Source organism: Adiantum capillus-veneris, chromosome 7 (assembly GCF_014529385.1).
Source record: "Adiantum capillus-veneris isolate H3 chromosome 7, ASM1452938v2, whole genome shotgun sequence".
In the NCBI taxonomy this organism is placed as follows: domain Eukaryota; kingdom Viridiplantae; phylum Streptophyta; class Polypodiopsida; order Polypodiales; family Pteridaceae; genus Adiantum; species Adiantum capillus-veneris.
The window spans coordinates 48,349,928-48,480,222 of record NC_140937.1 but is presented as its reverse complement, the minus strand read 5'-3'; the positions used below and the strand labels follow the sequence as shown (position 1 = coordinate 48,480,222).

Here is a 130,295-nt window from a genome sequence, read left to right as displayed (position 1 = left end):
GGTTTACTATTATGCTTAGAAAGCCCCCCAACAGGTAGTAACATGACTTAGGCCACTTTTGACCATGCTTTACATGCCATAGGCAAATTAAGAGACAGACTAAAGATACAACTCAATATCCACACATGATGATAATATCCACTAAGGATGACAAAACCTCCCCTTAAATTGGAGAAAGTATAAATATTTCTAATTTGTTGTCGTCTTCGTCATCTTCAACCTCTTCACGATCTTCGTCTTCATATCCTCACCTCGAACAAATGCTTCTTTTCTCTCTTGATGCAAAATCATACTTTATTCCATGCATCATAATGACGTGCAACAACATGGCAAAAATGTTATGCAAAAACATATGCAAGAAGCTAAAGTTTCCTCCTCCATCTTTTTCGTGCTTGGGCGTATTGTGAGAGCCCAAGTGTATAGTGTTTTTGCTTGTTCCTTCTCTTCGCAAGAGATTGGACATATATATCATTACTCCCTTTTCACCTTCGTGCCTTGAGGATGTTGTGTGATCCTCCTACAACAACACAATTAATACACCATCTTCATAAATGGTGATAAATGCACATATCTCGTGGTCTTTTTTTATCAATAGAATAATTCTTGATAACCTTTTTCAAGGTATGAAAATAGTGTTCTAATGATTATACAAGATATGTAAATTTGGCTTGACCATCAACCCAAAAGGAAGATCCTTTTGTGCTTTCGGATCATACTCTGCAGCTCACCGAACACTCCCATGTGGGAATAGCTCCTTAGCAGGAAAAAAGAGAGGCTTTATGCTTAATAGAAGTGTGCAGCCTGCAACCTATGGAGACGCAATGGCACGGCGGGTCCGGGGCAAGGCCTTGAGTAGTATTGCAAGCATGTATGGACCAAGGTTGGATGGTTTCAAATGAAGGAAGGACTTCAAGAAGAACGTGCGCACGAGTAAACAGAGGGTACGTGCATGCAAAGAGCTGATTGCAGAGCCGCAAGCCTTGACTACGTTATATATATTCTTTTCGCTTTTACTTTCACCCAGCAAGTGTAGCTTGTTTGTAAAGCTTATGGTTCTCAACCTAGGGGCTCAGGTTCAATGCCGACAGCCTGCATGCGCCTCAAGGCCTTGCTTTTGCTGTTCAAGAGGATCCAAAATCTCTTCGCAATGAAGGTGAGAGCCTTTTTTGAATTCCACTTCATTTTCCTCACCAAATGTGGCAAAGATTGAACATACGACCACTAGCTCGCCAATATTAGCCAGTAACAATAACCACTTGGCCTCTACACGTCTCATTTGGGTGAGCTCTAATAATAGCTAATTAAGCGACTGTTTTGCAAGCTCACACACCCAAAGATAATGTCAAGATTAAGGAGTAATTATAGACTTGAAGGAGCCCGAATGCAGAGGTTGAGAGCTTAATGCAAAGCTCTTTGCAAGACCTTCTTCCACACACTCAAATGATGCTTCCAATGAATGCTAATGGGGAGTAATTTTGTGTTAAAATTTGCCCAAGTAGGCCTTATTGGTGCTACTAATTGCATATGCAATTGCCTAGGTGATTGATAATAGATTGTGTATGCTAATTAGCACCCTAACCAAGTTGGAGAGGAGTGGCCCAAGAGATTAATCCCAAGGACATGCTCACACAATTTGATTAGTCACTAATTAGGTATAGGAGATAAAGTAAAGAGAGTAGAGGCTACTAATTAAGGATCTAATGATGATTAGTAGATACTAACCATGCTAATGTCTTTGATATTAGTTGAAAAGTTAAGGGAGATTAGAGAGTGTAGCATTCATGTTAGTAGCATGAAAATAATTAAGCAACATTCATGCTAGTAGCATGATAATCACTAGCTTAATTACTCAAAGCAAGACAAAGAGACTGTAGACTTAAATGCACTTTGGATTAACTTGAAAGAGTGATCACATGGGGTGCTTAGATAGCAGAAGAGAGGCACCTTCCACTTTCCACATCCATGATTAAAAAAGGAAGCTTAGATTTTTAATTCCACCTTTGTGGGGCTTTTTTTTGTGGGAAAACCAAGAAATTGTATTTAAAAAAAAGCAGGTTACAATAGTGCCTCACTAGAGGGGAGAGAGGCATCCCAAATAAGGAGAAAAAGATTACAAATCCAAGTAGGCATGAGCCATTAAGAGTCTCTCCTTGAAATAATACATAAGCATCTGATCCTTCCAGCTATGCCATCTATAGGACTTCTGAATTACATTTAGGGACAGAGGGTAAATTGCTCTCACATGATTGATACAGAGAGATATGTTTCTTGATCTCTATTAGAAGAAAACATGAATTGTCTCCAAAACTATGGTTGAAAATGGCTTCATTTCTTTGAATCTAGTAGGCCTAAAGATATAAGAATCTCCACAGATTCCAAAGTGGAATGTCCACTCTATAGCATTCTCCTAGTAAAATTTCCTTGACGGTGAATTGATGGGGGTAAGTTCCTCTACTGCAATTATGTAAAATATGTAGCCTCAATCCATTTTGTATGCAACCCAAAAAAATATACTCCAGGTCTTCATCAGCTTGGCATCTTTTGCATTTTCCATCTACTATCTTTGCATGTAGAGCTTTTACCCCATTCCAAATTCCCTGATGAATGATGAGCCAAGCTAGATAATTGTGCTTAATTTGAATAGCAAAGCTCCATAGAATTTTGAAATTGTACACCCATTGTCTAGCATTCCAATTCAGTTGCCATTATTTATTTAGCTTCTTCCTAAGGTCTTCATCAAAGTTGGGGAATCTGCTAGTGTAGGCTTTCCATGCACAGCGTTGAAGTGAGAGTTGAAGATCGTGGTTGAGGTTTACATCTTGCAGTATGATCTTGATGTCTTCTATCCTTCATATGATTTCAAAAATATAGCAAAGGGTTAGATTAAAACAATTACCAATTTGAGTGTTAGACATCCAAGTCACATTTGCTTGCAAATCATTCTAGGTTCTAACACCAGCCCTAAAGCATTTGTGGGCTTTTATGGAGAGAGTCCTTCCGGGAGACAGGTATCCAACCAGTTCAGATTGAGTCTTCATGAAGAAACGTTTATTTAGCACTTTAGATTTAGGAATTGCGCTCTTTTGCACTTCAACCACAATTTCCACATGGAGACTATCGATGGACTTCCCACTAGAACAATATTCCATCTTGAGATTATCAAATCCCATGTCCTTGAGGCCAGAGAGGGTTGGAAAGATTGCCACAGAAAAACCTTTTCCTTGAATCTGTCCAGAACCCATTCCCATCTTTGTGCCATGGTGACTTTGAATCCCATTGGGATGCCCAGTAGCCAAAAGACTTGACCATCAGGTAGAACTTGACAGCCTACAGTAGTAACAGATATTGGAGTTGTACCATTTGAAGATTTGAATCCAGACTTGTGGTAATTAATTTGAGAACCACTAGCCAAGAAAAAAGTGTTAAGGCATTGCAAAAAATTATCTGCAAAACTTTGATCAACATTGCATAGTGCATTAGTGTCATCAAGAAACATTTGGAGGCACATGTCCCTATCAGCTCCATGGATTTTAATCCCTTTTAGATTCCCATCTTGCATCTGCTTCATCACTAACCACCCCAAGGCATATGACACCATAGCATACAACAAGAGGGCATCCTTGCTTGATGGACCTCATTAAGGAAATAACATCAATCAATTAACTCACCATTTAAGGCAATTTTGGCATATGCATTTCCAAACAATATATGAACAAACCTTATGAATTTTTTTCAAAAATCCCATGCCATGCAAGGACTACAAAATGAAATCCCATTCTATTCTTTCATAAGCCTTATCAAAGTCAATTTTTTTTAAAAAATGAATCTTGTCCATTCTCTAAAGCATATTCCACTCCCTCCCACAGGGTTATAATAGCATTTAGAATATATACGCATTTGATGAAGCCTTTTTGCTCCTGAAGGATAAGTTTGTCCATAAGTTTGTAGGGAATTTTTGGGTGACTCAAACTACTCCAAAATGGGTTTACTATGCCAATGGGTAGTACTATGACTTAGGCCACTTTTGGCCATGGTCCACATGCCATAGGCCGCTTAGGATCCATGTAGCCTAGAGGTGATTCTCAACTAGGCTAAAGCCGATATCCCCACAAACTCTAAAAGTACTCTTGATTATTATGTATTAGAAAAGAGAGATTACAAGCCTCTTATATAGGCTTCATAAAGGTTGATGTCATTGGCTACCTCATGGGGTGAAACCTCACCATATTTAAAATCTTGCTCCTAAAGCTTGTACGTACGGGAAGGTCCTTTTGGAATCTAAGAAAATAGATGGAGATTGAAGCCATACTTGTAGATGCCCGATTCATGGATGATGATAGTATCCTATATCAACGAGGAATTTAGGCTACCATGTGGTAGTAGTTGCACAGTGCCACAAAAGGGGAGAGAGGTTTCCAAGCAAACATCTTGCCACATGGGAATAAATTTCTTGAGGACGTTATTGAAGGTTAGTTGACAATGCTTGCAACTCATGGTCACAGTACTATGGCTAGACTAGTTTGCTTGCCATATATACAATGCTCAAAAAAACTAAATTAGAATAATTTAACATAGTTAAGTAGCCCAAACATTGAAGTTGTTTCATTTCTTTTTGACTCATATGACCTAGCCGGCTATTTCACAACTCAGTAGAAGGTAGCTCGGCAACATAGATGGACTTCTCTTTTACAAAATAGTCATATAAAAATTACAATGAGCCATACTTTTGGCCTTTCAAGATAACCGAGTTCCCTTTGCAAATCATCCAAGATCCATTTCCAAAGACAATAGTGTAGTCCAGGTCATCAAGTTGACCAGTTGACACCAAACTTTTAGTCAACTTTGGCACATGTCTGGCACCTCGAAGCATAAACTCAATGTCATTATGTATACATAGTTTTACATCTCCAATGCTACAAATCTCAAGTTAATAGGAATCACCAAGCTTGACTAAACCATGTGGGGAAACATAATTACAGAACCACTCCATATGCGGAGTAACATGAAAATTGGCACCTAGGTCAATGATCCAGTTTTGCGCATAACATCATCTAAAGCCAACAATGCATATGGACTCAAATTAGCAGTGAAAATCAACACATCTAATGACTGTAGCAAGTCAATAACAACCTTAGGACGTGGAGACTCAACTAGATTCATCGGTGTGAAGATTGAGCTCCTCAATCTTCACAACGCTCTTTGGAGGATCAAAATTCACAATGGGTTTTCCTTTCTCCAACATCAAAATATGACAATCTTTCTTTCAATTTCCCTTCTCGTGGAAATGGTAGCATTTCACATTACATATGTCACATCCATGGCCCTTGCTATGACCATTTTGGTAGTGTTTAGAACAACCACAACTGGGACTACAACCTCTTTGCCTATGATAACCACAACTAGCCATTTATGCATCTCCATGCCCACTAGAATCAAGATATTGATGGCGTATCTCTTTAGTGAGTAAAGCACTAGTAATATCACTATATGCGAGTTTCTTGCTAGGTGCGGCGTTATGGTTGTGTTAGCATCCCATGATGATGGCAAAGAGCATAGCAAGAAGATGGATTTCAACTCATCTTCAAAATTGAGTCCCTTCAAAATAAGATGTAGAAAAAAGCTATTAAACTTATTCTCACACTGCTATCCTCTTTCATGTTTAAACGCGTAAGTTTCTACATAAGAAACGCTTTGTTCAAAGCACTTTTAAAATCCCATGATGAGCATAAAGACTCCCATAAACCCTTCACATTGTCCATCATAGTCTCAGGGCGTCCACTAGGAAATATGTAAGATAGCACGTGTGAACAAAATAAAGCATTTATACTTAGGTAATTTATAGAAAAATGTACTTACATAAAGGGTTTTTTAATTGAGAAAGTGAAATTTTTCATATGTAAGGGCTAGTTTTTTTTTACAAAAATGCATACATAAGAGGTGCATATAATACATGAAAATATAGATGTCATAAAATCTAATATCTAACCAATCAAATGATTTTCTCATATTAAATTGATCATTTAATGTGGGAGAATGAACAGGAACAAGGGTTAGGATATAGACATGTGCTTATGGATCTATCTCAACATGGGGCCAAGGTAAAAAGGGTCCAAACGAGAGATGGTATGTCAAAGAGCAATGCTACCTAATGGAGCTTAAAGACCTCAGGGTTAGCTTCATTAAAGACCTCCAAATGTTAGTGTTAAAAATTCCTTTGATCTAGGCAAGCTAGGGTTGTGCTTGAGGTGGTAACCCGCCCCAAGCTTGAGGTGATTGTTGTGCTTTCTGACTAAGGTGCTTGTTGTGCTTGAGGTGCTAGGGCTGAGCTTGATGTGGGAACCTTCTCTAGGCTTGAGTTGAGCATGTAGTGAGAACCTTCCCCAAGCTTGAAGGGTTCAAGGTGTTCCCAAAAGTCAACATGATCCGTACTCAAGGGGGGCGAGCCCTCATTGTAGGAGCTAGAGAGAGAACACGCACACCCTCACACAAGTCAAGCTTGGTCTAAAGAAGCAACTAGGACACTTGTCAAGTTCCTCTTCATGTTGCCCTCACAAAGTGCCTAAAGCCTATTGGTTGGCCTCTCAAGGGGTCCAATGATAATTTAGTTAATTAAATTAATTGATTATGCATTTATCAAGTCCTCTCTCTCAAAGTGTAAATGGGGACACTTGTCCCAAGGCTAGCATGCTTGCTTGATATGCACTCTGCATGTGATTGGCCAGGCTTGCAGGGGTCCAATGAGCTTCCATCTTGAGCTAGAAGAGGGGGTCAACCAAAGCAAGGAAGGGGCTAGCTTGGGGGGGTATACTCTCCCACTCTCTCTCTCTCTCTCTCTCTCTCTCTCTCTCTCTCATTGTGTGAATTGCAAAGTGCAAGAGCTCCATCTCCTTCTCCAAACTTGTTGAGGAGTTGAGAGCCTACACCAACACTCTTGGCTATGGAATGCAAATCCAGCCCAGAGCCATGCTTCAATGATTAAGCTTGCCATCTTCTTCATCTTCATTACTATGCTTTTATGCTATGTTAAGAAAGAAGAGTGATGATAAGTGAGTAACTATTTCTTTCTCCTATGAATGCTTCTTCTTCCTCTACCCTACCCTCATTCCTCGCTAGCTCTCTCCACCTTTGAAGGTGTTTGAGGCCTTGGGACTAAGGCCGGGGATGGTTAATTATTTTTGCAAAGATTATGTTATGCTCGTGATGCATGAAGTTTTCCATCTTCATTGCATCACCTAGGTCACAAGGAACACAAAGATTGTATTGTACCAAGTCTCTCTTGATGGGAGAATCTATAATACAAAATCCTATTGGAGGGGGGATCGGCTCCACATAAATTTGGTCCTCAATTGTTTGCAAGTTCTCTAACTCTCTTTCTTGCTAAAGTTCATGCCAAGTTAATTAAGTATTATGGTTATGTTGCTCTCACTAATTTAATTCACCCTCTATGTTCTCAAAGTAGTCTCACAAAAATACTCACTCTAATTCTCTTAATTCCGCTATTCTCAAAGTTCATAGGTCATTTCCATTATATTGGTATTAGAGCTATTGGTTTCGCTTTTCTTGAGTAAGAAAAGAGGTCCTTAAGTTGTCCATGAAAGGTTGGGCCTGTTCATTGCAATAGGGTAAGTGGGACAGGGATCTATTATCTTGGTTGAGAAGGACTTAGTTGAGGTACACCGTTGGGAACTATAGTCTTCATAATGGAGCCTCTCAGGGCTTGCCTTTGGCTTAACCATTCTTGAGCTACGAGCAAACTCAACAGGAACCATAATCAACTAAGCAATGTTAGACCCTCTCCACTAGTCTTCGCATAACAGTGTCTAAACCACGGGTGTGGCTACTTGAGAACTTATTTTCAATGGTAAAGAAGAGTAGCGATTAAGGTTTTTAAGGGTACCAAAGCAGAAAGTAATCTATACATAAGTTTAATTAGCATGATTGTCAATAATCAAGAGAGTATAATGAACATTGATAACTTTGATTTTGCACATGAAGGTGCTAATGATGATGCCCGCATGTTTGTTATCTTGTTACTAGGTTGCATCAAGATATGGGCAACCCTACTTTGCAAGCCGAAGTTACCCAACAACTTCGTGTTTATGGGATTTCCCTTCCTCTCTAAGAGGAGAGAGCTTAGGAGGCCTCTTTATGATACTCCCAAAGGAAGACTCTCTCCCATAAGAGAGGAGGAATCCAAAGAACAAAAAAGAAGTGAATCCCTAATCTGAAGATGTGGCTCCACAAAGACGACGGTCTAAACGATTGCCAACTCCTCCCAAGAGGAAACGGTTAACCCACAGTCCTTCTCCTCATCACTCCAAAAGGGAAGAGAGGCAACAAAGGAAGAAAAGGGCAAGAAAGAGGTCACCCTCTTCTCCTTCTTCTTCACCTTCCTCCTCTTTTGATGAAAGCAATAACTATTCTCCTAGAGAATAAAAGAGGAGAGGACATCGCAAATCTTACCCTGCATGGCGAAGGTCCTAAAAGCTCAAGAAGTTCAAAGAGGGACGAACAAGTATCTCTTTTCTCACCTATGATGGCACCTTTGGTGCTATCGACAAAGTATTGGCCTTCATCCAACAATTTGATGCAGTCTTTGGCGACGAGGGCTTCACAGAGTCTCTAAGCTACATCATGTAGCTATATACTTCCAAAAGTCTCCTCGTCAATGGTGGGCTAGCCTTCATGGAAACGCGAGGCCCCAAAGACATGGAAAACTCCACGAGTTTCCATCATGAAGCAATTCCTTGCAAGCGATGCCAAGGACAAAGTGCTTACCGAATGGCGACGCTTGAAGCTGCTCTCTAACGAGTATATCCACAAATACGTGGACAAGTTTTGGGATTTACATCTCAAGGCTATTGTCTTTCAAAAGATAGACTTCACTGAGAAAAACCAATAATTGTGTGCGGGATTACCTGAAGAGATGGCCGAGTACGTCAACTCCCAACGACCTGCCTCTATCACCGAAGTAATCCACCACACTATGGTTTCTTCGCACATCAATTTCCAACAAGGGGCTAGAAGGAATGCCAAGCCCATGGAAAGCAAAGACAAAAGTGATGCAAAGGGGAAAACCAATGCCCAAAATTCTTCCCAAGGCAATTCCAACAGCAGCAACAACAACAATCGGTCCAAGGAGAAAGGAGTTTACAAAGGTAAAAATAAATTCTCTCCCAAAGAGCTATAAGCTTTTTGTATGGACCACAAAATGTTTTAAGTGTGGGGAGCAAGGACATGGCTATCATTCTTGCATTAAGAGAAATGCCCGCAGTGAGACTCGTAGAGCTTCCACGATCAAAGCTCCAAAAGAGGATGCTCATTTCAAAGGATCACCTCTCTCCTATGCTTGGGAAAAGGTAAGGGAGCATGATGCCTTCATCTTGTTTGACCCTCGCTCTACTCACAACTTCATATCAACGGAGTTGGCCACTAAGTTAGGCATTTAAGCTTTCGAGATGGGAGATATTGTAACTGCCGATGGAGCTTTCAGGGGACAGCAAGCTTCCGTTACTCACTTGATTGGGAAGTTGAGGCTTCATGTCCAAAGCTACGTCGACAAAGAAGACTTTTTCGTCTCCCCTCTCCAACATGAGGATGTTATCCTAGGGGCAACATGGTTCAACCGCATGGATGCCAACATGAAGTTCCCTGAAAGGAGAATCCACTTCACCTCCAAGGGAAAGTGTAATGTAAATGGCCTATGAACTTAAGAATAGAAGAATTAAGAGAATTAGATTGAGCATTTTTGTGAAATTACTTTGAGAACTTGGAGGGTGAACTTAATTGATGGTAGCAACATAAACGTAGTACTCAATTAACTTGGCATGAAAAATACTTTTGCAAGAGAGAGAGTATCAAAGAACATGACAATAGATGAGGACCGGATTTACTTGGAGCCGGTCCCCCCTCCATATTCTCCCATCAAGAGAGACTTTGTTACAATACAATCTTTGTGTTTCTTGTGACCTTGGTGATGCTACGAAGATAGAAAGCTTCATGCATCACGAGCTTAACATAAAATTTGCAAAAAGCATTAACTATCCCAAGGCCTCAAACACCTTCGAAGGTGGAGAGAGTTAGCAAGGAATGAGGGTAGGGAAGAGGAAGAAGAAACATTCCATAGGAGAAAGAAATAGTTCCTCACTTATCATCACTCTTTTTGCTTAGCATAGCATAATAGCATAGTAAATGAAGATGAAGAAGATGGCAAGCTTAAGCATTGAAGCATGGCTCTTGGTTGGATTTGCATTCCATAGCCAAGAGTGTTGGTGTAGGCTCTCCACTTCTCAACAAACTTGGAGGAGGAGATGGAGCTCTTGCATTTTGCACTCCACACGATGAGAGAACGTGTGTGTGTGTGTGAGAGAGAGAGAGTATACCTCTCTCTCTCTCTCTCTCTCTCTCTCTCTCTCTCTCTCTCTCTCTCTCTCTCTCTCTCTCTCTCTCTCTCTCTCTCTCTCTCTCAGCAACAAGCTAACAACACGGATACCACGAATATCATTTTTTGGAGCTCTCATCGTAAAACACTTATTATTTTTTATAAATCGAGAATATTATAATTCCTATTTTTTGGATATACCTTGTAATTGATGAGCCAGAGCTATAAGCTTCCAGATTGTATCAACCTGTCATTACCTATCTTTAGTTACAGCTCCCACCTTATTAGTTTTGACCACCAAAAACCTTGGCTAAGGTATAAAAGCCATTTTTTGTAAGTTATTTGGAAGTTTTGGATAATGAAATACACAACGTGAGCTAACTGCGCTCACTTCTTTCCTTCTCGTGCTTCCTACTCCCTCCCCGGTTGTCACATTGTAGTCATGTTTGTTGCATTGCAACCACAGGTAAGAGCTCTACGCATTGACTTAAACACATCACAATATTTTGTAGCTTTTGGCGTCGCCGAACCGCGGCCTAATTTCATCATAAGCAGGAATTTACACTTCAAAATAAAAAACTAAGCATAGGCGGGGTATTGGGGCATCATTGCTAAGCATTTGGGTGCATTCTGGGTCGAAAACGACTAGGTCAAAAATCCACTGCTGTTAATAATCGAGATTTTGGCACTTGACCTAAAGTGGGGTTTGAGACCATAAGCATGTGTGCTTAGGTTTTATAAACATGTCCTAGAAGTTTCGTTACATTTGGATGTCATTTGATGCTGTAACGGATGTGCTTTGTTTGCTGATGATCGATTGGCTTTTGGTGATTTCGATCACTTGAGTGTAGCTTGAGTTAGATGCGAGTTGTTAGTTGTTTTTCGAGAGATTGACAACCTCTTGTAGCCTCTATGCACTAGTCGAGTCAGCTTCGTCCCATGGATTAACAATTTAATCGTGGTTCTCGCTAAAACTGCAATAAGATAGGATAGTGAGGTTAGACACGCATCCCACATTTGGCGTCGTTGTGTCGGGGATCGAAGAGACCTAAACCAAGGAAAAACAGGAGCGTCTTGTGAAGTTACTCTTTAACTTCCTCTAAGATCTCCTAGAGTAAAAACTTTCTTTTAGAAACTGCATAGCTTAAGATTGTAGTCTTTTGCTTTGTAGAGGTAGCTTGGAAGTAATCGTACTTATCGAGTGTCTTTAGGATTTAGGATTGTAGAATTAGATTAGGATTTTGAGAGTGATTGATAGATGAGACAAGTCTTAAGATCAATGCTCAGGAAACCATTAAAAATAAGAAAATGAGTGTTTGTGGACACTTTCCACAACCCCATTGCATGAGAACCTAGGAGTAGGATAAGTAGGATCCGAGGTGGTTTTCAGAACATTGCTCTCTCCAAAAGAATCATTGTGAGTTGTATTTGAAGTTGCAGAATTTCAGGTCTATGGCTAAAAATAGCACGAAAAGACTCCAAACCACTCAATCCGACTGGAGAGTATGCTTAAAAGTTATATGCACCAATGGGTAAGTTCAAGGACACTTTGAGGTAAAAATTTCAAGAGTTGCTCAAAACTCATATTATTTGCCTTTTCTTGACAAATTAAGCCAAATTAAGTTTTGACTTGATTCATAGGCTTAAAACAACTCATGAAAAGGATCACCAAACTGGAAAAAATTTGGGTAAAAACTAAAGTTTTTACTGACTTTCTGAAACTTGAGTGTAAATTGGAAAAAAATAGTCCAAACTTTATGAAAATTGATTCATAGGCTTGTATTGATATAATAAACATAAGTACATGCTGATTTGACCAAAAAGATACAAAAATTTATCATAAGTAAATAATCGCGATTATTTACATCTTTCCCATTTTTCAACTTTTTTGACCAAGTTAGCATACCACTTGTTTTACCATGTTGTAATAAGCCCACATACCAAATTTGGATCATTGGATTGAAAATTGTGACCAAATTTGCAAAGTCAGTCTTCACATAGAAAAATGTTGACCATTTGACCAAAATTAGTCCAAACTTGATGGAACTTGGCTGGAGACTTTAAGTTGAAGTGCTTAACAGATCTATGTCAAGATCGAGACAAAAACTTGCAAAAAAATAGCCATGATATATAATCGCGATTATTTACATCTGTTCCAAAAATTGACAATCTTGCATATTTGGGTATACCACAAGGTCAAGCATATCAAGTAGACCCCACAAATCAATTTTGGTGAAATTTGGATCACAAAAGTGAAACTTAAGCCAGATTCTTAAAATCAGAGTCTGCGGACACGAAATAGTTAGTAAACTTAAACAAATTTGTGCGCGTTTGTCACACGTGTCAATGCAAAGAACTTGCCGAGCCATTTGTGTGCGAGCCACAAATGGCTCCAAGCGCGCAACTAGCCTAAACTAGTAAGCTCAAAGATGGCGATAGTGTGTCACTTACCGCTCTACGCTTGCTGTCGTAGAGGATTCCTCGCCGCGAAGAAGAAGGAGCCGTCGCTACGCCGCGCTCAACCGCTTCACCGCCACCGTGTCGTCGTCGCAATGCTCGATCTCTCTCTCTCTCTCTCTCTCTCTCACGCATACACACACACACAAGGAGATGAAGAAGAAGAAGATGGAGACGGAGCAAGAGCACTCTTCAATTGCACAAATGAGAGAATGAGTGAATTTTAGGTTTAGTTGACTTCTATATGAGCTCGCCCCATTCACACTTGGGCGCCCATGCTTAGCCAACTAACCCTTGAATGTTCCAGTTAGAGTGTGCCTCTCATCGGCGATCACTCTTACCCTTTTCCTATTGGACTGACAAGCCCGATACCTAACTCTACCAAATAAATAATACGGCGTCCGTCATAGGTTATAGGAATGTGCGTCAGGGTTTACATGTCTCCCCTTCCTGATGTAGATTCCGTCCTCAGAAGCTAATGAGTTGAAGCTCATTCATCGAGGTGGAAGATCATTTGAGATGAATGTCCTTAGCCTTCTTCAGTCACTGCAAAATCAAACAACATTGGCACAGTAATTGCATTCTCATATACAATTAAAAAGCATATGCAGTTGTAGACAGACAAATTGATTGGTAACAAAAATTTAAACCATTTGTCAGCAATAAACATTAAATTGTAATATAATCAAACGCATAAACAATTGTAAAGATAAAAAATTAAACAAGTTCCGGGTTGCTAATTTAACGATCGAAAGGCATGAAAGATCGACTATTAATACCATGGGCAAGCTTCTCAATTTTCTCTGGTCAATTAAGTTGTTTAATCGTGAGAGCTAAGTATTTCATGTCCAGTGGCTGACTAAAGGCTATACCTAGAAGACCTCGTAGTTAAGCTACGATAAAAGGAATTCTCATGAAATCATCGCATGACTTATTTCCTTTTCTTTGACCCCCCCAAAGTTTTTTCACATTGTTTCAATTTTGATGTGTGTGCTTATTTTGTATGCCTTGGGTTTTTTGCTTTTCAAGAAAAAGCGCCCACACTGGGCTCTAGTATCATAGGCGATACATGTGAGTGGAGTACCAAATCAAGCTGAGATTTCTCTTTCCGCTTTAGATGTTACATTGTGGCACTTTGATTTTTTATTGTTTGTTCGTTTTCAGCATTTTAATTTTGTAACTTTGGGGGGTCATATAACACTGTTACCTCCCCAGGCTCATCACACTAGTAAACTCCCTTTATAATACTTAAGCTAAAGGTCAATAGGGACTAAGCCCACTAGAAATCCCTATTACATTGCACACAATGCTGCCTACATTGGATTAAGAACCTAAGTAACCATAGATTATTAGGAAGGTATTTCCCATGGTATTAAGAGAAGATCTGTAACACCTAGCTTGGTCAAACTAGCTTAGCCGGACTACTTGATTTTTAAACCTAGACAAGTGATTATGACAAAAATTACATTGAATTTAATGTTTGATACTAAGAAAATGCGTTGAATATTATGCTACCAATCACAATGAAAGCAGACAAACATGGATGCAAAAAGATAAGAGGCAATGCTAATGGACAAAAAACACCTGTTTGTGTTGATGATCGCACTTGATTTGAAGAGTGAGTCGAGATAAAGATTCCATGAAGGTCCAAATCCTAACAACAATAACACGTTCCTGACACACTAGGAAACACAAAGAATACCTCTAGGAGGCACATTAGTGAGAAAAGGTACCAACACTTATTGAACACAATTAAAAAACATAAGGAACCCTAACCTAATTATTTTCACTCCCCCTAGAGAGTCAAGGGAATAGGATATTGTAGAGATTGGGGGGAAACCCTAAGGCTAAACCCGTATCCTCGTCGTCGAGAAAAACAAAGTCATCATCCGTGAGACCATATGTGCCATTCGTATAATCATGTAAATCTTCATCATCATCAAAGGCACCAATGTTTACTAAGAAGGTCACTAGACGCCTATAGTCATCTTGGTCAAAAGGATAGGCTTGTGCAATGAAGATACACTCTCTACTAAGTATGGATCAGTCGTGGTCAAGAGACGTATCAGCCATTCTAACTCCTCGAAATTCCTCTCACAAGCTAGTGTACCTACCAAATCCCATTCAACACCGGCAAACACCGGAAAGACCATGTGAAACATTTGTGAAAAGTAACGAGGGTACCTCTCACCCAAGGCAGGAGTGGATGACTCTAGCGTACTAGCCATATCTGTACACGCAAATAGATGATGCTTAGAGTGCGAATATTACAAGGGTCGTGTTCTTGTGCATAATGTGTTTTTATGATTTTGTGTTATGGCTCTTGCTCTTTTACTTTTTTATCTTGTTTTTGTGAGTATAAGGCTTTATATATACATTCCCTAAGATTGGAGATTAAGAGGTCATGGAGGAAGGTTCAGAGGGAATCAAGTGAATGATGGATGTCAGCAACAAACACTCCCCCCTTCCTTCGGTAGATCATACCTTTTGGAATGATGTCATCACCTTTTGAAACCAATTGTTCCAAGTTGTTATGGGTGAAGGCTTTAATCAATAGTTTTCGACCGCCCTATGCGTTTCATCTAGTTGCCACGGTGGTAAGGTACTCTCCCATGATTTTATTTGCAAAATTGTTGTAGGTGGTGAACTTACAACGGGAGGTGCAAACTCTTTATTGCTTATATGGATATGTACAATGGTAGGTGGAGGTTGTGTCGAAGCTTCTATTTTCGTATAGGAACTACACGAAGAGCAAGAAGCTTCATTTGATTTTCATGTTCCTGAGCTAGGTGGAACAAATCGTTCTTTCTTCGGTACCCAAACTAGCTCTAGAGCAGGTGTGTAGCATTTTGTGATTTTTTCCTTTCCACGATCTTCAATTTGTTTTGGAGCCACATGATTGAGCTCACATGGGTGACAGGTAAGGACACAATTTACGTTTTGGCACCCATATTTGATCATTTCCTTGATAGTAGCCTTAGGCTTCCAATAGACGTTTAGGAATCCACCACCACATTTCCTTACATTTTTTGGGGTGAGTGGGACGTTTCTTACTAGGCTTCTGTTTTTTAGCACTAGCTATGGTCGCTAAAGAAGCTTTAGGGACCCACTTGCATGTTTTCTTCGTTATATTAGGATGAGTCTTGTCAGAGCTATATGCATTGCTTCTAGCATATTTAAGGATACGAGTGGTGGCATTTCATCCCCCTCAGGTGTTACACAGGTCGTCCCCCTGTTTCCCCAAGTGTCTATGGTTGCTGCTAGGTGGACCCAATCCACATTGTCCGGCTCAGTCATCCCCAGGTAGTACATCCATATAAGGAGAATCTTCCACAACATCAGTGTCCGCTTTACACGTGTAACAATACTGCAATGGGGCCGAGTGAACTGTGGTGTCAGATCTATGACCAATTATAAACCTGTTTCCTAGAGGATGTGCTCGACCAGTTACAAGATCCACTCGAATGACAGAATCTTGGAACTGCAGGTAGACATGGTTTTTAGACCAGTCATGCACCATTTTTTGCTTCCCTCATGAAAGGACGTCCTAAAATCATCTCCGATGTCATAGTGTGCTTGGAGAAATCCATAACAATGAAGGTAACTCTTATTTTATGTCACCAAGACATGTTATGCATATTCTCAACAATAGATCGACCGATAACTTGAGCAAATGTTGCCAAGTCACCTAAGTGAGCAGGAACCATGGGTGGAGGTGCTCCAGAGACTACATGTGGAGTAGGTATTGGCATTGGGCTTGGCGCATAGAAAGCCCTTGGATTCCATGTTGGGTACAATGTTGTGGCATGTGGTGGCCCAAAGTTCATATGTGTGGCCCTAGGCATAGCAGACATCGGATGCGACATGCTAATGCTAGCCGGTATGGTCCCATGGAAATAAGAGCTTGGGTGTTGTGGTTGTGGAGCATAGGTAGTTGAAACAATGGGAGGGGTAGGAACTGCATGAGTACGAGGACCCATGGGTGTATACGATTGGTACACACTTGTAGGTACTGTTGCAGGCATTGAGCTACCATGTAGCGGTGCTTTATTAACAAACGAGGTCCATGGCGTGTTTCTCGGCATGCCCATCATTGGGATAGGCATGGTAGCCGTGGTGTCATCAAGGGAAAGATGAGCTAGACTTGGAAAGGTAAAGCTATCACTTGTGGGCTCAGATTGCACTGAGACCCCTGGCAAAACAACATATGGAGGATCCATCGGACTTATCGAGGGAGTCTCCATTTGCGATAAGGTTGGTTGTTTAGCCTTTCCTGTATCCAAGAATCTCATGAGACCCGTTGAAGGCATGTTGATCCCCTTGTTCTGTCTCTCTAATTGAATGACCCTATGGATGACCTCACAAACTCTTTGTTGTTGATCCTCCACACTAGTAGCACCCATTGTGGATTGTAGGACATCTAACCAACCCACGTGATAGGTGTGACATGTGTATAGGTTGGTTAGAGTTTCCGTTTGTAGTTCATACTCCCATTTCTCATTTAAGAACGCTCCATCTAGGATTGAGGTGCTAGGGGTGTCCTTTGAACTAGATGCAATATGGCTCTCTATGGGTTGACCCTTAGTGGTTGCTAATTTCGGAGCACTTGATTGATCTCCTAGCAAAGATATTGACATAGGAGCTTTCGCTTTTAACTCTCTTTGTTGCTCCGCCTTGCATAAGCTCTCGATTTCTTTTTCCCTAGCCGCAATGATATATTGCTCAACCTCTTGCACTTTGGCAAGGCTTCTACCATCGGGTACTATGACCTCGGAGGGGAGTAGCTCTGAAGAGTCAGGAGGTGCAATGAATGAAGTATTCATGTGCACACTCTAAGGGCATAGGGTCTACGTTGGTCATGAATGGCGAATTTACTTTTCCACCCCCCTCATTTACATCATTAGCTCCATGTTTGGAGTGAGTGGCTCTACTAAAGGTTTCCTTCAAGCGGCTAAGCGCGCTTGACCCAGACCGCGGGCCCATGGCATGCATGTCTTGGCTTGAGCTATCAGGATTAGGCATTGGGAAACCCTCCATGACGTCTTAGTCAGAGAAAGAGTCACTAGCCGCTATGTTTGGGTCTTGGTTTGTACTACCTTGGGTCCACGCCGAGGGCCCGGAACCTAAGGTAGGTGGATAATGAGAACTCGCGTAAGTCAAAATTCTCTCTAGTTGCTCCGTCTCTAGCACACAACCAGAGCGCAGATGCATGTGCCTTTGGCACCCTACAAGTGTCGGCGAATAACCTTGAAGGTTAACTGATTAATTTTTTAGGTGTCCGTTTTCACTCAATTTTTTTATGTTTTTTAATGATCAATTTTTTTAATTAAAGTGTGTGATAGCTCGAAACGAGCGTATCACTTAGAGGGTCGCGGTGTGCTTTATAGCACAACGTTCGGTCACTTGAAGCTCTGTTGGTCAAACAAAAAGTCGATTTTTAGCTACGTGTGAGACTAAAATACGTAAATTTTAAAGGGCGACTGAGGCCTGAGCCTGGCGTGAGCTTGGGCTTGGGTCTGGGGGATATTCACTTGCATCCAAACATTGTGGAGTTAAATCCACTGGTCCATGTCTTAGAATAGGTTTTTCAAACAATACCTCATATTGTTTGGACAAGGATCTTTTTGTAAATTGTTGTGGACAATGACTTTTGCCATTGTTATGAACAAAATCGTGTCCTTGTTCGCAAGTAGTCTGCTATTGTCAATAAGTCTCTTTTTCTAATTCATGTAAAGCTGTCTGAGTGTTGTGAGGGAGATATATGTACTTGCATGTTTTTTAAATTAAGAGGATTTTTCTTATTCTTGTAACCCTTCTCAATAAGCTTGCAGTCACTGTGGTTGTTCTTTATTGATAGTAGAGCTTACAAATTGCAAGATCCCACCACTAACATCATGCTTCGTCCTCTCTCATCCAATTGCGCTCTCTCTCTCTCTCTCTCTCTCTCTCTCTATCTATCTCTCTCTCTCTCTATCATTTGACTAACAAACTTTTGTATTAGTTTGTATTCATCTTTTACTTTTTCCCTAAACCTTGACTGTATCCCTTGGCCTAGCTTATACCACACTGTGAATAATGATATTTTTGGGTTCTTTTAAATGACCAACTACTTCACTGACTATGTTGAATGCACCTACCATCTCGTTTATACTATTCTTGGAATAGAAATTGGTCGCAGGTCCTTCCTGCACTCTGAACCTTTGAAGAAAACAGACGCGCAATACTATGTTCTGACTGGTAGACTATTCCTGTATTTTTCTGGCATCCACCTCCCCAAGAGGGTCTCCGTGGTGTATATGGGAGCACTACACAGAGCTAGCAAGGCTATAAAAGGTGAGCCCAAGCTCACTTAGCTTTCATTACTACCTTTTTTCTGCCCCTGTTTGTTTGAGTGAAGTGAGGAATACATTTGAAAACCTGGTTGTAATCTTTCTCTGGTACTTATGGCTCCCAACAAAAAAATCTGCAGCAAGCTCCTCTAAGGTATTTAGTTCTATCATTTCAATTAGAAACCCTAAGTTTCTATTGATTGAAGTCAAAAAGGGTTCTTCTTTTCTACTCTGTTCAACATTGGGATCAAGATGATTGTTAACCCTCACGGCTCACGGACACCCCATCACCTACGACGGACGTGTATTATGTATTTGGTAGAGTCAGGTACCGGGCTTGTCGGACCAATAGGAAAAGGGTAAGAGTGATCGCCGATGAGAGGCGCACTCTAACTAGGACATTCAAGGGATTAGTTGGCTAAGCATGGGCGCCCAAGTGTGAATGGGGTGAGCTCATATAAAAGCCAACTAAACCTAATTTTTACTCATTCTCTCATTTGTGCAATAGAAGAGTGCTCTTGCTCCATCTCCATCTCCATCTTCTTCTTCTTCACCTCCTTGTGTGTGTATGTGAGAGAGAGAGAGAGGGAGAGTGTGTGTGTGATCGAGCATTACGAAGGCACGACGGCGGCGAAGCGGTTGAGCGCGGCACGACTGCAGCTTCTTCTTCATCGCGGCGAGGAATCCACCACGAAGGCAAGCGTAGAGCGGTGAGTGACACACCCTTTGCTCTCTTGAGCTTGCTAGTTTAGGCTTGTTGTGTGCTTGGAGCCATTTGTGGCTCGCATACGGTGTATTGGCAAGTCCCTTGCTTCAACAGTGCGGCAAGGAGCGCACATTTTTGGCGCCGCTGCCGGGGAAATGCCCTACACTAAGCTCGGTTAAGCACTTTATGCTTTCTTGTGGTGCAATTTCTATCATAGGAAAGGCGGGGAATGAGTGTGTGTAGTTGTGTGGAGATTTCTGTTTTTTTGCGTTTTTTGCGTTTTCTGGTTTGCACTGCACAATTAGCATTTCTTGCGTTTTTTGCATTTTCTGGTTCTGTCAAGTTTCAATTTCTGCATTTTCTATGTTAAATTTTCTGCATTTTCAATTTCTGTATTTTTTGCATTTTTTTTAAAAAAAATAATTTAAATTTTTTGAAAAAAAAAATTTTGAAAAAAAAAATCCGAAAAATAAAAACGCGAGTGAGGGGGAGGTTAAATTTTCAAAAATAAAAACGGAGGTTATAAAAACGGACGGGTTGGTTTGTATAAAAGATAGATCGGGATCGAGATCATTTCCCCAAGCCCAAGCCCAAGCCTAAGCCCAGGCCCAGGCCCAGGCCTCAGTCCTATGATATATACTAGACTCACTCTTATATATATACCCTACCTCCTCAAGAGGGAATGAGAGCATGTGGGACAAGTCCTCCACTCTCCTCCCTTCTCTTCCCACTTGCACCCTTAGACTTGCTATTTGGAGCATAGTTCCCTAGCTAGGAAAAGACTGTTTCGGGCTTTTCTGGAGCAAATTAGAACCAAACGGTGGGCTGTAAAGCACAGCGCGTCCCTCCTAGCGATACGCTCGCTTCGAGCTATCACACGGCCCATTCCACGACACGCTCTAAAAAATATAGCAAAAAAACAAACAAAAAACACGCTAAAAACTAGTCACAAGGCCTCCTAGAGCAGCTTTTTGACACCTGAGGGTATCAAAAGCACATGCACTTACGCTCTGGGCGGGTGCTAGAACACGAACATATTGAGGGTGCCTCTGTTCATACGGACACCCATTACCCATCCACGATAGGCTCTAGACCCTCAGCGGGGACACAAGGTAGCACCACCCAAGACCCTAAAATAGCTGCTAGTGATTCCTCCTCCGACTCAGAAATCATGGAAGCATACCCTACCCAAAACACTGAGAGAGAAGGCCATGCACCTCCCGAAGCTCCACAGCCTAGTACTAGTATGTTTAGCCGTTTCATGGAAACATTAGGTAGAGCTACTCGCTCGGAACCTGATGCAAATGAAGCACACGAAGGGGGTGGGGAAATGGACTCTCCTTTCACATCGCACGTGGACCACACACCCCCAAAGAGTGTGCATATGGATATCCTACCTGGGATGACTGAGTCGGACAATGTGGATTGGGTCCACCTAGCAGCAACCATAGACACTTGGGGAAATAGGGGGACGACCTGGGTAACACCTGAGGGGGATGAAATGCATGTACCCTTAAATATGCTACAAGCAATGCATATCGCTTCCGACAAGACTCATCCTAATGTAACAAAGAAAACATACAAGTGGGTCCCTAAAGCTTCTTTAGTGACCATAGCTAGTGCTAAAAAACAGAAGCCTTGTAAGAAACGTACCACTCGCTCCAAGAAAAGTAAGAAAATGTTGCGATGGATCCCTAAACGACTATTGGAAGCCCAAGGCTACTATCAAGGAAATGATCAAATCTGGGTGCCAAAACGTAGATTGTGCTCTTACCTATCACCTGACCCAAGTGAGCCCAATCCCGTAGCTCCAAAACGAATCAATGATCGTGGAAAGAAAAAAATCACAGAATGCTACACACCCGCTCCCGAGTTACTTTGGGTACCAAAGAAAGAACGATTTGTTCCACCTAGCTCAGGAAGGGGGGAGTCCCATGAAGCTTCTAGCTCCTCATGTAATACATCCATAGAGGTAAAAGCTTCTACACAGCCTCCATCTATAGTAGTGGACCTCCATGAAGCTACAAAAGAATCCACACCTCCCAGTGTTCGAGCATCACCTGATGAACCACTTCAAGTTCGATCCTGGGAGAGTACCTTACCACCCTTGCAACTTGACGAGGTGCCTAGGGTAATAGAAAACTACTGGCAAAAATCCTCACCTATTACCAACTAGAACAATTGGTTTCAAAGGGTGACAAGCTCATTTCAAAGGGTATGATCTACCCAAGGAAGGGGGGAGTGTTTGTGGACATCCATCATTCACTTGCTTCCCTCTCAACCTTTCTCCCTAACCTCTCAATCACCAATCTTAGGGAATGTACATATAAAGCTTTATACTCACAAAAAAAAATTAAAAAAAAATAAAGAGCAAGAGCAATTAGCAAACGAGTATGCACATTAAAAGTCAAAACATTGACTCAGACCTACACATGTCACATCTAGTACAGTGAAACAGAAACCTATGCCATAAAACACCTTTGATCCTCATCACTTGAGTGATGGAGGGTAGGTAAGATTAGTACCATAGGAGTGTTTCTGTTTTAGAGTTGAGAGATTAGCGAAGTTCTCTTTTCCCACTAATGTGCCTCCTGGAGGTATTCCTTTTGTTTCCTAGTGTGTACAGGAGCGTGTTGCTATTGATAGGATTTGGACCTTCATGGAACCTTTCTCTCGTTCACACTTCAAATCAAGCGCGACCATCAACACAAACAGGTGTTTTATGTCCATTAGCATTGCCCTTATCTTTTTGCATCCATGTTTGTCTGCTTTGATTGTGATTGGTAGCCTAATATTCACCGCATTTGCTTACTATCAAACATTTAATTCAATGTAATGTTTTGTCATAATCACTTGTCTAGGTTTAAAAATCAAGCAGTCCAACTAAGCTAGTTTGACCAAGCTAGGTATTAGAAATCTTCTCTTAATACCATGGGGAATGCCTTCCTAATAAGCAATGGTTACTTAGGTTCTTACTCCGATTTAGGCAGCATTGTATGAAATGTACTAGGGCTTTCTAGTGGGCTTAACCCTAGTGACCTTTAGCTTAAGTACTATAAAGGGAGTTTACTAATGTGATGAGCCTGGGGAGGGTAACAGTGTTATATGACCCCCCAAAGTTACAAAATTAAAATGTTGAAAATGAACAAACAAAAAATCAAGGTGCCACAATGTAAAATTTTAAGCTGGAAGAGAAATCCCTGCTTAAATTGGTACTTCACTCACATGTATCGCCTATGGTACTAGAGCCCTAGAGGTTCCCAGTGTGGGCGCTTTTCCTTGAAAAGCAAAAAACCCAAGGCATACAAAATAAGCACACACATCAAATTGAATCACTGTGAAAAGGCTTTGGGGGGTCAAAGAAAAAGTAATTAGTCAGGCGATGATTTCATGAGAAATTCCTTTTATGGTAGCTTAACTACAAGGTCTTCTAGATATAGCCTCTAGTCAGCCCTCGAACATGAATACTTGGCTCTCGCGATTAAACAACTTAATCGACCACTAAAAATTAAGAAGCTTACCCATGGTATTAATATTCGATCTCTAGTGCTTTTCGACCGTCAAATTAGCGACCCCAAACTTGTTTAATTTTTTACCTTTACATCTATTTGTGCATTTGATTACATTGCAATTTAATGTTCATTGCTAACAAATTGTTTGAAATTCTTTTACCAATCAATTTGTCTACCTTAAACTGCATATGCTTTTTAAGAGAATGCAATTACTGTGCCAATGTTGTTTGATTTTGCAGTGACTGAAGAAGGCTAAGGACATTCATCTCAAATGCTCTTCCACCTCGACGAACGAGCTTCAACTCAATAGCTTCCAAGGACGGAATCTACATCAGGAAGGGGGGCATGTTAACCCTCACGGCTCACGGACACCCCATCACCTACGACGGACGTGTATTATGTATTTGGTAGAGTCAGGTACCGGGCTTGTCGGACCAATAGGAACAGGGTAAGGGTGATCGTCGATGAGAGGCGCACTCTAACTGGGACATTCAAGGGATTAGTTGGCTAAGCATGGGCGCCCAAGTGTGAATGGGGTGAGCTCATATAAAAGCCAACTAAACCTAAAATTCACTCATTCTCTCATTTGTGCAATAGAAGAGTGCTCTTGCTCCATCTCCATCTCCATCTTCTTCTTCTTCACCTCCTTGTGTGTGTATGTGAGAGAGAGAGAGAGAGAGAGAGAGAGGGAGAGTGTGTGTGCGATAAAGCATTACGAAGGCATGACGGCGGCGAAGCGGTTGAGCGCGGCATGACTGCAGCTTCTTCTTCATCGCGGCGAGGAATCCACCACGAAGGCAAGCGTAGAGCGGTGAGTGACACACCCTTTGCTCTCTTGAGCTTGCTAGTTTAGGCTTGTTGTGTGCTTGGAGCCATTTGTGGCTCGCACACGGTGTATTGGCAAGTCCCTTGCTTCGACAGTGCGGCAAGGAGCGCACAATGATGTCGAGATTCTCTATAGTTTGGAGTAATGTCATATTTGGGTGGTACTACTAGCACATCAACAAGGTTCTGCGTTCCTTTTAGGTCTTGTTTTTAAAGTCCTTTTCACAATCGGTTTGGACTACGTATTTTGATTTTTAATCATCCTAAGATAATTATTTTCCTTGACGTTTGGGACATAAATAGGATCAATGTTGGGACTTCCCTATTGTGCACTAGCTTAATGATTAATATGTTATATTTGTGGAGGCTTGTGGCTGATCTACTTAATCTCAATCTCCCACAAATACACCTGCACACACTATTCTAATAAGTTAGGACATCATCTTCAAAGAGATCATGGCTTTCACACCTAGCTCTTTTTCCACTAATCATTGGTTGATAATCTCATCAGATAAGATCTCCTTGAAGGTTTGAGTGACTTATGAGTCACACATAAGAATTTTCTAGAAAAACAATCACCTCATTTATGGTTTATTTGAATGGGTGTTTGCACTGTGGGTTTTGGACTTGAACCTAAGGTCTTCTCTCTAACACTAACACTGCTAACCTATTTTTTTGGATGCTTGGCTGCCTTGTCTAGGGGCCTATTAATTTGGATTTCCTTGTTTTATCTGATTCAATAGATGTGGATCTACCTTTTTGAATTTACTTTTTATGGCTCTGACATCTTTCCTCTGGAAGGGCTCATTTTTTTCAACATTAACTTCTATGTGGCCTCAACTTCAGGGACGCCTGAGATTTTCTTTTCTCAGCTTGCAATTATAATTCTACTTGATCTTACATGTATCATCTAACTACTGATAGGCTTTGCCCTACTCTTTTTGAATCTTCAATGCATCTGTTGGTTGTGTTTGGGTTGGGTTGTGTAATATTCTAATTTATGAGCTGCTAACATGAATTTTAACTAATTGATGGTCTCTTCTTTGCCATTTATTGGATGTTTTTGCTGATCGTTGTCTCTCCGCTGAACTAAGGCTACAGATTCTTAAACTGAAGAATTGGTAGCTTGGCTGTTGAATTCAGTAACCTGGTTTGGATCTACCGTGGGAAATCATTGTACTCGGGTGCAGTTCTTTTTTAGTTATATCTATCCGTTTCCAGCTCTAAATTTCCTTTTAGACGTTTCTTGGGTCCTTCATTGCTCCTTATACACAGGAGTTTGGTCTACGTAGTACCATGTTGTAATGTTCTACCCTATTGAATATATGGGTACCTGGCTCATTTGTATGGGGATTTATCCTGATGGTTTTCTAGGGTTCCTTTTGAAGGCTTTGTGGGATCTGGCTCATTGGGTCGAAGTTTCTACTTATGCTAATTACAAATTTCAAGTTTGTGAAATCTGTGGTAGCCTATATTTCTTTACATGTTTTGATATAGTTTGCTGTTGGTTTTTGCCTGTAGCCCTCTGATGCACTCGACTGATTTTTCAGCATGATGTAATTGGCTATCTCTCAGATGTACTACTGTATGTCTGGTATGGCTTTGCCCAGGCCAACTGGCTGGGTTTTCCTGGTTTGGCTTTTTTTGGCTTTAGTTTGTAGGTTTTACATTTGTTTCTGGCAGCAATGTGAGAAGGATCCTGCTCGTACATCATTCTTACTACTGGGCTGTGTTTTTGGGTATTTGACACATGGTACTTGGGTTCATTATGCAATCGGGAACTTCATTTGGATCCCTATATTGTGGGAAGTTTAAGGATTAAAAAAGTACATGCCTTACGTGTTTCTTTTTTTGAAAAGCGTTTTTTTCATCTTTACACTAAAACTTTGTTTCACAATTAAGTTCTTTTTCCTTGGGCGATGGTGACATGGATGACAACTAGAGTCACCGCAGTTACCTGTAAGGCTGTTTGAAAGCTAACCACTGGGTTGTTTTCTTATTGTGGATGCAGGTAAGGGTGCTCTTTTCTTTATTTTGCTGGTAGAAAGAAGACTTGTTGTTCAAAGACTAAACTCTATTTTATAGGACCTCTTCACTTTTATTGGCATGTTACTTGGAAATGTATTTATTGAATGACATTCAAATAAATATGTTATTGTTACTGACATTGTGGACAATGGTTCTTGAATTTCGGTCTTGTGGCTATGTTATGTATTGTTAGAAATTAAACCTTGTCTCTCTATAGGTACACGAGTGTCCATTTGTGAGTCACTGACACTTGGCACTAGGACTTTATCTGCAATATATGATAAGAGTATTTGGCTAAGCCGGAATATTCTAGGATGGGGGTTTACCACACAACCACTATGGCTTCAGTCTTGGTTGGTCCAAAAGTTGGTTTACCTACTGCTTACTTAACACTTCTTTTGTTTTTTTACTACAGATGACTATTACCGCTATTAACACTTGTCTACCTTGCCCTTCTATCCTACCTCACTTCTTGTTATCAAACTTATCTCAACTCTGATGCAATTACACTTCTAAACCAATATTCCAAGGTTTTAGAAACATCCAATCATGATTCTATTACGAATCTTCTTACTTTCAACGATTGGGTGCTTGTCCTAGCAAATTTGGATACCAATTCAAAAGAAGGTCTTTTTCATCTCCAAAGATTGGTAACTAACCTTTCTGCAATCGAGCTTAGTCACAAATCCGACCTACTTCAATTTTCCTCTAAGGGTGCAAAACTTTCTAACCACATTAGAAAGCTTTGTGGGCTTTCCTCGTGCTTTGCAACTACCAGATCTTCTAACCAAATCAAGGCTCCAAAAGGTCTCTTTTGTCATGATGATGCCGCTCTAGAAGCTGTCAAAAGTTTCCAACAAGGGCTGAGTTCTTCTAGTGAGGCTTCTCTCCTCGAACTCGTTCCCAAAGTATCCAAATGTTTTCCCTTCCTACCCTCTCGACAGATTGCTATTGAAGGAATAGCATATGACCATCAGCTCTGGGAGCTTCAAAACAAAGCTTTTATTGCACCAATCTCTATTGAAACTTGGGTTTACCTAGTAGCTCTTCGAGCTTCAACCAGTGAAGACTGCTGCCTCGAAATCTTAAAGGGAGTTCAATTTTTGGATAAAGGGGATGTGATCAAAGCACCCTTTAGCATGTACTTCCTTGACAATAGAAAGTGTCCCATTATGTCTAGAATCTATGGCATAACTAAGGGGACCATGGCCTTTCAAAACAAAGCAACGAATTCTACTCAGAATCAATCTGGAACATTTACCGGCCTTACATCAAATATCTGTAAAGCTCTGGATGCTAAGGTTGACTGCGAAAGCAACATTTTATGGTTTGACCATGCTATTTGGTTTCTTTAAAATCATTTGGAATATCTTTTTCCTTCTCATGCAGAAGAACATTTTCTTCCTATTATTTGTTCTTGGCTTGGTGATCAAGCTAAGGAAGTTGTGCGTGCCCAGATTTCCTATCTCCATTTCCGAAATTTTATGTATGAAGCACTCAAAGAATTAAAAACAGAGGCCCCTGGTCATCTCATCTCCAACCTTAGCTCTTCTAAAGGGATGAAGCATATTCTTTCCTTACTCAAACCATCACTAGATCTAGATGACACTCCTGCTTTGAAACAGCCTCTTTTGCCTAGTTCTGCTTGTTTAATTCCTAATTGTACTGTTTGTTTCAAATCAATATGACTGTATCCGGGAAGTTCTTTTTGCTCAGGAAAGACAATCAACAAAAACATCTTGTACATTGTCACTATGCTAATCGCCTATTTGACTTCTTTACGCCTAAATCTTTTTTTCAAAATGCCTTTAACATTGTTTTTGGAGACTCTGAGAGGCTCGATGGGCTAGCATTTGGATGGACATTTGATCCTCCACTTAAGAACTTGGTTTACTCTACTGAGTTTCTTACTTCTGATAAGCAAATAACGTGTAAGTGCTCTCTCTTTGAACCATATTGTATAGACTTTGGAACTTTTGGTCAACATGTATGCACCACTAATCTATCATTAATCACAGATAAGGAAATCAAAGACCTTTTGAGTAATGGTTTGAATCATATTCCAATTCAACCACTAAACACACACTTGGCATTTTGCCACACTTCTAAAATGTTTAGCTGGCATAGCTAACACTCTGGGTTTAGATAATGTACAACATGCTAGATTATATGAATCCCTCTTTTCTCATTTTCAATCCTGTGTTAACTCTATCCCTCTTGCTTGGATAAGCCAAGAAACTACATGGCTTTCACCCTTTCTTTCATAAATGCTGTCTAAACTAAAACAATATTGGTTTATAGTTGGCCTTGATAAAGCACCTCATGTTCCTACCCTCATTTGTAAATACCTTGTCAAGTCAGCTGCCAATGCTAAACTTAATGGACCTGAGTTCACACTTTCTTATATGAGTTCTGATGAAGTAATTAAATTTCTTGACTCACCACTTGACTACTTTAAACTAGAAGCTCATAGCTCTAAGTTTCCTATCCTTTTTCCCACATATAAGAGCCACAAACACAAGTTCAGATGGATTTCTGACGCATCTAACTGCATCATGCTTCAAGACACAGATGTTATCACTTCATGTCTCAATTTAATTCTCATAGATTTTCAATCAATCTATGAGAAAAAATTTACAACAGTTAAGGCTTTCACTGGCTTAGATGTGAACAACTTCTGGCTTGTAAAAAATGCAACCAAAGTTTTTCTTAATCTTCCACAAAGCATCTTTTCTATGTTCACAGAGGACATTACTGAATGTTATGAGAATATCTCTTTATTTGATACTTCAGGACTATTCTTTGTCCTTTGGCATATTAGTAAAATGGTTTATAAAAGACGTATTGAATTAGGGTATCGTACGATCTCACTAGCGAGAGGTCCATGATGGGTGAAAAACAAAAATAAAGGGCCTCTGGTTTACTATAACCTTCATGCATTAATTGATTTAATTGAATGGATGTTTCATAATTGCTTTGTTCAGCTTGGAAGTAAATGCTACAGGCAAGTTCATGGTATCCCTATGGGTTTCTCATGTTCACCGGTAATGTGCAATCTTTACCTTGCTTTTTTTTTTTGTATAGATGAATTCTCAAACAATTGGAAACTTCAGATGGCACAGTGGATCTGACACTTTTTTGTCATACGTATAGGTATATGGATGATGTGATGAGTGTAAATAATCCTCACTTTGTTGAATGTCTCCACAAATATATCCTAAAGCCTAAAAATTGAACATACCTTTATCTTACTAGCTTGTTTATTACAGAATTCTCTTGGAAAAGAGACAACCTGCATCTTGGTCAAATTGAATATGCTAAGAGAAGGAGTAATAGACCCCATAAAGTTGCATTGAAAACCTGTTTGGGCACGGGATATCTTATTATGTACTCTTCCTCAGACTCTTTTATTGCCTTTCAAGCAATTGGGCATCTCATTAAGAAATACAAAGCTAATGGGTTTGCTTTGAAGGAGCTAAAAGGCACTATCAAGCATTTTCTATTCAAAAACTCTTGGCCCCATTCCTTGGCACACAAGGAGATCATTATTGAACTACTTAACCTAATGCACTAAAACACTAGGTGTAAGGGCAGTCTCACCACTTGGTGATGGCCTCCCCTCACCAAGTGGTAGACCTTCCCCTGTGTTAAGGGTGGGTCTCTCTCTCTCTCTCTCTCTCTCTCTCTCTCTCTCTCTCTCTCTCTCTCTCTCTCTCTCTCTCTCTCTCTCTCTCTCTCATTCAACTAACAAACTTTTGTATTAGTTTGTATTTATCTTTTACTTTTGCCCTAAACCTTGACTGTACCCCTTAGCTTAGCTTATACCACACTTTGAATAATGATATTTTTGGATTTTTTTGAATGACCAACCACTTCTCTGACTGTATTGAATGCACCTACCGTCTCGTTTATACTATTCTTGGAATAGAAATTGGTCGCGGGTCCTTCCTGCAACCTGAAGAAAACAGACGCGTAGTACTGTGTTCTGACTGGTAGACTATTTTTAGTTTTTTTTGGCACCCACCTCCCCAAGAGGGTCTCTGTGGTGTATACGGGAGCACTACACAGAGCTAGAAAGGCTATAAAAGGTGAGCCCAAGCTCACTTAGCTTTCATTCCTACCTTTTTTCTGCCCCTGTTTGTTTAAGTGAAGTGAGAAATACATTTGAAAACCTGGTTGTAATCTTTCTCTGGTATTGATAGCTCCCAACAAAAAATCTACAGCAAGCTCCTCTGAGGTATTTAGTTCTATCATTTCAATTAGAAACCCTAAGTTTCTGTTGATTGAAGTCAAAAGGGTTCTTCTTTTCTACTCTGTTCAACATTGGGATCAAGATGATGTCAAGATTCTCTATAGTTTGGAGTAATGTCATAATTGGGTGGTACTACTAGCACATTAGCAAGGTTCTGCATTCCTTTTAGGTCTTGTTTTTAAAGTCCTTTTTACAATGGGGTCGGACTATGTATTTTGATATTTAATCATCCTGAGAGAATTATTTTCCTTGACGTTTGGGACATAAAAAGGATCAATGTTGGGACTTCGCTATTGTGCACTAGCTTAATGACTAATCTCGTTACATTTGTGGAGGCTTATGGCTGATCTACTTAATCTCACTCTCCCACAAATACACCTGCACACACTATTCTAATAAGACAAGACATCATCTTCAAAGAGATCATGGCTTTCACACCTAGCTCTTTTTTCACTAATCATTGGTTGCTAATCTCATCAGATAAGATCTCCTTGAAGGTTTGAGTGACTTATGAGTCACACAGAAGAATTTTCTAGAAAAATAATCACCTCATTATGGTTTATTTGAATGGGTGTTTGCACTGTGGGTTTTGGACTTGAACCTAAGGTCTTCTCTCTAACACTAACACTGCTAACCTATTAATTTGGATTTCCTTGTTTTATCTGATTCAATAGATGTGGATCTACCTTTTTGAATTTACTTTTTATGGCTCTGACATCTTTCCTCTGGAAGGGCTCATTTTTTTCAACATTAACTTCTCTGCAGCCTCAACTTCAGGGACACCTGAGATTTCCATTTCTCAGCTTGCAATTATAATTCTACTTGATCTTACATGTATCATCTAACTGCTGATAGGCTTTGCCCTACTCTTTTTGAATCTTCAAGATATGCATGTGTCTGTTGTGTTTGGGTTGGGCTATGTAGTATTCTAATTTATGAGCTGCTAGCATGAATTTTAACTAATTGATTGCCTTTTCTTTGCCATTTATTGGATGTTTTTGGTGATGGTTGTCTCTGAGCTGAACTAACGCTACAGATTCTTAAACTGAAGAAATGGTAGCTTGGCTGTTGAATTCAATAACCCGGTTTGGATCTCCCATGGGAAATTGTTGTACTCAGGTGCAGTCCTTTTTAGTTATTTCTATCCGTTTCCAGCTCTAAATTTCCTTTTAGACGTTTCTTGGGTCCTTCATTGCTCCTTATACACAGGAGTTTGGTCTACTAGTACCATGTTGTAATGTTCTACCCTATTGAATATATGGGTACCTGGCTCATTGGTATGGGGATTTATGCTGATGGTTTTCTAGGGTTCCTTTTGAAGGCTTTGTGGGATCTGGCTCATTGGGTCGAAGTTTCTATTTATGCTAATTACAAATTTCAAGTTTGTGAAATCTGTGGTAGCTTATATTTCTTTACATGCTTTTGATATAGTTTGTTGCTGGTCTTTCCTTGTAGCCCTTTGATGCACCCGATTGATTTTTCAAGATGATGTAATTGGCTATCTCTCAGATGTACTAATGTATGTCTGGTATGGCTTTGCCTTGGCCAACTAGCTGGGTTTTCTTGGTTTGGCTTTTTTTTGGCTTTAGTTTGCAGGTTTTACATTGGTTTCTGGCAGCAATGTGAGAAGAACCTTGCTCGTACATCATTCTTACTCTACTGGGCTGTGTTTTTGGGTATTTGACACATGGTACTTGGGTTCATTATGCTGGTAATCCAATAAACCGGGCTTTGGTAAAAATAAGAAATCGTGAACTTCATTTGGATCCCTGTATTGTGGGAAGTTTAAGGATTAAAAAAGTACATGCCTTATGTGTTTCTTTTTTTGAAAAGCGTTTTTTTCATCTTTAGACTAAAACTTTGTTTCACGGTTAAGTTCTTTTTACTTGGGCGTTGGTGACATGGATAACAACTAGAGTCACGCGAGTTACGTGTAAGACTGTTTGAAAGCTAACCAATGGGTTGTTTTCTTAGTGTGGATGCAGGTAAGGGTGCTCTCTTCTTCGTTTTGCTGGTAGAAAGAAGACTTGTTGTTCAAAGACTAAACTCTATTTTACAAGACCTCTTCACTTTTATTGGCCTGTTACTTGGAAATGTATTTATTGAATGACATTCAAATAAATACGTTATTATTACTGACATTGTGGACAATGGTTCTTGAATTTCGGTCTCGTGTGTTATGTTATGTATTGTTAGAAATTAAACTCCCTCTCTCTCTCTCTCTCTCTCTCTCTCTCTCTCTCTCTCTCTCTATCGTCACTTTCCTTAGCTCTATGATAGCATGCACAACACCCACATTAGACAACTACTCTAGCTAGATAGGAGTAAAGCAATGTTAGATGACCCTTGTGCTTTGATCCTCGTATTTTGATTTTGTTGTATTCCAAGGTAAAGAGATTATTGCTTATTTTGTGGAACCTATACTTATTTAGTGCTCTCGTCTCTGAGTCTTTTGCACTTATGTTCTCTATAGTGTTGTCTTCTAAGATGGGAGAAAAACTTTGGGTGATGGCCTGCGACTTGAGCCAACATTGGGCGGAGGGATCTTTTTGCATTAGATTAAGGAAACGAACACAAAGTTCATAGAGAGAGCTTTTTCAAAAAATTAGCCCATTTTCCATGAAAAGCTTCCACAAAAGCTCCCTCCATTCCCCTAGTCCACTTTGTAGCCTACCTCAGCTAGACATAGATTGAGGCTGCTTTGCCTTCCTCCATGAACCTGAGCTCTGAAAGGATCCCAAATACCAGCAGATGGTAGGGTATCAACACCAATCTTACAAATTTAGGAGCCATGCCTCTTCGATGCCCAGCATTGGGTGTTTAGGCAAATCCAAGACAAGATTCCCAATGTGTTAGCCGTGTAGGTCATTCAACCTGCGATGCACTAACCGTGTAGATGAGTCTGACAAGAAAAAGAAGATGTAGGCATCATCCCCGATCCAACAAAGCCCCAGGTCATCAACCCTTTTATATAGGCTAAGCAATGTAGGTGATCCTAATCTTGTAGCGACACTACCATGAGAAACATAATGCATGAGTCCAATCACAATAGCATCTTCCATATGTACAAACAATCTTTTCCAAGTAGTTAGACTGTACTGGGTCTCTATCCTTACACGTCCACCATAAACCATCAAAACCACTTCCAATCCAAAATCATAAACCATAATCCAGTCTCATCACATAGATGAGCACTCCATCCAACTCAGGTGATGCACATCCAATCCTACAAAACCATTTTAGCACATAACAGGGCTGGAAAAAGTTTGGCAGCACAATCATATCCCAAAAAAAGGCCAAAGAGCCACACCAGCTTCCACAATGAAAACCATAACCATATCGCACCGAGTTCCACAATCAAAACCAGAACCATAATCCATGAAGGATCTCAGCTCTTGACCATAAACCATATTCCTTACTGAACCAACACCCACACTTAGAGTTTGACATATCCACTGGAATCAAACTAAGCCCACACACATGGCCCTTGAGACATGAACTTTTTTATGCATAAAAGGAGTCCACCAAAGACTTAAAATAACTTCAAAATCTCATTTTGACAACGTCTAACCATGCATAAGTGATGCAATATGACCGCACCTCACCCCCCTAGCACATAGAGCTAGTTTTTACCTAGAAGGGTGGAAAGCAATATGCATATGCACATGAGGTATCTATATCCATCACCAGGATCCATACATCATAAAATATCATCCCATCAACTTAACCATGATGTAAACAGCCCCGTCACTTTGATCAAACATATGCCATAACACCACACACATGCAAAAAAATGACTTTTTGCTATTTTTGGATGCATGCACAACATGCAAATGAAAGTATTTGACCTCAAAGAAATGTATCAAGCTTAGCCCCATAACATAGACTAATACCTTACCCCATCACTTTGCCCATATGAGATTTATGCAAAAACCCACAACACAAACAGAAAGCCACCTTATTCATGTTTACCCGTACGGTTTGGGTTGAATAATCGTCTGCCCCCATATAAGTTTATGGACATCAAACACTTGAAATCAACTCACCAAAACAAACCATAAAACATATGTGAACCACTCATCCAACTCACGACGCCATATGGTACTCCTCTTGGCAGCACCCCTACACGCGTAGGTAGCCACGTACATGGAACGATTAATAACTCACTCTCACAAAGTGATATCGGTGATCTAAATACAATTATCAAAAATTTAATCAAGGTTTTGATTTGGTTAAGTGGGTTTGTTTATCCAATGGATCTATATGGTGGTTCTCTAAGGAGCCTCGGGTCCAAATTTTTGGTTGTGAAATGGGCAACAAGCTGTATTTTGACCGTAACTTTTTGCTCGTAGAATTTTCACATGACACCTAAGAGAAAATGTTATAATGATGTGTTTAATCTTTGGTTTAAAGGGTTTGACCCGATTCATCGCGGTTTACGAGATATGACCAAAATAGTGTCCCTATCGTCTACATGACGTGAAACGAAAAGCGGCTTTTATGTATATGTGTGATTATAAACACACCGTATGCATAAATCAACATGATAAACATGATCAAACAAGCATGGATAATCCTCGTGCACATCGGTCGGCAAGTCCATACATGCCCTCGTACACGAAAAAGCAACCACCGAAAGCGTAGTTGCTCAAAAAACGACGTAGAGAGAGAAAACGATAATGGCTATGGAATTTAGAGCCTCTTATCATGTTTTGGAAGTGATTACCACGGTTTTCAAAAGGCTTCTTGCTTTTCTGCAAGAGAGAACTGATGAGAGATACGTAGAGGTTTTCACCACGAAGTTGTTGGAGAGCCCGCACACCGTGAAAAGAGAAGAGGAGATAGTAAGCAGGGAGAGAGAGAGAGAGAGAGAGAGAGAGAGAGAGAGAGAGAGTTCTGCTTCTTCTCCCAAACGAGAGAGAAGATCTTATGGAGATGGTGATGGAGATTTTACACCACTCCATATAATACATATACGTATTGCCATGCGGTAGTAGACGCAACTGTTGGCACTGAAAAGTGAGCACTATAGACCAATTTATAGCTTCTTTGCCTGGTTGGAGTGTTGCCCAAGATGAAAAACGATGCCCCCTCTTTGGCCAAATATAGCTGCAAGCTTTTAGGAACTTTTCTTAAAACAAGGATTTTGCTTTTGGATGGTCAATACCCCCTATTTCCCTTAAATTTTTCAACAAAAATTGACCACTTGGACAATATCTCGGTAACTAATGTAGCCGTGACTAAACTATGCTGCACCGTGATGCCCTAACATAATTACGACTTTCCCATACTGCCCCAACGTATTTATAATGCCGCTTTTTATAAAAATAATTCTTATAAAAATCTCGTTTGATTTTGTTTCTTCATCGGATGGTCGTATTTATACCTCATGGTGATTAAAAATATTATTAATTTTTTAGGTCATCCTAAAAAGCATATTGCTTTTAAAAACATCAAAAACCATAGAAAGCTACAGATAGCATAGAAGGCAAAAAATTAATCTAAAATTGAACCACAGATTCCCCTTGTTCACCGACACAAGAAGCGGACTTGCTTTTCACTAAAAAGCGCTAAAAATCATGAAAAGTTAAAAATACTATGAAAAGTGTTTGAAAAGAGACTTTTACAAAAATTGAACCATAGCATCCTCGGGACTCTTAGATTAAGGATCATGCCCTGGTATTTGCAAAAAAACACCAAAAATCACAAAAAAGCTGTTAAAAAACAGACGATTTTTTTTCAAAAATGAACCAAACATCCGTTTGACCGACTAGAACATGAAACAATCTTGATTTTCATTTTAACTCCTTAGAACATTGTCAAACAAGCATCCCAAACCAAAAAAAAAGTCATGAAGTGAACATTGAAACCTATTTTGCTTATTTTTAAAAGAGACCCGAAAATCGGGGATCTTACAATAAGGCAAGTCATTGAAGTATGGAAATGTAGGAATAAGCAGACAATGGAAAGCATGAGATGCATGAAATTATGAAGGTTGCATTACCAAATAGAGAGTATAAATGAAGGTTGCATTACCAAGTAGAGAGTAAAATCAAGTATCAATAAGGGATTCATTTAAATTAATGAGCTAGAGGGTTGGCATTATTAGCTTCTCTCGCAGTCAACATTTACCTCCAAACATCGCTAAGGTCTCTACCATTAGTAACAGATTTCACGCACAAGACCAACTGGTCAAAGTTCAAAAGTTAACTTAAAGTCATGTTATTTTCCTAAATGCAAAACTAATAAAGTTAGACTCTAAACTAATTTAGCTATATAAGTTACTAATGGTTTTCAATTTATACTCATCCATTTAGCAAAGCATGCAAACATAATGACATGATCTCATGCATACCATGCTAGCAACATAGACACATGAATGACAAGTAATAAAACCAAACAAGGAAGCAAGTCATGGAAGAATTACACATGTTCCTATGCTTGAGATGTCCTTCGGTGGGTGGAAATATCCTCTTAGGGACCGCATGACAATGGATGCCCAACCTAGTCTCTAGCAGTTGCACACTACACAAAAGATAACCAAACAAAACACAATACCTCGAGGAGGCACATCAATGTGAAGAAAGTTCATTTATTCACTTGAATAAAAAATAGAAATGAATTGGAGAAAATTAACCTACCTATTACTTTTACCACACTAACAATGATCAAGGTAAGAGAATGTTGTATACATTGGTTGGAAGTCCTAAGGTCAAACCTCTATCCTCATTGTCAAGATAAACAAAGTTGTCATAAAATCTAATATCTAACCAACACAAATGATTTTCTCATATTAAACTGATCATTTAATGTGGGAGAATAAACGGGAACAAGGGTTAGAATATAGACATGTGCTTACATATCTATCTCAACACGGGGCCAATGGTAAAGGGGCACAAATGAGAGAGAGTTTGTCAAATAGCAAGGCTAACCAATGGAGCTTAAAGACCTTAGGGTTAGATTCATTGAAGACCTCCAAAGGTTAGTATTAAAAGTCCTTTGACCTTAGGTAAGCTAGGGTTGTGCTTGAGGTGGGAACCCGGCCCAATCTTCAAGTGCTTGTCGTGCCTGATGACTGAGATGCTTGAGGTGCTTTTCATGCTTGAGGTGTTAGGGTTGTGCTTGAGGTGGGAACCTAGCCCAAGCTTGAGGGGCTTAAGGGTCAAGCTTATGCTGAGAACCAGGCCCAAGGTTGAGGGGCTTCAGGTGTCACAAAAGTCAATCCATATCCCTACACAGAGGGGGCGATACATGCAAGAAGGGGGGGGTGGTTGCTTGACCACTTTGTCTCCCAAAGGGCACCCCTTGCTCAAGAGGCAAGTAGGGCACATATCAAGCCTCAGCTAGGTTACCCTCAAGGAGTGTCCAAAGCCTATTGGTTAGCCTGTCAAGGGGTCTAGTGATAATTAATTAATTGATTTTGCATTTATCAAGTCCTCTCTCTCTCAAGGGAAAGGGGGACACTTGTCCCAAGACTACCATTGTTGCTTTTGTAATGCATCCTGCATATGATTGGCTAGTTTTGTAGGGGTCCAATGAGCTTCAAGGTTGAGCTACAAGGGGGGGTCGAGCAAAGCAAGAAGGGCGCTAGCTTGGGGGGTATACTCTCCCACACACACTCACACACACTCCATTGTGTGAAGTGCAAGAGCTCCGTTTCCTTCTTCAAGCAAGTAGAGAAGTTGACAGCCTACATCAACACTCATGGCTATGGAATGCAAATCCAACCAAGAGCCGTGCTTCAATGCTTAAGCTTGCCATCTTCTCCATCTTCATTACTATGCTATTATGTATGCTAGCAAGAAGAGTGATGATAAGTGAGGAGCTATTTCCTTCTCCTATGGCATGTTTCTTCTTCCTCTTCCCTACCCTCATTCCCCACTAGCTCTCTCCACCTTCAAAGGTGTTTTAAGCCTTGGGACTGAGGCTTGGGATAGTTAATGCTTTCTACAAAGTTTATGTAGCTCGTGATGCATGAAGCTTTCCATCTTCATTGCATCACCTAGGTCACAAGGAACACAAAGATTGTATTGTACCAAGTCTCTCTTAATGGGAGAACCTATAATACAAATGCCTATTGGAAGGGGGACCGGCTCCACATAAATTCGGTCTATAATACAAATGCCTATTAGAAGGGGGACCGGCTCCACATAAATTCGGACCTCAACTGTTGTCATCTTGTCTAAACTCTCTCTCTTGCAAAAGTATTGTTCATGCTAAGTTAACTAAGAAACATGTTTATGTTGCTACCATCAATTAAGTTCACCCTCTATGCTCACAAAGTAATCTCACAAAAGTGCTTTATCTAATTTCCTAATTCCGTTACTCTCAAAGTTCATAGGTCATTTCCATCACATTGGTATCAGAGCATTTGGTTTCTCTTTTCTTGCTTAAGAAGAGAGCTCCTTAAGTAGCATATAAATGATTGATTTTGTTAATTATATTAGCGTAAGTGGGATTAGGATCTATTATCGGTTTTGTTGAGCCCGCTATGTGGGATATGGTGCACGCCTCGGGAGCTTTGGTCCTAATAATGGATTCTTTTTAGACTTGCCTACGGCTTTACCATTATTAAGCCATAAGAAGTCTGAAAGGAGCTATCCCTCAACAACTCTGCAATATTAGACCCACTCAATTACTCTCTATAAATAACCAATTCGAGCCGTGGGTGTAGATACTTAAGTGCCGATTTTCAAAGGCTAAGAGGAGTAGCAACTAAGGTTTTGAATTGCCAAAGCATACACTAAGTAAGTACTCAAAATTTTGTTAGCAAGGCTGACAATAACCAAGAGAGTAGAATGAACATTGATAACTTTGATTTTGCACATGAAGGTGCTAATGATAATGCCCCCATGTTTGTCAATTATCCTGTCACTAGGTTGTAGCAAGCTATGGGCAACCCTACTTTGCAAGCCGAAGTTACTCAACAACTTCATGCTTATGGGATTTCTTTTCCTCTCCAAGAGGAGAGAGAGCGTAGGAGGCCTCTTGAAGAGACCCCCAAAAGAAGACTCTCTCCCATACGAGAGGAGGAATCCAAAGAGCAAGAAAGTAACGAGTCTTTAAGTTCCTCCAAAGATGTGGCTCCATGAAGGCGGTGGTCTAAACGATCATGAACTCCTCCCAAGAGGAAACGTTCAACCCACAATCCTTCTCCTCGTCACTCCAAAAGAGAAGAGAGGAAACAAAAGAAGAAAAGGGTAAGAAAGAGGTCACCCTCTTCTCCTTCTTCTTCACCTTCCTCCTCTTCCGACGAAATCTATGGCTATTCTCCTAGAGAATAAAAGAGGGGAGGACATTGTAAATCTTACCCTGCATGGCAAAGGTCACAAAATCTTAAGAAGTTCAAGGAGGGAGGAAAGAGTATCTCTTTTCTCTCCTATTATGGGTCCTTTGGTGCTATCGACAAAGTATTGGCCTTCATCGAGCAATTTGATGCGGCCTTTGGAGACGAGGGATTCATAGAGTCCTCCAAGCTACACCATGTAGCTATGCACTTCCAAAAATCGGTTCATCAATGTTGGGCTAGCCTTCGTGGCAACGGCGAAGCCCTAAAGACATGGAAAACTCTACGAGTTTCCATCATGAAGCAAATCCTTGCAAGCGATGCAAAGGACAAAGTGCTCACCGAATGGTGCAGTTTGAAGCTTCTCTCATGAATCTATCCACAAATATGTAGACAAGTTTTGGGATTTACATCTCAAGTCTACTGTCTTACAAAAGATAGACTTTGCCGAGCAAAAGTAACAATTTTGTGTGGATTACTTGAAGAGATGGCCGAGTACATCAACTCTCAACGGTCTGGTTCTATAACAGAAGTAATCCACCACACCATGGTTGCTTCGCACATCAATTTCCAACAAGGGGCTAGACGGAATGTCAAGCCCATGGAAAACAAAGACAAAAGACAAAAGTGATGCAAAGGGGAAAACAAATGCCCAAAATTCTTCCCAAGGAAATTGCAATAACAATAACAACAACAACAACAACAATCGGTCCAAGGAGAAGGGAGCTTACAAAGGTAAAAATAAACTCTCTCCCAAAGAGCTTGAAGATTCTCTTAAGGACCATAACTGTTTTAAGCATGGGGAGCAAGAGCATGGCTATCGTTCTTGCCCCAAGAGAAATGCTTGCAATGAGACTCCTAGAGCTTCCACCATCGAAGCTCCAAAAGAGGAAGCTCATTGCAAAGGTTCACCTCTCTCCTATGCTTGGGGAAAGGTAAGGGAGCATGATTCCTTCATCTTGTTTGACCCTAGCTCTACTCAGAACTTCATATCAATGGAGTTGGCCACCAAGTTGGGCATTCAAGCTTTCGAGATGGGAGATATTGTAATGGTTGACACTGCTTTCAAGGGACAGCAAGCCTCCGTTACTCCCTTGATTGGGAAGTTGAGGCTTCGTGTCCAAAGCTATGTCAACAAAGAAGACTTTTTCATCTCTCCTCTCCAACATGAGGATGCTATCCTAGGGGCACCATGGTTCAACCGCATGGTTGCCAACCTGAAGTTCCGTGAAAGGAGAATCTACTTCACCTATAGGGGTAAGAGCATGTATGTAGACGCTAGTGAGTTTGGTCGTACTATACCACTCGTGAATTCACCTGCTTTTGACAAATTAATGAAGAGCTCCATTTTTGCGTACATGATTTTTTTCAAAGAATCCCTAAAAGATAGGAATGTAAATGGTAGGAATCAAGAAGAGTTAGGCTTCTCTAATTTTGTAAAGGATTCCAAGATGTGTTCATTGATGATATGCCTATGGACTTACCTCCAAAACGAGGGGATGATGACCATTGCATTGAGCTCCTATCAAAAAGCTCACCGCCTAGCAAGCCTCCTTATCGAGTTTCTTAAGCTCAACAAGAGGAGATCATGAGGCAACTACAATAATTGGTTGACAAAGGGATGGTGAGGCCTAGCTCCTCTTCCTTCTCTTGTCCATTCCTTTTAGTGCAAAAGAAAGATGGTACATACGTATGTGTGTGGACTATCAAACAAGCACTAAACCATATCACTATGAAAAACAAATTTCTCATGCCTCGCGTAGAAGATCTGTTTGATAAGCTACAAGGCTCTATCTACTTCAGTACGATTGACCTTAAAAGTGACTATCATCAAATAAGGATAGTGGATGAAGATATCCTAAAGACCGTGTTTCGCACAACGTTTGGTCTTTATGAATATCTAATCATGCCTTTTGGCTTAACCAATGCATTGGCCATGTTCAATCAATTGATGGAGAAAAATTTTAGAGCATGCCACAAATTCACTGGAGTGTTCTTTGATGATATCATCATCTACTCCAAGTCCTTGGAGCCCCCTTGGAGGAACACAAGCAACATCTCCAAGTGATTTTTCAAGCATTGAGGGAGAACAATCTTTTTCTCAATCAAAAGAAAAGCGAATTTTTCTTTCAAGAGATTCAATACTTAGGTCATATTATCTCTCAAGATGGTATCTGTATGGATCTATCGAAGTTAGAGCTAATAACAACATGGCCTAATCCAAGGAATCTACATGAGCTAAAAAGCTTTATTGGTATGTGTGCATACTATAGACGCTTCATAGCTAAATTTTCTCAAATAGCAGGACCATTACATGACTTAACAAAGAAGAACGTTAAGTATTCATGGACTGCTAAGGAGCAAAATGCTTTTGACAAGCTCAAAGAGAAGCTTACCTCCCAAAGAGTCCTCATGCTTCCCAATCTCTCAAGGCCATTTGAGGTCCAATGTCATGCTTGTGGTGATTGCCTTGGAATGGTCTTGCTTCAAGAAGGGCATGCCATAGCATATGAGAGCCAAAGGCTCAATATGAACGCATCTCAGACATTTATGAGAAAGAGCTTTTAGTTATTCTACATGCCCTAGACACATGGAAGCACTATTTATTGGGGAATCCATTCATTTTATGAACAAACCATCGAAGTCTCACGTACTTCATGACACAAACAAAGGTTTCTGACAAACAAATGAGGTGGACAAATTTTATTTCGCAATTTAGTTTTCATATTTCTCACATTGCAGGTAAGCACAATCAAGTGGCCGATGCACTTTCACAATGACCAAAAGTTATGAGGTGTCTATAGCAACTCACAATGATCTACATTCTATGATAGGTGAGTATGCTATTGACCCTGACTTTAAAGATGTAATTTCAGCCCTTACTTTGGGGAAGAAAGAGGACCCATTCACCTTGCAGGATGGTTATCTTCTGCATGGAAATAGGCTATGTGTTACCCACTGCCTTCGTGAGAAAGTCATGTATGAATCCCATGCTCCTCCCTATGCGGGGCATAGAGGCATCAACCTACTCTCCGAGGAGTAGAAACGTACTTCTATTGGCCTACCATGAAAGCGGACATACAAGAGTATTTCAAAATGTGTGGTATGCCAAAAGACTAAGTATGATAGAGGGAAGCAATTTAGATTACTCCAGCTATTGCCAATCCCAAATTCACCATAGGAGAGTATATCCATGGATTTCATCTTTGGATTATCCAAGTCTATCCATGGGAATATGGACAATAGTTGACAGGTTTATCAAGCAAGCACACTTTATTCCTGTCAAAAAGACTATTAAGGCACACCAAATGGTAAAACTCTTAAATTACAAATTTTCAAACACCATGAATTACCAACCTCCATCGTGTCAGATAGAGATCCTAGAATGACCAGTAATTTTTTGAAAGGTTTCTTTGAAAATCTAGGTATAAGATTGAATTTCTCTTCGGCCTATCACCCACAAACGGATGGCCAAAGTGAGATAGCCAATCTTAAGATACTTGAGCTATTGAAGACTTATATCACCGAAGTAGATCAACGCTCACAATGAGAAAAGTACTTACCTCTTGTAGAGTATGCATACAATAATATTGTACATACTTCTATGGGAAAACCACCTTTTGAAATCATTGAGGGATGACCAAAAAGTCCCTTGCTATTTAAGGTACATGGGAAGATCTTCGATGCCGATGAGTATAGCCGTGACCTACAAGAATCTTTTCAAAAGATTAAGGAGGCTATATCCATCTCTCAACAAAGGCAAAAAATTGTTACTGACAAGCACAAAAGGGCCTTAACATTCAAAGAAAATGATTGGGTCTTACTTGAGTTTCCCAAGGCTCGATTGAGGCAAATGACGGGCAAAAATCCTACGGGCCATCACAAGTATTATGCTAAATTAGCAAAAAGATACTATTGTCCTTTTCAAATCTTAAAGCCCATCAATGTAATGGCTTATCAACTCAAGTTGCCCAACCATTGGCTCATACACAATGCTTTTCATGTGAGCCTACTTAAGCCCTACAAAGGAGAGCCACCAAGTGAACCAATTATTGAAGACCCTCCCGAAATTGAAGACCAAGAAGAGGTGCTACAACCCGAAGCTATCCTTCCGCATGAAGACAAGGTACTAGGACATGGTAAGATTATCCGACGGTATCTTATTATGTTCAGAAATTATCCTTTTGAAGATGCTAGATGGATGCAAGGAATACAGCTTAAGGATAGTATAAACCTTGTTTATGCTTACAATGCTACATTAGAGTAAGCAAACGTACAAATTTCTTTCAAATGACCAATGTTTAACTTTTTTTTAAAAAAATTGTGCACAAGTTTAAATAGTATACATGCTTAGAGGCATGTTTGTGATGACGATGTCTCTCAAGCACCAAGTAGAATTTGTCATTCTACTTGGGACAATGAAATGGACTAAAGAGCAGACATGCTTGCAGCAGCTATGTCTCCCAAGCACCAAATGTATTAGTCATCCATCTTGTAAAAATGTCGTAGGGTAAAAAGGGATTCTCTACCAACTAAGCAAATTGACTAATGACTAAGGCTTTATCTCTTTTACCTCATAGTTGAGGACGACTATGATTTGAAGAAAGAGGCAATGTCGTAAAATCTGATATCTAACCAACCCAAATGATTTTCTCATATTAAACTGATCATTTAATGTGGGAGAATAAACGGGAACAAGGATTAGAATATAGACATGTGCTTATCTATCTCAACGCGGGGCCAATGGTAAAGGGTCCCAAATGAGAGATGGTTTGTCAAATAGCAAAGCTAACCAATGGAGCTTAAAGACCTTAGGGTTAGCTTCATTGAAGACCTCCAAAGGTTAGTGTTAAAAGTCCTTTGACCTTAGGTAAGCTAGAGCTATGCTTGAGGTGGGAACCTGTCCCAAGCTTGAGGTGCTTGTCGTGCCTGATGACTGAGATGCTTGAAGTGCTTGATGATTGAGATGATTGAGGTGCTTGTCATGCTTGAGTTATTAGGATTGTACTTGAGGTGGGAACCCAACCCAAGCTTGAGGGGCTTTAGGGCCAAGCTTATGGTGAGAATTGGGCCCAAGGTTGAGGGGCTTGAGTTGTCACAAAAGTCAATCCAGATCCCTACAAAGAGGGGGCAAGCCATACAAGAAGGGGGAGTGGTTGCTTGACCACTCTGTCTCCCAAAGGACACCCCTTGCTCAAGAGGCAAGTATGACACATGTGAAGCCCCTAGTTAGGTTACCATCAAGGAGTGTCCAAAGCCTATTGGTTAGCCTTCCAAGGGGTCCAATGATAATTTAGTAAGTTTAATTAATTGATTTTGCATTTATCAAGTCCTCTCTCTCTCTAAGGGGAAAGGGGGACACCTGTCCCAAGACTACCCTTGTTGCTTGTAATGCATCCTGCATGTGATTGGCTAGTCTTACAGGGGTCCAATGAGCTTCAAGGTTGAGCTACAAGGGGGGGTCGACCAAAGCAAGAAGGGGGCTAGCTTGGGGGGTATACTCTCGCACACACAGTCACACACACTCTCATTGTGTGAAGTGCAAAGTGCTAGAGCTCCATTTCCTTTTCCAAGCAAATAAAGAAGTTGAGAGTCTACACCAACACTCTTGACTATGGAATGCAAATCCAACCAAGAGCCATGCTTCAATGCTTAAGCTTGCCATCTTCTCCATCTTCATTATTAACCTATTATGTATGCTAGCAAGAAGATTGATGATAAGTGAGGAATTATTTCTTCCTCCTATGGAATGTTTCTTCTTCCTCTTCCCTACCCTCATTCCCCGCTAGATCTCTCCACCTTCGAAGGTGTTTTGGGCCTTGGGACTGAGGCTTGGGATAGTTAATGCTTTCTACAAAGTTTATGTTATGCTCGTGATGTATGAAGCTTTTCATCTTCATTGCATCACCTAGGTCACAAAGAACACAAAGATTGTATTGTACTAAGTCTCTCTTAAATGGAGAACCTATAATACAAATGCCTATTGGAGGGGGGACCCGGCGCCACATGAATCCGGTCCTCAACTATTGTCATGTTCTCTAAACTCTCTCTCTTGCAAAAGTATTGTTCATGCCGAGTTAACTAAGTACCATGGTTACGTTGCTGCCATCAATTAAGTTCACCCCCTGTGCTCACAAAGTAATCTCACAAAAGTGCTTATCTAATTTCCTAATTCCGCTACTCTCAAAGTTCATAGGCCATTTCCATTACAAAAGTCATCCTCGGTGAGATCATGAGTTTCATTCATGCAATTTGATAAATTGTCCTCATCACCTCATACACATAGGTTCACTACGAATTTTACTAGGCATGGGTACTCGTCTTGCTTGAAGAGGTAAGCTTGTGCAATTGGGGAGATGTTTTCTACTGGGTAGGGATTACTCATGGTCAATAGATGTATCAGCCATTCTAACTTCTCAGAATTTTCCGTGCATGCTAGATTAGCTACTAGATCCCATTCAGAGGTAAGTAGACGATAGATCATGCGAAACACTTGAGAAAGGTAAAGATGATACCTTCCAGAAGTGGATGACTTTTTTGAACTAGCCATATCTATACACACATATAGATTTTGGTTAGGCTGTAGCAGTGAATAGCATAAAGAGTGTTTCATTGTGTGTGATGTGACATTGTGAGTTTTGGACTATGGGTCAAATCTTGTATGCTTCATTCTTGTTGCTTAATGGCTCATGTTCCTTTACTTTTTTTTTGTGGTTGTTTGTGTATAAGGCTATTTATAGACATTCCCTAAGTTTTGGAAGTTAAGAGGTCAAGGAGGAGGGAAGCAAGTGAATCATTGATGTGAGTAAGTACTTCCCCCTTCCTTGGGTTGATCATACCTTTTGGAAAATGTCATTATTTTTTCAAACCAATTGTTCCACAATAATAGGTGAGGACTTTGGCCAATAGTTTCCTGCCACCCTAGGTGCTTCATTGAGTTGTAAGGGTGGTAAGGCGCTCTCCCATGAAGTAACTTGAAGTTTTTCTTCAAGCAAAACATTTACAATGGAAGGTGTAGATTCATTTGTGCTTTTGTGGAGATTTACAATTGTACGTGGAGATTGTGTAGAAGCTTTTACATCCACCCTAGGTGCTTCATCAAGTTTTGAGGGTGGTAATGTACTCTCCCATGAACGTGAAAAAATTACAATGGAAGACGTGGATTCGTTTGTGCTTTTCTGGAGATTGATAGTTGCAGGTGAAGATTGTGTAGAAGCTTTTACATCCATATATGAAATACATGAGGAGCTAGAAGCTTCATGTGACCACCCCCCCCCCCCCCCCCCCACCCCCCTCTTGACTAGGTGCAATGGATCATTCTCGCTTTGGAATACAAACTAGCTTCGAAACAAGTGTGGACTACTCCGTGGTCTTTCCCTTCCCGTGGTCCTCAATTGGCTTTGGAGTTACAAGATTTGGCTTACATGGTTCTATAGGCAGCATGAAATAACACAGCTTACATTTAGGTACCCAAATTTTATCACTATCGTCATATTAGCAATAGTCGCTTAGGAACCCAACGCAACAAAACCTTGCATTTCCTTGAGCAAGTGGACAGTTCCTACGAGGCTTCTGTTTTGAATAAGATTGAAGAGTAGAAGGGGTCATAAACAAATCCTTTGGGAGCCATAGATACGTACATTTTAGTGAATCTGGCTGAGTCCTTTGGGTAACACAAATTGTCTTAGCCTTGAAAGTTGAAGCTTTAGAGGGTCATACCATAGGTAAGAATATTCTATCCTCTGTAATCTACGATGTTTCCTTATCGTGTGTTCGCTCAACAGGTAATAGCTCACAGGCCGTTCCTTGAGTGGTAGGGTTGAGAGTCATTTTTTGTGTTGTGATACTCCTAGTCCCCCAATCAATAGTATACTTAGTTGCAAACATCCACTTATGCCCTAGGTATATGTTGCTCTCCATAGCACCAACAAGCATGACCAAAAAATGTGAACTACGCTCCCATTGTCATAGATGAAAGGAGTGTGCATGATTCCAAAGACATCAGTTTTCTTCTTATTGATACCGTTGACTTGGATGGTACTCTTGGATAAAGGTGGTTTCCTTAACCAACACCACACTCCATAGGATAGAAAATCGTGTTGCGTTCCTATGTCCAATAATGCATTATATAGCAGTTTCCCATAGGAGTTATTTAACTCAATTGGGTATTGTAGAGGCGAGTTAGAGTTATTGTCTGTTTCAACTTTGAATGCATGTGTAACTCCAAGATTAGACTTTTGTTGGTGCCTAATACGTTGTTTTCATTCTTGAGCCTCAATTTAATTAGCTTGTCTCTTTTTCAATTCTGTCAATGCCTTGGCTGTCTTCTTTTTATGGATGGCACGTAATTCTTCTTGGCTTAGGGGATCATATTATCCTTTGAATTTAGTCTCATCGAGGAATCCAATGGTTTCAACTCTATCTAGAGACCCTTACTATAGCAATGTGCATAATGCATCAAACCATACAACTTCTGGATTTCCTTGGGTCATAAGTCTCCAAGTACTAGCGAAAGTCTGGTAAGAATCTGGCAAAGCAAAGAACAGTCTGCACAAGGGAACTGTCAGAAATGACTTCGCATGCAAAAATAAGTTGCTCATTGATATTCTTGACACCAGCAAGGAAAGTTTCCATATCATCTTCCTCATGCATAATCGTTGACTCCAGCTCTTTACATAGCAATGTAATTTTTACCTCATCGCGACTTGCATAAAGACAAGCCAGAATATCCTAATCATGTTTTGCATATTTCTTCAAATGAATGTGAGGAGTAATAGTGCTCTTCACAGACAATGCAATCAATGCATGAGCCTGTGCATCTTTTACATCCCAACAAGCTTGCTCAGCCACATAGGCAAAACACCTCTGGCAACAACAATTCTGCCCCCAAAACCTGCAACATCCTCAACATCACCTACATCCTCAGAACCAGGACGTACATCAATGCACAATATTCCAAATGCACTTTGACACAAGAACATGTTGCACGCGTCTGTGTTGTTGTCAGCCATGACAAATGCTACACCAGATGTGAAAACTGCTCAAAAAGAGGAGAAATGAAGCGGGAACAATACGTGCTATATTGCACAAACCGTACAAGATTATAAGGGACTTGCTATGCAAAAAAAAGCACTCATAAAATTTATGCACAAAATGACAAAATAGCCTGTGCAGTTATGAATATAGTGGAAACAGAGGCCGAAATGAGTGCAAATCAAAAATCTGAGCAGACAAACTCTTCGAGCTTTCCGAAATGTTTTTTTACCTGCAAACGCTCGCCGAAGCTTACCAAAATGAGAGAGAGAGAGAGAGAGAGAGAGAGAGAGAGAGAGAGAGAGAGAGAGAGAGAGAGAGAGAGAGAGAGAGAGAGAGAGAGAGAGAGAGAGAGAGAGAGAGAGAGAGAGAGAGAACAAAGAAGCCCTCACCCACAAGATCTAGATAGGAAAACCCAAGAGATGACCTCAAAAACTCTAATAGTAGTCAAGTTTGTCCAAGCACCCATGATATGAGTTTATATAGATGAATGTGGTAAGGCTATAATGCTTGGTTCACCGCAATAGCTTTCATGGGGAGATGGTTCACTTTTCCTAGTTGACTCACTGGACTAGTGGGCCAAGACCAACGACAGTCTCATGGGCCACTACACTACTAGTCAAGCGCTTGGTGGTACCCACGTGGTCAGTGTGGCGTCGTCCCTACATGGCATACCACCCATCACATAGTCCACATGGCTCACCTTATCCTAGGGAATATTTTGGTCCTTGTATCTTTATTGTCCATTATTGATTGGACGTATCAGATGTATGTGTGTGTCTTGTTGGTGTTGGTCTTGTCATGTATTTTAGCGCACAATGTCTTCACAATTTACATTTAGTATTCTTTCACAACACAATCCGTGACAAGTCGGTGATGTGGAACCACCAAGTTCTGACCAATGGAATAGGAACTAGCCGACGGCCTAAACCCTAGCAGAAGAAGAAGATGTAGAAGAAACACCAACTTATGAAGTTTTGCCGAGGGGGCCTAAATACTAAAAGGCCCGCACACACACGTGCACACACACACACACACATTAAAAATTCCGTAAAAGGTTGATGACATGGTTGCTGTGTGGCAATTTTGTAAATTGCGTTGATTGGTGACATTGCATTGCTATACAAAATTCTCCAATTTGTGTTGGCAGTATTATCGCTAGCTTTTGAGAACCGTTGCTTTTACGATTAAGTGCTTTTGGACTTGATTCTTTTGGAGCTCTACTTTTGGCATCCCTTGTAAGTTTATAAGTGCCCAGAGGGCCTCTTCTTGAGAGGATCTGGGCGCAGAGTCTTGGAGAGAGTTGGACCCTTTGGAGTTGTACCTTTGCGAACAATAATAATAAGGAAATATTGGAAGGGGCACCAGTCTTTGGGGCTAGTGTTGTATGGGAGTGGACTGCCACTCTGTGTCTCATGTGGACTCTCTCTCTCTCTCTCTCTCTCTCATTTTTTAAGTAATAGAAGTGTTGTCAAGTGTGTATATTGCAATTATCTTTGTGTTCCCTTTCAATCATTTGTCGAATCAGAGTGAGGCTCGCTTCCTTGCTCTTTGCAAATCAAAGCATGATTCTAAGAACATGGACGGAGAATGTGAAGATTCTACATGATTTTTTTATTTTTCTTTGGCCTTTGGTTTTTCAGGAGAGAAAGAAGGAAAACGTTAGAGTTCCTGCATCGATCATTTTCCATTATGACGAGTAAACCAGTCCGTCAGTACCTACATATGAAAGCTATGGAGTTGGATGAAGAAGAAACGACAAGAAAACAAGGAGATGAAGAAACACGAGTTCGTTTATGCCCTCAAAAGCTCTAAACATGCTTTTTGATGTTTTTCTATGTCGCAGAGACCTCTAAAAAATCTCTTCAATGGTTGAAGTTTGGATACGCAACAAAACTCAAAGCTGAAACTCTTGATGAGCTCTACGCATTAGCGCAAACGGGATTTGATTCTGTCAACTTTGGAAAATTAGAGTTTTCATCAACAAATTAGGGTTTTTGCAAAAATTCCAGCACATGTAAAATCAATGTTTTTGGAAGCTCTTGTTATTTGTGTGCAGATAACAGGTAATAGAAGCGAGGAACATGCATATAAAGAAATCGGGAGCGACGAAGGTCTAAGAATGAGTCCAATATTTTTTCGATTGACAATAAGAACCATGAATTTTGTTTTGTTTTATGAAATTTGAATAAATGTATGATGATGAAGAATGATGGAATGAGATTTTAGTGCACCAAGATTCCTATTTGGATGAGATGATTGGATACTGTTGTGAGCGCATCAAAAGTTACGGAAGGATGAGATGGCTACACATGGATCTAGGTGCATCAAGACTTTGGAACGGATGAGATGGCTAGATTGAATGATTGAAACATACTGTAAGTGACAATATGGATTTCCATACGATACCCAACTACACCCTCTCTGAGTTCTAGACGATGTACTAATGACCTCATTACGAGCATCAGAATGTTGTGGCATATCACCCAACCATTGTTCTCCTTTGGGGAGCTCATATTAATATCCCCCAATGCGTCACAAACCCATCAATATCATATTATTTACTCTAATACACAATGAAGGATGAAACAATTGGCACACTGGACATATCTATAGAAGCGGCCATCAAATGAGGCTTAAAAGGATTGGACAATATCAAATTGCATAATAGCCACATCACTCCTAACAGAACCAATTTCATCAAATAGGGGCTACACTGAATTGTTTGCAGATTCCCATTATATCAAAATGCGAGGTTGTTCACTACATAGACTCCTCTCCACTCGATCTCAAGTAGCACACCTTGTTCATATCACCTAGTGTTTTCATGTACCCGTTGATTTGTACTGTGCTACCAATCACGCTCGAACATTTAACATTCTTTGAATACCACAAGAATCGTGTCATTCAAAAGCCCTCCACATAAAAAAAACAAGCTTCGATCTCATTGGACACCTATGAGAACACCATCATCCATAAAAAAAGCCACGTTAGATTTACTGCATATCACCTAGGGAACCACACAAAGGTGTTATTTTTAATATCTTGCTTTGTTGTACATCCTTCCATATAGAGGCCAAATTGATATCTCCTAAAAATACATTAGCGTTCAACTTTATGGAGTGCCAGATAAGGGATCTAACTCAGAGCAACAAGGACCTAGAGATGTACATTACAAAGTATACGCAACAAAGTATGCTATTCTCTTACCACATTCACTAACTTGTTTAAATGATCATTCAAAAGACCGCATTGCGAAGAGCAAATGAATGAATGGCAACTTAAACAGACAATGTCTCGATTGCAGAATACCATCATCTGAAGTCACTAGTTATAGTAATAGAGTTTGCAAGTGTTGCTGGTTCAAAACTCAAAGATGAACAACAAAATATACACGACCACTTGCTAGCTGCCCCACGAATGGTTTGCACATTGTCAGAGAAACACTAAAAAGGGGGAAAACATGTTCGATCAAGTGTTTGGCATACAAATACGTTGAGCAAGATAAAAGTATCGTACTTATTGCATTGACTAGAGCGGCAACAACTAGAATCAGCAGCGTAGCATCCAAAGTTCATTACCAACCAAAAATCAATTATATCTACTATCCATTCATGACACTGATGAAAAAATATATCGATATAAAAGAGACAAACATGATAATCATTGACGAATTGTTCGTGCTCACAAAAACGACTTTCAATCTTGCTGTAAGGTAGATTGTCAATGTAACAGGCAGCATGTTGGCAAATCCTCTCTTCAAAAAGTGTGTTATCTTGCTTTGAGACCTCGCCCTACCTCCGATACATAACCATGCAATGGAACTATGCATTAGGTAGACAATGGGGTATAGGAGGGCCTCTTAATTTGGCAATTTAAGGGAGTCAAACCTTAAGTATTAAGAAAGGTTTGACTCTCGCAATTTGGCAAGTGAAGGAAGTCAAACCTTGAGTATTAAGAAAGTAATCAAAGGACAACTTTTGTATTCAAACAGGCAAAACCGCTAGTTTATTTGAATTCAAATTTCTCCCCAAAATGAAATTTAAAATCTAGCGGGTAAAACCATATCATGTACCGACATACCTATGGAAAGGGCTTGGTGTGTAGACTCAGATCTCTAATCTCCACTCAAATCAAAATGTATGTAGGAGTTATGGAAGGCCTAAAAAAATTCCACCTCCTTTTTTGGGAGAAAAATCTAACATCTCTCTTACACACCCACCATTCTTGCACACATGGCATGCACCTATTTGTCAAAATGTTAATCACCTCCATAATCATAAAGAAGCCCTCTTAGATCCCATCCTCTTCTTGATTTTGCGCATGTCACATCACAAGCTTTGTCAGGTGGCTGCATATCACTTTTTATACTATGTCATCCTCTGTCAGGCATGCCACGAATCCCAAGTTACTTAACTTGCTGATCATTTTTCACAAAAGAAATAGTTAAAGAGATAGAGACCACTTTGTGTGAAATGCATATTACATGAAAAGGATGTTCATGGCTACATTAGCAATCCCACTTCTATGATTTTCACTCATAGGACAGACGTCCTGTTGGGTTTCGAGCCTATGGGGGATGATGGTGAGGTGCCATGGCAAGGAGGGTGTAGAGAAAGAGTCGAAGAGAGAGAGAGAGAGAGAGAGAGAGAGAGAGAGAGAGAGCAGAGAGAATCGACAAGCTTGCAAAAAAATAACGCTATTGTGTATGTTTCTTTGTAAACACCTTACAATATAACGCTTTTAACCATGCAAAGCTCCACTTTTAACTGAGCTTGCTTGCATGCCATAAGTTGAGTTTCCCACGGGCTTGGAAACCCAACCCGTCCAACAATACATCACCCTTGCCTTAAACAAGTCGTACATCGCAAATGAAACCATGCAGGTTGAGACAAAGACAAATGCAAGAGACATCAACGTGCTCCAACAATGGCTCCATGAACCTAGTTTCAATGAGCTTTCCTCTATTGCCATAAGTGCCCCTTGCATGATCACATAGAACATTGACTTGACAATTGGTGTAGCTAATGGGGAAGCTTGCACAGTTAACCATGTAATAAAGATAGCTGAAAGACAAGGTAATAGTATCATTGTTCTCATTCATTGCACAGAACCAATCACCCTTTGTCGAACGAAGCATAAAAGGACTTCAATCAATGGAATGTGGTACCATAAATCTACATTTCCCTTAACATTGGCATCTGCCATGACTGACCACTAGTATAGTGTTGCTAATCTTCAGAGATGCTTTAGGAACCAATCTTGCTTATGTCATGATGTCACAAATCTCAGACCGAGAACTCTTACAATGCCAACCCCTACAACTTTTGAGCCCATTCCACTAGAAATTGTCCAAAGATTGTCTCGCACTTGAGTACATGTACATATAATTTCTAGCGGTTCAATTCTGAAATTTTTATTGATATATCTACAGGATTGTTTTATATCCCTCTTGACTTTGTCCTCTATTGACTCATAGATATGTCAATGCACAAGTACAACAATGTATGTATCACTAAGTAATCTCCTCGTTGTTGTCTCTTTCAAAAGAATAAACTCACATTACTCTCATCTCATTCACCTTTAGTATCGATTTCGAGACATTCTTATCTATTTTTCTTTCTTAAAAGAAATAATTGCGTTATGTTGTGCTCTTTTCTTTCTCAAAATAATAAAATAACGTTGTGCTCTTCTTAGGCTCTCTCAGTAATAATTTTGCAACATTCTAATCTTTCTTCTCTACTGCAAACCAACATCCACAATCAACAAAATGAGCAACAACAAGGTATGCTAGTATATGACAAGGACTACTAACTAATATGCTTTGGATGTATGCCACCACAGATAATGCCCCATTTCTTCAGTAAAACACTTTTCGACCTTTTTAAAAAGAACATTGCAACAAAAGAACAACCAAGAGTAGAGGAGTGAGGTGACTTTGAACTGAGCCTAGACACCATTTTACTACTCGGATTCTAGTGCATCCATGAGCAATAGAATTGATGTGGATGCAATTAAAGTTGTGCTTGACACTAATTCAGTCAATATCTAGGCCAAACTAGGCGATTTGCAATGCTTTGATTGATATGTAAGCCAAATGTTATGCTTGGCGGTGCCTTTCCCCAAGAACCAGTCATTAGAGGATTCCACCATGTTGAAGTCACCCGACTGGCCCGACCATCTCGTGGCGACTTGCCCTTCCCAGCTGCGGATGAAACTCTCGACGGTCGGCCATTTCACATTGGCCACACAATGTTTGACCATTTGTGACTTCAAAAAGAGGGTCCCAAAATTAAATAAAAATAAAGGGAAAGTAACCAACAACTAAGGTTAGTGGTTGCCACAGCCTCGTGACTACTTCGGTGGGACTTGTTCTCAACATTTATGGCATCTCTCTCGATGGTCCAAAGAATTGTGTAGAGCATATGGATAGATCAATGGCTTCAAGGCCCTTATCTTCTTCAACCCAGGAGCCACCAAGAATTTCATCCATCTAGAGTTCCTCAAGCAAATGGACTTTGAATATGACGAGTTTGCTGAAGAGCTGGTTTAGACCTCATGTGATTTAGTGTGGGGGCCATTGCTCGGGCTTCATAAAGGCCTGATTTTACCATGCGGACACAGGGTGGCACCCTTTATCAGCTGATGTATCTGATAGTATGTGGTTGGAATGTTGGAAGATGTCATGGCTCGCATGACTTACTATGTAATTTTTTTTTGGTTTTCAATACATTTATCCCTCACAATTTGTGAGTTTGGGAATTTGTTAAATTTTAATAGTCACTGTTAAAGCTTCCCGCCACAGTCAGAGCAAGCAGGGAATGGCGCCCAGCAACGGCAGCAGCAAGCGCAGCTCCCTCTCCAAAACGCCGCAGCAGCAGCGCTCTATCTCTTCCTTCTTCGCTACGAAGCCCCCTTCTTCATCGCCATCCAGGCACAATAAGCCTCTTCTCGTAATATCGGCTTCCGCTGACAAAACCTCCCCCTCTCAAGATTCTCCCTCCAAAGCAACAGAAACTCCGCATTTAAACTCCATTTCTGGCATGCAGAGATCACAGGGCGCACGCGGTAGCCAGGATTCTGTTTCTCCCTCTGAAGGAATGCCGTCTGTAGCTTCTTCTACCAACATTTCAAACCCTCATACCATTCTTGGTAAGCGACTCAAGGTGTATTGGCCCCTCGATGATGCTTGGTATGAAGGCACTGTGAAGGAGTATGTCTCTCCTAATTATTTAATTCAGTATGATGATGGTGATGAAGAAGCTATCAGCTTGAAGAACGAGAAATTTGAATGGATTTCTTGCAACAAGGAACTTCGGAGGAGAAAGCTGAGGAAGTTGAGCTTTTTGCAACCATCTTTTGAAGGGGAGTCGAATGGGCTTATAGAGGATGGTTCACAGGAAAAGGGTATTGAAAGGAATGAAAGATCCACTAGCACTCAGAGTATCGAAGAAGGTCATGGTCTTGAAGCAAAAGCTGAGGACTGTATTGATGGCAACAAGAGTAACAAGGATGACATTGGTGATGATGATGATCAGGATGCTCATACTGATGGCGATAATGACAGTGACGTTGGTGCTGAATGGACAATCAAGTCTTCAGCTGAAATTGAAGATGAAGATATTGATTTTGAAGTTGAAGACGTTGAAGGCAAAAGGCCCGAAAAATCGAGGAAGGTTGTGAAGCAGAAGCACCTACCTGCAATGTGCAAGAAAAGCTCACAGAAAGCAAATGCACAAAAGACATCTGCACCTCAAGGAGCAGGCCCAAAAAATGCCCTTGATAAGCTAGCTGTCATAGAAGACACACATAGTACACCTCTACAGCCTAGTGATAAGAATTCAGGTACATTATTTAGCCACTTATAGTATGTGCTCATTTGAAAAACATTACTGTCACAGGGGTATGCAATCTCAAGCGTTTATTACAGACTGTGTGGCTCTGTGCTTTAGCTGTAGAATTGGGGTTGGTCACAGTTGTGAAATTTACATCAGGGCAGATGGTAGTACAGTACAGAGAGCTTCTAGTAAGTATGTTCAAGTGTACATGGGATTGAGTCTAGATTTTCCATGACTTTGCTCCTACGAGTGGCATATCAAGGTTCAACTAATTATAATATGTAGAGTCAGGTTTGTTGATTCTTCTGAAGGTTTTTGTCCATACTTGTGAAGCTTTTGTATCGAGAAGAGAGAGAGAGAGAGAGAGAGAGAGAGAGAGAGAGAGAGAGAGAGAGAGAGAGAGAGATGAAATGAAATGAAATGAAATGTTATATTATTGTCTTCAAAAGGCCAAAATGACTTGTGAGACCAAAAAGTTACAACGCAGTGAATCTGATACAATGTCTGAGTACCAAAAATAAAAAAGGTACTAAAAAAAGGGGTACTATAGAATCCCAAATTGCTAGATGTGAACTAAGCAGCTAGCTGAAACTGTGTAGGATGAGTGGGGGGGTGAAAGTAGTGAATGAGGGCTAATACAACACAATGTGAGAGCTGATACAAAGGTTGATACAAGATGAGCAGGGTGTACGATCCTCAAAAGAGCTAAATCACAGGAGATCCATTATCGATCATCGACAGATCTCATCAATCTCCTCCATGGTCAGTAGTCTGACGGGGCGTCGTGCATGTCGGGCCAAAGTTATCCGAATCTTCTGATGCAGCCTCCGTCGATGCTGCATAGTCCTCCGCAGTCATGGGCATCTGGATCTCCCTAGCTCGGTCGCTCGATCGATAAGCAAACGCAGCATTGACAGTATCTACAGCAGGGAATTCAGCCAATCAAAACGCTGCCCTAACTTGCAGTTCCTCAGCGTTTCCAGAATACGAACACAGCTACAAAAACGCAGCCAAGCTTTGCATCATTTCAGCGTTTTATTCAGCCAAGGACCCTCAACAAAAACAGAGAATTTCAGCCATACGAATCAGCCCCAAGACCACCTAGAACCTCAGCATCTTCCCCTTTGTGGACAACAGATAGAAGAAGACCAGATTCAGCCCTAAAGTCATCATCGTCGTCACCGACATAGCCCCCATTTGCATCAGTCCATGCATCATCGTTGTACACCTTTGTGCAATCGAAGTTAGACCACTCTCGCCGACGAGAGTGGGGCCTTCGGAGGAGGGTTTTACAACCTCTCGGGTGTCGTATCTCTTTTCTCTCCTTCTCTCAGTCTCATTCACTTGCACGCACAATATCCACTCACTTTGTTCGTGATCATAGCACTCTCCATAAGATGGAAGGCTCTCTCCTTCCCTAAGAACTAAAAGGAACCTTGAGCAATAAAGATCACTAATCTTGAGAAAATACAACATTCATTCCGCTGCACCTTACATTGGGATAGTTTCCTACGATGCTAAAACTCTCTTCTTCTTCTCTGGCATTCTACCACGTGGAGAAGCAGAGAGAGCCCCTTGACCTGGCACCTGTCTTTGGGGCCCAGTGCTGTCTAGGGGTGGAACTCTACCACTTCGTGTCTCGTGTGGACTCTCTCTCTCTCTCTCTCTCTCTCTCTCTCTCTCTCTCTCTCTCTCTCCGTGCTTTGCCCTAGCCGCGACCCTTTCGCTCCCATAGTCCCCCCTGGGTGAGGGGCAACCCTGGGGAGGCGTTAGACTCTGCCCTGCCTTGCATAAACTCAAGCTCTAACCCCGTGAGAGACTGCGCGCAGGCCCAATGCCGTAAAACCGCCTCTACAAAACCAAGCTCTCAGCAAATCAACACGCGCAACAGTAGCCCAGAAAACCTCGCTCTGCAAATCCGAACCCAAGCTCGTGTCATGTGAGATTTCTGACTTGGGGTGTCTAAGTATGTAACAATGGTATCAGAGCACAATTGATTTCTCTTCAATCGGGAAATCCAATCCTCTTACGGCGACACATGGATTCAAACGACGAATCTCGTAAGAATCAGACGAACCAACCCGACAACTCTGGATCAGGTAAAAGTACGAAAATTCAAAGGGACAATTAGAACAATAGTACAGGCCACCTCGGCCTACGGAGTATCAACTGATAGAGATGCAACGTTAGCAGCAGGTTGATGATTGTGCAAAGCAGATGCTCCAGTTTGCAAAGGATCCCTAGTATGCCAAATTTTTGACCTAGCACCCGATCGATGAAGTGCATTCTTATTGGCAGAAAGCCATCGATTCCCCAATAAAGTCAGTCCTCAAGAAACGTCCTGTCCCACGGATGTTTACTGAAGATGAACTTGAGGATGTTGTTGAAAGACGAGTCAACCAACTTTTGGGGGCAAAGAAGAAGCAACCGAAGAAACGCAACAAGGGAACTGACTAGCTTGGATATTTGGGCCGACAATCTTCTTTTGCGAATGCAAGAAAACAGAAGAAGCATGCACGCTTCGAAGGATTGTCCAGTTCGTCCTCATCTTCTTTTGACAGCTCGGACAACTCATCCTCTTCTGACTCAAGTGATGAGGACAGAAAGGGCAAGAAACGACGAAAGAACTAGAGATTGGGAAAGAGCCAAAAGAAGGCCAAGAAAAGCCTATCCCAAAACTTTTTTGACAGGCTCGATGAGGATTCATCCTCTTCTGAGAATTCAGACTCCGATGACCATTTGTTTTACTCAAAGAGGAAGCACTTTTATAGAGCCAACCCTTATGATTTTCTTGATGACAAGGGCAAAAAGACCAAGGAATTCAAGGAGGGTGGACATGCAGTAAAATTGAAACCTTTTCAGGGTTTCGAGATGCTCATAAGGCTTTAGCCTTTATTCAACAGTTTGACATAGCGTTTTATGAAGATCGCTATACAGAGCACTCCAAGATTAGACGGGCAACATCATTTTTGAAAGGAAATGCACTAACATGGGAGTCCACTCTTCTGTTAAGGAAAGAAGCACCGACAAAGTGGGTGAAGTTCAAGAGACTCTTTATTTCTTCGTGGCTCATTGAAGAATACGAACGAGACGTGATTATTAATTGGAATCATCTTCGAACGGTCAAGGCAAAGTTTTTGGATAGTTCTTGTAAGAGATTTTGGGATGTTTTTCTACCTGCTTCATCCTTTAAGAGGATCAATTTCAAGCAATAAATTGGGCGATTCTGCTATGGATTGCTCAAAGAGATACGAGACTACTGCTTGTTACAAAAATCTGAGTCCATACAACAGTTGATGTGACATGCTAAGCAAGGCTTTGCTATGCATTAGATGAACTTTCAACAAGTCATAAGAGAAGCAGACGACAGAAAGATATACGACCTCGACTGATAGAGGAACAAAAAGACGAATATCTCAAAATAGGAAGTGTTTTGAATGTGGGAACAAGGACATATATCTGCATGGTGCCCCAAAAAGGCACAAGAATGAGATGATTGACAGATTGAAAATAGAATTGGGGAGGGAGATACTCGTTCCAGAACAGATACTAGATAGAAAATTACGGATGAAGGGGATTATTTTTCTTTGTGAATTTATGAATGAATAATTCTGAAGTAGGACTTTTCGAAGATGACTTTGATTTACATATGAAACTAATGTTTTATGGAAGATCCTGCTATTTGTAAACAGATAACATGCGAAAATTGAGAATGAGATGATGACGAATTCGGAGCAATGGCAGCTCCAGAATGAACCTGATAACGATAAGAATTATGAATTTTGAATCATGATGATTACTGATGATGAATGATTGAATGAAACTGTGGTGAGCCCATCAAGAGTTTCCGAGGGATGAGATGGCCACACAATGAAAAGATGACTAGAATTGAATGAATGAAACACTCTGTTTAGTGTGAACTCAGTGTCTGATTGATGGATTGGAATTCCGGGAAATGATTACTAACACATGTGATTGTGTTTGAGTGCAGATGGAATGATTGATGGAATGGCTGCAACATTTCGGTCTTGAGAAGTCTATGGATATGATCGCAATAAGGATTAGTTAATCCGACATCAGTGAGGTCCCGTGCGGATCTAGATGCGATTACTAAATACGTTGCCAGTAATCATGGTCCTAGATCAGAATGGATTCTATGTGATGATATGAATGTCATGTGAATGTGATGTGACTGTTGTCTTTGTACAAGTGATGGATTTGTGTTGTCTAGTGTGTTGGTACTTAGAGTCAGTGTCTATTGAACTGGTCTATGGCTATGTCACAAAGTGTTGACGTGGCATGACCACCCGAAACAAACCATATGACGGACAGGACCCGATGACGCGGCAAACAGTATGGATTTTCACGTTATGCGCTGATAGCTGCTGACGTGGCAGACTGTACGGATTTTCGTCAATTGCGTTGATTGCTTTTTGGGCAATTTTTGGACCATATGCTTTTGGGATAAATAACTTTTGAGTTTACTGCTTTTGGGGCACCCCTTGTAAGAATAAATAGACCCTTGGGGCCTCACTCTCTAGAGCATCTGGACGCAGAGTCTGAGAGCAGAGGTCCCTCAAGAGTTGTAACTTTGCTCAAGCATTAATATAAAAACAAATACTGAAAGGGGCACCAGATTTTGGGGCCAATACCTCTAGGCACGGAACTACGTCGGGTCGTGTCGACTCTAATTTTAAAGTTGTGAAGTATTTTAAGTGATTCTCTCGTGTGTCGTGCCGACTTGGGGTTGGGGTATCTAAGTATGTAACAATCATTGCTCCCAATTGCATTTTTATGCAAATTCATCATGATCTCATTCTCGATTTCACATGTTATCTGTTCACTAATTACCAGATCTTTCAAACACATCAATTTCATACATAAATTAGAGTCATCTTCGGGAATTCCTATTTCAAAATTATCCATTCATAAAGTCATAATACTATTAGCACATCAGTATCTTTTCAAATTTTCTATCCAGTATCTGTTTTGGAGCAAGTATCTCCTCACCCAGTTCTATTTCAGTTTGTCGGTCGTTCTCATTCTTGTGCCTTTTTAGGACATTGCACAAATATATGTCCTTGTTCCCCACAGTCAAAAGCATTTTCCCGTTTTGAGGTATTCGTCTATTGGTTCCTGTGTTAGTTGGGGACGTGCATCTTTCTTTCCTCTTCTTCTGTCATCATTTGTCAAAAGTTGTTCTGTTGGATAAGTCAAGTTACCTGAATGCATAGCAAACCCTTGCTTAGCATGTCCCATCAGTTGCTTTATGGACTCAGATTTTCGTAATAAACAGTAATCTTGTATTTCTTTGGGAAGTCCACAGCAAAATCGCTCGTTTTGTTGCTTAAAACCGATGTTTTCAAAAGATGAGGCAGGAAGAAAAGCATCTGAAAATTTTTGGCAATAAGTATCTAGAGTATCTGCCTTGGTTATCCGAAGATGATTCTAGGTGGTAATTGTTAGATTCTTCATCTCCAGATGCTTCGCACACTGTTTACAGGCTCCTCATCACTCACGTGCACTGGCCCTTGGTTGTGGGTTGGCCACCCATACACCTGTTGGACACGGATCTCAAGCACACTTAGGGTTGTTTAGCACTTTCCCACTTTAGACCTGTTTTGGTCACATATTCCCCCATTTATATTGGAGGGTCATATTTTTAGGTCATTGGGCTATATTGAGGATTATTGCCCGACCAGCCCTTATTCTCCTTAATCGCCTATATATAGGAGGTGGAGCACCCTCTTTCTCATTGTCTTGTCTCATCATCATGTAGAGTTTGCCATCTGAAGTTATTGGGCTGCCAGCCTTTCCACCATCTGTCTCCTATCATGTCTCCTCTCTCTCTCTCTCTCTCTCTCTCTCTCTCACACACACACACACACACACACACACACACACACACACACCTTCCGCTGCACACTTTGACACGGTATCAGAGCATCTAGGCTAAGGATTTGCCATCGCCATCCCCCAGGAGGACACTGCGGAGATTTCCATTGCGAAGACCTGCTCAAATCTACTAGCGTTTTTTTTTGGGACTTCGCATTTTTGCTTCAGCCTTAGCGTTTTGGGATCTGCAGCCTCTTCTACTCCCTCTGCTGGCGCCCTCCCTCCCTCCCTCTACTTGATCGCCACCTTGTGCACTTCCTCTGCACCAGCGTTTTTCAGCCAGCATTGGCGTAGCGTTTTTGTTGCAGGAGGGCCATCATCTGCTCCAACGTTTTTCAACCAGCATGATCTGCGTTTTTCAGCTCTATGCTCTTACGTTTTTGGGCAGGACAGTAGCGAGTTGCACTAGCGTTTTTGGCAGTAGGACAGCCAACAGATTGACCAGCGTTTTACCTCTACTTCAGCCTTTCCTCCTTGCCGATCTTGGACAACCGGAGCCCCACTCCTTGCCCCTTGGTCTTCCCGCTTGGAAGATCAATCCCGTGACTTTTCCGGTGATTTCCCGACTTATCCCTTGTTGATTTTCAGCCTGTTTTGGTGTATTTACAGCTCTCACCTTACACTCTCGGCATTCGGTGATTCCATCACCTGGCGTTTTGCTCAAACCCTTGGGTTCGCGCGGTGTTCCGAGCTCCCTTTTGCTGCGTTTTCAGGTTTTGGACAACACCTCTACTTTGCCTCTCCCGTCACTTACACCCTACTTTGCGGTCATTTGGCGTTCTATCCAACGCGGTTATTTAGATCCTCTTCTCACCTTTGCTCCCTTTTCGTTCGACATTGAGACGTGGACTCAGATATAGGTTCTGGCACAACAGACGAATCTCCCTCGACATTGCAGATCTTCCCTCCTCGAGGCTCTCTTGCCCTCGGGAAGATGCAGGGGATTGGATTGGTACAGGTACTTATGTGGACGTGGCTTGTGTTTTCCACCGCTACTTCTTCCTCAATAACCCTCCCTCCCTCTCCCTGGACTGTCGTCTCTCTATTTGGGATTGCCCTATCCACCTCCTTCATTGGTTCTCTGTATGATAAGACCTGTGCCGCTTGGCACGTTATACTTCTTTTGGACATGTTCTACTAGATGTGAGTATTCTTTGGCATTTGGATGCCTACACGGGCTCTTCCGGCACACTGCTTCATGGTGGCTCTTTTGCCTTGCCTCTACTTGGTAGAGCCTCTTCCTTGCTTGTGCTTGGTTCTGTGGCTCCTCCACTTGCAGTTTGGATGTGCCTATGGACTACTTACATGGTGAAGACCTCATGGATGTTCTTTGCTTTGCTGGTCTATTCCGAGGCTATGACTTCTACAACACAGGTCATTCTTCCCGATGCATCCTCTTAGCCGTCCTTTACCTCACCACATTCCATTACCTTCCCGGGGGGGAGTTCTCCCATGTCGCGTGTCTTCACGACTTGCACTTGCAGACTCTCTTGGATTTTTTTGTCCAGACGCGGATGGTGGATGTGTTCCCACAGGTCGACTTTCCCTAGGATTTCTTCCGACTCTTTTGTTGGATATTGTGTGTCTGCCATGGAATGACGGATCATATTGCAGCTTATATATACCCTTGAGATGACTCCTCTCCCGAAAGATTGCAGATACTGCGGTCTCTACATGGATGGATTGCTTATCCTGTCATCTTATCTACTATGGTGGACGATGTCTTCCCTATTGTGCCTCTTCTTCTTGCTCTTCCTCCCTCTTCTGCTCGAGCTTCTTTGACTTGGATATGCTACCGGTTTCCCACCTCGGCAGTTTTCCTCTCCTCGTGGTTAGAGTGCTCCTCTTCAGTGGGGGTCCCCTTGTCTTGTCTCCTGCTGCTTCATTGGGTTCCTCCATCCTAGTGGTGATCATCACCGATGGGCTATTGGACGCTCATCTTAGGTTACTTCCTCATATAAATCCTCTTCAGCGACTTATGACGTAGCTTGCCACTCCATCAGCTTCCTTGTGCGACTTGATCGGAGTTTCCTCACCCTTGGTCATTATCACATTGGTGCTGTACGGATTGTCGTGTTGTTTGGCTTGCGCTCCTCATCCTTTTTTCCCGGGATTTACATCTTCTCCAGATTTACCAGGCGTGCTGCATTCTCCTCGACAGCTTCTCCGCATCTATTGTTGAGGGGGGGTGTTAGATTCTTCATCTCCAGATGCTTCGCACACTGTCTACAGGCTCCTCACCACTCACGTGCACTGGCCCTTGGTTGTGGGTTGGCCGCCCGTACACTTGCTGGACAGGGATCTCAGGCACACTTAGGGTTGTTCAACACATTTCCCACTTTAGACCTGTTTTGGTCACATATTCCCCCATTTATATTGGAGGGTCATATTTTTAGGTCATTGGACTATATTGAGGATTATTGCCCGAGCAGCTCCTATTCTCTCATATATAGGAAGGGGGGCACCCTCTTTCTCATTGTCTTGTCTCATCATCATGTAGAGTTTGCCATTTGGAGTTATTGGGCTGCGAGCCTTTCCACCATCTGTCTCTTGTCATGTCTCTTCTCTCTCTCTCTCTCTCTCTCTCTCTCTCTCTCTCTCTCTCTCTCTCTTGCCATTGTCTCTCTCTCTCGGGGTAGTCTTTACTGGGCCGAGATTTTCTTTGAGAAGAGCAGCAGAGACTAGACTAACTAGAGCTGGTATGGCTTTGGGAGGAATGGAGAGGATGTGTTCGCAGGTTCAGTTCCAGGAACCTAGGACAAAGTTATGGCTCTTTGATACTTTGGTTGCCTCTACTATGTTATATGGGGTGCAGGTTTGGGGACCTTCTATAGGCCAGGATGGTTGGAGGCGTATGGAGAAGCCCCTGGTATCTATGATCTCTCAGCTGATTACAGCCAAGGTTTCCGTACCGCATGATATCATTCGAGCGGAATTAGCTGCCCCCCCTATGGAGATTGAGGCGCCTACCAGATCAGTCTCCTTTGTACATAGTCTGTGGGATACTACCAGAGACAGATATGCCAAGGTGGCTCTATAGTCCTCCAGACAATTAGCTCTTAATGGGGATACATCATGCTGGTATGCACAAATGGCATCATGGTTTCAGACACATGGTTTCACCATGGACAGGTTGCCTTCTTTTCAATACTCTCTACTGGCACCCTTGAGGTCTCTGACACGAGTAGAGATTAATAGACTCATTCGTCAGGATCTGATTCAGTTGGACATGAGGAGGACATGGATAGAGCCGTTACAGGAGTTGGGCACGAAGATGGCTTTCTATAGAGAGCATCTTCTCCACCTCACGGGGCATGGGTTTGTGATTCGACCCAGCTATATGGACACGCATCTTTCGCACGGTTTGCGTTGTGCCATTGGCCAGATACGCACGTCCTCACATCAGCTCGAGATTGAGACTGGCAGATTCAGAGGGACACCAGCAGATAGCAAGATATGCCGCTTATGCCATCTAGAGCTAGAGACAGAAGTACATTACATATGTCATTGCACAGTGTACTATGAGATACGAGGCCGTTTTCATTGTCTATTCAGAGAAGGTTTTGGGCCTCTATCTAAGGTCATGACTTATGAGGATCAAAGATGTCTTGGGCTATATCTACTTGAGTTACACAGGCATAGAGAAACTTTATTGAGGAGAGCTGAAGAGAGACATCCCCTGAGACAGATCACAGATTTCTTTACACTAGATATTGTACACCCAGAAGAACAGACAGAGGAGCAGCCAACGGTGGAGAGGTCTACCCGCACTACTGCATTCTCATAGACCGAGCATTGGAGCTAGGGAGATCTAGACGACCCCGATGGAGAAGAGGAGCTACACAGTTTCGAAGGAGGCTACGGCAAAGGATTCAAGCCATACTCTTTCGTCGTCTAGAGTGAAGATGAAGATGGATCTCTACTCCCCTCCCATATTGTCTTCACATTGTACTGCTTAGTTTAGGATCCCGCAGTATTTATATTTTGTTATCCTAGTTTAATTTATTTTGTTAATCTGACTTTGTATCAGATACACCGCATTGTAACTTTCTGGTCTCATAGGTCACTTTGGCCTTTTGAAGACGTTAATATAACATTTCATTTCATTTCATTTTCTCACCTTCTGTTGCACACTGACAGTAATCACGTCACGTTTGTACTCTTGAGTAAGCCACGAGGAAATAAAAAGTCTTTTGAACTTTAGCCACTTTGTTGGTGCTTCTTTTCATTACAGGAGAGTGGACCACCATGTTCCTTTCAGATTAGATGCTTCCCTTTGAATCCTGGTGTGCTTTGAATAGCGCCCTCTAGAAAAGGCTATATCAAATTGTTGAATAAAAGCGAGGGCCTTGTGCACATCTCGAATTTTATTGCTTGTCCGCCCTCCTCGATTTCTTTCGTCTTTTTACTCTTTATCTTCGAGAAAGTCGTATTGGTTGGCTCTATAAAAGTGCTTCCTCTTAGAATAAAGCACGTGGTCATCAGAGTCCGAACTCTCAGAAGGGGATGAATCCTCCTCATAACTATTAGAGAATTTTTGAGATTCGCGGTGGGATCTGCTTTTCTTGGCCGCCTTCTTGTTCTTTCCATGCCTTTGGTTCTTCTATCGTTTCTTGCCCTTTCTGTCCTCACCACTGGAATCAAAAGAGGAAGAGCTGTCAGAACTGTCAGAAGAGGATGAGGACGAAGTGTACACACCCTCGAAGCGTACACGCTTCTTGGCTTTTCGTGCATTTGCAAAAAAAGACTGTCGACCCAAATAACTAGGGTAATCTGTTCCCTTGCTGCGTCTCTTTGGATGTGTAACAGACTTGGACACTTCAAGTCGAGAATCTACTGCGACACCACAAATAATCACTTCAAAACAGTTCACAGTTCACAATGGATTCAACATTGGCCTGGCTGAGTTCCGTGCCTAGAGATATTGGCCCCAAAGACTGGCGCCCCTTTCGGTATTTCTTTTTGTATCAATCTGTTGCACAAAGTACACTGAGTGGTTGGATCTCACTCTCAGACTCTGCATCCAGATGCCCTGAGAAGTGAGAGGCCAAGCCACACTTATAAAGGTTTACAAGGGATGCCAAAAGCAGAGCCCCAAAAGCTGAAAATCAAAAGCTTCATAAAATAAAGCAATTTCTCTGTTAAGCCATTCCTTAGATAAAAATAAAGGAGGCTAATTTAAAGATCTCTCTCTCTCTCTCTCTCTCTCTCTCTCTCTCTGTCTGTCTCTCTCTCTCTTCTCTTGCTAAATTGCGTAAAATAAAGCAGGTCCAAAAGCTGCCAGCTTTTTGTGTAGAGAGGGTTGTCGTACAGCTGCCGTAAAACACGGACTTCTGTACAGCTAGTGCCACGTCAGCATTCCGTCATTTCCGCAAGGTTTTGCGGGCATGACACGTCAGCATTTCAGTGTAGATTCCGGGATTTCTGCAGCATTCAGTTAACCAGATGTTCTGCGAGGGGTGTCCATGCCAAAGGGTGTTAGCATGTGTGTACGCCACGTCACCAATTTGTGACATACCCCCCTCTTGAAAGCATTGTAATCGCCCTCGATTACGCCTGCAAAACTGAGAGAAAGCCATAAACTGCCTTAGCAGACACTGACTGTTAGTACCGACGCACTAGGAACACACATCTAGCACATGTACCAATCGACAATCACATCACACGACATCACAGGACATCATTAGACATCACAAGACATTCAACATTCATTCGCATCTTAGACCATGATTTATCGGCAATGCAGTTAGCAATCGCATCTAGATCCACTCAGGACCTCATAGATGCCCGATTGACTAACCCCTATTGTAACCATGTCTATTCGAGATCATTCAGACCAAAATGCTGCAGTCATTTCGTCTATCAGTTCCTGCACTTAAAAACAAGTCAAGAACAAATCAGTTACATATTTTTCCGGAATTCCATTTCATAAAGTCATACAGCAGAATATTGTCAGCTCTCAGTATCCCTGAAGCTCAAAGAGACATCAGTGACTCTAGTATTCTAAAATCGAGGCATCCGTTGACAAAGAAGCGGAGTAACTCCCCTCTTGTGCAACCCACTGCACCAGATCTTCGGCCAAGCTGAATTCGGGGTTCCATTTGGAGTAGACTATGCTAAACCAAAAGCTTCAAGGTAAAGTTTCACAATCTGAGGAGTATCTGCTGGGTCCTCCTCATCCATCCACTTCGCATCCAATGCAGGATAGTTCTTGAATTTAACCAAGAACCGCCTTCTTACTTTACCCTTATTCTTTCTGCCCTTATATGCCAAAATCTGATCAGGAACAAGGATCTCCTCGTTTTCTTCCACTTCGGGTTGCTCATCAGGCTCCCCATCTTCGGGCACATCACCTTTAAAAGGTTTCAAGAGCCTCACATGAATTGCATTGTGAATCCTCCAAGTGTCAGGCAGTTTCGATCGGAAGGAGACATCATTGATCATTTCGGAGGTCTGGAAAGGTCCGTAGTATCGTATACTAAGCTTTGGAAAAAGCCTCTCCTTTCCCTTCTTCTTTCTCAGGCGTGCCTTCTTAAAACGTAAGAGCACACAATCATCCTCCTTCAATTTCAAATCGCGATGATGGTGATCTGCTGCCTTTTTCTGTCTTTCCTTAGATTTCTGCAAAGTCTCGCGGACCTTGGCAAAAGCCGTGTCTAAGTTGCGCGTGTACTCATTAGCTTCAAAAATCTTATCTTTCGTGCTTAGGAAGGGTGGAGCCTTCACAGCACCTTCAATAATCTCAAATGGCGCCTTCCCCGTCGAAGAGTGTATCGTGTTGTTGTAGGCAAATTCCACCAAAGGTAGATACTTTTTCCATTGAGTCTTCTGATCCGAGATATAAGACTTCAATAAATCTAAAACCATTGAATTGGCAATCTCAAATTGTCCATCAGTTTGCGGGTAGAAAGATGACGAGAACTGCAACCGCGTGCCAATGTTCTCCCAAATTGCCTTTCAAAACAAACTCGTAAATCTAGGGTCCCTGTCGGAGACGATCGTCTCGAGCATGCCATGTAATCTGAAATCTGGGCCACAAAGAGTCTCACTAAGTGATCCGGCTTGACTGTTTTCTTTACTAGAATGAAATGAGCTTGCTTGCTAAATCTGTCAATAACAGTCCAGATACCATTGTGACCACTCTGTGTTCTCGGGAGATCAAAACTGAAATCCATTGCAATACTTTTTCCATGGGCATGTGGGTATGGGTAAAGTTTGTAACAATCCCTGTGCTTTATGCTTGTCAAACTTGACCTTCTGGCATACCAAGCAACTGTGCACAAACTGGTCCACATCCTTCTTGAGTCTCGGCCAAAAGAAGTATCTCTCTATTCCTTTCAAGGTGGTAGCAATGCTGCGATGACCCGTAAAAAGCGGACAGTGGCATTCGTCATAACCTTTTCCCTCAACGGTTGTGTAACGTACAACATGGTTTTCCTCATCAAGTAGCCATCCCGAATGGAATATCCTGCTACTGTCTCCCCTTTTCTGTATTCAACTGAATACATTTGCAAAATCTGTATCTATGGCATACTGACCGACCATATCCTCGAAGTTTTCATGATGTATCGCGGAAATAGCCAGAACCAACGGTTTTTGGGACAAAGTATTTGCCACCAATTTCTTCTGTCCCTGCACATGGACAATCCGTAAGTAAACTGTGACAAGATGTTTGCCCACCGCATCTGCTTTTCCGATAGCTGCTTCCGTGACAAGAAGTAGCGTAAACTCCCATTATCTGTGAAAACCGTAAAATCAGCTCTGAGTAGGTAATGTTGCCACTGAATAAGAGCATGGATAGCCGCCAAAAGCTCTTTCTCACATATCTGTATTGTCAATTCCGGCCTTGAAAACAATCGGCTCTCATAGGCAATGACATTGGCCTTCTTGCATTAAGACCGCATCCAGACTACGACCACAAGTATCACAATATCAAACGACTTTTGCAAATCTAGCAAAGTCAAAAACCGGTTTTGTAGTCAAATTCTGTTTCAATTCCTGAAAGGCAGTACTTCTGTGGATCCCCACGAGAAAAGGACTCCTTTCAATGTCGACAAATGCAAAGGGGTAAACAACCTCTGCAAACTTTCTGATGAATCACCGGTAGTAAGAACATAAGCCCAAGAAGCTTTCAACTTCATGGACATTCTTCAATTCGGGCCAATCACGTATAGTCTCTATCTTGGCTGGGTCCATTTGCACTCTTGTTGCTGAGACAATGTGTCCCGAACAGGTGTATCTCTGGGCTCGGCTTACATTATAAGGTGGCCAATTCAGTGGTGTGATTCCAAGTATCAGATCAATGGTATGATCCTTAGGACAAGCTGGTGGCAACTTGCCTTGCAGGCCCTGTGAAAAGCAATCGGCATGAGTGTGGAGAAAACCTTAGCGTTCTTTGTTCAGGTCAAAACATATTCGATCTTTATCCATCGTTCAGTTCTCTCCCAAAAAAAGTGAGTAAAGAAACTGAAGTTTATCAAGTACAATCTCTGAGCCCTTCATTTGTCAAAGTCGCTTTCTCGGCCCGGTAGTCAACCACGGCGTTGCTCTTGTGGTACCAAGGGATTTTGAGTAGAACATCACAACCTTCCAAGGAAATTACGTAGAATTCTTCGTGCCCTAAACACCACTGTCATTGCAAACGAAGTTTGCCAATGCTCGGTATAATGGCAACATCCCGTCCGGGTGCCACTCGAACTACCTCCGCTTGTGGCCTCAGCCTGTCGGGCGTAATTCCAAATAGAGCCGCCAATTCAAGAAGTTGGCCTTGGCTCCTTCAAAAGAGCTTCCTGATCTTTCCCTTTGCCCTAAAAGCGGCAAAGTTTGTACTTTCATTCATTTAATTCGGTTCGGGTCCCACGCAATGTGGTACCAATTCTGCTTTTTATTTGCCTTTTCTGCCACGTCCCTCAGCTGCTTTGGAACTTTCTGGCCTTTCTTCATCCTGCTCATTCAGTGCCTTGTTAGGGCACTTCGCGGAGATATGCCTAGTTTCCCCGCATTCAAAACACTTCCCCTCCTTTATGTAGAGAGCCCTCTCTTGAGGAGTAAGCTTGGGTTGTGCATCCTTTTCTTTCTGTTCTGAGTTGCTCTATCTCTTTCTACTTTCATTTTTCGAAGTCTGTTCGGCTCTCTGTGTCATGATCTCATCTATGGAGTAGGTCAGACTGCTCGAGTGAATGACAAAACCCCGTTTCGCATGACTCATCAACTCCTGAATGGAAGCTGACTTTTGTACTAAGTAGTGATCTCGGATCTCTGTAGGAAGACCCAAGGTAAACCGCTCAATCTGTTCTTTGAATGAGATCTTCTTAAATGAAGAGGCGGGTAGAAAAGAGCTCCAGAGTCTCTCACAATAAGCGTCCACTGTATCTTTCTTGGTCATCCGAAGATGGTTCCAAGCAGTTCTTATGTCGCGTTCATACTCTTGAGTCAGCCAAGAAGAAATCAAAAGCCTCTTGAATTTCAGCCATTTAACTGGCGCTGTCTTGTTTAATAGAAGCGTGGACCACCAAGTTCAAGCATTCCCCTTAAAATAAGAGGCAGCTCTCTGAATCTTAGAGTGCTCTGAGTAACGCCCTCCCGCGAAAGCGATGTCAAATTGCTGTACAAAAGACAAAGCCTTCGAAGCATCTCTATAACCAGAAAACGTGTCAAATTGACTGTCCACCTTCCTTAAACTCTTGGACTTTCTTGCTTTTGTCTTCCAGGAAAAGTCATACTGGTTGGCTTTGTAAAAATTCTTCTTCTTTGCATAAAAGCTGCTATCATTAGAGTCCGAATTATTTGTAGACGAGTCCTCAGTAGAACTGTCAACCACGGGGCGAGCTTGAAGACTTTTTTACCTTTTTCTTGTCCTTTTCGAAGCGTTACTTTTTGCTTCGCTTTTTGCCTTTCTGTCTTCTTCGCTCGAGTCAGATGAGCTAGAAGATCTGTCAGAAGAAGAAGAAGAAGAAGAAGAACTGGGTACTCCTTCAAATCGAACACGCTTCTTCTGCTTTCTTGCCTTTTCAAATGTCGACTGACGACCCAAATAACCCGGGAAGTCGGTGCCTTTCTTCTACTTTTTGTCGTGCTTTTTAACTTTGTTCTGCGCGACAAAAAACTGAGCAATTCGTGCATCAACCACCTCTTCTAATTCTTGCTCTGTATACTTCCTGGGAGTAGGAGGTTTCTTGAGAGTTGGTCTGAGGGGTGGCTCTGTGGTCTTCTTCCCTTGTGTATGCACCTCATCGAAAGAGGTCTCGCTCATATATTTTGCAAATTTTGGGTCCTTCGCAAAATTGAGCATCATCTTTGTTGCATCGCCGATCAATCATTGACGCTTCATCTCTTCGAGCTCCGCCTGAGTAAGCCGAGGCGTGCCATACTCCTCGCATGAATCCTCATTGTGATCTCTTTTCGCATCGCCAGATACAGAGGAAGTCGACTGATCTTTGCTTGAAGCCATAGGTGTCGCGGAAAAAAACAGGGGGATCGGATTTCCTGTAGGAGAGAAATTGGCCTTGCTCTGATACCACTGTAAGAGACTTGGACACTTCAAGTCGAGAATCTACCGCGACGGCACAAATAATCACTTCAAAACAGTTCACAGTTCACAATTGATTCAACATTGGCCTGGCGGAGTTCCATGCCTAGCGATATTGGCCCCAAAGACTGGCGCCTCTTTCGGTATTTCTTTTTATATTAATCTGTTGCACAAAGTACACTGAGTGGTTGGATCTCACTCTCAGACTCTGCATCCAGATGCCCTGAGAAGTGAGAGGCCAAGCCACACTTATAAAGGTTTACAAGGGATGCCAAAAGCAAAGCCCCAAAAGCGAAAATCAAAAGCTTCATAAAATAAAGCAATTTCTCTCTCAAGCCATTCCTTAGATAAATTTTAAGCAGGCCAATGTAAAGATCTCTCTCTCTCTCTCTCTTCTCTTGCTAAATTGCGTAAAATAAAGCAGGTCCAAAAGCTGCCAGCTTTTTGCATAGAGAGGGTTGCCGTACAACTACTGTAAAACACTGACTTCCGTACAGCCAGTGCCACGTCAGCATTCCGTCATTTTCACCGGGTTTTGCGGGGCTGACACGTCAGCATTTCAGCGTAGATTCCCGGATTTCTGCAAAAGCCAGTCAAGCAGATGTTCTGTGAGGGTTGTCCATGCCAAAGGGTGTTAGCATGTGTGTATGCCACGTCACCAGTTTGTGACAGGATGCTTCGTGGTCTTCAATATTTGGTTGAGTCGTTGTTCGATCACATCATCAAGTTCATCTTCAGTGTACATTCGCAGGACAAGAGGTTTCTTCAATGCGGACTTTAATGGTGAATCGATGGCCGTACGCCATCGAATGAAGCTCATTAGTCGGATCCTGGGTCAAAAATTTCGCGTACTGGGGATCCTTCGAAACTGTAGCATCTGCTTGGCATAGGCATCAACTTGCTGTTGACGGTGTATCTCCATTCGTTCATACTCCGTAGGCCGTGGAGGCCTGTACTCTTGTTTTGATTGTCCATTTGAATTTTCCGTACTTTCTTCGGATCCAGAGTTGTTGGGTGGGTGTGATTCTTGCGGGATTCGTTACTTGAATCCATGTGAAAAGGATTGGATTTCCCGATGGAAGGGAAATTGATTGAGCTCTGATACCACTATTACAGACTTGGGTACCCCAAGTCGAAAATCTGGCACGACACACGAGAGAATCACTTATAATACTTCACCACTTTATCACACTTTAAAAATAGAGTTGACACGGCCCAGTGTAGTTCCGTGCCGAGAGGTATTGGCCCCAAAATCTAGCGCCCCTTTCGGTATTTATTTTTATATTAATGCTTGAGCAAAGTTACAACTCTGCGGGCCCTCTCTGCTGAGACGCTCATCAGCTAATTGAGGGAAAGAGTGGCCTTGGGTTCTTATTTAAAGGCCCTTGGCTATTGAAAATCAGCTACATGAAAAGCTTCAAACTCAAAAGCATTGGGCCCCAAAAGCAACCAACGTGAATTGCGGAAATCCATACAGTTTGCCACGTGGCACAACGCAAAACGCGGAAATCCGGACCGTTGCCATGTCAACACGTTTTTTGTGTGTGTCCGTACAATTCTGCCACGTCATCAAGTCCGTACTACCCACGGGTGGTCTTGCCACGTCATCACTTTGTGACAACTATTCTAATGCATAAGAATGCATGAAATTCATGAGCCTATCGGCTGAAATTTTTCATACTCGTAGCCGTGAATGGTTAAGTCTGCTTCGTACTGAGCTCGTGTATGGGATGCCCACACGAGTTTCCCTTGGCTGAATTCTACTTCTAATACGCGTCAGAGTGCTGAAATTTTCATTGGCAGCCGGTGTTTGAGTGCGACTTTTCCTCGTAGGGACGCACACAAGCTCCTATGGCTGCACTTGGAAGCGGAACTTCGCTGCTACGTGTCTACTCTTCTCTCCTCTCTCTCTCTAGATGCACCCTTTCTCGTTGTCTAACATAGAGGGAGGTCACTAGACTTATACGACAGGATTTGTTTCAGTTGTATACCTAGAGGACATGGATACAACCTATACATGAGCTGGGCCCGAAGATGACTATATATAAAGAGCATTTTCTCCAGCGCACAGAGGATGGGTTCTTATGTAGGCTTGCCTACATGGATACTCACTTGTCCCACAGATTACGATGTGCTATTGAACAGTTTCGAACATCATCATACACCAGTTGGAGATTGAGATTGGCCGATATTGAGGCATTTCAGTTGAGGCCTAGTTGTGCAAGCTGTGTCAGAGAGAGCCAGAGAGAGAGCTTCACTATATATGCCACTGTTCAACATACTATGATATACGTGGTTGCTTTCACCGTCTCTTTAGAGAGGGTTTTGGGCCTCTATCTAGAGTTGTGAGATACCAAGATCAGAGATGTCCTGGCCTCTATCTAATGGAGATTTAGTGATCTTGAACAGGGTTACTGAGAAAGAGAGAGGCTCACACACCGGGAGAGACAACCAGAGACAGATCACAATGTTCTTTCATCCAAAGATTGAGCAGAGACGAGATCAGCCAAAGAGGAGGGATATAGGGCACATTAGTAGCAGAGGTATACTAAGTGATCGAGTAGCAGTGTTGGGGATGTTGGGTTAAAGGCCTAAATAATCCCTTTTTGTACATTTTTATACTTTGTCCAGGTTCAATAACCTGGACACATTTTTTAAAGGTCACTTATAATAAAAGTGGGAAAACCCAAAACTCACTTATTGAATTTTCCCCAAAAACGTGAGCTCTCTCTCTCTCTCTCCCTCTTCGTTCTGCTAGCTCTTCCTCTCCTACTGGCTTTCGCCACCCCTCTCTGCACACACTGCACATCTTCGCGTGCTCTATCACTTGCACACACCGCCGCGCGCTCAACAACTGGTATCAGAGCCAGATTAGGGTTTCAGAAGCTTTGCGTAGGTGGCTGGACAGCAGGCGAAAGGCTTCTCTCACGTCAAATTTCCGCTTTCATCGCGAAGCCCCTAGCTTCCGGTGTCACCTAGGGTGATTAGGGTTTCCAAAACAGCCTAAAACAGGCTGAAATTAGGTTAAAACAGGTAAAAACCAAAAAATTACAGGTCAAAACAGAAAAACGCAGGTGTTCTAAATCGATTCCCGTGAATGTCCCTTGCTTTTCCTACTCAAAACAGGTCCATTTGATGCAAATTGATGCGCCAAAACAGTAAATTTGCAAAAAATTCAGAATTTGACTGTTTTTATGTACACAAATTGAGGTTTATGTACGCCTTTTGTGGGTTTATGCAAGTATGCATTGGGGATACTTGTTAATTGCTGGAATTTTCAGCACATTGTATGCAATGTGCGGTACATTGTGATCATTGAAAATTTTCAGATTTTGTGTAGACACTTTCTGTTGCATTTTTATCCGTGCAAATGGCCTCTACTTCCTCGTCGTATGATGCCAAGAGCTTGATGGAAATCAAGCGATTTGACGGTACAGGTTTCGACCTATGGCAGGACAGGATGCAGGGGATTTTGTTCCTCAAGGATTGTGAGGACGCCCTCTTGGCTGTAAAGCCTGAGGATATGCCGGATGAGGATTGGGCCAAGCTCAACAAGAGGGCAAAGGCCTACATCAAAATGGTGTGACCGATGACATTCTGGTGGACATAAAGGGCTTGGACAGTGCACATGCAATTTGGCATAAGTTGAAGGCCACTTATGAGAATGCCACCCCTGTGAATCAGGTGTATTTGATACGCAAATTGGTGAACATGATGCTTGACGAAGCCAAGTCGGCTTCTGAGCACTTAAGTGCTTTCACCAGTGTTATGAGTCAGCTACAGGATACTGGGCTTCAACCTTTTGATGACAAGTTGAAAGCCATATTTTTGTTGATGACTTTGCCAGACTCTTGGGAAACGCTTGTGGTTTCTTTGAGTAATAGCCCCAACCTCACATATGATGGAGTGCGAGGCTCCATCTTAAATGAGGAAATTAGACGCAAGTCTAGTAGTGGGGAAGGTGGCAGTTTTGCTTACAATGCGAGAGGCAGAAGTCAGAAGCAAAATACAGGTACCAAGACTCAAAACAAGAGCAAAAGCAAGTCTAGGGATAAGGATGTGACTTGTTACCAGTGTGGCAGAAAAGGCCATAAGAAGCTAGATTGCATGTATTTCAAGAAAGAGCAGGAAAGAAAGAAGGAATCACAAGAGAAGAAGAAGACAGAGGATAAGAAAGGGGAAAAATCAGTAGGTACCTCCTCCAAGGATTCGGAGACTGTCAATGTATCCTCTAGTGTGGTTATCACAGAGTTATCCGACAGTGAGGAGATCTTGGTTGTAGCTTCATGCCCCTCAGATTTTGTTGTAGCAAATGCAGAAGACATGCTTATCTCACGTAGAGATGTCATTGATGCATTGCTAAGTGCAAATGATGGCCTTACACAGTCTTGGATAGTAGATTCGGGTGCCTCATTTCATGTGACTGCATCTGTGGAGTGTTTTGCTTCTTATCATGCAGGCAAGTATGACAAGGTTTACCTTGGGGATAACCATGCTTGTGACATTGAAGGAATGGGCACTGTGCGCTTGGCATTAAACAATGGCCAAGAGTTTATGCTTAAAGATGTAAGGTATGTACCAGGCATCAAGAAGAGTCTATTGTCTGTTGGCCAGATGGATGCACAGTGTTATACAGCCATTTTTGCTGGGGGTTCATGGAAGTTGCTTAAGGGATCAATGCTCATTGTCAAGGGATGCAAGAGTGGTACATTGTACTATTTACATTGCAAAGCTTTGCCTGGCAAGTTTCTTGTAGTGGCCGAAGTTGCTTCTCATTTGGAGTTGTGGAACAAAAGACTTGGCCATATGAGCTAGAAGGGACTTGATGTGCTCTCCTCTTTGAAGAGGGTTGATGTAAAGGGCAATAAGTTAGATTTTTGTAATGACTGTTTGTATGGTAAACAAAAGAAGTCTTCTTATTATTCTGGTGTCTTGCGCAAAGCTAATGCTCTTGATTTAATTCACTCCGATGTATGTTCAATGCCTGTTAAGTCTTTTGGTGGTGCATTATACTTTGTTACATTCATTGATGATTGCACTAGGAAAGGCTCGGCATATTTGTTAAAGAATAAGAGTGAGACATTTAATGCATTTAAGAGGTTTCATGCTTTTGTGACCACGCAAAAGGGTAGTAAGCTTAAATGTCTGAGATCTGACAATGGGGGGGAGTACACGTCTGCTGAATTTCAGCGTTATTGCGAAGAATATGGGATTAAAAGGGAGTTGACAGCCCCTTATAATCCATCTTCTAATGGTGTGGCTGAGAGGTATAACCATACTTTATGTGAGAGAGTGCGTTGCATGTTGTCTACGGCTAATCTCCCTCATGGGTTTTGGGGAGAGGCTTTGAAAACTGCAGTTCATGTATGCAATCGCTCTCCTAACAGTATGCTGAAAAATGACATTCCAGAGGAGGTTTGGTCTGGCAAACCTGCCTCTTATGATCATTTGAGAGTGTTTGGCTGCGAGGCTTTTGTCCATGTTCGTAATGACTTGAGGACAAAGCTAGATGCCAAGTCCATCCAAGGACTCTTCCTAGGTTATGGGGAAGAGGGTGAAATGGGCTACAGGATATGGTTGCCTTAGTTTAAGAGGGTTGTACGTAGTCGAGATGTAGTGTTCAATGAGGGTAAATTGCTGAAAAATGCTACATCTTATGAAATTGACAAGAAATCGGTCAAATTTCAGTCTCTTTTGCCACCTATTGATGTTGAAAAAGAGCCTCAGGATGCATTACCGCAAGCTAAAATTGATAATCAGCCGGTTAACCTTGAGCCAGAAGAAGTAGGACATGATTTAGATGCTCCAAATGAGGATGGACAGCCACCTGTCATGGCTGAAAATGATTTTCAGCAGCATGAGCATGCTGAAAAGGAGTTGCCTCCTGATGTAGAACCTGTGCCTGATAATGTAAATCATTGGGTACGCAGGTCTACTCGTGTCAGAAGGTTGATACAATGCTTTGAGCCCTCTTTGCATCATGTTATGTTGACAGATGAGGGAGAGCCTCTTACGTATAAAGAGGCAAAGACATGTGAGTCAAGCAGTAAGTGGGAGCTTGCAATGCAAGAGGAAATGAAATCCTTGTATGCAAATGATACTTGGGATCTTGTGCCATTGCCTAAAGGGAGAAAGGCTCTTCCTAACAAATGGGTTTTACAAGGTCAAATGTGTTGATGGAAAGCCCAAGTATAAAGCAAGGTTAGTTGCCAAAGGGTATGCACAGAAAGAGGGGATTGACTTTCAAGAGATCTTTTCTCCTGTTGTAAAGCTTACGACACTGCGTGTCCTTTTTGCTCTCGTTGCAGTGCTTGACTTAGAATTGAATCAAATGGATGTAAAAACAGCTTTTCTTCATGGTGACATTTGATGAAGATATCTACATGAAGCAACCTGAGGGTTTTGTAGTTCCTGATAGAAAGGAACTTGTATGCAAACTAAGAAGGGCACTGTATGGTTTGAGGCAGTCATCACGTCAGTGGTACAAAAAGTTTGATACTTTTATGCTGTCTCAAGGTTTTAAACGGAGTCATTCAGACCATTGTTTGTATACAAAGAAGGATAATGATGGAAGTCCTATAATCCTTGTGCTATATGTAGATGATATGTTGATTGCTGGGAAGCATAAGTCTACCATTGATGCTCTTAAACGTCAGCTGAATTCAGCTTTTGCAATGAAGGATTTAGGTGATGCTGAGCACATCTTGGGCATGAGAATCAAGAGAGAGAAAGCTGAAATTGCTCTTCTTATCTCAAGAAAAGTACATTGCTAAAGTACTTGACAGGTTTAACATGGCTGAAGCTAAGTCACTTGGAGTACCTTTACCCTCCACACACAAAACTTAGCAAAGCCGATTGCCCAAAGGATGACGTGGCAGTGAATGCTATGAAGGGAATCCCTTATGCATCAGCTTGTGGTTCTCTTATGTATGCTATGGTTGCCACTCGTCTTGACATTGCCCATGCGGTGGGAGCTGTTAGTAGATACATGTCCAATCCCGGCAAAGCACATTGGGAAGCTGTGAAATGCATTCTGAGATACTTGTCAGGTACACAATCTAGGTGTATATGCTATGGCAAAAGTGACATGAAGTTGCAAGGCTATTGTGATGCAGATATGGCAGGTGACTTGGATACAAGGAAGTCCACTAGTGGCTATGTGTTTGCTATTGCTGGTGGTGCTGTCTCTTGGTGTTCACAACTGCAAAAAATTGTGGCATTGAGTACTACTGAGGCTGAATATATTTCAGCCACTGAGGCTTCTAAAGAGGCCATATGGTTGGGCAGACTTGTCAAAGAGCTTGGTATGCCTGCTAGTACTCCTATCTTGGGATGTGATAGCCAAAGTGCTGTCTATTTGGCCAAGAATGCCATGTTTCATGCACGGACAAAGCACATTGATGTGCGATACCACTTCATACGACAGGTATTGGAGGATGGTCTAGTCACCTTGACTAAGATTCACACAGAGGATAACCTTGCAGATGTTCTCACCAAGAGTCTTGCTAAGGCTCAACATGAGCATTGCATACAGCTGGTGGGAATTGGTTAACTTAAAGGCGTCATTTATGCCTTTAAGTGGGAGGTTGTTGGGTTAAAGGCATAAATAACCCCTTTTTGTACATTTTTATACTTTGTCCAGGTTCATATTGAACCTGGACACATTTTTTAAAGGTCACTTATAATAAAAGTGAGAAAACCCAAAACTCACTTATTGAGTTTTCCCCAAAAACGTGAGCTCTCTCTCTCTCCCTCTTCATTTTGCTAGCGCTTCCTCTCCTGCTGGCTTTCGCCACCCCTCTCTCCACACACACTGCACATCTTCGCGTGCTCTATCACTTGCACACACCGCCGCGCGCTCAACAGGGGAGATCTAGGAGGCCCAAGATTAGGGGATGCTCCCATCGATGGAGGAGGTTGTAGGAGAGGATATCAAGTTCGGTTTCAGTTGCTTGCAATTTTCTCACGCGTGTTGTTGTAGATCTTCGGCTTGGAGTGTCCAAGTCTATTACTTTATGCTTTGCCTCGTTTAGGTTGGTACGTAGCAGTTTCTCATTTTAGTCTTTAGCTTACATTAGGATCTAAGAATCTTCTTTTTTGTCTTTTTGTTTGTGTTGTCATGGGGAGTCTGAATTCTAGGATGAAGTCTTTGTGTTGTCTTATCCTTGTTGTGATTGTTTAAATTAGAGTACTTGTTTCAAAGTTTAAGTCAAGTAAGCTTCTCTCAGTATTTGCCTAAGCGTTTTCTAGAGGTATTTTCAAGCAAAGAATGGTTATTTTTATCTATTTTTTAGCTTACAAACAAATAAGGTGATTTAGTTTTTCTTCTTTATCCGTTTTCTTGTGTGCCTTGCTATTGTGTTTCTGTGAGTGTTTTAGACACTCTTGTATTTGTAAGTTCAAATTTTTCTAGACTTGCGAAGGTATATTCAGTTAGGATTGTTTTTGACAATTCTACCTTGTTCTGGTCTCATGGGCCATTTTGGCCTTTAAGAGACGTCAATATATCTTTCTTCCTTTCTTGCTTGAGAGATTTTCAGGAGAGACTTATAAGAAAGCTGCAATTCATTCTGATAACAATACTTTCTGTTTGGGCTACAGCTGTTTGTGTGCATCTCACCGGAGAAGTGGCGGAAAGATTTGGGCAAAGAGCTGCAGAAAAGCTTTACTTTCTAGACAAGTAAGATGGTTAAATCAGAAAATGCCATGTCAATATTATTCTTTAGGTGTGCCTTATGTTCAGATTTTTTTCCTTGAGTTATTAGGGACCGCAAAGATGCATCTGGCAATCGGCCTGATGCTCCAAATTATAATCCTTGCACGCTTCTTTTGCCACCAGAGTTCAAAAAGGGACTCCCAGCAGGCCAGGTGCTTGATCTCTCTGGAAAGTCAAATGAGTCTCCCGTTTCTTTTTCTAATGATTTGTAATCATTTAACAGCGTCAATGGTGGGAACTCAAGTCAAAGCACATGGACAAAGTTATGCTGTTCAAGGTTCTAAACAAAGAATACCAGATTAAATGATTTTGTCGAGAGAGCATATTGCCGTTTCAGCATAAGCTGTGTGTGTTTTCTAACAGATGGGCAAGTTCTATGAGATGTTTGAGATGGATGCTCATGTTGGAGCTCAATGTCTTGATTTGCAATATATGAAGGTAAAAGAGAAGACTGCATTCCACAATTCACTCAAGCATTGGATTTGTAATCTTTTGTTTTCCAGCTATGGTGTTTCTTTTTTGTCATCCTACTTGATTTTGGGTTTTAACAAGGCATCCATTGCAGCTCTGCATGAGTCGTTTGCTTTTGCATGATAATTTATCACAAAAAATATGTAGGCTCAATTTTATTACACTTTAGATGTAAGCATTCGAATGCTACATGATACATTCAAGGTGTTTGGCGGAGTGTAGAGGCAGGGCACAATTTTGGGATTCTGGATGAAGAATAAAGTAGCAACTTCACTGTTGAATCTATCATTGTTTTAGTGCAAAAGTTTAAAGTGTCCATTCAAGCGCAGGTGATATTATTTAGTGGGTTATATAATCATAAACCCCAGTATCACAGCTTCAGAATAATTTCTTGGAAAGAAAGGGTGTTGAGTTCCATTCCCATGAGACAAGAATAGAGATTTGTAATGTTGCATGGTTTGCTTTGGAGAGGGGAAATGTTAAAGTGGGTGCTATCTTTATAAAAATATCTGTTGAAATTGTTTCAACAATGGGATTTTGTAGAATTAGGTGAAAAAGTCACAGATTTTTTGTGCCATTGGTATGTTGCAGGGCAATCAACCACACTGTGGGTTTCCAGAGAAGAACTTTGAAGAGAATGCTGGCAAACTTGCCAGGATGGTATGATATAGGAACTGCACTTTGCTTGATGTTTGTGAATTCTAGCTAAAAGGTGTTTATTTTTGGCAGGGTTATCGAGTTCTGGTCGTGGAGCAGGTAGAGACGCCTGGGCAGTTGGAGCAGCGCAACCTGAATTCTGGCACAAAAGATAAGGCAAGTCCCTGTTCAGGACTTCCAAGCACCATTTTTATTGGTCATCTATGTAATGACTTATGTCGGTTTTTCTTTAGGTTGTCAAGCGTGAAGTTTGTGGAATTATTACTAAAGGTACCATCATGGAAGCAGAAATGCTTTCATGCTCTCCAGATGCGGCATACCTCATGACAATAGTTGAGTTACGAAAGGCGGAGAATTCAGATAGTTGTACCATAGGATTGTGTGTTTTAGATGCCGCAACGAGCCGCTTTATGTTGGGACAAGTAAGTGGTTTTAAATTTTGTGTGATATTATCTACTGCACTATGGCATGCGGATCGGCACCTATTCTCCCAATGATTTGGTACAAATGAACAGTGCTCAGATGACTTATCAAGGTCTCGGCTAAGGTCCCTTCTTTCGGAACTGAGGCCAGTCGAGCTTGTCAAGCCAGTTGGTTTGCTCAGTGAAGCAACAGAGAAGGCCTTGAGAGAGGAGACAAGGAATCCTTTGGTGACAAGTTTGACTCCTGGGTCAGAGTTTTGGGATGCGGACAGAACTATACAAGAGTTAGCTCTGTTTTTTGGGGGCAAAGCAGAAAAATGCGCAATACGTGATGATGAAGCAAGTTTTGAAGATGGGCTCCTAGCTCTTCCAGAGTTTTTACAGATTCTTGCCCATTCTGGCAATAAGGCAAAAGCTTCACTTTCTGCCCTAGGAGGCTGCATCTCTTATCTTAGACGAGCGTTGCTGGACCGCCGCTTGTTAAGCTCTGGCAGATTTGAGTTTCTTCCTGGTTCAGATTTTTATCTGGAGTCACCATTAAAAAATAACGCGAGCTTGAAAATTCTTCCAATGAACATCTTTGTGGACGACCAGGAGCCTTACATGGTGCTTGATAGCTCAGCTCTGGAAAACCTTGAGATTTTGGAGAGTAGCCATGATGGTAGCCCCAGGGGGTATGCATTACTTTTGATATATGCTGTTTAGAAAAGTGTCTTTTGTGAAGTATCTCTGTTTCTTTAACATTTTCTGTTTTTCATTTTGTAACTTCAATTATGTATTTTCTATGTATAAAGCATGCACTCTCGCTTTTTAACTGCAAACAGGTAACTTTTTTTCAATAGTTATATGTTACTGTGTACTTTCTTGTAGTGATAAAAAAGTACACACTTTCATTGGTCTGTTGCATGGATGTGCTGGATTGAAAATTTGTCTTGCTTAGAAATTTTTTGATGTCCTTGTATCTAATTATCAGTCTTTTTTATAAATGCAAAGACAGGCCTCTTCTTTGTTTTAAATTTTTAATGCCTGCCATGAATTTTTGATGGGATGGGTTGCTTTGGAGAGGTTTCTGATTGCTTTTCAAATTGTGGATCTTTTCAATCCAATGCGATATGGTGTTTTCTGGTATGTTTGATTTGGGAGTGTGTGTGACCTGCAGGTCCCTTTTCGCCCAGTTAGATCATTGCGTAACAGCCTTTGGACGTCGTCTTCTAAGGCAATGGATTGTTCGGCCTTTATTACGGCTTGATGCCATTGTAGACCGACAGAATGCTGTTGAAGACCTAAAGGTATGCTGTTTAGGAATCGGCACACAGAGTTGGTGACGGAAACAGACATGACCGATTTTCCAAACTCACCTATTTTCTCTTTACTTTATGCTAACACGGGCTTGAGGACATGCCACATGGCATGTGAAGCTGAGGCTCCTAACAATGTTTTTGTAGTTGATGTTAGTTTCGAGAAATACGCTTGTTTACAAGAAGGCCATACTTGCAGTTTTTATGTCGCATTCAGTTTGTACATATCCATACTTGCAGTTTTATGTCACATTCAGTTTGTACATATGTTAATTGTCTTGGCTGCTTGTCGCTCAATCAAGTACAGAGGCTATCAGCAAAGAGTTTCTTGCTTGGTAATGCAAACACACTAGCCCTGCTTGCCAATATTGTCATAGTTCCAAGTAAAGAAACAGAGCAATGCTCTCATCTATCTACAATTTCTTAGCAGTTCTCATGTTTTACATTGATTGTATGCAACCTTTCAATGAAGTGAAATTAAGTTGAGATTTCCACATTCTCATGACGGATTTATCTACTTTTAAAGGATATAGCAGCTGAAGCAGCAGCCAAATTTAGGAAAGATCTTGCAAACCTTCCTGATATGGAGCGATTAGTTGTCAGGCTGAAGGCATGCAAGTAAAGCATTAGTGGTTTTGTGAACAGTGATTGATCTTTATACTGATGAGATTTTTTATCTGAATATTTACCGAACGATCTTTTTGCAGCGAGAAGACAGGCAGGAATGCAAATGCAGTTGTGCTGTATGAAGATGCAGCCAAAAAATTGTTAAAAGAATTCCTAAGTGCCTTGCGTGGATTTCAGACTATGAACGAAGTTTTGGCATTTTTTGCAAGAGTTTCTGGCAAGTTCCGATCAAAGAGATTGCAGTCCTTGTTTGGTCAGAGTAAGGCAAATGAACTAATTCTCGATGTCTATGCTGTTTGTGTTCTTATTCTCTAACAAGAATGGCATGATGGCAGGAAAAGGTGTGCAGGATCTGCCTTCGGCTCTTAAGTACTTTGAAGATGCTTTTGATTGGCTTGATGCTGAAAAAAATGGACATATCACTCCACATCATGGTGTAGATGAAGAATTTGACTTGATATCTGAAAATGTTGCAAGGATTGAAGCAGAAATGGAAACATATTTAGAGGAGCAAAAGAATTACTTTAATAATCAATCTGTAAGTGTCCCCCCCCCCCCCCCCCCCCCCCCCCCCCCCCGGTCCTTTCCTCCCTCCAATTTTAAAATAAAGAGACTTATACACATGCGTGCATGCACACAAGTGAAGATACAGACTTATGCGCGTGTGCACACACTCTCTCTATTGGACCATTGGCTACAATCATGAGATATCAGGATGAGAGATGCCTTCGGTTGTTTTGCTAGGCTGCGCAGACATAGGGAGAGTCTCTTGAGGAGATTAGACAGTGGAAGACATTCACAAAGGGAGATCATTGACTTCTTTAGAGCAGAGACTTGGCAGTTAGATGAGCAAGCTTCGTAGCAGACTTCAGAGTCCACCTATACCAGAGGTATGTTGACTGACAAAGCCATTGAGCTTGGGAGAGCTAGACGCCCACGTCTATGAGGGCCACCACGACATCGACGGAGGCTCCATTAGAGGATCAGGACTATTCTAGCACGACATGGGAAACGTCTTGTACTAATATTTAGAGAGGTGGACATTGACGATGCTTTTTAGCGACCGATGCAGTACATCCTTGGACAGCAGCAGATGCCGGACATCCCCCAGACATTGTATTAGATCCACCAAGATTGTATGAGTTTGGTCTCATAGGTCATTTTGGCCTTTTGAAGACGTTTAATATAACATTTCATTTTATAACGTGTACAAACAGACAGTGCACAAAGGATCCAGGGAAACCTCTAGAGGAGCTCACTTATATATTGACAGACACTGTAGGTTGCAGCAACAGAGGCATACCTACACATTGAGCCTCGGCAGCGACGTTGTTTTGGGAGCATACCCCAGAATAGCTGGTATGATGATGAGTGCAGAGAGACGAGAGCCCCACTTCAGAGGGAGGTACTTCTAGGAGTCATCACTCAAAGGCAGTCATGGATTGCTTCTCGGCGTTGGGTGCGACGGAAGAAGAGGGTGTTTCTAGCTTGATTAGAGCAGGATTTATACCAGCTGTTTTTGAGCCAGGTCTCAAGCGAGACGTGGCAACCCTTCCATGGACATTCTCTCGCACGAGTCATCACTTCTACGGAGGTATGGGGTCAATATGCATCATCTCTCTACACAATCTCGAGGCAGCTACCTCTTCCGAATCCGCGAGAGCCATGCCCACACACAAGTGCTTCTTTACCGCCAAAATGGTAAAGAAGGCCATTGACAGGATGAGGACCTAGAGAGCATATGATCACAATGGCCTAGTAGCAAATCATTTTATACATGCAAGAGATCTGAATCCAGAGCTTTTAGTAGTGTTCAACCGTGCCATGTGCGAGGGCCTGCCTGATGCTTGGAGTTTGTCTACTATCGTATCTTTCTTCAAGTCAGGGGACCCTATGGAGCCTGGGAACTACCGCACTATCATGATTGGACACGCATTGGCATGGTTGTATGCATCCATCCTTGAGCAGCAGTTGAGTAGATGGGTAGAGAGAGAGAGGGTGTAGGGCAGCAAGACAGGCGGGTTTCAGGAGAGGTTTCTCTACTCTTGATCATATTTTGACGCTTAGAGCCGTTATTGAGGAGGGGAGATCACATGGGAGACGACTCTATTGTTGCTTTGTGGATTTTGGCAAAGCCTTCAATACTGTGCCCAAAGCTAGATTGATGCGTAAACTGCAGGAGATGGGGGTACCCACAGAGTTGATCTGGGGGATCATGGCTCTATACACATCAATAGTGGGTCATGTACGCACTCTAGAGGGGGTTTCTGATTTGGTTCACTCCACTATCGGGGCGAAATAGGGCTGCCCGCTATCTCCTACACTATTTGGCATGTATGTGGATGAGGTTTCTGACTACATTGAGAGGGATGGTGATAGAGGAGCTCAATTGGCAAGGACATGGATCCCACTATTGTTATATGCTGATGATATTGTGTTGATTTTTGACTCCTCGAAGGGGGTGTAGCGTCACTTAGATGCTTTGTACAGACTTGCTCATGATAGTAGATTGTCCGTTACGTTGGGGAAAACCAAGGTTATGGTGTTTAACACCACACCACAGTGGGTCAGGAGGTCAACACCTTCATTTACATATGGCCAGGAGACGGTGGAGTATACAGATGCATATACCTATCTTGGGGTAGTCTTCAGTAGTGGGACCGGTGTTTTCATGGAGGAGAGCAGCAGAGACTAGACTGATTAGAGCTTATGCCGCTTTGGGAGGATTGGAGAGGATGTGCTCGCAGGTTCAGTTTCAAGAACCTCGAACAAAGCTCTTGCTTTTTGACACTCTAGTGGCTTCAAATATGCTTGACGGGGTTTGTTGCTAAATTGGCTTTATCTTACAGAAAAATAATTCTGAATGAATTATTGGATTTATAAGTGAGAGGGTTTTCTCGCTTGGAACACCAAGGAAAAATAATTCTAAATGAATTATTGGAATTTTAAGTGAGAGGGTTTTTCTCACTGGAGACATCCGAGTACAGAGTATTCCTAGTGCGTCGTTCAAAGTAATGACGGGAGCACTGAGAACGGGAATATCTGTAAGGCCACCAGAAACGGGTACTTCTGATGCGTCACAACAGATGGGTGATAGGGAGCATCAATAAGAACATCGTGAAGGGGATTGTACCGTAAGTTCGGTAGGAAAGGACTAGGTGCTGGGTATTCTTGATGCGTCACAAGGTTGGTGACGGGTGCATCAGAAAGGGGATATCCATAGTCGAGAGGAAATCCGAACTGGAAAGAGGAATACGCGTAAAGACGCAAGCACAAGAATAAAGATGGGTTCTCAGAAGCTTTTCTTAAAAAGCGAAAAATTTTAACGAGTTTTCCGGGAAGAGCAAACGCTTTCACGCGAGGAATCTATGTCTGCATTGCATTTGTGCATGTGGTTGCATCCAGGGACGCCTGGGAAGTGTTGTGAAAAGTATTGTTTTAAACTTATAAGGTTTTATTGAGTTTTTGGGCAGGTTCAGACCAATTTTAAAATATGCCGGCCGTCCACTTAATAAGTGGGCAGCCGGTTAGAAAATAAAGCAACAAAACCAGCCAGCAAATTCTCTCTCCCTATTTTGGGTAGAACAGGAAAAAAAAAAAAAAACTAAGAGATGCTTAGTAAGCGGGACTAGATGTACACATCATTGAAGGCCGAAATGCAGACGATTGTGAGGGCAAAAGTGAATGTAATGGAATGTATGATGCAAAAAAGATAAGAGGATGCACTTGCTGCATTTGAATCCTAGAAATAAAAAATGGAAGAACGCATGAATGAAAAGGATGCATTGATCGAAGCACTTAAGGAAGACCTCGCAGCTTGCAAAAATATCCTTGCAAAGGAGGGAGAAAATCAGTCCTCAATGATAAAGGAGCTTGAAAGCATTAAGGAGCAGGTGAAAACTCTACGAGAAGAGGAAGAGCAGAAGGCACGAACAACCTCTTCATATGGGCGGAGCACCTATTCAAAACACAAGAGAAGGTTGATAAAGCTGAAAAGTGAGTCGAGGACGCAAAGAAAGGAAAAGATAAGATGCCTGAAGCCACGACATCCACTATCATCAATATGACAATTGAGGAGGAGCAAAAGGGAAAGACTAGAGCCCTTCATGTGCGTGTTACAGGTCTCAAAGACACTGGAAAAGTAGAAGAAGAGGCCCCAGAGCTCTTGAAGCGCACGGGTATTTCTGAATCCACACACACAGGTGCTTGCAAGAAGGGAAGTGATGAGAAGGAAGGCCCAAGGAAAGAGCACTCATTATACGTTTCCCTACGCTAGAAGCTAGGAAGGAATTCTTGAAGAAGAGACAACACTTGAGCAAAGTGGGGCATTTTTGGGTGATGACCTCACTCTGACACAGGTAGCTCACATGCAAGAGCTGATGCTAGAGATCAAGGCGGCGAGGGAGAAAGGGAAAATTGATTTCTACAGGGGAGGGAGAGTAGTGGTGTTGGAAAAACGCACCGCATGATAGTGCAAGACCTATGGGACCAACCTTAAAATGGCAGCATGGAACTGTAACGGATTAATGAAGCTAGATGTAGGCGCATTTGAGGATAGTGTTAAGGGAAGATACATTATTTTACGCATCAAGCTCCTGGCGGCACATTACCTATAGTGATGGGATACCATTGGGAGACGAGATCAACGCATAGAGGACGGGGGTCACAAGGTGTGGCAGTCCTATTCAGGGAGGAGCTTCAACCCCTCATTCGTATTGTTCAAAGAGATGAGCAGGCCAGATATATGTGGGTCAGAGTGAGAGTGGAGGCAGGGAGGTGACTCTATATTGCAATATGCTATTTTGCCCCCAGCACAACTCATTATGCATCGCCCAGGGGGCAGTCACCCTACATGATATTGCACGAGGACATATGGGAGTTCTCTAGGAATGGAGATGCCATTCTTCTAGGAGACTTTAATGCCAGGATGGGCCAGTCTCAAACAATTTTCTACGATACCTCAGAAGAAATGTTGAGAGAATTGGATGTTAGTAATATGGGATTGGCCAAGTGTTTGCAAGATGAAGAGCACACTGGATATGGGGGATATTTGACAGATTTGGGTACTGCACATGGCCTGAACATCTTGAATGGCCTCCAAAGATTTCCAGTGTTGAGTGGGTTCACTTGTTTTCCTCATAGACATGGGGCTAGCGTAGTGGATTATGTTTTGGCTCAACCCAGTTCATACCCTCTATTCAAGACTTTACAGTTGGGCCCAAGCCTATTGGGGTAGCAATATATCATGCCCTCCTCATGTTTATCGTCTCATTCCAATTCAACAAAGCTAGACCGGCACAAGCATCTTCGCATACCCGATACACTTTTACTTCGGAGATTGATTTTGTCTACATAAATGGTATCTACAGACGCTTATGTACATAGGATCCACGGAGACCTCTAGGGGAGTTCACATATATATCGACAGAGACACTACAGGATGCAGCAGTAGAAGCATACCCACACATTGAGCCTGGGCAGGGACGACCTTTTGGGAGCATACCCCAGAATAGTTGGTATGATGAGGAGTGTAGAGAGACTATAGCCTGACTTCAAAGGGAGGTACTTCTAGGGGTCATTACTCACAAGCAGTCACGGATTGCTTCTCGGCGTTTGGTACGACGGAAGAAGAGAGCGTTTCTAGCTCAACTAGAGCAGGATTTTTATCAGTTGTTTTTTGAGCCAGGATTCAAGCGAGGCATGGCGACTCTTCCATGGACACTCTCCCCCACCCGTCATCACTTCTACGGAGGTACGGGGTCAGTATGCATCATCTCTCTACACAGTCTCGAGGCAGCCACCTCTTCCAGATCCGCTAGAGCCATGCCCGCACACGTGCTTTCTTTATCGCCGAGATAGTAAAGAAAGCCATTGACAGGATGAAGACTAGGAGAGCATATAATCACGATGGCCTGGTAGCAAAGCATTTTATACTTGCCAAAGATCTGCTTGCAGAGCTTCTAACAGTGATGCTCAACCGTGCCATGTGTGAGGGCCTACATGATACTTGGAGTTTGTCCACTATCGTACCTATCTTCAACTCAGGGGACCCTATGGAGCCTGGGAATTACTGCACTATCATGATTGGACACACATTGGCATGGTTGTATGCATCCATCCTTGAGCAGCAGTTGAGTAGATGGGTAGAGAGAGAGGGTATACAGATAGCAGGACAGACGGGTTCAAGAGAGGTTTCTCTACTCTTCATCATATTCTGACACTCAGAGCCATTATTGAGAAGGGGAGATCACGCGGAAGACGGCTCTATTGTTGCTTTGTGGATTTTCGTAGAGCCTTCGATACAGTGCCCAAAGCTAGATTGATGGGCAGACTGCAGGAGATGGGGGTACCCAAAGAGTTGATATGGGGGATCATGGCTCTATACAAGTCAGTAGTGGGGCATGTATGCACTCCAAAGGGGATTTCTGATTTGGTTCACTCCACTATTGGGGTGAAATAGGGTTGCCCGCTATCTCCTACACTATTTGGCATGTATGTGAATGAGATTGTTGACTACATTGAGAGGGATGGTGAAAGAGGAGCACAGTTGGCAGAGACATGGATCCCACTATTGTTATATGCTGATGATATCGTGTTGATTTCTGACTCAGAGGGAATGCAACGTCATTTAGATGTTTTGTACACATTTGCCCACGATAGTGGATTGTCTGTTAACCTGGGGAAAACCAAGGTTATGGTGTTTAAGTTTTAACACCAAGGTCAGCACCCACTTTTACATATGGCAAGGAGACGGTGGAGTATACAGATGCATACATGTATCTTGGGGTAGTCTTTAGTGGACCGGTGTTTTCATTGAGGAGAGCAATAGAGACTAGATTGACGAGAGCTTATGCAGCCTTGGGAGGATTGGAGAAGGTGTGTTCGTTGGTTCAGTTTCAGGAACCTCGAACAAAGCTGTGGCTTTTTGACACTCTAGTGGCTTCAATTATGCTTTATGGGGCTCAGATGTGGGGACCCTCAATAGACACATGGTAGATCTGGTAGCGCTGATGGATGGATATCTATGGAGAGGCCTCTAGTCTCTATGATCTCTCGGCTGATTCGGGCTAAGGCCTTAGTGCCACATGAGATTATTCGAGCTGAGCTAGCTGCCCCCCCTCTCGTAGTTGAGGCCCTTACTAGATCAGTTTCCTTCATGCATCATTTATGGGACCTCTCCAGAGACAGATATGCTCGGCTAGCCCTTGAGTCATCCCGACAGCTAGCGCTACAGGGGGACACAACATGCTGGTATGGGCAGATGACATCATGGTTTCAGTCACATGGATTCAACATGGATAGACTGCCCCCATTCCAATACTCCTTGGATGCACCCTCCCTTTCTCTTACACGGATAGAGATCACTAGACTTATACGTCAGGATTTGATTCAGCTAGATACGAGAAACACATTGATACACCCGGTACAAGAGTTGGGCACGAAGATGGCTTTCTATAGAGAGCATCTTCTCCAACTAACAGAAGATGGTTATGTGATCAGACCGGTCTATATGGACACTCATTTATCCGATGGGATACGATGTGCTATTGATCAGATGCACACATCATCGCATCAACTAGAGATTGAGACTAGCAGATTTAAGAGAGTACCAGCAAAAGTGAGGATATGCCAATTGTGTCATATAGAGCCAAGAGACAGAGTTACATCACATTTGTCATTGTCCGGTATACTATGAGATACGAGGCCGTTGTCATTGTCTTTTTAGAGAGGGCTTTGGACTGCTGGCTATAGACATGAGATATCAAGATCAGAGATGCCTCGGGTTGTTTTTGCTAGAGCTGCACAGACACAGGGAAAGTCTCTCGAGGAGACCAGGCAGTGGGAGACATTTACAGAGGAGATCATTGACTTCTTTAGAGTAGGGACTCGGCAGCCAAATGAACATGCACAACAGACTTTAGAGCCCACTTATACCAAAGGTATATTAGTGGACAGAGCCACTGAGCTCGGGAGAGCTAGGCGCCCACGTCTACGAGGGCGACCACGACATCGACGGAGGCTTCACCAGAGGATCAAGACTATTCTAGCACGGTATGGGAGACGCCCAGTATGACTATTTACAAAGGTGGACATTGACGAAGCTTTTCAGCGACCGATGCAATACTTTCTCGGACAACGCCCAATGTCGGGCATCCTCGGGCATTGACGATGATGATGATGATTGTAGTTTGATGATGGTTTTAGTTTTTTAGTTTTAGTCTTTAGTCTTTCGCTTTACTTCATTTTATTTTTGTACCCAGACATTAGATTAGATCCACAAGGATTGTATCAGCTACATTGAGAGAGATAGTGATAGAGATGCCCAGTTGGCAGGGACATGGATTCCACTATTGTTATATGTTGATGATATTGTGTTGATTTCTGACTCTCCAGAGGGAATGCAACGTCATTTGGATGCATTGCACATGTTTGCTCATGAGAGTGGTTTGTTTGTCAACCTTGGCAAAACCAAGGTTATGGTGTTTATCACCAACCCACAATGGATTAGAAGAGCAGCACCGGCATTCACATACGGTCATGAGTCAGTGGAGTATACAAATGCTTACACTTATCTGGGGGTGATCTTTACTGGGCCTATATTTTCATTGAGGAGAGCAGTAGAGACTAGATTGACTAGAGCCTATGTAGCATTGGGTGGATTGGAGTTGGTGTGTTTTTAGATCGAGTTTTAGGAGCCTCAGACTGGTTTTTTGACACTCTAGTGGCTTCTGCATTGTTATACGGAGTTCAGATATGGGGGCCTTCCGTGGACCACCACGGGAGGAAAGGTCGCATTGATGGATGGGGAGGTATGGAGAAGTTCTGGTCTCTATGATTGCACGGCTTATTAGAGCCAAGGCTTCAGTACCACATGACATTATTCGAGCAGAGCTAGCTGCCCCCCACCATAGCGGTTGAGGCGCTTATCAGATCAATCTCCTTTATACACCGTTTGTGGGACCTTCCCAGAGACAGATATGCCCGCTTAGTACTTGAGTCCTCTCGACAGTAAGCTTTGCAGGGAGACACGACATGCTGGTACGGAGAGATGACATCATGGATTGAGCTACATGGATTCAACATGGACAGACTATCCCCCTTCCAGTACTCATTGGATGCCCCCTCTATGATCTTACACAGTCCGAGATCACCAGGCTCATTCGCCAGGACATGACTCAGCTGGATACCAAGAGGACTTGGATTCAACCGACACAAGAGTTGGGCACGAAGATGGCTTTGTATAGGGAGCATCTTCTCCAGCTCACTGAGGATTGTTTTGTGGTGAGGCCCAAATACATGGACACCCACTTATCTTACGGGATTCGGTGTGCTATTGGCCAAATACGCACATCTTCACACTAGCTTCGGGTGAAGACTAGCAGATACATCGGAGTGTCAACAGAGACCAGGACATGTCCCCTATGTCATATGGAGGCTGAGAGAGAGCTGCATTATGTATGCCATTCCCCAGTTTACTATGAGATAGGAGGTCGCTTCCATTGCTTGTTCAGAGTGTTTTGGGCCGCTTTCTAGAGTCATGGGGTATGAGGACCAGAGATGTTTGGGATTGGTCTTGTTGGAGCTACAAAGACACAGAGAGAGCTTGTTGAGAGGAGAGGCTAGCCAGTCTCACAGATGGATCACAGACTTCTTCTGTAGTGCGGATATTGTGCAGCCGGAGGGGCAGCTCCCACATTAGAGCTCATACTCTCCTCACACCAGAGGCACGTTGATCGATTGAGTTACTGAGCTCGGGAGATCTAGGCGCCCGCAACTGAAGAGGACTACACAACATCGCCAGAGACTACATCAGCGTATTCGGGTCACCTTGGCCCGATATGCACGACGCCCGGTCAGACTACTTACCATGGAAGAGATTGATGAGATCCGCCAGCGACGACCGATGATGGACTTCGTGTGATCCTGATGAGGATTGTATATCATGCTCTGTCACAAATTGTTGACGTGTCAAAGCCCTGAAGAATGGAGTCAACTTACAGATGCCGGCCGAGGGGCCTAAACCCTAAGAAGAGCCCAACTTATGGGGACCCCGCCCGATGGGGCCCCAAGTGACATAAAGGATTAAAATAAAGCAGGACCACACACACAAGGAAGGAATTGCGTGGAACTGATGACGTGGTAGATTTTCGAAGATTACGTTGATTGATGACGTGGCAGGTTGTACGGATTTTCGCGTTTTGCGTTGATTGCTGACGTGGTAGCTGTACAGATTTTCGTAAATTACGTTGACAGCTTTTTGGCATTGCTTTTGGACCAGAAGCTTTTGAGTTTTGAAGGCTTTTCACTGTAATTGCTTTTTAGGCCAAGGGCCTTTAAATATGAGGCTAGGGCTCATTCTTTGGCATGCTTCTTGGAGAAGGTGCAGAGTCTGGAGTACTGGCTTGTACTGTGTTGATGCAATATAAAGAAATACCGAAAGGGGCGCCAAGGTTTTGGGCCAATACTCTTTGGGGTGGAATTCCGCCGCTCTGTGTCGCGTGTCGTCTCTCTCTTTCATTTCAGTTGTTATTGAAGTGCTAAAAGTCTGTTCAGCCTTTTCTTTTCTATTGGCATGTGGTGCCCGTCTTGTGACAGTGGTATCAGAGCATCAGGCGTGTGCTTTTCTGAAAGCATACCGGTCCTTCCAAAGAGCAGACAGAGCAAGATCGCACTTCCAAAGCTTATTGGAAATTTTAGCTTCGTGCTCCGACCCCGGACTTATTATCCACTCCCACCCTTCATCGCGCATCGAGCGCGCTCCCGTCTTCACTGCTCATGTCTTACAGGGCATAAGCCATAAAGATCACTTGCAAGAGAAGGATCCAAGATTTCTCTTGAGTCATTGTTTTTCTCAAAAGCAGTGCCATGTAGATGTTGATGTGTATAGCTACCAAGCAGCACACTTCCAAGGACTCGGCAAGCTTTCAAGAGAATTTTACCCGAAGTTATATGGTTTCTGACATCTTCCTTTGGAGTGCAACTTCTGGCAGAGTGGGTATCTTGAAATGCTTGCCATGGAAACCCTAGCAGATTATAACTTGAAATTTCTCCACATCTCTCAGTAGGTGTCTCTTTTCGAGCTAAAGACCTTGGAGGTCCGATGTGATTGCTATTTCTTGGGACTACCATCGCCGCCATAGGAACACTGTCTGTCCAAGAGCTGATGGACCATGCTGTGGTTGTCTACGACCTTATGGAAGGAACCTAACCCTAATTTTGATGCGGGTTTCAGAATGGAAAGTCAGTCGACTTTTCGAGCTCGGCTAATGTCGAGATTGCTTTTTAAGTTTGAAATCTGTTTGAGAACTTGTTTGGTGATACTGTTTGAAATTTGTTTGAAATGGATGGTATCTGTTTTGAACCTGTCTTGGTGCCAATTTGAATTGTTTGACTCTGGTTTTAATACTGGTTTCAATGATTGGTGATTTTTACTCCCGGGTGGAGGGTGAGAAATGATGTTTGATAATGCTTGTTCATACTCATGGCCCGGACCCTTGTGGTTTTTTGCGGGGGGAGTATTGAATGATTGAAAAATGTTGTTACTCATGGCGCGGACCTGCATGGTGATTTACGGGAGGAGTACTAAGAAGTCTGAGTAATGGTTGCTCTCAGCACCTACAAACGATGCAGGTTGCGGTTTGGGGGGCGTTTGGTTGTAAAAGGCCTCTATATCTCATGGCCCGGACCTTTTTAGGTTATTTGCGGGAGGAGTGATGAGGGAGTCGTTGAACAGCTCATGGCCCGGACCTAGATGGTTATTTGCGGGGGGAGTGTTCATCGGCAGCTTTATGTTTCTATGTCTTGTAACATGCATATGTGAGCATTTGTGTTGCATTGTGATTTGCCAACCACTGAATATTCCTAATTGGATGAGATTGCCTGGGTATGTAATTTTAGTGTATCAAGACGGGTACCCGTGGAAGATCAGTGCGGTCTGGGTGTGATGGCTAATTTTACTACGTTGGAATATCAAGAGTTCCGATCTGGACGAAAGGAGAAGCTAACTCGATCAAAAGAGCCGAAAGGAGAAGCTAACTCCTTAACAAAAAGAGCAAATTGAATGTCCCTCGAAATGACCCTTGGAAATCTTTTGAGCTAACTCGAGTTGTTTTGCAGATATGTTGTAATCGCGGACGATTACTCTCTTTCAAGAAGGGGAGATGTCACAAATTGCTGACGTGTCAAAGCCCTGAAGAATGGAGCCAACTTACAGATGCCGGCCGAGGGGCCTAAAAACCCTAAGAAGAACAAGTAACAGAAGAAGTCCTACCAGCTTATGGGGACCCCGTTCGATGGGGCCCCAAGTGACATAAAGGATTAAAATAAAGCATGACCACACACACACACACACAAGGAAGGAACTGCGTGGAACTGATGACGTGGCAGATTTTCGAAGATTACGTTGACGGATGACGTGGCAGCTGTACGGATTTCCGTAAATTACCTTTTGGCATTGCTTTTGGACCAGAAGCTTTTGAGGTTTGAAGGCTTTTCACTATAATTACTTTTTAGGCCAAGGGCCTTTAAATATGAGGCTAGGGCTCATTCTTTGGCATGCTTCCTGGAGAAGGTGAATGCTGCGCAAATAAAGAGAAGTTACTTGCTTCTTTAGCCATCTTAGAGTCATGTAATGTTGCTGTTACCTGATAATAATTGAGTCTGCTCACATTTTTGCCTTTTTCCTTCATTGTAGAAGAGGAGGGGTATTATCTTTACTACGTGCTACTTTGAAGATGGTTGTCTTTGTCCTTTCCGTCTTAGCTTGTTTTTCGCACATGCTGTACACATTACCTTGAATTGACAAAAAGCAAGGGTTCTCCTCTATCAAGCTTGATAGCGTCTGCCTCCTTTTGTTACTCATTCCTACAGACGGAACCTTCCTTGGCCTCATGTTTTGTCTCCCTCTTTAAACATGCTTTGGTCTATGGATTTTCACTGTAAAATGCTCGGGGTTGAGTGATCTGGTTTGTAACAATTTTTTTTTGATGTTTATGTGAGTAAAATTGGCAGGACCATGCAAATGCTGTAATTTCTATGGGCATCTGTTATTGATACATGCCAATATGGAATGGGGTATTAGGATGACAAATTTACTAGCCCCATTGCTCGTGCATTGTTCAACACTCTTTTATGGACTTGTGCTGATTGTACTGGGCTATATTTTAATCTATGACAAGTCATGCATGCATCATATGTGCCATTGACATGAACGAGTATAGCTTGAATGCCAATTATTGTGGACGAGTGTTCAAGGTTTTCCTTTTTTTGCAGATTGCTTTTGTTACTGTAGGGAAAGACCGTTATCAGCTTGAGATCCCAGACTCTTTGCAAGCAAAAGTTCCACACGATTTTAACGTTGAGTCACAGAAGAAGGTAAGGCTTGTACTTCACCTGGTACTCAACATCTGTTTTTTAACAACTAGAATGCGTAGGCAATATGTTTTATTGGGCAACCGTTTTACCAGGAGTATCTCTGGCAGACCCCTTCATATTCTTGGTTTGTAGTTAACACACCTGCAACATATAGATTTCTTGTGTAGTTGCTTTAGTAAATGCTTACCACTAGTTGAGGAAAATGTTATCAAAGGAAAATATCATCAGCTCTCCGATCAACTTTTTGTACTTGATAAACCTTTTAACACTTAAAATTCCTCACGCACCTAGTGAGAGAAAAATCACAATGAAAGTGCTTGCCTTCAGTACATTGTAGTCAATGAGCCAAGAGGAGTGCATCCCATCATCAAACACAGATACCGGAATGGTCACTATAGGAGCTGTCTCAAGTTTGGTGCTCTTCACTACGAAATCTCTAATCTTATCATATTCACTTCATGGACAACTTGCAAATCTAGGCATTTAAGCAAATCACCTTCCTCTGATAGATCTCTTTCATGCTTAGCTTCAAGTACGGCATTGTTTATCAGTCAACGCTACATGAGTTAAAATTTGGACACTCCTTCACGTGCCCTGAGGTTTGACTGTAACAACATCTACCATCCTAGGTGTAGTGTGCTACTGCATCTATGGTGAGCTCAACTCTTAATATAGCTTGTGATATTTTCAATCCGGATTAAGCCTAGTGTAATAGTGGTGTGGAAAAAATTTGAAGACCATCATGCATCAAATTCTGCTAGTAGTATTACAACAACAATTGTAAGGTCAGTTTTTTTTAGAAATGTGTCAGAAACCTCGTACAAGTCTGTGTTAAAACTCAATTTCCCATGATGTATATTATAGAGTGCAAATCCAAGGCCTCCATTCCTATCAAAGAGCCTTTGGTTAACCATTCTTTCCTAAGTTATGTGTGCAGTGGATGATTTTTAGTTTAAGCTTTTTAAGTGATTCGTTGTCACGTGCACATGGGCTCAATGTGCCACGTGGACATGCTATCATTACCCAGAGCCAATAATTATACTAGGAAAGCCTAGGGGATATGCTTCTGGTGCCCGTGTAAACCTGTTCAATGGCAGGACTTGCATGTCCAGGCAGGTCTATTAGTTTAGCACTTAGAAGGCTTGCTTTTTTTTTCTTTCTTTTTCCCCCCCATAACTCATTGTACAAGGCGCAGTCTGGCAATAGGCTGCGTTAATAAGTAGTTTAGACTAGTAGTTAAGTGTGTTTGTGGTCACACACCAATAGGAATTGCGGAGTATGATGTGTGCAAGCATGTGCTTGTCTCGCTTGGTGCAATTTTGCAAGTACTTTTGGTGAATTTTCTAGCTAGAGATGACTTGGCACATTTTTCAAATGGGAAGTGCCTAAAATTTAAGATGAACACACAATGGCTGAACAGAAGTAAGACTCAATTAATAAAAAGCTGATAAGAAGACCTCACGGTGATTTGCTAAGTAGCAGTAGAACAACAAGAGTCTAGGGTGTCCTCTCTCCTCCTCCACTTCAGCGTTTTTGGAGAAGCCTGGTGTCTCCACTTAGCAGACCATATGGTTGAAACCGGCCAGTAGCCTCACTAAAGGGAAGTAACTTTCAGCCGATCTTTACGTTGATTAACTTTACCTGCACTTTACAGGACAAAACAATTGCACGGATAAACCTATGATTGGAATTCAACACTTCAACACAATCCACGACTTAGTAGCTAGAGCGCTCCCAAGTAGAAGACACCCTGTAGGCCCCAAAGACTAGTGCCCCTTTCGGCATTTCTTTATTCTTATTGCAAGTAAACGACCCGAACACTTTCATTTAACTCCCACCAAGCTGTCCAAACTTGTCAAGGGTTGTAATTGCAGGTTTTCGACCCAATTTCGCCAGAACCTTTGTAGGTCAAAAGTACACATGTAGGACACTTTCCCTTGCATTTTGGAAGCTTTCTGGTGAGGTGTACGTCAATTTCAGAATGCTGCAATTTCCTGTTTTGGTCACTGTTAGGTGCTCAAAACCCTGTAGAAGCACCCTAAGGATTTCGCAAGGCTCCCTTGGCGTTATCTTGCAGTTTAGGTTCGAAACCCTAAACTTGCAAATAAACACAGCAGGCTGTAATTTTCTGTCTTGGAGTGTTTTGAGCGGAGCAAACATGTCTATGCGTGTCTCTAGAGCTCCTGCACGCAATAAGACAATTCTCCTTTGAATCGGACGAGTTTTCATGCGAGAAAACTCACCGTTTTTGCAATCCTTTACGATGGAACTAAGCGTACTTGTGGGGGACTAGCAATTACCTAGTCTGGTTCCTATTCACAAGGTTCTTGCCTTGGCAAACATGCATAAAACCCCAATAACTGTACATGGTCATCTGAGAAGCCCAACTAGGGGGGCATTACCATATGTGCAAAGGGGAGAGAGAGATGCACAATAGCATATCATCGCGCTACATGAGACAAGGGAGAAGGCAAGCTTTCCATTAAAGCTATGATCATCTGCACCCACTACTCACACACACATTGTAGTTCATAGTGAGCTCCAAAAATCAGCCCCCACTCAAAATTGGGCACCCCCTCTTGGGATGAGCTTTTGGAGTGTGTGTATTGGGATGCAGGTTGCTCTCCTATTGCAATGTGTCCACTTTACTCCTTTTGGTTTAATTTCCTAGTACCCACCAACTTAAAGTCCTACCGAGGGGCCTAAACGATTTTAACTGAGCCTAGCCACCCTTTTACTACTGAGATTTCAGTTTTGATCCGCCCAACCATCTCGTGGCGACCAACCCTTCATTGCAACAGGTGAAACTCTCGGCCATTGCCGTTTCACACTGGCCACACAATGTCCAACCATTTGTGGCTTCAAAAAGAGGGTCCCAAAAAGTAGTCAAAAATCAAGGGAATGAAACCAACAAATAAAGTTAGTGATTGTCACAACCTCATGACCTATTCCCCTTGTGAAATCGCAAACGTCCTCAATTGCATGCAAGATATACATGCCATAGATGATTTAGTGTGATTAGCACCCTTTTATCATCACATGTATCCGCAAGAAAGGTCATGAAACATAGATACAAATGACTTAATGAAACTTTTATACTTTTGTCATTTTGTCTATCGTAGAAGTGAGCGCTATACGTTTAACACTTGTTAAGCAATGTAACTTCTATTGCACATAATCCGTATGTACATGGGAAGTGCGCTCCAGCATCACCCCACTTTTGAGCACGTGCCAAGCCCTTTAACCTTGCTCTACTGAAGTGATTTGAGTTGGAGAATACGTGGGTTGTAAACCAAAAGCTTCAAGAGAAAGCTGCAATACATTTGGTGACTCTAGTAGTTCACTTTCTTCCATCCACTTTGGATCCATAGGTGGATAGTTTTTGAACTTCACCAAATAACGTCTTGCAACTTTTCCTTTAATTTTTCTTTCTGTATGTGCCAAAATCTACTCAGGTACCAAGATCTCATCAAGTTTCTCAACTTCAGGTTGATCTTCATCTGGCATATCTTCCGGCAGATCACCCACGAAAGGTCTTAGAAAACTCACATGAAACGCATTATGAATCTACATTGTTGATCTTGTTAAGTACTTGAAAAGGCCCATAGTAACGCATACTGTCACAAATTGATGACGTGACAAGACCACCCTGGCAAGACCAGATGACGTGGCAGGTTGTACAGCAGACCGACGATTCACGTTGAGACAGGTGCCACGTGGCAGCAGTACGGATTTCCGCATTATGCGTTGACATGTTGACGTGGGTGTTGTACGGATTTCCGCAAATTGTGTTGGAAGTTTTTTGGACCAGATTCTTTTTGGGATTGACTGCTCTTGAGTTTAATTGATTTTGGGGCTCTGCTTTTGGGGCATCCCTTGTAAGATGCAAAGCCAAAGGCAAAAGCATGAACTCACAAAAGGACAAAGGCAAAGGCAAGCTGGACAAAGATAACGGCAGTAGATCGGCATGGCACACCTGATGGCGGCCACAATGGCCATGACGCCAGATTTCTAGTCAGATGAGCGGCAGAGAGGGGCAAACAATCCCTACAAATGATTTGAACCCGTTGGAGTTCAAGTTATTGGTGTTTGAACCCATGGGTCGGAGTTCAAGGCACATGCACCGATCCATTGTTGTTGGCAAGATTATGGATAGGATGTGTTTCATAGTTCACGAATGGGGATTCTTGGACGTAGTGTGGTCTACAATTCAACTTTCTATGAAGCAAACAGTGCTCAAGATGGCATTCTTCTAAGGTAAAAAGATTGGTTGCTGCATAAGCGAGGTGTATCAGGTAGTAGACATACTATTGAGGTGTCCATGGTAGCTTCTTCATCGACTTGGCCTTCCTGCATAGGTCCACTATGAGCTGTAGTGAGGGTGTTAAAGTTATAGCATCTCAAGTGATAGCCCAATGTGATCCCAATATTTATTTGGCTTTAGGTATCTAGTTTACTCATTTGTCAAAGTCTTGGGTAGAGCAATTTACTAAGGGGGGTACTTCAGGGCCCCAGGCTAGTATCCAAGCACCACCTTGCCCCCATTGTATATCACTAATTCATTGCCCAGTTGGTTGCTTCACCAGTCTCTCTCACTCTCTTTCTCTCTCATGTATTCTCCTTGTTGCTCTATGCTTCCGCATCGTCGACTTGGACAAGTGTGATATCTGATTCTTTGTCACATTTATCAGCCTTATTTGAGCTTTGTGTGACGCACTTTGAATGTGTGTCTAGAAATCATGGTTAAGAAGTGCTAAAAAATGAGGGTCTCCTTAATGGTGTGAATCACACTCAAAACATACTTTTGTACTCTGTCTACATTTGATGTTTGATTCTCCTAGGATAAAATCACCATGTCAATGATTCAAACTTGAAACTGCAGTTTTTGGGATGCAAATTCTGATTCATAAGTTGTGCTCAAGACTCACACTCCAACAAGCTAATGGTATCTTATATGTAGAAATTCAGAACCTGCTCTAAGTTGAGCAATAAATTTCAATAGACTTGTTTACTTGAAACAGTGCAACTGCTATACCATGGTAGCTTTTGTCAAACACGTAGCCTGTCAGCTTATGAGGTAAAATTGAGCTTGTGCAATGCCATTCACAAAATGGTGGGCTCTGTGGACTTTTTAATTCAGGGTGTTCGACGATACTCAACATCAACCATCAAAAAGCTACTTGCAGAGCTTGTTTTGGAAGAAGCATGCAAAGAAGCAGCTTTGAAAAATATATTGCAGGGGTTACTAGCTCATTTTTGTGAGAATTACCCATCTTGGTTGTTTGTTGTTCAATCGGTTGCAGGTCAGGTTGTATGTTTATTTGTCATGCAAGTCTTAATCCTACGTTCATGCTTCATGCTTATGCTGATATTATTATTGTGCAAGTATAGAATTGGATGCGCTTATCAGCCTCAATTTGGCAAGCAACTCTCTTTTGGGTGTTGCATGCAAGCCGATCATGGATAACATGAAGGGGCCTTCTAATAGCTTAGCACCATTCATTCTTGCCAAAGACTTGAGGCATCCAATATTAGAAGGAAGCCTTGATGGGGGAAGGTACTTTGTACCGAATGATGTCAAGCTAGGTGGTGAAGCGTGTGCTCCTTTTATGCTTCTAACCGGGCCAAATATGGGAGGGAAATCTACTCTTCTTCGTCAGGTCTGCTTGGCAGTAGTTTTAGCTCAGGTGAATTCCTGGTGTCATCAGCTACATTCCCATCTTTTGCTACAAAGTTTAACTGTTTTTGGAAACTGCCATGGTGGTATTTCAAGAAGCTTGTTCCGTTGTTTTGTCTTAGCAGGTAGGTGCTCATGTTCCTGCCAAGCAGTTTCATTTCTCTCCCATTGATAGAATTTTCGTCCGGATGGGTGCAAAAGATCATATCATGGCTGCTCAAAGCACATTCTTTGTAGAGCTTTTGGAAACATCTTCTATGCTGGTAAAGCCACTTATAAAATTCTTTGTGCAGGCAAGCATTGCTTTATAAATATTACGCTGTACTTGTAAAGAGTTAAATTAGTAGAACCTGTCTGACTAGCAGATTTCTGCGACTCGGCACTCACTGGTTGCATTAGATGAACTAGGAAGAGGAACTGCAACTTCAGATGGCCAGGCCATAGCGTAAGTTGGTGTATCTGAAAATTGTGCTTACGAGTATATTTATGAGACCTTATTGAAGGCTTTTGTCAGGCATGCGGTATTGGAGCATCTTGTACACAACGTGGGTTGTCTGGGGATGTTTTCAACTCACTATCATCGCCTAGCTGATGAACATGCGAAGGATTCACAGGTTGGTTTGCTAACTTTCCTTTACAGATTTGCATGCTTATTGCATGCTCAAAGATTGGTTTGTTAGCTTTTCTTAAAAGATTATGCATGCTTACTGTAGCAGAAATGTGAAAGTCGGATTCGTTGTGTTTAAGATATTCAACAATTTGATGTCTTTGTGCAAGTACTGGACGTGTGCTGTCTAGTGCATGGGTATATAGAGTCAGTGTCTACTGAGGAAAAATTTTGGCCTTTGTCTTTGTAGGCGTAATTGAGGGCGATAACAAGTCTTTCAAGAGGGCCACTATCAGCCGGTTCCCTTGGTTCATTCTTAGGACATTCCCAGAATATATGTCCCTGTCCACCATAGCCATAACACTTGCGCTCTTTGAAGTACTCAGTATGCTGCTCTTTTGTCAATGTGGACCCTGTGGATTTCTTTTCTAACTCTCCCTTCCCTTAGAAGACTCTTGCCCAGTTGAGGTGGACACTAACTTGTGTGTAGGATAGGTTAGGGTGCCAACATACGTACCAAAGCCTTCCTTGGCATGTCCCATACGTCTCTAAATGGAGTCACCAGACTTTTTCTTTAGCCAATACCGTCGAATCTCTTTTGGTAGTCCGCAACAAAACCGCTCAATCTGGTCCTTCAAGGTGATCCTCTGAAATGACGTCATTGGCAAAAAGATAATCCAAAACCTCTGGCAATAGTCAACCAAAGTGTTTTCCTTTTTCATTCTCAGATGGTGCCAAGCCGTGGTGATATCTTTTTCATATTTTTCCGTTAACCAAGTTGACGTGAAAATTCTCTTAATTTTTATCCACTTCTTAGGTGCTTCTCTGTGCAACAACACTGTAGATCACCATGTCTGGGTGTTACCTTTCACCCTTCGTACCTTGGAAGCTTCCGAGAAACGTCCTCCCGAAGAAGAGTTGTCAACCTTCGGGTGATTCGTATATTTCAGGTCCTTGGAGTACTTAATCAATCTTTTTTATGCATGTGTCAACCTGTAGTTGACATTTCTACTCCACTTTGTCGAAATTCCCCATCGAAAATTTACCAAAATTTCGCAACTCCTCAAGAAATTGCTTACTCCGATCGGAATCTCCGTTGGTTTCCTTTGTTCCCTCGTTGGGATTTGGCTTTTCTTCATCTCCTTGTAGGCTAACAGTCGGATGGGTAGTGTCTCTGTCGATTTCTCCGGGAGAACCCATGTGTGCTGCAGAAAGGATCGGATCCTCCGTGGAAGAAGAATCGTCTGAGCTCTGATACCACTGTAATAGACTTGGACACCCCAACCCAAAGATCAATAGCAACACACAAGCAGAAACTGCAAATAACTGAACTGAATTGATTTTGACTAGAGAGAGCAAGAAGAGGGGAGTCGACATGGGAAAACGGAGTTCCATTTCCAGACGCACTGCCCCAAAGACTGGCGCCCCTTCTGGTATCTCTTTATTATTGCTTCGCAAAGGTTCAACTCCCCCAGAGGAATTTCATCCTTGGGCTCGCCGTTGCTCACGCATCTCCCTCGCCTTTCCCCCCTTGCGCTGCCCCCTGCCCGCCAGCACGCCTTGACGCCCTCCCTGCCCCTGCTGTCATCTTCTCTCCACTTAGCTTGCCAGGGCACTTTTTGCTGAGAGTTTTTTACCCTGGCTTACAGTTTGCCATGTGGCTAGTAATATCTAGTTTTACAGTTTTCAGATTGTTGCCTTTGGGCTTGCAATGCAATCCGTAAAGTACTTACCCTCGGAATCAACACCATTTGGTTGTTTTCGGGAATTTTCAAGTAATAGAAATCAGCCTCTTTCTTTGTAGGCGAGAGAAATGAAATGAAATGAAATGTTATATTAACGTCTTCAAAAAGGCCAGAATGACCTATGAGACCAAACTGATACAAAAGTGGTGAATGTGTTACAAAGTCTGGGTACCTTAGTACTAAAGTACTAAGTGTGAAAAGTGTGAAAGTGTGAAAATAAATGTGAAAAACTAAATACAAAGTATTGAATAAACTTCTTAGGAGCATTCTGGGTGTCTGGCTAGAATGCTTCTAATCCTTTGTTGTAGTCTCCTCCGATGAAGTGTGCTTCTGCATCTCGGTCGTGGTCGTCTCGATTTCCTAAGCTCAATCGCCCTGTCAATGAGGGTGCCTTTGGTATGGATGTGGGTACTCCTTTGTGCTGGTTGCTGGTCTCTTGCTTCTCCTTCCCCTCCTGCTTCTCTCGATCCGAAGAAATCTGTGATCTGCCTCTGAGGCTGTAGTGCTCTTTGTCTTCTCATTAGATTATCCCTGTGCCGATGTATTTCCAGTAGGTACAAGCCTAAGCATCTTTGATCTTGGTATTGCATGACTTTATCTAGAGGTCCAAAGCCTTCTTTAAATAGGCAATGGAAACGCCCACGTATCTCATAGTATACGGTGCAATGGCATATGTAGTGTAATTCTGTCTCCGGCTCCATTCCGCATAACTTGCAAATTCTGCTCTCTGGTGGGATTCCCCTAAATTTGCCAAATTCAATTTCCAGCTGGTGTGAGGATGTACGAATCTGACCAATAGCACATCTCAAACCATGAGACAGGTGGGTATCCATGTAGCTCGGGCGAGTCACAAATCCATCTTCAGATAGCTGTAGGAAGTTTTCTTTGTAGTCGGCCATCTTCGTGCCCAATTCTTGTGTAGGGTCTACCCATGTCCTCTTAGTATCCAACTGTATAAGATCCTGACGGATGATTTTATTAATCTCCGTTCGTGTAATTGCCAATGATGGAGCCTCAAGAGAGTATTGGTAGGGGGGTAATCTTTCCATACTGAACACGTGTCTCTGAACCCACGAAGACAGTTGCGCATACCAGCGTGATGTATCCCCTTTCATTGCTAACTGTCGAGAGGATTCGAGGGCCAATCTAGTATAGCGGCAATTATTTGTATCCCACAAACCATGTATAAAGGACATTGATCTGGTAAGAGCTTCAATTTCTATCGGAGGGGCAGCTAGTTCCGCTCGGATAATCGCGTGTGGTACGGAGGCCTTAGCTCTAATCATTCGGGAAATCATAGATACCAAAGGTCTCTCCATTGGCTTCCAATTATCCTGATCCACAGATGGTCCCCAAATCTGGACCCCATAGAGCATAGCCGAAGCCACCACAGTATCAAAGAGCCAAAGTTTTGTTCGTGGTTCGTGAAATTGCACTTGTGAACACATCCTCTCCAACCCTCCCAAGGCCGCAGAGGCTCTGGACAATCTAGCCTTTGCTGCTTTCTTAAGAGTAAACTTCGGTCCTGCAAATACCACACCAAGGTATGTGTATGCATCTGTGTACTCTACTGTATCCTGGCCATATGCAAATGTAGGTGCTGATCTCCTAACCCACTACGGTGTGGTGTTAAACACCATAACTTTGGTTTTACCCAAATTCACCGACAGTCCGCTATCCTCCGCGAATTTATGTAATGCATCTAACTGCCTCTGCATTCCATCTGGTGATTCTGCTATCAATACAATATCATCTGCATACAACAACAAAGGGATCCATGACCTTGCCAGTTGAGCACCTCTGTCACCCTCTCTATCAATGTAATCTGATACCTCATCTATATACATACCAAATAAAGTAGGGGACAATGGGCATCCCTGCTTTACTCCAACGGTGGAATGAACAATGTCGGAATCCCCTTCTGGAGTACGTACATAACCAGTTACTGACCCATATAAGGCCATGATCCCCCAGATAATCTCTTTGGGGACCCCTAACTCTTGCATCCTGCGCATCAATCTGGCCCTTGGTACTGTATCAAAAGCTTTCCGAAAATCCACAAAGCAACAATACATCCTTCTCCTGCTTGCTCTTCCTTCCTCAATAATGGCTCTGAGCGTAAGAATATGATCTAGAGTGGAATAACCCCTCCTGAATCCAGCTTGTCCTGCTGCCCTTATGCCCTCATTCTCTGCCCATCTACTCAGTTTTTGTTCCAGAATGGATGCGTACAGTCGGGTCAATGTGTGACCCACCATAATGGTACGGTAGTTCCCGGGTATCATAGGATCCCCTGACTTGAAAATAGGTACGATAGTAGATAATTTCCAAGATTCAGGTAATCCTTCACACATGACCCGATTAAACAGACGAGCAAGGACTTCTGAAAGTAGATCCCTTGCATGAATCAAATGTTCTGCTACTAGACCCTCATGATCATATGCTCTTCTTGTCTTCATCTTATCAATGGCTTTTTCCACCATTTCCGTAGTAAAGAAAGTACTAGTAGCAGGGCATGGCTCTAGCGGATCTGGTAGTGGAGGCTGTCCAGATACCATATATAATGATGTTACATATTGACCCCAAATCTCAGGAGAAGTAATTGTCGAAGGCGGTGAGTGCTCGTGAAATAAGGGCCAGGCCTCATGTGAGTCCCGACTCAAGAAAAGCTGATATAAATCCTTCTCCAGTTTGGCTAAAGATGCCCTTTTCTTGCGACGTACTATACGCCGAAGAGCAATCGGAGACTGCTTATATGTGATGATCTCAAGTGTAAGCTCTTTTTGTACCTGGGTTCTCGTCTCTCTGCATTCCTCGTCATACCAACTGTTCTGAGGCATGTTCCCAGATCCTCTCTTTGGATCAGGTTGAGTATGTGGGTATGCCTCTTGTGCTGCTCCATGTAGTATCTCTGTTAACTGAGAAGTAATCTCCTCTACAGTATATATTGGCTCGGCTGCCCACGTCCTATTATAGATCTTTGCCACATAGACTGAATCAGTCTCTGGTGTGAAAGTATATCTTGTGTGTGTCTTCTTCCTTGGTACTTGAGAGGCATTGTATTGGAAGGAGATTGATAAGGTCAAGAGAGCATGATCCACTGCAATTCCAACTGGTCTGGGTCCCACCTTAAAGTCCTCGATACTAGAAAGAAAGCTTGGTGAAGTCATGACATAATCCACTGTGCTGGCCCCATGCGTGTGCGGGAAGCATGTGAATCCCCCAGGTAAAGGGAAATTCTCTAGACCATTAAGTATGGCTAAACCATGTGTAGTTGCCATCTCCATGAGATGTCTACCATATTCAGTGTGTTCTTTATCCTGTGAGTTTCTAGTAAGCCCCCTTTGTGATAAATCCACTTCTCTGAGCATTTCCTCAGAGGTATCATAGAATACTGCTTGAGAGTTGGCCGTTCTAGCATTAAAGTCTCCTAAGAGAACGATGTCTCCATCTCTAGAAAACTCCCATATGTCATTACTCAATATGGAGAAAGGGGACTGTCCTTTAGGTGAGGAGTAGACTGATGTACTTGGAGGGAAGTAGCATATAGCGATATATAGAAATCTACTTGTCTCGGCTCTCATTCTCACCCACATATACCTTGCTTGTTCATCTTTCTTGATGATCTGTAGTAGTGGTTTCAGCTCTTCTTTAAATAAGACTGCTACTCCTCCTGAACCCCGGCTACCCCGTAGAGATCTTTTGTCTGGTCGACCTACTGTCTCCCATAAATAACCCTTCACATGTGGCATACGCTGTCCCGGTATCTGGTGTGTCTCTGAGTAGAAAACTATGTCTCTGTCCCTAAAGCTGTCTTCAAAGGCACCTGCATCTAGCCTATACGATCCATTACAATTCCACGCCGCTATCCGGAGCGTCACCCCATAGGTCTCGCACCGTCATGCTGAGCGCTTTTCCAGAACCACTACTTTCCCTCCTCTATAAAAGGCGATTTTCCCCTTTTCTCTTGCTGCCCTGATCTCTGGCATCAACTCTTGCATGCGTGCCACTTGTGCCAATGTAAGGTCATCTCCCAGGAAAATACCGGTTTTCTTAAGAGTTGGCCTCTTCTTTAGAAATTCTTTCCTTATTTCTATATTCGGGAAGCGGAGAATAAGTGCCCTATCCTTTACGTTTCCCTTCACATCGATTCCTTTCTTGCCCACTCTCCATGCACTTGTGTGAGTGGGCTCTGTGATGCCCATGCGTTGTAGCAGTTCCTTCACGTCTTCATCTACATTCTCTTTGTCTTTGACCCCTGTGACCCGCACATGTAGAGCCGGATTCTTCCTTTTCTGCTCTTCCTCAATGGTCATATTAATAATAGTGGAGGTAGGTGTGGTATCGGGCATCTGGGCCTTCCCTTTCTTCGCATCCTCAATCCATTTCTTTGCTTCATCAACCTTTTCTTGTGTCTTACAAAGACGTTCCGTCCATGAAGATACCGTTTTCGATTTCTGTTCATCTCCTTCCCGTAGAGCTTTCATCTGATCCTTCATGTCCTCGAGCTCCTTCAACACCGAAGGTTGGTCGTCTCCCTTCTCCTTAGTTACAGATTTGCAAGCCGCAAGTTCTCCTTTTAGCTCCTCGATTATTGCATCTTTTTCCCCCATTTGCTTTTCCATATTTGTTCTCCATGCTTCAAAACTTGCTACTGCCTCATCGATTTTCTTTTGCATAACGCATTCTGTTACATTTACTTCGGCCTTGATTAGGTTTCGTAATTCCGTTTTCAAGCTCTGAATCTCCTCATTCTATATCCCCCGGATCTCTCTCCTTAGTTCTCTCATCATGTCTCCATACATGGAGTTCCTGTAACTCTCAGCGTTCGCGTGCATTTCCTTCCTGATGTCATCCCTCATATAGTTTAGCTCTGATTTGAGCATCACCTGGACCTTCTCCATCATTAGCTCATCATGTATCTTGGAGGTTTTCCCCACTCGTAAGGATCCTGGTGATAGTATAGTATCTCTGTTGCTCTGTTTAAATGTAGTTGTTGTTTTTTTGGGGGTGGTGTAGCTATCTACACCCTGCCCTTCCCCTTCGGTAGGCGGATCCATCGAACCCGAGCCACAAATGTGGGGTAGGGTATTACGATGAGGAAGTCCTTCTACTTGTAGAAGAGCTTGCAGAGAGAGCTTGTGTGCGTACGGCCCTCGCACGGCCCTGAGAGAGAGAGAGAGAGAGAGAGAGAGAGAGAGAGAGAGAGAGACGGGGGGGGGGGGGGGGAGGACAGCGCGCGGGGTGAGAGAGAGAGAGAGAGAGAGAGAGAGAGAGAGAGAGGGGCAGCACGATAGAGTTATAATTAAAAAACGATAGAGTTAAAAAAAGGGTTAAAAAGATAGTACGTTAAAAAATTAAAAGCCTAAAAAGTTAAAGGGTTAAAAAAGAGAGAGCGATAGAGACAGAGAGAAACAACGCGATAGAGAGAGAGAGAGAGAGAGAGAGAGAGAGAGAGAGAGAGAGAGAGAACATAAATTTTTCAGGTAGCCTTGCATCACATGGCTTGTAAAGTCGAACATGACGATGCGGTGGAAAAAGTAACCTTTCTTTATAAGCTTGCAAGTGGTGCATGCCCCAAGAGCTATGGTGTGAATGTAGCTCGCATTGCAGGTTCAGTTCAGATTCCTCGTTTTCCTAAATGGGTTGCCTCAGAAGTTTGGTGCAGTCATAATATGTGCCTTGTGCAGGAATGCCCGAGTCCGTTTTGAAAAGAGCAGCAGTGAGAGCAGCCGAGTTAGAGAGTTTGGAAAGCACACATGCGATTAAAGGATGTGAAGAGAAACTTTTTGTAGAAGTATTGAGAGTTGCAGAGAAGGCAGACTTTGCAGATTTGGATACCGTTCTGGACTTGCACAAGCAATCGAGATCAATGCATAAACAGCTTTCAAGGCTCCAGAAATGTTAGTGGTGGATTCAAAGTCTTCTGCCAGCATGGTTTTAGGGGCAAAACCACTCTTGGAGGTGTTTTCTGGAGCCGCTTAATTCGGCCAAGTATGGGAAAAGCCTCATCACATGTTTCTGGTAGCAAGTCAGGGTGCAAGCCCACTCGCAGTCTTTAAAAAACCACATCTATGCTTAACATGCCAGAAGGTTCATTTGGTGCTCTGCCCATTTTGAAGAGATGATTACTCTTTCAAGGGAATTATTTCCATCTGTAACCATTGGTTCCATGAGATACGGGACTCGCTCAGTTTTGGGTCGTTGTAACTTATTGACCACCGCCCTCCTTCCCCTTTTTGTACATAAGACATCTCAGGCTGGCAAGGGCTCACTTTTGGACATGTAAGTATTCGAGCTCATATGGCCCATTTTTTGATGGATGTGCGGCCCTCAAGCCCAGGCAAGCCAAACATCATCACACGGTCCAAGATTAACACTAACTATGCTCATTAATGGAAGGTGTACATCCTCTCTTATCATATTAGATCACCTGCCACTTTACTCTGAATTGAAGATGTTTTTGCCAATTTTTGGTGCTTGAAATCATTCTGAAAGAGAAAGAACTCTTGTAGACTACTGTTGTAAAATTTGTTTGCAACATTTCATTCAGTCTAATGTTGGCATCCCCTATAGCATGTTCTACCTCCTTTGTAAAGAAATTTATATGTGTTGGCTAGAGAACTGCATAGATTCTTGATTTTGGGCACATCATATATCATCCTAACATACTCATGTCAACATTGGGTGTCGCAAATGTGGTAATCTTTATGGGGGGTGACCCATGAAACCTCTTCTATGCTCTCTTATTGTAAGGCACTGAGAAGAAGAATCTTCTTTATATTGATGTCAATGATTACAATAGCACAACTTCTCACAATCTCTCAAACCACCCTACTTTTGAGCTTTCACAATCTCTCTCAATTATCATCCTAGTTTGATGAACTCTCATGTGTTCTACTCTCATGTTAGGTAGATGTGTTCTTCGTAGCTCCTTCATTATGGTACTCTGGGGATTGCATTTGTAAGATCAAGTTTCAAAACAATAAACTCTTGATAACTTCTTGCATCAAACTCTAGGTAACACAATGTTAGAGTTTGATCTTAGATAAGTCTAGAAAAACAACTAATTCAACACTGACCATGCTTTTGCATTATAAATATATCTTTTATTTTCATGATCTTAAAAATAGTAACATAAGTAGGTATTTCTTTACCACCTCTTAAAGAATAACTATATAAAACATAGTAACTCACAAACTTTAACAAATTTTATAATGCAAATAAGAATTATTAATCTTAAGTGAAAAGATATGGCTTACAACGTGGATTGTTTTTGCAAAGGTGTCACCCTTCGCATATTAAGTCCATTTTCTTTTTATAACTCATAAAATCATAAAAAGTTTTAAATAAGGACCTTGCTTTTGCATTATAAATAGATCTTCTATCTTTATGAAATATTCAATAGCAACACAAGATATCATCTATTTTTATCCAATCTTTCAAAACTCTTGAAAGATATCAATTATGAACAAAATAAATCATAGACTTAGGAACTTACAATAGCTTCAATAAATTTTGTATCGTAAATAATAAATATTAATTTTTATATCATAAAAACTAATATCTAATTCTTCCAAATGATTTTCTCATGTTAAACTGATCATTTTATATGGGGAGGTATTTGGTAAGGCTACCATATCCATCTAAGTAGGGATCCAAAGGGGGACAGTCTGCAAAAGAGCAATGTGCATCAATGGAGTTTAAAGATCTAAGATTCAGCTCCATTAAGACTTCCATAGGCTAAGGTTCTAAAAATTAATTAAAAAGTCCAATGGTCAAAAGTGGAGAAATTGGATGGTTATGGGAAGACTCAAAAGTTTTCCCACATCCCTAGGAAGGAGGGGGCAACTTCTAAAGGTAGGGGAAGAGAGAGAAATACACACACACACACACACACTCCCAAGCTCTCCCTTTACACAAAGGGAATAATGGACACATCGCAGGCTCCTAGCCCAAATGCCCCCAATCTCTCCTCAAATCTTATTGGATGGCCATAGAGGTGGACCAATGAGAATTAGGCTAGAGTAAAATTAATCTAATCAATTTAAAAATGCTTGATAAAAGAACCATTAGAAATTAAGCTCCCTAAAAGACTATTGGACAGTCTACCAAGGGGTTCAATGAGCATCCATCAGTCCAATGGTTTGCTTGATTCCTATTGGCCAGAAGACTAAAAGTTCCAATGAGAGTTTAAATAAATTTTGTAGTTACCGAAAGCTCTTACAAAAGGGGAAAGGGGGACATGTCACAAGACTATCAACTATGCTTCTAAATTGCTATTGGCTAAGCTCTACAGAAACCAATGGAAAGCCAGCAAGAGCAAATGGGAAGAGGGGTCGACCAAGAAGAGAGAGAGTTGGTATTTTTATGCTAACTAATTTGCTACACACACACAACTCATGTGTTGAGCAAGAACTCCATCTCCTTCCCCAAGCATTGAGAAGTAGAGGCCTACACCAACAACTCTTGGCCATGGATTGCAAATCTAACCAAGAGCCAAGCTTCAATGGCTATGCTCATCTCTTCTACCATGCTAATTACTAAGCTAAGCTATGCTATAAGAGTGATTATGTAAGGAGAATACTTCTTTTTCATAAGATACATCTTCTTTCTCTCAATCTTTCCTCGTTCCTTGCTAGCTCTCACCATCTTTGAAGGTGTGTGAGGTCTTGGGACTGAGGCTAGGCCCACTAGGTGTGTTTTTCAAGCATAATTTGGTGCATGAAGCTTCCATCTTCATTGCACCAATGAGTTTTGTCAAGGAACACAAAGATTGTATTGTACAAAAGCCTCCCTTGATGAGAGAAGCTATAATACAAAGCCTTTTTGGAGGGGGGAACCGCTGCTCCATGTAAATCCGGTCCTCAACTGTTGTCAATTGTTCTATTTCTCTCTCTTTTCAAGTCTTGTCTATGCCAAACTAGCTAGATGTAATTGCTATGTTGCTTTCTTCAACTAAGTACTCTCTCTATGCTCATTAGGAACTTGTTCTTGATGAAATGCTCACTATGTCATCATTTTCCGCTACACACAAGTTACTAGTACATTAAAAGTTACATTGGTATCAGAGCTATTGGTTTCTCTTTTCTTGCTCAATAAGAGAGTTCCTCAAGCTTGCTACAAATGGTTGGTGTAATTGCAAAAGAGTAAGTAGAATAGGGATTTTTCATCCTTGAAGAATGCCTGCTTTATGCAGTTAACGGGGATACCATCGAGAGCTATGGTCTTAATAATGGAGTCCTATGGGACTTGCCTATGGCTTAACCATTATTGAGCTATTAGAAGCTTGATAGAATCGGTGTTTTCTCGGCTCTATGAAACCCTCTCTTCTATTCCTTGCAATTAATAATATTCGAGCCACGGGTATAGATGCTTGAGTGCTTATCTTTGAAGATAAATAGGAGTAGCAACTAGGGCTTGAAGTGCCAAAGTACAAGTAAAAATCTACATCTAAAATTTGCTAGTATGGCTGACAAGGGTAAAGAGATTGAAATGAATGTTGATAGCTTTGATTTTGCTAATGATAGAGCAACTAATGATGCCCCTATGCTTGTAAACTATCTTGTTTCTAGGCTTCAACAAGCCCTGGGCAATCCATCCCTCCAAGGTGAAGTGCTCTAGCAATTACGCACCCATGGTATCCTCCAAACTCCCCACCAAGAAGAGAGAGTACCTAGGGAAGCTCCTGGTAAGACTTCCAAAAGAGGACTCTCTCCGATAAGGGAAGAAGAGGAGGATCCGTACGAAGGGCTCAAAAACTTACTACTCAATGAGGCATTTCCCTCTCAAAGGAGAGCCCAAGTTTCAACAGTAGAGCCTCCACCGAAAGAACGAGAAAGAAGCGAGTCTCCTGCCACCTCGATGGAGATGGCTCCACGAAGACGACGGGCAAAACGCTCTCCAACACCCCCTAAACAGAGAAGACCATCGCATACTCCTCTTCACCATAATTCAAAGAGGGAAGAGAGGAAACAAGAGAAGAAAAAGACGAGAAAGAGGTCACCCTCTTCTCCATCTTCCTCATCCTCTTCCTCTTCTGAAGAAAGTAATGGTGTAGAAGGGAAGGAACAAGGGAAGAAAAAGACGAGAAAGAGGTCACCCTCTTCTCCATGCTCCTCATCCTCTTCCTCTTCTGAAGAAAGTGATGGTGTAGCTCTCGAACTGCCCAAGAAAAGAGCCATAGGAAATCCTATATCACTTGGAAAAGGTCGTCCAAGCTCAAAAGTTGAAAGAGGGACAAAAGAACATCGCTTTCCTTACCTACGATGGCACCTTTGGTGCAACAGACAAAGTCTTGACCTTTATCCAACAATTCGGTCATGTAGCTATGCATTTTCAAAAGTCCCCTGGGCAATGGTGGTCTAGCCTACGAACAAACGGTGAAGCTCCACGAACATGGAAAGCTTTAAGAGCTTCCATCCTGAAGTAGTTTTTGGCTAGCAATGCCAAAGACAAAGTACTCACCGAATGGCGATGCTTGAAGCTCTCTCCCTATGAATCTATTCACAAATATGTAGACAGATTTTGGGATTTACATCTCAAAGCCACTATCTACAAAAAGATGGATTTACCATATCTGCGGTCATACACCATATCATGGTGGCTTCAAGAATCAACTTCCAACAAGGGGCTAAGAGAAATCTTAAGCCCATGGAAAACAAGGACCGTAGTGAGCCTAAGGGGAAGGACAACATCCAAAAGTCTCCCAAAGGCAACTCCAACAACAACAAAGCCAAGGAGAAGGGAGTTTATAAAGACAAAAATAAACTCTCTCCTGAAGAGCTAGAGTGTTATCAAAAAGATAACCGTTGTTTCAATTGCGGGGAGCAAGGGCCAACCTATCGTGCTTGCCCCCACATAAATACAGGTAATGAACCTCTTAGAGCTTCCATAGTCGAAATTCAAGAAGAGGATGCTCATCGCAAAGGATCTCCTCTATGTCATGCTTGGGGAAAGGTAAGAGAAGATGATGCTTTCATTCTCTTTGACCCTGGTTCTACTCACAATTTCAAGTGTGGGGAGCAAGGGCCAACCTATCGTGCTTGCTCCCACAAGAATACAGGTAATGAGCCTCCTAGAGCTTTCATAGTCGAAATTCAAGAAGAGGATGCTCATCACAAAGGATCTCCTCTATGTCATGCTTGGGGAAAGGTAAGAGAACATGATGCTTTCATTCTCTTTGACCCTGGTTCTACTCACAAGTTCATATCCACGGAGTTGGCCACCAAGCCAGGCATCCAAGCCTATGAGATGGGAGATGTCCTACCTGCCGATGGTGCTTTCAAGGGACAAGAAGCCTCAGTCACTCCCTTGATTGGGAAATTGAGGCTCCATGTCCAAAGCTATGTGGACAAGGAGGATTTCTTCATCTCTCCTCTCAAGCATGAGGATGTAATCCTAGGGGCACCATGGTTTGATCGCATGCCTGCCAATGTTAAATTCCCTGAAATACAAATCTACTTTAGGTACAGGGAAAAACATATGTACATAGATGCTAAGGAGTTAGTAGCACCATACCTATTGTACATAAGCAAGCTTTCAATAAGTCAATAAAGAGCTCTATTTTTGTGTACATGATTTTTGTTAAAGATTCTCAAAATGAACCTAATGTTTCCGCAAAAGAAGAAATAGGCAATCAAAAGGAATTAGAGTTGTCCAATTTCCTAAAGGGATTCCAAGATGTTTTTATTGACGACATCCCTTGTGAGCTACCTCCCAAACGAGGGGATGACGACCATGCAATTGAACTTCTTCCAGGAAGCTCACCGCCTAATAAACCTCCTTATCAAGTTTCTCAAGTTCAACAAGAGGAGATTATGCGGCAAGTGCATGAATTGGTTGAGAAAGGCATGGTTAGGCCTAGCTCATCTCCATTTTGTTCGCCAGTTTTATTAGTGCAAAAGAAAGATGGCACATATCGTATGTGTGTCGACTATAGAGCACTAAATAGGATCACTATCAAGAATAGGTTTCCCGTTCCACGGGTAGAAGACCTATTTGATAAGCTACAGGGATTGACCTACTTCATTAGGATTGACCTAAAAAGTGGCTATCATCAAATAAGGATAGTTAATCAAGACATTGTAAAGACCGCATTTCGCACTACGTTTGGTCTTTACAAGTACATTGTCATGCTTTTTTGCTTGACCAATGCACCAGTCACATTCAACCGTCTGATGGAGAAGCTATTCAGGCCTCACCGAAGCTTTACTGGAGTGTTTTTTGATGATATAATCATCTACTCTAATTCATTAGACGAGCACAAGCAACACCTCCATGTAATATTCAAGTTTTACGAGAGAATAAACTTTATAAAAATCGAAAGAAAAGTGAATTTTTCTTACAAGAGATTCAATATTTAGGTCACAATATCTCTCAAGATGGCATTAAATGGATCCATCAAAGCTAGAGGTAATAAAAGGATGGCCTAATCCAAGGAATTACATGAACTAAGAAGCTTTATAGGTATGTGTGCATAGTATAGACGCTTCATAGAAAAATTCTCACAAATCGCGGGACCATTACATGACCTAACAAAGAAAAAAGTTAGGTTTATATGGTCCACCAAGGAGAACGATGCTTTCAAAAAGCTTAAAGAGAAGCTTATGTCTCAACTTGTGCTTACACTATTGGATCTCTCAAAGTCATTTGAGGTCCAATGCGACGCCTGTGGTGATTGCCTTGGAGCTGTTTTGCTCCAAGAAGGGCACGCCATAGCCTATGAAAGTCGAAGGCTCAACCCTCTTGAGCAAGCTCTAGGTATATATGAAAAGTAACTCTTAGCAGTTCTACATGCTCTAGATTTGTGGAACCACTATTTATTGGGGACTCCTTTCATTCTACAAACGGATCACCAAAGCCTTAAGTACTTCATGATGTAGACCAAGCTCTCCGACAAACAAATGATGTGGGCAAATTTCCTTTCGCAATTCCATTTTCATATTGCTTACATTGTTGGCAAGCATAATCAAGTAGCCAATGCACTCTCAAGACGACCAAGAGTGAATGCGGTATCCATAGCAACTCACAATGATCTTCTTCTATGATAGATTAGTACACTATCGATCCCGATTTTTAAAGATGTGATTTCAGCCCTTGCACTAGGGAAGAAGGAAGAATCATTTACCTTACAAGATGGTTATCTTCTCTATGGAAACACGCTATGCATTACTAACACACTACGTGAGAAAGCAATGTATGAATCTCATGCTCCTCCTTATGCAGGGCATAGAGGGATTCAGTCTACCCTAAAAGGGATAGAAACATACTTCTATTGGCCTGCCATGAAAACAAACATACAAGAGTACGTTTCAAAATGTGTGGTATGCCAAAAGACAAAGTTTGATAGAGGGAAGCAACCTGGATTGCTTCAACTGTTGTCAATCCCTAGTGTACCATGGGAGAGTATATCCATGGATTTTATCTTTGGATTGCCCAAGTCTATCCATGGGAATACAAGAATATGGACGATAGTGGACAGGTTTAGCATACAAGCACATTTCATACCGGTCAAAAAGACTATCAAGGCCCATCAAATGGCAACCCTCTTTATATCACAAATCTTGAAATACCACAGCTTGCCAATGTCCATAGTGTCGGATAGAGATCCTAGAATGACCAGTAATTTCTGGAAGGGTCTCCTTTGAGAATTTAGGTACAAGGCTAAACTTCTCTTCGGCCTATCACCCCCAAACGGATGGCCAAAGTAAAATAGCTAACCTCACAATTCTTGATCTACTAAAAGCTTATGTCACAGAAGTAGATCAAAAGTCCCAATGGAAGAAGTACTTACCTTTGGTGGAGTATGCTTACAATAACATTGTACATACTTCCACGGGAGAAGCACCTTTTGAGGTGATGGAGGGAAGATAAAAAATTCCTCTGCTACTCAAGGTACATGGGAAGATCTTCGCTGCAGATGAATATAGCCGAGACCTACAAGAATCTTTCCAAAAGATTAAGGATGCTATATCCATCTCTCAGCAAAGAAAAAAGGTTGTTCTTGATAAGCATAGAAGAACCCTAGCCTTTAAACAAAATGATTGGGTCTTGCTTAAGTTTCCCAAGGCTCAATTAAGGCACACGACGGGAAAAAATCCTACGGGGCACCAAAAGTACTATGCTAAGTTAGCAAAAAGGTACTATGGTCCTTTTCAGATTCTTAGGCCGATCAACGAGATGGCCTATCAACTCAAGTTGCCCAACCATTGGCTCATACACAATGCTTTCCACGTGAGCCTACTAAAGATTTACAAAGGAGAGCCACCTCAAGAAGCAACCATTGAAGACCCACCGGAGATTGAGGACCAAGAAGAGGTGTTGCAGCTCGAGTCCATTCTCTGACACGAGGACAAGGTATTGAGAGGCGATAAGACTATTCGACGATATCTTATCAAGTTTAAAAATTATCCTTTTGAAAATGCTAGATGGATGCAAGGCATACAATTAAAGGATAACCTAAACCTCGTCAATGCTTACAATGATTTCCTAGAGTAAGCAAATATAAATATGTATAAATGAACAAATTTTTTTCTTATAAGACTCGCTTTTTCTTTATTGTGCACAAATGTTAATAGGTATGCATGCTTAGGATCATGTTTCTGGAGACGACGTCTCCTGAACACCAAGTAGAGCTTGTCACTCTACTATGGAAGATTGATACGGATAATGTGCAGGCATGCTTGCGGTAGCTAAGGATCTCAAGCACCAGATGGACTAGTCATCCATTCTTGAATGGTGTCGTAGGGTAATATAGGAATCCTCTACCCGCTAGCAAACGGACTAATGACTAGGCTTTATATTCTCTATCTCATAGTCGAGGACGACTATGATTTCAAGAGAGAGGTAATGTCATAAAAACTAATATCTAATTCTCCCAAATGATTTTCTCATGTTAAACTGATCATTTAATATGGGAGGTACCAGGGGAGTAAAAGCTAGAATATTGGTAAGGCTTCCAGATCGGTCTCAATGGGGATCCAAAGGAGGGAAATAGGGATCCAAAGGGGGACAATCTGCAAAAGAGAAATGTGCATCAATGAAGCTTAAAAGACCTAAGGTTCAACTCCATTAAGACTTCCATAGGCTAAGGTTCCAAAAATTAATTAAAAAGTCCAATGGCCAAAAGTGGGGAAATTGGATGGTTATAGGAAGACTAGAAAGTCTTCCCACATCCCTAGGAAGGAGGGGGCAAGTCCTAAAGGTAGGGGAAGAGAGAGAAATACACACACTCCCAAGCTCTCCCTTTACACAAAGGGAATAATGGACACATGGCAGGCTCCTAGCCCAAATGCCCCCAATCTCCCCTCAAATCCTATTGGATGGCCATAGAGGTGGACCAATGAGAATTAGGCTAGAGTAAAATTAGTCTAATCGATTTTAAAATGATTGATAAAAGAACCAATAGAAACTAAGCTCTCTAGAAGACTATTGGACAGTCTACCAAGGGGTGCAATGAGCATTCAGCACCCCAATGGCTTGCTTGATTCCTATTGGCCAGAAGACTGAAAGGTCCAATGAGAGTTTAAATAAATTATTTTAATTACCTAAAGCTCTCACAAAAGGGGAAAGGGGGACACATGTCACAAGACTATCAACTATGCTTCTAAATTGCTATTGGCTAAGCTCTGCAGGAGCCAATGGGAAGCCAGCAAGAGTAAATGGGAAGAGGGGTCGACCAAGAAGAGAGAGAGTTGGCATTTTTAGGCTAACTAATTTGCTACACACACACACACAACTCATGTCTTGAGCAAGAACTCCATCTCCTTCTCCAAGCATTGAGAAGTAGAGGCCTACACCAACAACTCTTGGCTATGGAATGCAAATCCAACCAAGAGCCAAGCTTCAATGGCTATGCTCATCTCCTCTACCATGCTAATTACTAAGATAAGCTGTGCTACAAGAGTGATTATGTAAGGAGAATACTTCTTTCTCGTAAGATACATCTTCTTTCTCTCAATCTTTCCTCATTCCATGCTAGCTCTCACCATCTTTGAAGGTGTGTGAGGTCTTGGGACTGAGGCTAGGCCCACTAGGTGTGTTTTTCAAGCATAATTTGGTGCATGAATCTTCCATCTTCATTGCACCAACGATTTTTGTCAAGGAACACAAAGATTGTATTGTACAAAAGTCTCCCTTGATGGGAGAAGCTATGATACAAAGCCTTTTTGGAGGGGTGACCAGCTCCATGTAAATCCGGTCCTCAACTATTGTCAATTGTTCTATTTCTCTCTCTTTTCAAGTATTGTCTATGCCAAACTAGCTAGATGTAATTGCTATGTTGCTTTCTTCAACTAATTACTCTCTCTATGCTCATTAGGAACTTGTTCTTAATGAAATGCTCACTATGTCATCATTTTCCGCTACACACAAGTTACTAGTGCATTAAAAGTTACATTTTACAAGAGAAAATATATGGCCTATACACTTATTGTTATGTCCCAATCATCTTTATGTCTAATCCGAAAAACAATCATGCCCCTCCTTTTGCAAGCCTTTGAGAATGAGCATGAGTATACCTATGTGTACTTGTGTCAAATGTTGCAGTACATTGCGGCGCTTTAGTTATGTAAAAAAGCATGAGTAGTTGTAGTGTGCAATTGCAGTTGCCTATATAGACCTGTAGTGTGGAAACCACGCATGTTCATATGCTACTTGAATTTTGAGATAGTACGATCCCTTCTTGGCATATGCACAATATGTTTTAATGTGTCTATCTTAAGATAAAAGTGGAATACAAGGATGGATAAATGCATTGATTTGCAGGCTGACAATGGTGGTTGGCTCACAAGCCTTGAGATTGGGGATTTACCGAGTTTTAGTGCACCAAAAAGGGGTTTAAATTGAAGAAATAGATGGGCAAAAACCCCATTGTGCGTTAATTTTGGGGTTTGGAGGTTTCGGGGGGGGGGGGGGGGGGTTCTTCCTTGGAGTCGCCACGTGGCAAGTGGAAAAACCCATATGCAAAACAAATTTAAACCTTCATTATTCATGAAAAGGAGCTCCTCATAACATATCACAAGTGAGCCCTTGCAAGAGCTCACAAGCTCCATGGCTATGGTGTCCCTCCACCTCCCTCGCGGGCGTACATGCATTGGCTCTACTGTTGCGTTATTTGGTGGTGCACTGATAGCAGTGGCTGCTTGTTGTGGCGGTGTCTATGGGGGCCATTCACATGGGTGGCAATAAAAAACCTTTTCTATTTTTGGAAAAGCAATGCGATGGCACACAAAACGAGGTTTTGGGAGTAGCTTAGACATGGGTTTTTTTCCCAGGAAACATAGGTTTTGCAAAAAAGAGATGAATGGAAAGTTTTTCTTGGTCTTACGCAATCTTGAAGCACATTTTTTGGCAAAGGAGAGGAGGTGAAATCTTGGAAATTTCTCTCTCTCTTTTGGCTCTTAGATAAGAAGGAAAGGAGGGATTTTCTCCCTCGCTCTCATTTGCAGCTAGCTTTAAGGTTGGACTTCAGCTTGTTCCTCTCCTCTAGTGTATGTTTCTTGTTACGAGCTGCATGGAAGGAGAGTTAACCTCAGTGTTTGTTGTCTGTACCAAGAAAAATCAAGGTCCGATTTGCACCAATTAATTTATATTAGTACTACAGTTTCTGGTTTTAGTTTACAATTTGCACACCCATCTCTTGTGTTTTGCTTCTTATATATACTCTCCCACAGCTAGGGGCTTGGTCCCTTCTCGACTCCTATTCCTAACCACTTAATTCCTGACATCTTTGGTAAACCCAATACAAAGCGAGCCAAGGTGAGAACTACGACGATATCTACACCGCAAGAGGGCGACCATGTAATAGATGATACAATAGTTTGTTGCGTACATGCAACAATAACAAGCTTCTTAGTAGCAATTTTATGTGAACGAGCAAATTTGAAAAGCTAAGAAAGTGGTTACCAAAAAATTGCAACGTTTTGAAGGTCATGATATTTCAAAGTTTTGTAGTGTTTATAAACTATCTATGGAGGAAAATGGAATTGATGATTGTGAGATAGTTGAAGGGTTTTATTTGGTGCAATGCCAGAGCTCAGAGCACGTATTGGAGATATTTTGGTTTACACAAGGGGGAAATTGACGGATTTTTAGAAGGCTTTGCAAGAGGAGTACTTTCTTGAAGATTCTCAAAGAGTGACCAATCTGAGTTTTATGAAGTGGGTGCAGAAGAAAAACAAGGGCTTATCTGCAGGAGAGCTGTTATGAGAGTTTCAAAAGAAATTTGAGATGTTATCTATTGTAGAACAATGAATGATGAAGCTACAAGGAGTGGAATTATTTGTTCAATTAAGTGGCTAACCAACGGCTTCAAAAGAGCTACTTGAAGATCCAACAAGTGATTTAAGCTTAACTTTTGAATGGAAAATGGTAAACATGATCTTTAAGCAACAATTGAGGGTGGCCAAGCTAATTGTACTCAATTCTAAAAATGCAATCAAAGAAGAATCAAGGGAGAAGTCAACCCCTACAAAGCCTACCTGGAGGAGCCGGTTCTTGATAAACTTGTAAAAAAACATATAGAAATTAAATTTGAATTTGAAAGCTGTAAATGTTAAGGTTTAAGTGCAAGGGGTTCTACATCAAAGTTCAGGCAACATCCTCCATGTAGGGATGCATGTGGTGTGATGGTTTGGATCATGAACGTAAAGATTGTTTAGAATTTGATGAAGCTTACTTGAAAAATGTACTTTTTGGAAGGACAATAAGATCCATTTCAAGAAAATCAGAGAGCCTATCCGTTTGAATTATGAAAGAGGTGGTATGAAGAAATTGGTGGAGAGGAGATGCAGCTTAATGTTTCTCTTATTGAAGCGGAAATTTTTGTATTGCAAGTGTGTAGCAAGGAAAATTCTCAAGGCCCTATGCTCTAAAGATAATCATTGTCCACCACAAAATCCAAGGGAAGCTACCAAGATGCATATCTCTCTTACCAAACCATCGTCCCCAAGGCTCTACTAAACTAACTCTCAAACAAATTTACAAACTATTTGATATCCATAAAGTAGTTGGCCTCAATTATTGTCTATTGTTGTATGGTATCATAAACGGCCTCCCTTATCTAAAACGAGCCCTCATATAAAACCTGCACTTTGAATCTGATCATTGAATCTCTCTTTAAACCAAGGAAAATGTGACCAACTTCCCCAAGGCCCTGCTAAACTAACTCTCAAACAAATTTGCAAATTGTCTGATATCCATAAAGTAGTTGGCCTTAGCCATTGTCTATTGTTGTATGGTATCATAAACAGCCTCCCTCATCTAAAATGAGCCCTCATGTAAAACCTAGAATTTGAATCCGATCATTGGATCTCTCTTTGAGCAAAGGAAAATGTGACTCTCTCTCTCTCTCTCTCTCTCTCTCTCTCTCTCTCTCTCTCTCTCTCTCTCTCTCTCTCTCTCTCTCTCTCTCTCTCTCTCTCTCTCTCTCTTCACACACACACAAACATGCCATGTGTACTACCCACCTTATCATTCGATTTGACCTATGGAATCAAAGATACATGTGATGTACTGTGTGTGGGATTGATAAGTGATTCTCAATGCTCAAGGATCGTTGTGATGAGAATCACAATGAAGATCCCACATTGAGGTTGGGAGAGGAGAGTGTGTAGGCCTAAATCATGTCTGAAAATGTGAGAGAATAAATTTTGAATGTGAGAAAAAGCTGAGCAATCTACTAGTGTGTGGTACTCAGACCCTCAAACTTGTAGTGAGCATAATATAAATAGTCAATGGGACTCTTCTCCGATGCCCCAACACCCTGTCTTGCATCGAAGGGAGTGGGAGCTAAGCCAAATGGTTGTGATAGTGTGTATCATCAACAAGGGGATAGGCTGAAGCATATAAGGGTGATTACGGATTCCTCTTTCAATGAAGAACATGGTTTTCTAGTTGGGGGAAATATGGTTGGTGTAATGTATGAATTGTGACCCACGAGCTACCTCCCAAGCTGTAATACATTGGTGTTGTAGAAAAGCTTCATTCACCTGGAAGTCTATTGAGGCATCATGCGGCAAGTGCGATGCATCTCATCTCCTAAACCATTTCTTTATGGCTTGCATTCATCAAGTGATCAAGATCTTGCTTTTATGAAGCTTTTGAAATTTTATACTTGCTTCCCATGCAACTGTAAGAAGTCAATGTGAGGGGTTTTGATGCATCTTTATCATGTGCTCCACCACCCTTTCTAGTCCCACAACCTCAATTGGAAGAGCTCTCTCTCTCTCTCTCTCTCTCTCTCTCTCTCTCTCTCTCTCTCTCTCTCTCTCTCTCTCATTTAACCATTTCCAGCTTGAAGATCTCTCTCTTTCTCTTTCCCATTCAACCATTTAACCATCTTGAAGATCTCTCCTTTGTGAGTGGCCAATCTTTTAAGGCCGTATTCATCTCCAACATTGAAAGAAGAGGACATATGTGGGAGTGAACCATAACATGGCATCTTTTTAGCATTTGATTGCTCATATAGTTAGTGCGTGTAAATATTCACAAGACTCAAGTTACCAAAACTCTCAAGCCGCTTACCTTTTAGGTTTCTCCAAAATCTTCCACATGCACGTGCCTTTTCTTGAACTTGACAAAATTGCCAATTGACTTTACATCTTCTTCTCTTAGTTTGAACTAGAGCCTTGTATACATGCAAATGAATTTGATAGTTATCTTTGTCCTTGTTGCACCTAGCTTTCCAGCATCTTGACGCTCTTTATCAAACTACCTTTTATATGATCTACCTTTGTTGATACCATTGACCTTCTTTATGGCAAAGCATTCTTCAACACATGAACAATTTTTTTTTTTGAAAGATTCCCATTTAGTTTCCAATGGTGCATCATTTTGGATCTTTGTTATCCATAACTTATGTTCAACCATTTCAATATACGTCAGTGCTTATTTGAAATGCATTCAAAGAGAGAAATTTTCTTCACTTTGGCTAAGATTTTAATGCTTAGTTGCCACATGTGAGGTCAATACATTAGGTCTGATCTGGTCAGATTTTGGGCTCCATTGGCCAAGTATAAAGCTCTTTATGCAATACATGATGGCTTGAGAGAGTTGCATATACTGCATCACACTATTCTCATTGTGTTTTCTACATGTACATTCATCGATTCCATGCCATCATTTGCATTGAGCATACCCATCTATTGCACATGTGTAGAAATAGCTTTCCATAGTGATTTAGATGTTTCTCCATTTATTGACGTACAATCATATAAGTGAGCTTCCTCCAACTCCCTTGCAATGTATGGCATATCAAATTGTTGTGTATCATGTTGCAATGTTTGTGTGTGGACATTCAAATCCCCAAAAGCAATAATATCACCTTTGCCTTTAATATAAGCATTGTCTTCCTGTAAACCAACAAATGGATGATCTCTATTCTTGTAAACATAAAAGGGGGAATCATGATAAGGAATGCAGCAACTGGCTACAAAATTGCACGTGTAGAAATAGCTTTCCATAGTGATTTGGCTCTTTCTCATCCATTGAAGTATGATCATACAAGTGAGCTTCCTCCAACTCCCTTGAAATGTATAGCATATCAATTTTTTGTGTATTGAATTGCAATGTTTTTGTGTGGGCATTCAAATCCCCAAAAACAAAATACCAATTTTGACTTTAAAATAAGCAATGTCCTCCTATGAATTATAAAATGGCTACAAAAATGTGTGGTCTTTTTTATATCATAATTTTCAACCATACAGAATGTTTGTGCTTATCATCTTTCACGATTTATATAAAGTCTTCCAACCCTTTCTTAATCATGCATGCTACCCCTCCTTGCCCTCTTTGTTGCTTAAGGGCTTTGAACCACATCAATGAACTATGAAGAGTGCATGCATGAATGCGTACGTGCTTGGCATGCTATGCGAGGAAGGAGAATGTAGAGAGTTTTGGGTGAAGCTCTCAAAGAGGATCAAAATACCTCACTACTCCCTATTGATATATATTACCAATGAATAGAGATAAGATTAGTATGGTCAGTTAGATGGGTTTCGACTTGAATCATAACAATCTCCCACTTGAAATCTAACATGGCCCAAGTGGCTATATGTGTAAGTATGTACATTCATACAACCGAGAAGCATTCAAGGGCTTCATACTACATCTATCATCTCCTTGCAATGTGCAACCCGCTTGGAGGCTAGGTGTGTAGGGCATAGTAAACTATCTTCTAATGCCTTGTTTGCTAATAAGTCCTTAAACTCAATGAAAACGTACTCTCCCTTGTTGTCAGTGCACAAAGCCTTCAACTTCTTGCTTGATGAGTTCTTGATTATAGCTAGGAACTTCTAGAAGACACTAAAGACTTCGTCTTTCCTCTTCAAGAGGTAGACCCACACCTTTTGAGTAGAGTTATATATGAAAGTCGAGAAATGTAATGTCCTATTAGAGACTTATGTGGCATAGGCCCACATAGATCACTATGAACCAAATCTAGAGGATTTCCTAACTTCTTATTAAATGGCAATGAGGTAAGGCTAATCTATTTTCCGTATATGCAATGCTCATTCATACTAAAATGAAAATAGTTTAACAAAAGGATATAGCCAAAACACTATAACTGCTTCATTACCTTCTAACTCATATGACCAAGCCACATATGCCACAACTCAGTGAAAGGCAACTTGGTTACATAGATAGAGTTCTCTTTCACAGAGGAGACATACAAGGAATATAATGAGCCAAACACTGATAATTTAGAAACCATTGCCAAACATTGTAGTGTATCCAAGATCATCAAGCTATCAAGTTGAAACCAAGCTCTTAGTTGGCTTTGGCACATGTCTAACACCTCGCAACATAAACTTGGTATTGTTGCACATACACAACTTTATATCTCCAATGCCACATATCTCAAGCTGATGAGAATCACCCGGTTTAACCGAACCATGTGTAGAAGCATAACTAGAGAACCACTCCTTGTGAGGAGTAACATGAAAATTGACACATGTCAATAATCCAATTCTACACATAACATTCATCAAGAGCTAACAACACCTCTAGACTCAAACTAGAAGCGAAGACTAGTACATCTAATGGTCGTGGAACATTAAGAACAACATCAACATGCGGAGACTCAATAAAAACTACTATAGTATCAATGCAAAAGAGTGCGGTAAGCAAACTAGAGGACTTGCAAAAAAAAATCAGACAAAGTCTCCTCTGTGCAGAAATCAAAATCTCAAGCAAAACTGAACAAAAGACATTGATGCATAAACCACCAAAGGGTGAGAATAGGGCATAAACTGGCATATACTGCTAAAGAAATTGTTGAAAGACTACCAACTTGGCATCAAAGTGTTGGGATTAAAGCCCAAGTGGCCTCTTATACGGATATGGCCGCCCGCCCGCCTAACTCACTTACCTCTAACTCTTTGTATATACTCACTTATACTTTTGTGGATAATAAGGTTTTGGGAGATAACCCTTAAAACAGAGTCCTTTGCGTACTGTGTACTGTGTAAGCTCTCTGTGCATCTGTGTGTGTGTGTGTGAGTCGATCCACGCTCGGCTCCGCAACTTCAATTGGTATCAGAGCCAAGTTCAGTGCATAATCGCGCGCGCGCACTTTTCAGGCAGATTCTGGACCTGGAGCTCAAAATTTCACACTCGGTGTTTCGGGAG

The 130,295-nt window shown here is 41.9% G+C and overlaps 1 protein-coding gene across 1 annotated transcript; it reads left to right on the top strand.

Moving 5' to 3' along the window:
* Positions 1–55,571: 55,571 nt before the first annotated feature.
* MSH6 (MUTS homolog 6) lies at positions 55,572–113,134 on the top strand. Its single transcript, XM_086515901.1, has 21 exons — positions 55,572–56,654; positions 81,672–81,750; positions 81,836–81,938; positions 82,010–82,063; positions 82,150–82,224; positions 82,849–82,917; positions 82,987–83,070; positions 83,148–83,336; positions 83,430–84,010; positions 84,496–84,625; positions 85,161–85,252; positions 85,342–85,520; positions 85,597–85,799; positions 98,534–98,635; positions 103,776–103,938; positions 104,027–104,322; positions 104,438–104,575; positions 104,678–104,757; positions 104,827–104,926; positions 112,151–112,277; positions 112,355–113,134. The coding sequence occupies exons 1-21, from the start codon at positions 55,631–55,633 to the stop codon at positions 112,570–112,572; spliced, it is 4,086 nt and encodes a 1,361-aa protein (XP_086372027.1). The 5' UTR covers positions 55,572–55,630; the 3' UTR covers positions 112,573–113,134.
* The last annotated feature ends 17,161 nt before the right edge of the window (positions 113,135–130,295 follow it).

What these genes read in the sequence shown, in the direction of transcription:
- MSH6 (XM_086515901.1), top strand. Translation starts at nt 55,631, where the DNA reads ATGGCGCCCAGCAACGGCAGCAGCAAGCGCAGCTCCCTCTCCAAAACG. An exon ending in AAGCTTTACTTTCTAGACAA is followed by an intron (nt 81,751 to 81,835) that starts GTAAGATGGTTA and finishes TTGAGTTATTAG; the next exon opens with GGACCGCAAAGATGCATCTG. An exon ending in ATTACTTTAATAATCAATCT is followed by an intron (nt 85,800 to 98,533) that starts GTAAGTGTCCCC and finishes CTTTTTTTGCAG; the next exon opens with ATTGCTTTTGTTACTGTAGG.